Source organism: Coregonus lavaretus (assembly GCF_964263955.1).
Source record: "Coregonus lavaretus genome assembly, contig: HAP1_SCAFFOLD_308, whole genome shotgun sequence".
NCBI lineage: Eukaryota > Metazoa > Chordata > Actinopteri > Salmoniformes > Salmonidae > Coregonus > Coregonus lavaretus.
Genome location: NW_028160494.1, coordinates 421,779 through 544,347, shown reverse-complemented (window position 1 = coordinate 544,347; position 122,569 = coordinate 421,779). Strand labels below are relative to the sequence as shown.

The following is a 122,569-nucleotide window of genomic DNA, read 5'->3' as shown; positions in this document are numbered from 1 at the left end:
GTCTTCAAGGAGGGAGATTACTGAGTAGCTTTTGGTTCATCACTGACCCCCCAGTCTTCATGGAGAATTATCTGGGTAGTTTTGGTTCATCAGCTGACCCCCAGTCTTCATGGAGGAGATTACTGAGTAGTTTGGTTCATCAGGCTGACCCCCAGTCTATATGGGGAGATTACTGAGTAGTTTGGTTCATCAGGCTGACCCCCAGTCTTCATGGAGGAGATTACTGAGTAGTTTGGTTCATCAGGCTGACCCCCAGTCTTCATGGAGGAGATTACTGAGTAGTTTGGTTCATCTCATCAGGCTGACCCCCAGTCTTCATGGAGGAGATTACTGAGTAGTTTGGTTCATCAGGCTGACCCCCAGTCTTCATGGAGGAGATTACTGAGTAGTTTGGTTCATCAGGCTGACCCCCCAGTCTTCATGGAGGAGATTACTGAGTAGTTTGGTTCATCAGGCTGACCCCCAGTCTTCATGGAGGAGATTACTGAGTAGTTTGGTTCATCAGGCTGACCCCCCAGTCTTCATGGAGGAGATTACTGAGTAGTTTGGTTCATCAGGCTGACCCCCCAGTCTTCATGGAGGAGATTACTGAGTAGTTTGGTTCATCAGGCTGACCCCCCAGTCTTCATGGAGGAGATTACTGAGTAGTTTGGTTCATCAGGCTGACCCCCAGTCTTCATGGAGGAGATTACTGAGTAGTTTGGTTCATCAGGCTGACCCCCAGTCTCATGGAGGAGATTACTGAGTAGTTTGGTTCATCAGGCTGACCCCCAGTCTTCATGGAGGAGATTACTGAGTAGTTTGGTTCATCAGGCTGACCCCCAGTCTTCATGGAGGAGATTACTGAGTAGTTTGGTTCATCAGGCTGACCCCCAGTCTTCATGGAGGAGATTACTGAGTAGTTTGGTTCATCAGGCTGACCCCCAGTCTTCATGGAGGAGATTACTGAGTAGTTTGGTTCATCAGGCTGACCCCCAGTCTTCATGGAGGAGATTACTGAGTAGTTTGGTTCATCAGGCTGACCCCCAGTCTTCATGGAGGAGATTACTGAGTAGTTTGGTTCATCAGGCTGACCCCCAGTCTTCATGGAGGAGATTACTGAGTAGTTTGGTTCATCAGGCTGACCCCCAGTCTTCATGGAGGAGATTACTGAGTAGTTTGGTTCATCAGGCTGACCCCCCAGTCTTCATGGAGGAGATTACTGAGTAGTTTGGTTCATCAGGCTGACCCCCAGTCTTCATGGAGGAGATTACTGAGTAGTTTGGTTCATCAGGCTGACCCCCAGTCTTTAGGGTTCATCAGGCTGACCCCCAGTCTTCATGGAGGAGATTACTGAGTAGTTTGGTTCATCAGGCTGACCCCCAGTCTTCATGGAGGAGATTACTGAGTAGTTTGGTTCATCAGGCTGACCCCCCAGTCTTCATGGAGGAGATTACTGAGTAGTTTGGTTCATCAGGGTGACCCCCAGTCTTCATGGAGGAGATTACTGAGTAGTTTGGTTCATCAGGCTGATCCCCCAGTCTTCATGGAGGAGATTACTGAGTAGTTTGGTTCATCAGGCTGACCCCCAGTCTTCATGGAGGAGATTACTGAGTAGTTTGGTTCATCAGGCTGACCCCCCAGTCTTCATGGAGGAGATTACTGAGTAGTTTGGTTCATCAGGCTGACCCCCCAGTCTTCATGGAGGAGATTACTGAGTAGTTTGGTTCATCAGGCTGACCCCCAGTCTCCATGGAGGAGATTACTGAGTAGTTTGGTTCATCAGGCTGACCCCCAGTCTTCATGGAGGAGATTACTGAGTAGTTTGGTTCATCAGGCTGACCCCCCAGTCTTCATGGAGGAGATTACTGAGTAGTTTGGTTCATCAGGCTGACCCCCAGTCTTCATGGAGGAGATTACTGAGTAGTTTGGTTCATCAGGCTGACCCCCAGTCTTCATGGAGGAGATTACTGAGTAGTTTGGTTCATCAGGCTGACCCCCCAGTCTTCATGGAGGAGATTACTGAGTAGTTTGGTTCATCAGGCTGACCCCCAGTCTATATGGAGGAGATTACTGAGTAGTTTGGTTCATCAGGCTGACCCCCAGTCTTCATGGAGGAGATTACTGAGTAGTTTGGTTCATCAGGCTGACCCCCCAGTCTTCATGGAGGAGATTACTGAGTAGTTAGGTTCATCAGGCTGACCCCCAGTCTATATGGAGGAGATTACTGAGTAGTTTGGTTCATCAGGCTGACCCCCAGTCTCCATGGAGGAGATTACTGAGTAGTTTGGTTCATCAGGCTGACCCCCAGTCTTCATGGAGGAGATTACTGAGTAGTTTGGTTCATCAGGCTGACCCCCAGTCTTCATCAGGCTGACCCCCAGTCTTCGCTTGAAGTTATTGAGGGATGCCTCCCGAGTGGCGCTGTGGTCTAAGGCTACATCCCTGCCGGCGCTCTAGTGGCTCTGTGGTCTAAGGCTACATCCCTGCCGGCGCTCTAGTGGTGCAGTGGTCTAAGGCTACATCCCTGCCGGCGCTCTAGTGGTGCAGTGGTCTAAGGCTACATCCCTGCCGGCGCTCTAGTGGCGCTGTGGTCTAAGGCTACATCCCTGCCGGCGCTCTAGTGGTGCTGTGGTCTAAGGCTACATCCCTGCCGGCGCTCTAGTGGCGCTGTGGTCTAAGGCTACATCCCTGCCGGCGCTCTAGTGGTGCAGTGGTCTAAGGCTACATCCCTGCCGGCGCTCTAGTGGCGCTGTGGTCTAAGGCTACATCCCTGCCGGCGCTCTAGTGGCGCTGTGGTCTAAGGCTACATCCCTGCCGGCGCTCTAGTGGCCCAGTGGTCTAAGGCTACATCCCTGCCGGCGCTCTAGTGGCGCTGTGGTCTAAGGCTACAAACCTGCCGGCGCTCTAGTGGTGCAGTGGTCTAAGGCTACATCCCTGCCGGCGCTCTAGTGGCGCTGTGGTCTAAGGCTACATCCCTGCCGGCGCTCTAGTGGCGCTGTGGTCTAAGGCTACATCCCTGCCGGCGCTCTAGTGGTGCAGTGGTCTAAGGCTACATCCCTGCCGGCGCTCTAGTGGCGCTGTGGTCTAAGGCTACATCCCTGCCGGCGCTCTAGTGGCGCAGTGGTCTAAGGCTACATCCCTGCCGGCGCTCTAGTGGCGCTGTGGTCTAAGGCTACATCCCTGCCAGCGCTCTAGTGGTGCAGTGGTCTAAGGCTACATCCCTGCCGGCGCTCTAGTGGCGCTGTGGTCTAAGGCTACATCCCTGCCGGCGCTCTAGTGGCGCTGTGGTCTAAGGCTACATCCCTGCCGGCGCTCTAGTGGCGCTGTGGTCTAAGGCTACATCCCTGCCGGCGCTCTAGTGGTGCTGTGGTCTAAGGCTACATCCCTGCCGGCGCTCTAGTGGCGCTGTGGTCTAAGGCTACATCCCTGCCGGCGCTCTAGTGGCGCTGTGGTCTAAGGCTACATCCCTGCCGGCGCTCTAGTGGCGCTGTGGTCTAAGGCTACATCCCTGCCGGCGCTCTAGTGGCGCTGTGGTCTAAGGCTACATCCCTGCCGGCGCTCTAGTGGTGCAGTGGTCTAAGGCTACATCCCTGCCGGCGCTCTAGTGGCGCTGTGGTCTAAGGCTACATCCCTGCCGGCGCTCTAGTGGCGCTGTGGTCTAAGGCTACATCCCTGCCGGCGCTCTAGTGGCGCTGTGGTCTAAGGCTACATCCCTGCCGGCGCTCTAGTGGCGCAGTGGTCTAAGGCTACATCCCTGCCGGCGCTCTAGTGGCGCTGTGGTCTAAGGCTACATCCCTGCCGGCGCTCTAGTGGCGCTGTGGTCTAAGGCTACATCCCTGCCGGCGCTCTAGTGGCGCTGTGGTCTAAGGCTACATCCCTGCCGGCGCTCTAGTGGCGCTGTGGTCTAAGGCTACATCCCTGCCGGCGCTCTAGTGGCGCTGTGGTCTAAGGCTACATCCCTGCCGGCGCTCTAGTGGTGCAGTGGTCTAAGGCTACATCCCTGCCGGCGCTCTAGTGGCGCTGTGGTCTAAGGCTACATCCCTGCCGGCGCTCTAGTGGCGCTGTGGTCTAAGGCTACATCCCTGCCGGCGCTCTAGTGGCGCAGTGGTCTAAGGCTACATCCCTGCCGGCGCTCTAGTGGCGCTGTGGTCTAAGGCTACATCCCTGCCGGCGCTCTAGTGGCGCAGTGGTCTAAGGCTACATCCCTGCCGGCGCTCTAGTGGCGCTGTGGTCTAAGGCTACATCCCTGCCGGCGCTCTAGTGGCGCTGTGGTCTAAGGCTACATCCCTGCCGGCGCTCTAGTGGTGCAGTGGTCTAAGGCTACATCCCTGCCGGCGCTCTAGTGGCGCTGTGGTCTAAGGCTACATCCCTGCCGGCGCTCTAGTGGCGCTGTGCCACTAGAGATCCTGGTTCGAATCCAGGCTCCATCTAGCCGGCCGCGACTGGGAGACCCATGGGGCGGCGCACAATTGGCCCAGCGTCGTCTAGGGTAGGGGAGGGAATGGCCGGCAGGGATGTAGCTCAGTTGGTAGAGCAACGGCAGGGTTGTGGGTTCGATTCCCACGGGGGGGTATGAAAAAAATAAAATTAATGTATGCACTCACTAACTGTAAGTCGCTCTGGATAAGAGCGTCTGCTAAATGACTAAAATGTAAATGTATATACAGTTGAAGTCGGAAGTTTACATACACTTAGGTTGGAGTCATTAAAACTTGTTTTTCAACCACTCCACAAATTTATTGTTAACAAACTATAGTTTTGGCAAGTTGGTTAGGACATCTACTTTGTGCATGACACAAGTAATTTTTCCTACAATTGTTTACAGACAGATTATTTCGCTTATAATTCACTGTATCACAATTCCAGTGGGTCAGAAGTTTACATACACTAAGTCGACTGTGCCTTTAAACAGCTTGGAAAATTCCAGAAAATGATGTCATGGCTTTAGAAGCTTCTGAGAGGCTAATTGACATAATTTGAGTCAATTGGAGGTGTACCTGCGGATGTATTTCAAGGCCTACCTTCAAACTCAGTGCCTCTTTGCTTGACATCATGGGAAAATCAAAAGAAATCAGCCAAGACCTCAGAATAAAATTGTAGACCTTCACATGTCTGGTTCATCCTTGGGAGCAATTTCCAAACGCCTGAAGGTCCCATGTTCATCTGTACAAACAATAGTACGCAAGTATAAACACCATGGGACCACGCAACCGTCATACCGCTCAGGAAGGAGACACGTTCTGTCTCCTAGAGATGAACTTACTTTGGTGCAAATCAATCCCAGAAAAACAGCAAAGGACCTTGTGCGGAGGAAACAGGTACAAAAGTATCTATATCCACAGTAAAATGAGTCCTATATCGACATAACCTGAAAGGCCGCTCAGCAAGGAAGAAGCCACTGCTCCAAAACCACCATAAAAAAGCCAGACTACGGTTTCCCATCTCCACAGAGGAACTCTGGAGCTCTGTCAGAGTGACCATCGGGTTCTTGGTCACCTCCCTGACCAAGGCCCTTCTCCCCCGATTGCTCAGTTTGGCCGGGCGGCCAGCTCTAGGAAGAGTCTTGGTGGTTCCAAACTTCTTCCATTTAAGAATGATGGAGGCCACTGTGTTCTTGGGGACCTTCAACGCTGCCGACATTTTTTGGTACCCTTCCCCAGATCTGTGCCTCGACACAATCCTGTCTCGGAGCTCTACGGACAATTCCTTCGACAATTCCTTCGACATCATGGCTTGGTTTTGCTCTGACATGCACTGTCAACTGTGGGACCTTTTCTATAGACAGGTGTGTGTGCCTTTCCAAATCATGCCCAATCAACTGAATTTACCACAGGTGGACTCCAAGTTGTAGAAACATCTCAAGGATGATCAATGCACCTGAGCATGCACCCAAGCTCTGCTCACGGCCCAGGCATATGGGTTAGGGTTAGGGTTAGGGTTAGGGCTCTGCTCATGGCCCAGGGTTAGGGTTAGGGCTCTGCTCACGGCCCAGGCATATGGGTTAGGGTTAGGGTTAGGGCTCTGCTCACGGCCCAGGGTTAGGGTTAGGGCTCTGCTCACGGCCCAGGGTTAGGGTTAGGGTTAGGGCTCTGCTCACGGCCCAGGCATATGGGTTAGGGTTAGGGTTAGGGCTCTGCTCACGGCCCAGGCATATGGGTTAGGGTTAGGGCTCTGCTCACGGCCCAGGCATATGGGTTAGGGTTAGGGTTAGGGCTCTGCTCACGGCCCAGGGTTAGGGTTAGGGTTAGGGCTCTGCTCACGGCCCAGGGTTAAGGTTAGGGTTAGGGTTAGGGCTCTGCTCACGGCCCAGGGTTAGGGTTAGGGTTAGGGTTAGGGCTCTGCTCACGGCCCAGGGTTAGGGTTAGGGTTAGGGCTCTGCTCACGGCCCAGGCATATGTGCGGCTGTCATGTTGAGGTCCTTGCTGCAAGTTCTCTGGATGGGTGAAGAGATGGTTATAAATCTTTAGTCTACATTACTGTATGTCAGAGGTCAGCATTTCAGGTACTTTTTCTTCCATCTGCCTCCTCTCTCTATTCTAGCTGGGTGTCTCTCTCTGTCTCTGTCTCTCTCTCTGTCTCTCTCTCTGTCTCTCTCTCTGTCTCTCTCTGTCTCTCTCTCTGTGTGAGGTACAAATCACATTATTATGGAAGCACCTCCTCAAAGAGTATGAATCAGGCTGTTTGAGAAGGTTTGAATCCTAAGCAACCTGCCTACACATAGTTTGAAGTACAGTAGACCAATATAGCTACTGTAGTAGGTCAAAGCTGTGTGCTGGAAAACCTTGGTAGAGCATGGGTGGAATAGGTATTGTGGCGCTCATGTGGATTTCCTTTTATTTTTCGGCATCAGACCATTGCCTACTTCTCACTTAAAACAGATTGTTTCTAATATCTAATAGGGCTGTGACGATAAATCTGAGTGTTTTGTTTCCTTGTCACAATACCAACGAGTATCGCGATACTGGTATCCTCCCAGGCCTAATATCTAACTCTCTGCTCCTTAGGGTGGTGGCTGAGAAGGGAACGGAGGTGATGTTCTCCAAGCCCAGGAAGTGGATCCGTTCGGGGTGTTCAGGGGCGCTGGGGTACGTGGACATCCAGACCCTGGCTGAGGGGACGTGTCGATACGACCTCAACGACACTGACGTGGCCTGGCTGGAGCTCATCAACCACCAGTTCTCTCAGATGGGTCAGTAGATTCACCCCCTCAACTACCGCTGTACAGCGCACTGTGTAGTGTTGACTGTGTCATGGTTCGGCACTGTGGAGTGTTGACTGTGTCATGGTTCGGCACTGTGGAGTGTTGACTGTGTCATGGTTCAGCACTGGAGTGTTGACTGTGTCATGGTTCAGCACTGTGTAGTGTTGACTGTGTCATGGTTCGGCACTGTGGAGTGTTGACTGTGTCATGGTTCAGCACTGGAGTGTTGACTGTGTCATGGTTCAGCACTGTGTAGTGTTGACTGTGTCATGGTTCGGCACTGTGGAGTGTTGACTGTGTCATGGTTCGGCACTGTGTAGTGTTGACTGTGTCATGGTTCAGCACTGTGTAGTGTTGACTGTGTCATGGTTCAGCACTGTGTAGTGTTGACTGTGTCATGGTTCGGCACTGTGTAGTGTTGACTGTGTCATGGTTCGGCACTGTGTAGTGTTGACTGTGTCATGGTTCGGCACTGTGGAGTGTTGACTGTGTCATGGTTCGGCACTGTGTAGTGTTGACTGTGTCATGGTTCGGCACTGTGTAGTGTTGACTGTACCATGGTTCAGCACTGTGTAGTGTTGACTGTGTCATGGTTCGGCACTGTGGAGTGTTGACTGTGTCATGGTTCAGCACTGTGGAGTGTTGACTGTGTCATGGTTCAGCACTGTGTAGTGTTGACTGTGTCATGGTTCAGCACTGTGTAGTGTTGACTGTGTCATGGTTCAGCACTGTGTAGTGTTGACTGTGTCATGGTTCGGCACTGTGTCGTGTTGACTGTGTCATGGTTCGGCACTGTGTCGTGTTGACTGTGTCATGGTTCGGCACTGTGTAGTGTTGACTGTGTCATGGTTCGGCACTGTGTAGTGTTGACTGTGTCATGGTTCGGCACTGTGTAGTGTTGACTGTGTCATGGTTCAGCACTGTGGAGTGTTGACTGTGTCATGGTTCAGCACTGTGGAGTGTTGACTGTGTCATGGTTCAGCACTGTGGAGTGTTGACTGTGTCATGGTTCAGCACTGTGGAGTGTTGACTGTGTCATGGTTCAGCACTGTGGAGTGTTGACTGTGTCATGGTTCAGCACTGTGGAGTGTTGACTGTGTCATGGTTCAGCACTGTGGAGTGTTGACTGTGTCATGGTTCAGCACTGTGGAGTGTTGACTGTGTCATGGTTCAGCACTGTGTAGTGTTGACTGTGTCATGGTTCGGCACTGTGTAGTGTTGACTGTGTCATGGTTCGGCACTGTGTAGTGTTGACTGTGTCATGGTTCGGCACTGTGTAGTGTTGACTGTGTCATGGTTCGGCACTGTGTAGTGTTGACTGTGTCATGGTTCGGCACTGTGTAGTGTTGACTGTGTCATGGTTCGGCACTGTGTAGTGTTGACTGTGTCATGGTTCAGCACTGTGTCGTGTTGACTGTGTCATGGTTCAGCACTGTGTCGTGTTGACTGTGTCATGGTTCAGCACTGTGTCGTGTTGACGGTCTGTTCTCCAGGCATGGTGCTGCTGGACGAGGTGACCATGGAGAGAGGGTTGGGCTCAGACTGTCCTATAATCGATAGATAGTACTATGATACTATAATAGTGCGACATTTTGGCAACAGCATTTGTTCTACTTAACTAGTCAGATGACCTCATCTCTGCGTGCAGTTTTAAGGTCGTTTCTGGAACCATTGCAAACTAGCGTTAGCGCAATGACTGGAAGTCTACAGGAACGACTAGCATGTCACACTATCCCTTTAATGTTATCTGTTCCCCAGGCATAGCTGTGCTGGATGAGACCATCATGGAGAGAGGGTTAGGGGTTAGTCTAGACTGTACTATAATATATATAATAGACCATCATGGAGAGAGGGTTAGGGGTTAGTCTAGACTGTACTATAATAGACCACCATGGAGAGAGGGTTAGGGGTTAGTCTAGACTGTACTATAATATATATAATAGACCACCATGGAGAGAGGGTTAGGGGTTAGTCTAGACTGTACTATAATATATATAATAGACCATCATGGAGAGAGGGTTAGGGGTTAGTATAGACTGGACTATAATATATATAATAGACCATCATGGAGAGAGGGTTAGGGGTTAGTCTAGACTGTACTATAATAGACCATCATGGAGAGAGGGTTAGGGGTTAGTCTAGACTGGACTATAATATATATAATAGACCACCATGGAGAGAGGGTTAGGGGTTAGTCTAGACTGTACTATAATATATATAATAGACCATCATGGAGAGAGGGTTAGGGGTTAGTCTAGACTGTACTATAATAGACCATCATGGAGAGAGGGTTAGGGGTTAGTCTAGACTGGACTATAATATATATATATATATAATAGACCACCATGGAGAGAGGGTTAGGGGTTAGTCTAGACTGTACTATAATATATATAATAGACCATCATGGAGAGAGGGTTAGGGGTTAGTCTAGACTGGACTATAATATATATAATAGACCATCATGGAGAGAGGGTTAGGGGTTAGTCTAGACTGGACTATAATAGACCATCATGGAGAGAGGGTTAGGGGTTAGTCTAGACTGTACTATAATATATATAATAGACCATCATGGAGAGAGGGTTAGGGGTTAGTCTAGACTGTACTATAATATATATAATAGACCATCATGGAGAGAGGGTTAGGGGTTAGTCTAGACTGTACTATAATAGACCATCATGGAGAGAGGGTTAGGGGTTAGTCTAGACTGTACTATAATAGACCATCATGGAGAGAGGGTTAGGGGTTAGTCTAGACTGTACTATAATAGACCATCATGGAGAGAGGGTTAGGGGTTAGTCTAGACTGTACTATAATATATATAATAGACCACCATGGAGAGAGGGTTAGGGGTTAGTCTAGACTGGACTATAATATATATAATAGACCACCATGGAGAGAGGGTTAGGGGTTAGTCTAGACTGTACTATAATAGACCATCATGGAGAGAGGGTTAGGGGTTAGTCTAGACTGGACTATAATATATATAATAGACCATCATGGAGAGAGGGTTAGGGGTTAGTCTAGACTGTACTATAATAGACCATCATGGAGAGAGGGTTAGGGGTTAGTCTAGACTGTACTATAATAGACCACCATGGAGAGAGGGTTAGGGGTTAGTCTAGACTGTACTATAATAGACCACCATGGAGAGAGGGTTAGGGGTTAGTCTAGACTGTACTATAATAGACCATCATGGAGAGAGGGTTAGGGGTTAGTCTAGACTGTACTATAATAGACCACCATGGAGAGAGGGTTAGGGGTTAGTCTAGACTGTACTATAATATATATAATAGACCATCATGGAGAGAGGGTTAGGGGTTAGTCTAGACTGTACTATAATAGACCACCATGGAGAGAGGGTTAGGGGTTAGTCTAGACTGTACTATAATATATATAATAGACCACCATGGAGAGAGGGTTAGGGGTTAGTCTAGACTGGACTATAATATATATAATAGACCATCATGGAGAGAGGGTTAGGGGTTAGTCTAGACTGTACTATAATATATATAATAGACCATCATGGAGAGAGGGTTAGGGGTTAGTCTAGACTGGACTATAATATATATATAATAGACCACCATGGAGAGAGGGTTAGGGGTTAGTCTAGACTGTACTATAATATATATAATAGACCATCATGGAGAGAGGGTTAGGGGTTAGTCTAGACTGGACTATAATATATATAATAGACCATCATGGAGAGAGGGTTAGGGGTTAGTCTAGACTGGACTATAATAGACCACCATGGAGAGAGGGTTAGGGGTTAGTCTAGACTGTACTATAATAGACCACCATGGAGAGAGGGTTAGGGGTTAGTCTAGACTGTACTATAATAGACCATCATGGAGAGAGGGTTAGGGGTTAGTCTAGACTGGACTATAATAGGCCATCATGGAGAGAGGGTTAGGGGTTAGTCTAGACTGTACTATAATAGACCACCATGGAGAGAGGGTTAGGGGTTAGTCTAGACTGTACTATAATATATATAATAGACCATCATGGAGAGAGGGTTAGGGGTTAGTCTAGACTGTACTATAATAGACCACCATGGAGAGAGGGTTAGGGGTTAGTCTAGATTGTACTATAATATATATAATAGACCACCATGGAGAGAGGGTTAGGGGTTAGTCTAGACTGGACTATAATATATATAATAGACCATCATGGAGAGAGGGTTAGGGGTTAGTCTAGACTGTACTATAATATATATAATAGACCATCATGGAGAGAGGGTTAGGGGTTAGTCTAGACTGGACTATAATAGACCACCATGGAGAGAGGGTTAGGGGTTAGTCTAGACTGGACTATAATAGGCCATCATGGAGAGAGGGTTAGGGGTTAGTCTAGACTGGACTATAATATATATAATAGACCACCATGGAGAGAGGGTTAGGGGTTAGTCTAGACTGTACTATAATAGACCATCATGGAGAGAGGGTTAGGGGTTAGTCTAGACTGTACTATAATAGACCATCATGGAGAGAGGGTTAGGGGTTAGTCTAGACTGGACTATAATAGACCACCATGGAGAGAGGGTTAGGGGTTAGTCTAGACTGTACTATAATATATATAATAGACCACCATGGAGAGAGGGTTAGGGGTTAGTCTAGACTGTACTATAATATATATAATAGACCATGGAGAGAGGGTTAGGGGTTAGTCTAGACTGGACTATAATATATATAATAGACCATCATGGAGAGAGGGTTAGGGGTTAGTCTAGACTGGACTATAATAGACCATCATGGAGAGAGGGTTAGGGGTTAGTCTAGACTGGACTATAATAGACCATCATGGAGAGAGGGTTATGGGTTAGTCTAGACTGTACTATAATAGACCATCATGGAGAGAGGGTTAGGGGTTAGTCTAGACTGTACTATAATATATAATAGACCACCATGGAGAGAGGGTTAGGGGTTAGTCTAGACTGGACTATAATATATATAATAGACCACCATGGAGAGAGGGTTAGGGGTTAGTCTAGACTGTACTATAATAGACCATCATGGAGAGAGGGTTAGGGGTTAGTCTAGACTGTACTATAATATATATAATAGACCATCATGGAGAGAGGGTTAGGGGTTAGTCTAGACTGTACTATAATAGACCATCATGGAGAGAGGGTTAGGGGTTAGTCTAGACTGGACTATAATATATATATAATAGACCATCATGGAGAGAGGGTTAGGGGTTAGTCTAGACTGGACTATAATATATATAATAGACCACCATGGAGAGAGGGTTAGGGGTTAGTCTAGACTGGACTATAATATATATAATAGACCATCATGGAGAGAGGGTTAGGGGTTAGTCTAGACTGTACTATAATATATATAATAGACCATCATGGAGAGAGGGTTAGGGGTTAGTCTAGACTGTACTATAATAGACCATCATGGAGAGAGGGTTAGGGGTTAGTCTAGACTGTACTATAATATATATAATAGACCATCATGGAGAGAGGGTTAGGGGTTAGTCTAGACTGTACTATAATAGACCATCATGGAGAGAGGGTTAGGGGTTAGTCTAGACTGTACTATAATATATAATAGACCACCATGGAGAGAGGGTTAGGGGTTAGTCTAGACTGGACTATAATATATATAATAGACCATCATGGAGAGAGGGTTAGGGGTTAGTCTAGACTGTACTATAATAGACCATCATGGAGAGAGGGTTAGGGGTTAGTCTAGACTGTACTATAATATATATAATAGACCATCATGGAGAGAGGGTTAGGGGTTAGTCTAGACTGTACTATAATATATATAATAGACCATCATGGAGAGAGGGTTAGGGGTTAGTCTAGACTGTACTATAATATATATAATAGACCATCATGGAGAGAGGGTTAGGGGTTAGTCTAGACTGTACTATAATAGACCACCATGGAGAGAGGGTTAGGGGTTAGTCTAGACTGTACTATAATAGACCATCATGGAGAGAGGGTTAGGGGTTAGTCTAGACTGTACTATAATATATATAATAGACCATCATGGAGAGAGGGTTAGGGGTTAGTCTAGACTGTACTATAATATACCATCATGGAGAGAGGGTTAGGGGTTAGTCTAGACTGGACTATAATATATATAATAGACCATCATGGAGAGAGGGTTAGGGGTTAGTCTAGACTGTACTATAATAGACCATCATGGAGAGAGGGTTAGGGGTTAGTCTAGACTGGACTATAATATATATAATAGACCACCATGGAGAGAGGGTTAGGGGTTAGTCTAGACTGTACTATAATATATATAATAGACCATCATGGAGAGAGGGTTAGGGGTTAGTCTAGACTGTACTATAATAGACCACCATGGAGAGAGGGTTAGGGGTTAGTCTAGACTGTACTATAATAGACCATCATGGAGAGAGGGTTAGGGGTTAGTCTAGACTGGACTATAATATATATAATAGACCACCATGGAGAGAGGGTTAGGGGTTAGTCTAGACTGTACTATAATATATATAATAGACCATCATGGAGAGAGGGTTAGGGGTTAGTCTAGACTGTACTATAATAGACCACCATGGAGAGAGGGTTAGGGGTTAGTCTAGACTGTACTATAATAGACCACCATGGAGAGAGGGTTAGGGGTTAGTCTAGACTGTACTATAATATATATAATAGACCATCATGGAGAGAGGGTTAGGGGTTAGTCTAGACTGGACTATAATATATATAATAGACCATCATGGAGAGAGGGTTAGGGGTTAGTCTAGACTGTACTATAATATATATAATAGACCATCATGGAGAGAGGGTTAGGGGTTAGTCTAGACTGGACTATAATATATATAATAGACCATCATGGAGAGAGGGTTAGGGGTTAGTCTAGACTGTACTATAATATATATAATAGACCATCATGGAGAGAGGGTTAGGGGTTAGTCTAGACTGGACTATAATATATATAATAGACCATCATGGAGAGAGGGTTAGGGGTTAGTCTAGACTGGACTATAATATATATAATAGACCACCATGGAGAGAGGGTTAGGGGTTAGTCTAGACTGGACTATAATATATATAATAGACCATCATGGAGAGAGGGTTAGGGGTTAGTCTAGACTGTACTATAATATATATAATAGACCATCATGGAGAGAGGGTTAGGGGTTAGTCTAGACTGTACTATAATAGACCATCATGGAGAGAGGGTTAGGGGTTAGTCTAGACTGTACTATAATATATATAATAGACCATCATGGAGAGAGGGTTAGGGGTTAGTCTAGACTGTACTATAATAGACCATCATGGAGAGAGGGTTAGGGGTTAGTCTAGACTGTACTATAATATATAATAGACCACCATGGAGAGAGGGTTAGGGGTTAGTCTAGACTGGACTATAATATATATAATAGACCATCATGGAGAGAGGGTTAGGGGTTAGTCTAGACTGTACTATAATAGACCATCATGGAGAGAGGGTTAGGGGTTAGTCTAGACTGTACTATAATATATATAATAGACCATCATGGAGAGAGGGTTAGGGGTTAGTCTAGACTGTACTATAATATATATAATAGACCATCATGGAGAGAGGGTTAGGGGTTAGTCTAGACTGTACTATAATATATATAATAGACCATCATGGAGAGAGGGTTAGGGGTTAGTCTAGACTGTACTATAATATACCACCATGGAGAGAGGGTTAGGGGTTAGTCTAGACTGTACTATAATAGACCATCATGGAGAGAGGGTTAGGGGTTAGTCTAGACTGTACTATAATATATATAATAGACCATCATGGAGAGAGGGTTAGGGGTTAGTCTAGACTGTACTATAATATACCATCATGGAGAGAGGGTTAGGGGTTAGTCTAGACTGGACTATAATATATATAATAGACCATCATGGAGAGAGGGTTAGGGGTTAGTCTAGACTGTACTATAATAGACCATCATGGAGAGAGGGTTAGGGGTTAGTCTAGACTGGACTATAATATATATAATAGACCACCATGGAGAGAGGGTTAGGGGTTAGTCTAGACTGTACTATAATATATATAATAGACCATCATGGAGAGAGGGTTAGGGGTTAGTCTAGACTGTACTATAATAGACCACCATGGAGAGAGGGTTAGGGGTTAGTCTAGACTGTACTATAATAGACCACCATGGAGAGAGGGTTAGGGGTTAGTCTAGACTGTACTATAATATATATAATAGACCATCATGGAGAGAGGGTTAGGGGTTAGTCTAGACTGGACTATAATATATATAATAGACCATCATGGAGAGAGGGTTAGGGGTTAGTCTAGACTGTACTATAATATATATAATAGACCATCATGGAGAGAGGGTTAGGGGTTAGTCTAGACTGTACTATAATATATATAATAGACCATCATGGAGAGAGGGTTAGGGGTTAGTCTAGACTGGACTATAATATATATAATAGACCATCATGGAGAGAGGGTTAGGGGTTAGTCTAGACTGTACTATAATATATATAATAGACCATCATGGAGAGAGGGTTAGGGGTTAGTCTAGACTGGACTATAATATATATAATAGACCATCATGGAGAGAGGGTTAGGGGTTAGTCTAGACTGTACTATAATATATATAATAGACCATCATGGAGAGAGGGTTAGGGGTTAGTCTAGACTGGACTATAATATATATAATAGACCACCATGGAGAGAGGGTTAGGGGTTAGTCTAGACTGTACTATAATAGACCACCATGGAGAGAGGGTTAGGGGTTAGTCTAGACTGGACTATAATATATATAATAGACCATCATGGAGAGAGGGTTAGGGGTTAGTCTAGACTGGACTATAATATATATAATAGACCATCATGGAGAGAGGGTTAGGGGTTAGTCTAGACTGGACTATAATATATATAATAGACCATCATGGAGAGAGGGTTAGGGGTTAGTCTAGACTGTACTATAATAGACCACCATGGAGAGAGGGTTAGGGGTTAGTCTAGACTGTTCTATAATATATATAATAGACCACCATGGAGAGAGGGTTAGGGGTTAGTCTAGACTGGACTATAATAGACCACCATGGAGAGAGGGTTAGGGGTTAGTCTAGACTGTACTATAATAGACCACCATGGAGAGAGGGTTAGGGGTTAGTCTAGACTGTACTATAATATATATAATAGACCACCATGGAGAGAGGGTTAGGGGTTAGTCTAGACTGTACTATAATAGACCACCATGGAGAGAGGGTTAGGGGTTAGTCTAGACTGTACTATAATATATATAATAGACCATCATGGAGAGAGGGTTAGGGGTTAGTCTAGACTGTACTATAATATATATAATAGACCATCATGGAGAGAGGGTTAGGGGTTAGTCTAGACTGGACTATAATATATATAATAGACCATCATGGAGAGAGGGTTAGGGGTTAGTCTAGACTGTACTATAATATATATAATAGACCATCATGGAGAGAGGGTTAGGGGTTAGTCTAGACTGGACTATAATTTATATAATAGACCATCATGGAGAGAGGGTTAGGGGTTAGTCTAGACTGTACTATAATATATATAATAGACCATCATGGAGAGAGGGTTAGGGGTTAGTCTAGACTGGACTATAATATATATAATAGACCACCATGGAGAGAGGGTTAGGGGTTAGTCTAGACTGTACTATAATAGACCACCATGGAGAGAGGGTTAGGGGTTAGTCTAGACTGGACTATAATATATATAATAGACCATCATGGAGAGAGGGTTAGGGGTTAGTCTAGACTGGACTATAATATATATAATAGACCATCATGGAGAGAGGGTTAGGGGTTAGTCTAGACTGGACTATAATATATATAATAGACCATCATGGAGAGAGGGTTAGGGGTTAGTCTAGACTGTACTATAATAGACCACCATGGAGAGAGGGTTAGGGGTTAGTCTAGACTGTTCTATAATATATATAATAGACCACCATGGAGAGAGGGTTAGGGGTTAGTCTAGACTGGACTATAATAGACCACCATGGAGAGAGGGTTAGGGGTTAGTCTAGACTGTACTATAATAGACCACCATGGAGAGAGGGTTAGGGGTTAGTCTAGACTGTACTATAATATATATAATAGACCACCATGGAGAGAGGGTTAGTGGTTAGTCTAGACTGTACTATAATAGACCACCATGGAGAGAGGGTTAGGGGTTAGTCTAGACTGTACTATAATAGACCACCATGGAGAGAGGGTTAGGGGTTAGTCTAGACTGTACTATAATATATATAATAGACCACCATGGAGAGAGGGTTAGGGGTTAGTCTAGACTGTACTATAATAGACCACCATGGAGAGAGGGTTAGGGGTTAGTCTAGACTGGACTATAATATATATATAATAGACCATCATGGAGAGAGGGTTAGGGGTTAGTCTAGACTGGACTATAATATATATAATAGACCATCATGGAGAGAGGGTTAGGGGTTAGTCTAGACTGTACTATAATATATATAATAGACCATCATGGAGAGAGGGTTAGGGGTTAGTCTAGACTGTACTATAATAGACCACCATGGAGAGAGGGTTAGGGGTTAGTCTAGACTGGACTATAATATACCACCATGGAGAGAGGGTTAGGGGTTAGTCTAGACTGTACTATAATATATATAATAGACCACCATGGAGAGAGGGTTAGGGGTTAGTCTAGACTGTACTATAATATATATAATAGACCATCATGGAGAGAGGGTTAGGGGTTAGTATAGACTGGACTATAATATATATAATAGACCACCATGGAGAGAGGGTTAGGGGTTAGTCTAGACTGTACTATAATAGACCATCATGGAGAGAGGGTTAGGGGTTAGTCTAGACTGGACTATAATATATATAATAGACCACCATGGAGAGAGGGTTAGGGGTTAGTCTAGACTGTACTATAATATATATAATAGACCACCATGGAGAGAGGGTTAGGGGTTAGTCTAGACTGTACTATAATAGACCATCATGGAGAGAGGGTTAGGGGTTAGTCTAGACTGTACTATAATATATATAATAGACCACCATGGAGAGAGGGTTAGGGGTTAGTCTAGACTGGACTATAATATATATATAATAGACCATCATGGAGAGAGGGTTAGGGGTTAGTCTAGACTGTACTATAATATATATAATAGACCATCATGGAGAGAGGGTTAGGGGTTAGTCTAGACTGTACTATAATATATATAATAGACCACCATGGAGAGAGGGTTAGGGGTTAGTCTAGACTGTACTATAATATATATAATAGACCACCATGGAGAGAGGGTTAGGGGTTAGTCTAGACTGTACTATAATAGACCATCATGGAGAGAGGGTTAGGGGTTAGTCTAGACTGGACTATAATATATATATATAATAGACCATCATGGAGAGAGGGTTAGGGGTTAGTCTAGACTGGACTATAATATATATAATAGACCATCATGGAGAGAGGGTTAGGGGTTAGTCTAGACTGTACTATAATAGACCATCATGGAGAGAGGGTTAGGGGTTAGTCTAGACTGTACTATAATAGACCATCATGGAGAGAGGGTTAGGGGTTAGTCTAGACTGGACTATAATATATATAATAGACCACCATGGAGAGAGGGTTAGGGGTTAGTCTAGACTGTACTATAATATATATAATAGACCACCATGGAGAGAGGGTTAGGGGTTAGTCTAGACTGTACTATAATAGACCATCATGGAGAGAGGGTTAGGGGTTAGTCTAGACTGTACTATAATATATATAATAGACCACCATGGAGAGAGGGTTAGGGGTTAGTCTAGACTGGACTATAATATATATATAATAGACCATCATGGAGAGAGGGTTAGGGGTTAGTCTAGACTGTACTATAATATATATAATAGACCATCATGGAGAGAGGGTTAGGAGTTAGTCTAGACTGTACTATAATATATATAATAGACCACCATGGAGAGAGGGTTAGGGGTTAGTCTAGACTGTACTATAATATATATAATAGACCACCATGGAGAGAGGGTTAGGGGTTAGTCTAGACTGTACTATAATAGACCATCATGGAGAGAGGGTTAGGGGTTAGTCTAGACTGGACTATAATATATATATAATAGACCATCATGGAGAGAGGGTTAGGGGTTAGTCTAGACTGGACTATAATATATATAATAGACCATCATGGAGAGAGGGTTAGGGGTTAGTCTAGACTGTACTATAATAGACCATCATGGAGAGAGGGTTAGGGGTTAGTCTAGACTGTACTATAATAGACCATCATGGAGAGAGGGTTAGGGGTTAGTCTAGACTGGACTATAATAGACCACCATGGAGAGAGGGTTAGGGGTTAGTCTAGACTGGACTATAATATACCACCATGGAGAGAGGGTTAGGGGTTAGTCTAGACTGGACTATAATATATATAATATACCACCATGGAGAGAGGGTTAGGGGTTAGTCTAGACTGTACTATAATATATATAATAGACCATCATGGAGAGAGGGTTAGGGGTTAGTCTAGACTGGACTATAATATATATAATAGACCATCATGGAGAGAGGGTTAGGGGTTAGTCTAGACTGTACTATAATATATATAATAGACCACCATGGAGAGAGGGTTAGGGGTTAGTCTAGACTGTACTATAATATATATAATAGACCACCATGGAGAGAGGGTTAGGGGTTAGTCTAGACTGGACTATAATATATATAATAGACCACCATGGAGAGAGGGTTAGGGGTTAGTCTAGACTGTACTATAATATATATAATAGACCACCATGGAGAGAGGGTTAGGGGTTAGTCTAGACTGTACTATAATATATATAATAGACCACCATGGAGAGAGGGTTAGGGGTTAGTCTAGACTGTACTATAATATATATAATAGACCATCATGGAGAGAGGGTTAGGGGTTAGTATAGACTGGACTATAATATATATAATAGACCACCATGGAGAGAGGGTTAGGGGTTAGTCTAGACTGTACTATAATAGACCATCATGGAGAGAGGGTTAGGGGTTAGTCTAGACTGTACTATAATAGACCACCATGGAGAGAGGGTTAGGGGTTAGTCTAGACTGTACTATAATATATATAATAGACCACCATGGAGAGAGGGTTAGGGGTTAGTCTAGACTGTACTATAATAGACCACCATGGAGAGAGGGTTAGGGGTTAGTCTAGACTGGACTATAATATATATAATAGACCATCATGGAGAGAGGGTTAGGGGTTAGTCTAGACTGGACTATAATATATATAATAGACCATCATGGAGAGAGGGTTAGGGGTTAGTCTAGACTGGACTATAATATATATAATAGACCATCATGGAGAGAGGGTTAGGGGTTAGTCTAGACTGGACTATAATATATATAATAGACCATCATGGAGAGAGGGTTAGGGGTTAGTCTAGACTGTACTATAATATATATAATAGACCATCATGGAGAGAGGGTTAGGGGTTAGTCTAGACTGTACTATAATAGACCACCATGGAGAGAGGGTTAGGGGTTAGTCTAGACTGGACTATAATATACCACCATGGAGAGAGGGTTAGGGGTTAGTCTAGACTGTACTATAATATATATAATAGACCACCATGGAGAGAGGGTTAGGGGTTAGTCTAGACTGTACTATAATATATATAATAGACCATCATGGAGAGAGGGTTAGGGGTTAGTATAGACTGGACTATAATATATATAATAGACCACCATGGAGAGAGGGTTAGGGGTTAGTCTAGACTGTACTATAATAGACCATCATGGAGAGAGGGTTAGGGGTTAGTCTAGACTGGACTATAATATATATAATAGACCACCATGGAGAGAGGGTTAGGGGTTAGTCTAGACTGTACTATAATATATATAATAGACCACCATGGAGAGAGGGTTAGGGGTTAGTCTAGACTGTACTATAATAGACCATCATGGAGAGAGGGTTAGGGGTTAGTCTAGACTGTACTATAATATATATAATAGACCACCATGGAGAGAGGGTTAGGGGTTAGTCTAGACTGGACTATAATATATATATAATAGACCATCATGGAGAGAGGGTTAGGGGTTAGTCTAGACTGTACTATAATATATATAATAGACCATCATGGAGAGAGGGTTAGGGGTTAGTCTAGACTGTACTATAATATATATAATAGACCACCATGGAGAGAGGGTTAGGGGTTAGTCTAGACTGTACTATAATATATATAATAGACCACCATGGAGAGAGGGTTAGGGGTTAGTCTAGACTGTACTATAATAGACCATCATGGAGAGAGGGTTAGGGGTTAGTCTAGACTGGACTATAATATATATATAATAGACCATCATGGAGAGAGGGTTAGGGGTTAGTCTAGACTGGACTATAATAGACCATCATGGAGAGAGGGTTAGGGGTTAGTCTAGACTGTACTATAATATATATAATAGACCACCATGGAGAGAGGGTTAGGGGTTAGTCTAGACTGGACTATAATATATATATAATAGACCATCATGGAGAGAGGGTTAGGGGTTAGTCTAGACTGTACTATAATATATATAATAGACCATCATGGAGAGAGGGTTAGGGGTTAGTCTAGACTGTACTATAATATATATAATAGACCACCATGGAGAGAGGGTTAGGGGTTAGTCTAGACTGGACTATAATATATATAATAGACCACCATGGAGAGAGGGTTAGGGGTTAGTCTAGACTGTACTATAATAGACCACCATGGAGAGAGGGTTAGGGGTTAGTCTAGACTGGACTATAATAGACCACCATGGAGAGAGGGTTAGGGGTTAGTCTAGACTGTACTATAATAGACCATCATGGAGAGAGGGTTAGGGGTTAGTCTAGACTGTGCTATAATAGACCATCATGGAGAGAGGGTTAGGGGTTAGTCTAGACTGGACTATAATAGACCACCATGGAGAGAGGGTTAGGGGTTAGTCTAGACTGGACTATAATAGACCACCATGGAGAGAGGGTTAGGGGTTAGTCTAGACTGGACTATAATAGACCATCATGGAGAGAGGGTTAGGGGTTAGTCTAGACTGTACTATAATATATATAATAGACCATCATGGAGAGAGGGTTAGGGGTTAGTCTAGACTGGACTATAATATATATAATAGACCACCATGGAGAGAGGGTTAGGGGTTAGTCTAGACTGTACTATAATAGACCATCATGGAGAGAGGGTTAGGGGTTAGTCTAGACTGTACTATAATATATATAATAGACCATCATGGAGAGAGGGTTAGGGGTTAGTCTAGACTGGACTATAATAGACCATCATGGAGAGAGGGTTAGGGGTTAGTCTAGACTGTACTATAATATATATAATAGACCATCATGGAGAGAGGGTTAGGGGTTAGTCTAGACTGTACTATAATATATATAATAGACCATCATGGAGAGAGGGTTAGGGGTTAGTCTAGACTGTACTATAATATATATAATAGACCATCATGGAGAGAGGGTTAGGGGTTAGTCTAGACTGTACTATAATATATATAATAGACCATCATGGAGAGAGGGTTAGGGGTTAGTCTAGACTGGACTATAATATATATAATAGACCATCATGGAGAGAGGGTTAGGGGTTAGTCTAGACTGGACTATAATATATATAATAGACCACCATGGAGAGAGGGTTAGGGGTTAGTCTACACTGGACTATAATATATATAATAGACCATCATGGAGAGAGGGTTAGGGGTTAGTCTAGACTGTACTATAATAGACCATCATGGAGAGAGGGTTAGGGGTTAGTCTAGACTGTACTATAATAGACCACCATGGAGAGAGGGTTAGGGGTTAGTCTAGACTGTACTATAATAGACCACCATGGAGAGAGGGTTAGGGGTTAGTCTAGACTGTACTATAATAGACCACCATGGAGAGAGGGTTAGGGGTTAGTCTAGACTGGACTATAATATATATAATAGACCATCATGGAGAGAGGGTTAGGGGTTAGTCTAGACTGTACTATAATATATATAATAGACCATCATGGAGAGAGGGTTAGGAGTTAGTCTAGACTGTACTATAATATATATAATAGACCATCATGGAGAGAGGGTTAGGGGTTAGTCTAGACTGTACTATAATATATATAATAGACCATCATGGAGAGAGGGTTAGGGGTTAGTCTAGACTGTACTATAATATATATAATAGACCATCATGGAGAGAGGGTTAGGGGTTAGTCTAGACTGGACTATAATATACCACCATGGAGAGAGGGTTAGGGGTTAGTCTAGACTGGACTATAATATATATAATAGACCATCATGGAGAGAGGGTTAGGGGTTAGTCTAGACTGTACTATAATATATATAATAGACCATCATGGAGAGAGGGTTAGGGGTTAGTCTAGACTGTACTATAATATATATAATAGACCATCATGGAGAGAGGGTTAGGGGTTAGTCTAGACTGTACTATAATAGACCATCATGGAGAGAGGGTTAGGGGTTAGTCTAGACTGTACTATAATATATATAATAGACCACCATGGAGAGAGGGTTAGGGGTTAGTCTAGACTGGACTATAATATATATAATAGACCACCATGGAGAGAGGGTTAGGGGTTAGTCTAGACTGGACTATAATATATATAATAGACCACCATGGAGAGAGGGTTAGGGGTTAGTCTAGACTGGACTATAATATATATAATAGACCATCATGGAGAGAGGGTTAGGGGTTAGTCTAGACTGTACTATAATAGACCACCATGGAGAGAGGGTTAGGGGTTAGTCTAGACTGTACTATAATAGACCACCATGGAGAGAGGGTTAGGGGTTAGTCTAGACTGTACTATAATAGACCACCATGGAGAGAGGGTTAGGGGTTAGTCTAGACTGTACTATAATAGACCACCATGGAGAGAGGGTTAGGGGTTAGTCTAGACTGGACTATAATATATATAATAGACCATCATGGAGAGAGGGTTAGGGGTTAGTCTAGACTGTACTATAATATATATAATAGACCATCATGGAGAGAGGGTTAGGAGTTAGTCTAGACTGTACTATAATATATATAATAGACCATCATGGAGAGAGGGTTAGGGGTTAGTCTAGACTGTACTATAATATATATAATAGACCATCATGGAGAGAGGGTTAGGGGTTAGTCTAGACTGTACTATAATATATATAATAGACCATCATGGAGAGAGGGTTAGGGGTTAGTCTAGACTGGACTATAATATACCACCATGGAGAGAGGGTTAGGGGTTAGTCTAGACTGGACTATAATATATATAATAGACCATCATGGAGAGAGGGTTAGGGGTTAGTCTAGACTGTACTATAATATATATAATAGACCATCATGGAGAGAGGGTTAGGGGTTAGTCTAGACTGTACTATAATATATATAATAGACCATCATGGAGAGAGGGTTAGGGGTTAGTCTAGACTGGACTATAATATATATAATAGACCACCATGGAGAGAGGGTTAGGGGTTAGTCTAGACTGTACTATAATAGACCACCATGGAGAGAGGGTTAGGGGTTAGTCTAGACTGGACTATAATAGACCACCATGGAGAGAGGGTTAGGGGTTAGTCTAGACTGTACTATAATAGACCATCATGGAGAGAGGGTTAGGGGTTAGTCTAGACTGTACTATAATAGACCATCATGGAGAGAGGGTTAGGGGTTAGTCTAGACTGGACTATAATAGACCACCATGGAGAGAGGGTTAGGGGTTAGTCTAGACTGGACTATAATAGACCACCATGGAGAGAGGGTTAGGGGTTAGTCTAGACTGGACTATAATAGACCATCATGGAGAGAGGGTTAGGGGTTAGTCTAGACTGTACTATAATATATATAATAGACCATCATGGAGAGAGGGTTAGGGGTTAGTCTAGACTGGACTATAATATATATAATAGACCACCATGGAGAGAGGGTTAGGGGTTAGTCTAGACTGTACTATAATAGACCATCATGGAGAGAGGGTTAGGGGTTAGTCTAGACTGTACTATAATATATATAATAGACCATCATGGAGAGAGGGTTAGGGGTTAGTCTAGACTGGACTATAATAGACCATCATGGAGAGAGGGTTAGGGGTTAGTCTAGACTGTACTATAATATATATAATAGACCATCATGGAGAGAGGGTTAGGGGTTAGTCTAGACTGTACTATAATATATATAATAGACCATCATGGAGAGAGGGTTAGGGGTTAGTCTAGACTGTACTATAATATATATAATAGACCATCATGGAGAGAGGGTTAGGGGTTAGTCTAGACTGTACTATAATATATATAATAGACCATCATGGAGAGAGGGTTAGGGGTTAGTCTAGACTGGACTATAATATATATAATAGACCATCATGGAGAGAGGGTTAGGGGTTAGTCTAGACTGGACTATAATATATATAATAGACCACCATGGAGAGAGGGTTAGGGGTTAGTCTACACTGGACTATAATATATATAATAGACCATCATGGAGAGAGGGTTAGGGGTTAGTCTAGACTGTACTATAATAGACCATCATGGAGAGAGGGTTAGGGGTTAGTCTAGACTGGACTATAATAGACCATCATGGAGAGAGGGTTAGGGGTTAGTCTAGACTGTACTATAATAGACCATCATGGAGAGAGGGTTAGGGGTTAGTCTAGACTGTACTATAATAGACCATCATGGAGAGAGGGTTAGGGGTTAGTCTAGACTGGACTATAATATATATAATAGACCATCATGGAGAGAGGGTTAGGGGTTAGTCTAGACTGTACTATAATATATATAATAGACCACCATGGAGAGAGGGTTAGGGGTTAGTCTAGACTGTACTATAATATATATAATAGACCATCATGGAGAGAGGGTTAGGGGTTAGTCTAGACTGGACTATAATAGACCATCATGGAGAGAGGGTTAGGGGTTAGTCTAGACTGTACTATAATATATATAATAGACCATCATGGAGAGAGGGTTAGGGGTTAGTCTAGACTGGACTATAATATATATAATAGACCACCATGGAGAGAGGGTTAGGGGTTAGTCTAGACTGTACTATAATAGACCACCATGGAGAGAGGGTTAGGGGTTAGTCTAGACTGGACTATAATAGACCACCATGGAGAGAGGGTTAGGGGTTAGTCTAGACTGTACTATAATAGACCATCATGGAGAGAGGGTTAGGGGTTAGTCTAGACTGTACTATAATAGACCATCATGGAGAGAGGGTTAGGGGTTAGTCTAGACTGGACTATAATAGACCACCATGGAGAGAGGGTTAGGGGTTAGTCTAGACTGGACTATAATAGACCACCATGGAGAGAGGGTTAGGGGTTAGTCTAGACTGGACTATAATAGACCATCATGGAGAGAGGGTTAGGGGTTAGTCTAGACTGTACTATAATATATATAATAGACCATCATGGAGAGAGGGTTAGGGGTTAGTCTAGACTGGACTATAATATATATAATAGACCACCATGGAGAGAGGGTTAGGGGTTAGTCTAGACTGTACTATAATAGACCATCATGGAGAGAGGGTTAGGGGTTAGTCTAGACTGTACTATAATATATATAATAGACCATCATGGAGAGAGGGTTAGGGGTTAGTCTAGACTGGACTATAATAGACCATCATGGAGAGAGGGTTAGGGGTTAGTCTAGACTGTACTATAATATATATAATAGACCATCATGGAGAGAGGGTTAGGGGTTAGTCTAGACTGTACTATAATATATATAATAGACCATCATGGAGAGAGGGTTAGGGGTTAGTCTAGACTGTACTATAATATATATAATAGACCATCATGGAGAGAGGGTTAGGGGTTAGTCTAGACTGTACTATAATATATATAATAGACCATCATGGAGAGAGGGTTAGGGGTTAGTCTAGACTGGACTATAATATATATAATAGACCATCATGGAGAGAGGGTTAGGGGTTAGTCTAGACTGGACTATAATATATATAATAGACCACCATGGAGAGAGGGTTAGGGGTTAGTCTACACTGGACTATAATATATATAATAGACCATCATGGAGAGAGGGTTAGGGGTTAGTCTAGACTGTACTATAATAGACCATCATGGAGAGAGGGTTAGGGGTTAGTCTAGACTGTACTATAATAGACCACCATGGAGAGAGGGTTAGGGGTTAGTCTAGACTGTACTATAATAGACCACCATGGAGAGAGGGTTAGGGGTTAGTCTAGACTGTACTATAATAGACCACCATGGAGAGAGGGTTAGGGGTTAGTCTAGACTGGACTATAATATATATAATAGACCATCATGGAGAGAGGGTTAGGGGTTAGTCTAGACTGTACTATAATATATATAATAGACCATCATGGAGAGAGGGTTAGGAGTTAGTCTAGACTGTACTATAATATATATAATAGACCATCATGGAGAGAGGGTTAGGGGTTAGTCTAGACTGTACTATAATATATATAATAGACCATCATGGAGAGAGGGTTAGGGGTTAGTCTAGACTGTACTATAATATATATAATAGACCATCATGGAGAGAGGGTTAGGGGTTAGTCTAGACTGGACTATAATATACCACCATGGAGAGAGGGTTAGGGGTTAGTCTAGACTGGACTATAATATATATAATAGACCATCATGGAGAGAGGGTTAGGGGTTAGTCTAGACTGTACTATAATATATATAATAGACCATCATGGAGAGAGGGTTAGGGGTTAGTCTAGACTGTACTATAATATATATAATAGACCATCATGGAGAGAGGGTTAGGGGTTAGTCTAGACTGTACTATAATAGACCATCATGGAGAGAGGGTTAGGGGTTAGTCTAGACTGTACTATAATATATATAATAGACCACCATGGAGAGAGGGTTAGGGGTTAGTCTAGACTGGACTATAATATATATAATAGACCACCATGGAGAGAGGGTTAGGGGTTAGTCTAGACTGGACTATAATATATATAATAGACCACCATGGAGAGAGGGTTAGGGGTTAGTCTAGACTGGACTATAATATATATAATAGACCATCATGGAGAGAGGGTTAGGGGTTAGTCTAGACTGTACTATAATAGACCACCATGGAGAGAGGGTTAGGGGTTAGTCTAGACTGTACTATAATAGACCACCATGGAGAGAGGGTTAGGGGTTAGTCTAGACTGTACTATAATAGACCACCATGGAGAGAGGGTTAGGGGTTAGTCTAGACTGTACTATAATAGACCACCATGGAGAGAGGGTTAGGGGTTAGTCTAGACTGGACTATAATATATATAATAGACCATCATGGAGAGAGGGTTAGGGGTTAGTCTAGACTGTACTATAATATATATAATAGACCATCATGGAGAGAGGGTTAGGAGTTAGTCTAGACTGTACTATAATATATATAATAGACCATCATGGAGAGAGGGTTAGGGGTTAGTCTAGACTGTACTATAATATATATAATAGACCATCATGGAGAGAGGGTTAGGGGTTAGTCTAGACTGTACTATAATATATATAATAGACCATCATGGAGAGAGGGTTAGGGGTTAGTCTAGACTGGACTATAATATACCACCATGGAGAGAGGGTTAGGGGTTAGTCTAGACTGGACTATAATATATATAATAGACCATCATGGAGAGAGGGTTAGGGGTTAGTCTAGACTGTACTATAATATATATAATAGACCATCATGGAGAGAGGGTTAGGGGTTAGTCTAGACTGTACTATAATATATATAATAGACCATCATGGAGAGAGGGTTAGGGGTTAGTCTAGACTGGACTATAATATATATAATAGACCACCATGGAGAGAGGGTTAGGGGTTAGTCTAGACTGTACTATAATAGACCACCATGGAGAGAGGGTTAGGGGTTAGTCTAGACTGGACTATAATAGACCACCATGGAGAGAGGGTTAGGGGTTAGTCTAGACTGTACTATAATAGACCATCATGGAGAGAGGGTTAGGGGTTAGTCTAGACTGTACTATAATAGACCATCATGGAGAGAGGGTTAGGGGTTAGTCTAGACTGGACTATAATAGACCACCATGGAGAGAGGGTTAGGGGTTAGTCTAGACTGGACTATAATAGACCACCATGGAGAGAGGGTTAGGGGTTAGTCTAGACTGGACTATAATAGACCATCATGGAGAGAGGGTTAGGGGTTAGTCTAGACTGTACTATAATATATATAATAGACCATCATGGAGAGAGGGTTAGGGGTTAGTCTAGACTGGACTATAATATATATAATAGACCACCATGGAGAGAGGGTTAGGGGTTAGTCTAGACTGTACTATAATAGACCATCATGGAGAGAGGGTTAGGGGTTAGTCTAGACTGTACTATAATATATATAATAGACCATCATGGAGAGAGGGTTAGGGGTTAGTCTAGACTGGACTATAATAGACCATCATGGAGAGAGGGTTAGGGGTTAGTCTAGACTGTACTATAATATATATAATAGACCATCATGGAGAGAGGGTTAGGGGTTAGTCTAGACTGTACTATAATATATATAATAGACCATCATGGAGAGAGGGTTAGGGGTTAGTCTAGACTGTACTATAATATATATAATAGACCATCATGGAGAGAGGGTTAGGGGTTAGTCTAGACTGTACTATAATATATATAATAGACCATCATGGAGAGAGGGTTAGGGGTTAGTCTAGACTGGACTATAATATATATAATAGACCATCATGGAGAGAGGGTTAGGGGTTAGTCTAGACTGGACTATAATATATATAATAGACCACCATGGAGAGAGGGTTAGGGGTTAGTCTACACTGGACTATAATATATATAATAGACCATCATGGAGAGAGGGTTAGGGGTTAGTCTAGACTGTACTATAATAGACCATCATGGAGAGAGGGTTAGGGGTTAGTCTAGACTGGACTATAATAGACCATCATGGAGAGAGGGTTAGGGGTTAGTCTAGACTGTACTATAATAGACCATCATGGAGAGAGGGTTAGGGGTTAGTCTAGACTGTACTATAATAGACCATCATGGAGAGAGGGTTAGGGGTTAGTCTAGACTGGACTATAATATATATAATAGACCATCATGGAGAGAGGGTTAGGGGTTAGTCTAGACTGTACTATAATATATATAATAGACCACCATGGAGAGAGGGTTAGGGGTTAGTCTAGACTGTACTATAATATATATAATAGACCATCATGGAGAGAGGGTTAGGGGTTAGTCTAGACTGGACTATAATAGACCATCATGGAGAGAGGGTTAGGGGTTAGTCTAGACTGTACTATAATATATATAATAGACCATCATGGAGAGAGGGTTAGGGGTTAGTCTAGACTGGACTATAATATATATAATAGACCACCATGGAGAGAGGGTTAGGGGTTAGTCTAGACTGGACTATAATATATATAATAGACCATCATGGAGAGAGGGTTAGGGGTTAGTCTAGACTGTACTATAATAGACCACCATGGAGAGAGGGTTAGGGGTTAGTCTAGACTGGACTATAATATATATAATAGACCACCATGGAGAGAGGGTTAGGGGTTAGTCTAGACTGGACTATAATATATATAATAGACCACCATGGAGAGAGGGTTAGGGGTTAGTCTAGACTGGACTATAATATATATAATAGACCATCATGGAGAGAGGGTTAGGGGTTAGTCTAGACTGTACTATAATATATATAATAGACCATCATGGAGAGAGGGTTAGGGGTTAGTCTAGACTGTACTATAATAGACCATCACGGAGAGAGGGTTAGGGGTTAGTCTAGACTGTACTATAATATATATAATAGACCATCATGGAGAGAGGGTTCGGGGTTAGTCTAGACTGTACTATAATATATATAATAGACCACCATGGAGAGAGGGTTAGGGGTTAGTCTAGACTGTACTATAATATATATAATAGACCACCATGGAGAGAGGGTTAGGGGTTAGTCTAGACTGTACTATAATATATATAATAGACCATCATGGAGAGAGGGTTAGGGGTTAGTATAGACTGGACTATAATATATATAATAGACCACCATGGAGAGAGGGTTAGGGGTTAGTCTAGACTGTACTATAATAGACCATCATGGAGAGAGGGTTAGGGGTTAGTCTAGACTGTACTATAATATATATAATAGACCACCATGGAGAGAGGGTTAGGGGTTAGTCTAGACTGGACTATAATATATATAATAGACCACCATGGAGAGAGGGTTAGGGGTTAGTCTAGACTGGACTATAATATATATAATAGACCACCATGGAGAGAGGGTTAGGGGTTAGTCTAGACTGGACTATAATATATATAATAGACCATCATGGAGAGAGGGTTAGGGGTTAGTCTAGACTGTACTATAATAGACCACCATGGAGAGAGGGTTAGGGGTTAGTCTAGACTGTACTATAATAGACCACCATGGAGAGAGGGTTAGGGGTTAGTCTAGACTGTACTATAATAGACCACCATGGAGAGAGGGTTAGGGGTTAGTCTAGACTGTACTATAATAGACCACCATGGAGAGAGGGTTAGGGGTTAGTCTAGACTGGACTATAATATATATAATAGACCATCATGGAGAGAGGGTTAGGGGTTAGTCTAGACTGTACTATAATATATAGAATAGACCATCATGGAGAGAGGGTTAGGAGTTAGTCTAGACTGTACTATAATATATATAATAGACCATCATGGAGAGAGGGTTAGGGGTTAGTCTAGACTGTACTATAATATATATAATAGACCATCATGGAGAGAGGGTTAGGGGTTAGTCTAGACTGTACTATAATATATATAATAGACCATCATGGAGAGAGGGTTAGGGGTTAGTCTAGACTGGACTATAATATACCACCATGGAGAGAGGGTTAGGGGTTAGTCTAGACTGGACTATAATATATATAATAGACCATCATGGAGAGAGGGTTAGGGGTTAGTCTAGACTGTACTATAATATATATAATAGACCATCATGGAGAGAGGGTTAGGGGTTAGTCTAGACTGTACTATAATATATATAATAGACCATCATGGAGAGAGGGTTAGGGGTTAGTCTAGACTGGACTATAATATATATAATAGACCACCATGGAGAGAGGGTTAGGGGTTAGTCTAGACTGTACTATAATAGACCACCATGGAGAGAGGGTTAGGGGTTAGTCTAGACTGTACTATAATAGACCATCATGGAGAGAGGGTTAGGGGTTAGTCTAGACTGGACTATAATAGACCACCATGGAGAGAGGGTTAGGGGTTAGTCTAGACTGTACTATAATAGACCATCATGGAGAGAGGGTTAGGGGTTAGTCTAGACTGTACTATAATAGACCATCATGGAGAGAGGGTTAGGGGTTAGTCTAGACTGGACTATAATAGACCACCATGGAGAGAGGGTTAGGGGTTAGTCTAGACTGGACTATAATAGACCACCATGGAGAGAGGGTTAGGGGTTAGTCTAGACTGGACTATAATAGACCATCATGGAGAGAGGGTTAGGGGTTAGTCTAGACTGTACTATAATATATATAATAGACCATCATGGAGAGAGGGTTAGGGGTTAGTCTAGACTGGACTATAATATATATAATAGACCACCATGGAGAGAGGGTTAGGGGTTAGTCTAGACTGTACTATAATAGACCATCATGGAGAGAGGGTTAGGGGTTAGTCTAGACTGTACTATAATATATATAATAGACCATCATGGAGAGAGGGTTAGGGGTTAGTCTAGACTGTACTATAATATATATAATAGACCATCATGGAGAGAGGGTTAGGGGTTAGTCTAGACTGTACTATAATATATATAATAGACCATCATGGAGAGAGGGTTAGGGGTTAGTCTAGACTGGACTATAATATATATAATAGACCATCATGGAGAGAGGGTTCGGGGTTAGTCTAGACTGGACTATAATATATATAATAGACCACCATGGAGAGAGGGTTAGGGGTTAGTCTACACTGGACTATAATATATATAATAGACCATCATGGAGAGAGGGTTAGGGGTTAGTCTAGACTGTACTATAATAGACCATCATGGAGAGAGGGTTAGGGGTTAGTCTAGACTGGACTATAATAGACCATCATGGAGAGAGGGTTAGGGGTTAGTCTAGACTGTACTATAATAAACCATCATGGAGAGAGGGTTAGGGGTTAGTCTAGACTGTACTATAATAGACCATCATGGAGAGAGGGTTAGGGGTTAGTCTAGACTGGACTATAATAGACCATCATGGAGAGAGGGTTAGGGGTTAGTCTAGACTGGACTATAATATATATAATAGACCATCATGGAGAGAGGGTTAGGGGTTAGTCTAGACTGTACTATAATATATATAATAGACCACCATGGAGAGAGGGTTAGGGGTTAGTCTAGACTGTACTATAATATATATAATAGACCATCATGGAGAGAGGGTTAGGGGTTAGTCTAGACTGGACTATAATAGACCATCATGGAGAGAGGGTTAGGGGTTAGTCTAGACTGTACTATAATATATATAATAGACCATCATGGAGAGAGGGTTAGGGGTTAGTCTAGACTGGACTATAATATATATAATAGACCACCATGGAGAGAGGGTTAGGGGTTAGTCTAGACTGGACTATAATATATATAATAGACCATCATGGAGAGAGGGTTAGGGGTTAGTCTAGACTGTACTATAATAGACCACCATGGAGAGAGGGTTAGGGGTTAGTCTAGACTGGACTATAATATATATAATAGACCACCATGGAGAGAGGGTTAGGGGTTAGTCTAGACTGGACTATAATATATATAATAGACCACCATGGAGAGAGGGTTAGGGGTTAGTCTAGACTGGACTATAATATATATAATAGACCATCATGGAGAGAGGGTTAGGGGTTAGTCTAGACTGTACTATAATATATATAATAGACCATCATGGAGAGAGGGTTAGGGGTTAGTCTAGACTGTACTATAATAGACCATCATGGAGAGAGGGTTAGGGGTTAGTCTAGACTGTACTATAATATATATAATAGACCATCATGGAGAGAGGGTTAGGGGTTAGTCTAGACTGTACTATAATAGACCATCATGGAGAGAGGGTTAGGGGTTAGTCTAGACTGTACTATAATATATAATAGACCACCATGGAGAGAGGGTTAGGGGTTAGTCTAGACTGGACTATAATATATATAATAGACCATCATGGAGAGAGGGTTAGGGGTTAGTCTAGACTGTACTATAATAGACCATCATGGAGAGAGGGTTAGGGGTTAGTCTAGACTGTACTATAATATATATAATAGACCATCATGGAGAGAGGGTTAGGGGTTAGTCTAGACTGTACTATAATATATATAATAGACCATCATGGAGAGAGGGTTAGGGGTTAGTCTAGACTGTACTATAATATATATAATAGACCATCATGGAGAGAGGGTTAGGGGTTAGTCTAGACTGTACTATAATAGACCACCATGGAGAGAGGGTTAGGGGTTAGTCTAGACTGTACTATAATAGACCATCATGGAGAGAGGGTTAGGGGTTAGTCTAGACTGTACTATAATATATATAATATACCATCATGGAGAGAGGGTTAGGGGTTAGTCTAGACTGGACTATAATATATATAATACACCATCATGGAGAGAGGGTTAGGGGTTAGTCTAGACTGTACTATAATAGACCATCATGGAGAGAGGGTTAGGGGTTAGTCTAGACTGGACTATAATATATATAATAGACCACCATGGAGAGAGGGTTAGGGGTTAGTCTAGACTGTACTATAATATATATAATAGACCATCATGGAGAGAGGGTTAGGGGTTAGTCTAGACTGTACTATAATAGACCACCATGGAGAGAGGGTTAGGGGTTAGTCTAGACTGTACTATAATATATATAATAGACCATCATGGAGAGAGGGTTAGGGGTTAGTCTAGACTGGACTATAATATATATAATAGACCATCATGGAGAGAGGGTTAGGGGTTAGTCTAGACTGTACTATAATATATATAATAGACCATCATGGAGAGAGGGTTAGGGGTTAGTCTAGACTGTACTATAATATATATAATAGACCATCATGGAGAGAGGGTTAGGGGTTAGTCTAGACTGGACTATAATATATATAATAGACCACCATGGAGAGAGGGTTAGGGGTTAGTCTAGACTGTACTATAATAGACCACCATGGAGAGAGGGTTAGGGGTTAGTCTAGACTGTACTATAATAGACCATCATGGAGAGAGGGTTAGGGGTTAGTCTAGACTGGACTATAATAGACCACCATGGAGAGAGGGTTAGGGGTTAGTCTAGACTGTACTATAATAGACCATCATGGAGAGAGGGTTAGGGGTTAGTCTAGACTGTACTATAATAGACCATCATGGAGAGAGGGTTAGGGGTTAGTCTAGACTGGACTATAATAGACCACCATGGAGAGAGGGTTAGGGGTTAGTCTAGACTGGACTATAATAGACCACCATGGAGAGAGGGTTAGGGGTTAGTCTAGACTGGACTATAATAGACCATCATGGAGAGAGGGTTAGGGGTTAGTCTAGACTGTACTATAATATATATAATAGACCATCATGGAGAGAGGGTTAGGGGTTAGTCTAGACTGGACTATAATATATATAATAGACCACCATGGAGAGAGGGTTAGGGGTTAGTCTAGACTGTACTATAATAGACCATCATGGAGAGAGGGTTAGGGGTTAGTCTAGACTGTACTATAATATATATAATAGACCATCATGGAGAGAGGGTTAGGGGTTAGTCTAGACTGTACTATAATATATATAATAGACCATCATGGAGAGAGGGTTAGTGGTTAGTCTAGACTGTACTATAATATATATAATAGACCATCATGGAGAGAGGGTTAGGGGTTAGTCTAGACTGGACTATAATATATATAATAGACCATCATGGAGAGAGGGTTAGGGGTTAGTCTAGACTGGACTATAATATATATAATATACCATCATGGAGAGAGGGTTAGGGGTTAGTCTAGACTGGACTATAATATATATAATACACCATCATGGAGAGAGGGTTAGGGGTTAGTCTAGACTGTACTATAATAGACCATCATGGAGAGAGGGTTAGGGGTTAGTCTAGACTGGACTATAATATATATAATAGACCACCATGGAGAGAGGGTTAGGGGTTAGTCTAGACTGTACTATAATATATATAATAGACCATCATGGAGAGAGGGTTAGGGGTTAGTCTAGACTGTACTATAATAGACCACCATGGAGAGAGGGTTAGGGGTTAGTCTAGACTGTACTATAATATATATAATAGACCATCATGGAGAGAGGGTTAGGGGTTAGTCTAGACTGGACTATAATATATATAATAGACCATCATGGAGAGAGGGTTAGGGGTTAGTCTAGACTGTACTATAATATATATAATAGACCATCATGGAGAGAGGGTTAGGGGTTAGTCTAGACTGTACTATAATATATATAATAGACCATCATGGAGAGAGGGTTAGGGGTTAGTCTAGACTGGACTATAATATATATAATAGACCACCATGGAGAGAGGGTTAGGGGTTAGTCTAGACTGTACTATAATAGACCACCATGGAGAGAGGGTTAGGGGTTAGTCTAGACTGTACTATAATAGACCATCATGGAGAGAGGGTTAGGGGTTAGTCTAGACTGGACTATAATAGACCACCATGGAGAGAGGGTTAGGGGTTAGTCTAGACTGTACTATAATAGACCATCATGGAGAGAGGGTTAGGGGTTAGTCTAGACTGTACTATAATAGACCATCATGGAGAGAGGGTTAGGGGTTAGTCTAGACTGGACTATAATAGACCACCATGGAGAGAGGGTTAGGGGTTAGTCTAGACTGGACTATAATAGACCACCATGGAGAGAGGGTTAGGGGTTAGTCTAGACTGGACTATAATAGACCATCATGGAGAGAGGGTTAGGGGTTAGTCTAGACTGTACTATAATATATATAATAGACCATCATGGAGAGAGGGTTAGGGGTTAGTCTAGACTGGACTATAATATATATAATAGACCACCATGGAGAGAGGGTTAGGGGTTAGTCTAGACTGTACTATAATAGACCATCATGGAGAGAGGGTTAGGGGTTAGTCTAGACTGTACTATAATATATATAATAGACCATCATGGAGAGAGGGTTAGGGGTTAGTCTAGACTGTACTATAATATATATAATAGACCATCATGGAGAGAGGGTTAGTGGTTAGTCTAGACTGTACTATAATATATATAATAGACCATCATGGAGAGAGGGTTAGGGGTTAGTCTAGACTGGACTATAATATATATAATAGACCATCATGGAGAGAGGGTTAGGGGTTAGTCTAGACTGGACTATAATATATATAATAGACCACCATGGAGAGAGGGTTAGGGGTTAGTCTACACTGGACTATAATATATATAATAGACCATCATGGAGAGAGGGTTAGGGGTTAGTCTAGACTGTACTATAATAGTCATCATGGAGAGAGGGTTAGGGGTTAGTCTAGACTGGACTATAATAGACCATCATGGAGAGAGGGTTAGGGGTTAGTCTAGACTGTACTATAATAGACCATCATGGAGAGAGGGTTAGGGGTTAGTCTAGACTGTACTATAATAGACCATCATGGAGAGAGGGTTAGGGGTTAGTCTAGACTGGACTATAATAGACCATCATGGAGAGAGGGTTAGGGGTTAGTCTAGACTGGACTATAATATATATAATAGACCATCATGGAGAGAGGGTTAGGGGTTAGTCTAGACTGTACTATAATATATATAATAGACCACCATGGAGAGAGGGTTAGGGGTTAGTCTAGACTGTACTATATTATATATAATAGACCATCATGGAGAGAGGGTTAGGGGTTAGTCTAGACTGGACTATAATAGACCATCATGGAGAGAGGGTTAGGGGTTAGTCTAGACTGTACTATAATATATATAATAGACCATCATGGAGAGAGGGTTAGGGGTTAGTCTAGACTGGACTATAATATATATAATAGACCACCATGGAGAGAGGGTTAGGGGTTAGTCTAGACTGGACTATAATATATATAATAGACCATCATGGAGAGAGGGTTAGGGGTTAGTCTAGACTGTACTATAATAGACCACCATGGAGAGAGGGTTAGGGGTTAGTCTAGACTGGACTATAATATATATAATAGACCACCATGGAGAGAGGGTTAGGGGTTAGTCTAGACTGGACTATAATATATATAATAGACCACCATGGAGAGAGGGTTAGGGGTTAGTCTAGACTGGACTATAATATATATAATAGACCATCATGGAGAGAGGGTTAGGGGTTAGTCTAGACTGTACTATAATATATATAATAGACCATCATGGAGAGAGGGTTAGGGGTTAGTCTAGACTGTACTATAATAGACCATCATGGAGAGAGGGTTAGGGGTTAGTCTAGACTGTACTATAATATATTTAATAGACCATCATGGAGAGAGGGTTAGGGGTTAGTCTAGACTGTACTATAATAGACCATCATGGAGAGAGGGTTAGGGTTTAGTCTAGACTGTACTATAATATATAATAGACCACCATGGAGAGAGGGTTAGGGGTTAGTCTAGACTGGACTATAATATATATAATAGACCATCATGGAGAGAGGGTTAGGGGTTAGTCTAGACTGTACTATAATAGACCATCATGGAGAGAGGGTTAGGGGTTAGTCTAGACTGTACTATAATATATATAATAGACCATCATGGAGAGAGGGTTAGGGGTTAGTCTAAACTGTACTATAATATATATAATAGACCATCATGGAGAGAGGGTTAGGGGTTAGTCTAGACTGTACTATAATATATATAATAGACCATCATGGAGAGAGGGTTAGGGGTTAGTCTAGACTGTACTATAATAGACCACCATGGAGAGAGGGTTAGGGGTTAGTCTAGACTGTACTATAATAGACCATCATGGAGAGAGGGTTAGGGGTTAGTCTAGACTGTACTATAATATATATAATAGACCATCATGGAGAGAGGGTTAGGGGTTAGTCTAGACTGTACTATAATATACCATCATGGAGAGAGGGTTAGGGGTTAGTCTAGACTGGACTATAATATATATAATACACCATCATGGAGAGAGGGTTAGGGGTTAGTCTAGACTGTACTATAATAGACCATCATGGAGAGAGGGTTAGGGGTTAGTCTAGACTGGACTATAATATATATAATAGACCACCATGGAGAGAGGGTTAGGGGTTAGTCTAGACTGTACTATAATATATATAATAGACCATCATGGAGAGAGGGTTAGGGGTTAGTCTAGACTGTACTATAATAGACCACCATGGAGAGAGGGTTAGGGGTTAGTCTAGACTGTACTATAATATATATAATAGACCATCATGGAGAGAGGGTTAGGGGTTAGTCTAGACTGGACTATAATATATATAATAGACCATCATGGAGAGAGGGTTAGGGGTTAGTCTAGACTGTACTATAATATATATAATAGACCATCATGGAGAGAGGGTTAGGGGTTAGTCTAGACTGTACTATAATATATATAATAGACCATCATGGAGAGAGGGTTAGGGGTTAGTCTAGACTGGACTATAATATATATAATAGACCATCATGGAGAGAGGGTTAGGGGTTAGTCTAGACTGTACTATAATATATATATAATAGACCATCATGGAGAGAGGGTTAGGGGTTAGTCTAGACTGGACTATAATATATATAATAGACCACCATGGAGAGAGGGTTAGGGGTTAGTCTAGACTGTACTATAATAGACCACCATGGAGAGAGGGTTAGGGGTTAGTCTAGACTGGACTATAATATATATAATAGACCACCATGGAGAGAGGGTTAGGGGTTAGTCTAGACTGGACTATAATATATATAATAGACCATCATGGAGAGAGGGTTAGGGGTTAGTCTAGACTGGACTATAATATATATAATAGACCATCATGGAGAGAGGGTTAGGGGTTAGTCTAGACTGGACTATAATATATATAATAGACCATCATGGAGAGAGGGTTAGGGGTTAGTCTAGACTGTACTATAATAGACCACCATGGAGAGAGGGTTAGGGGTTAGTCTAGACTGTACTATAATATATATAATAGACCACCATGGAGAGAGGGTTAGGGGTTAGTCTAGACTGGACTATAATAGACCACCATGGAGAGAGGGTTAGGGGTTAGTCTAGACTGTACTATAATAGACCACCATGGAGAGAGGGTTAGGGGTTAGTCTAGACTGTACTATAATATATATAATAGACCACCATGGAGAGAGGGTTAGGGGTTAGTCTAGACTGCACTATAATAGACCACCATGGAGAGAGGGTTAGGGGTTAGTCTAGACTGTACTATAATTGACCACCATGGAGAGAGGGTTAGGGGTTAGTCTAGACTGTACTATAATATATATAATAGACCATCATGGAGAGAGGGTTAGGGGTTAGTCTAGACTGTACTATAATAGACCACCATGGAGAGAGGGTTAGGGGTTAGTCTAGACTGTACTATAATAGACCACCATGGAGAGAGGGTTAGGGGTTAGTCTAGACTGTACTATAATATATATAATAGACCATCATGGAGAGAGGGTTAGGGGTTAGTCTAGACTGGACTATAATATATATAATAGACCATCATGGAGAGAGGGTTAGGGGTTAGTCTAGACTGTACTATAATATATATAATAGACCATCATGGAGAGAGGGTTAGGGGTTAGTCTAGACTGTACTATAATATATATAATAGACCATCATGGAGAGAGGGTTAGGGGTTAGTCTAGACTGGACTATAATATATATAATAGACCATCATGGAGAGAGGGTTAGGGGTTAGTCTAGACTGTACTATAATATATATATAATAGACCATCATGGAGAGAGGGTTAGGGGTTAGTCTAGACTGGACTATAATATATATAATAGACCACCATGGAGAGAGGGTTAGGGGTTAGTCTAGACTGTACTATAATAGACCACCATGGAGAGAGGGTTAGGGGTTAGTCTAGACTGGACTATAATATATATAATAGACCACCATGGAGAGAGGGTTAGGGGTTAGTCTAGACTGGACTATAATATATATAATAGACCATCATGGAGAGAGGGTTAGGGGTTAGTCTAGACTGGACTATAATATATATAATAGACCATCATGGAGAGAGGGTTAGGGGTTAGTCTAGACTGGACTATAATATATATAATAGACCATCATGGAGAGAGGGTTAGGGGTTAGTCTAGACTGTACTATAATAAGCCACCATGGAGAGAGGGTTAGGGGTTAGTCTAGACTGTACTATAATATATATAATAGACCACCATGGAGAGAGGGTTAGGGGTTAGTCTAGACTGGACTATAATAGACCACCATGGAGAGAGGGTTAGGGGTTAGTCTAGACTGTACTATAATAGACCATCATGGAGAGAGGGTTAGGGGTTAGTCTAGACTGTACTATAATATATATAATATACCATCATGGAGAGAGGGTTAGGGGTTAGTCTAGACTGGACTATAATATATATAATACACCATCATGGAGAGAGGGTTAGGGGTTAGTCTAGACTGTACTATAATAGACCATCATGGAGAGAGGGTTAGGGGTTAGTCTAGACTGGACTATAATATATATAATAGACCACCATGGAGAGAGGGTTAGGGGTTAGTCTAGACTGTACTATAATATATATAATAGACCATCATGGAGAGAGGGTTAGGGGTTAGTCTAGACTGTACTATAATAGACCACCATGGAGAGAGGGTTAGGGGTTAGTCTAGACTGTACTATAATATATATAATAGACCATCATGGAGAGAGGGTTAGGGGTTAGTCTAGACTGGACTATAATATATATAATAGACCATCATGGAGAGAGGGTTAGGGGTTAGTCTAGACTGTACTATAATATATATAATAGACCATCATGGAGAGAGGGTTAGGGGTTAGTCTAGACTGTACTATAATATATATAATAGACCATCATGGAGAGAGGGTTAGGGGTTAGTCTAGACTGGACTATAATATATATAATAGACCACCATGGAGAGAGGGTTAGGGGTTAGTCTAGACTGTACTATAATAGACCACCATGGAGAGAGGGTTAGGGGTTAGTCTAGACTGTACTATAATAGACCATCATGGAGAGAGGGTTAGGGGTTAGTCTAGACTGGACTATAATAGACCACCATGGAGAGAGGGTTAGGGGTTAGTCTAGACTGTACTATAATAGACCATCATGGAGAGAGGGTTAGGGGTTAGTCTAGACTGTACTATAATAGACCATCATGGAGAGAGGGTTAGGGGTTAGTCTAGACTGGACTATAATAGACCACCATGGAGAGAGGGTTAGGGGTTAGTCTAGACTGGACTATAATAGACCACCATGGAGAGAGGGTTAGGGGTTAGTCTAGACTGGACTATAATAGACCATCATGGAGAGAGGGTTAGGGGTTAGTCTAGACTGTACTATAATATATATAATAGACCATCATGGAGAGAGGGTTAGGGGTTAGTCTAGACTGGACTATAATATATATAATAGACCACCATGGAGAGAGGGTTAGGGGTTAGTCTAGACTGTACTATAATAGACCATCATGGAGAGAGGGTTAGGGGTTAGTCTAGACTGTACTATAATATATATAATAGACCATCATGGAGAGAGGGTTAGGGGTTAGTCTAGACTGTACTATAATATATATAATAGACCATCATGGAGAGAGGGTTAGTGGTTAGTCTAGACTGTACTATAATATATATAATAGACCATCATGGAGAGAGGGTTAGGGGTTAGTCTAGACTGGACTATAATATATATAATAGACCATCATGGAGAGAGGGTTAGGGGTTAGTCTAGACTGGACTATAATATATATAATAGACCACCATGGAGAGAGGGTTAGGGGTTAGTCTACACTGGACTATAATATATATAATAGACCATCATGGAGAGAGGGTTAGGGGTTAGTCTAGACTGTACTATAATAGTCATCATGGAGAGAGGGTTAGGGGTTAGTCTAGACTGGACTATAATAGACCATCATGGAGAGAGGGTTAGGGGTTAGTCTAGACTGTACTATAATAGACCATCATGGAGAGAGGGTTAGGGGTTAGTCTAGACTGTACTATAATAGACCATCATGGAGAGAGGGTTAGGGGTTAGTCTAGACTGGACTATAATAGACCATCATGGAGAGAGGGTTAGGGGTTAGTCTAGACTGGACTATAATATATATAATAGACCATCATGGAGAGAGGGTTAGGGGTTAGTCTAGACTGTACTATAATATATATAATAGACCACCATGGAGAGAGGGTTAGGGGTTAGTCTAGACTGTACTATATTATATATAATAGACCATCATGGAGAGAGGGTTAGGGGTTAGTCTAGACTGGACTATAATAGACCATCATGGAGAGAGGGTTAGGGGTTAGTCTAGACTGTACTATAATATATATAATAGACCATCATGGAGAGAGGGTTAGGGGTTAGTCTAGACTGGACTATAATATATATAATAGACCACCATGGAGAGAGGGTTAGGGGTTAGTCTAGACTGGACTATAATATATATAATAGACCATCATGGAGAGAGGGTTAGGGGTTAGTCTAGACTGTACTATAATAGACCACCATGGAGAGAGGGTTAGGGGTTAGTCTAGACTGGACTATAATATATATAATAGACCACCATGGAGAGAGGGTTAGGGGTTAGTCTAGACTGGACTATAATATATATAATAGACCACCATGGAGAGAGGGTTAGGGGTTAGTCTAGACTGGACTATAATATATATAATAGACCATCATGGAGAGAGGGTTAGGGGTTAGTCTAGACTGTACTATAATATATATAATAGACCATCATGGAGAGAGGGTTAGGGGTTAGTCTAGACTGTACTATAATAGACCATCATGGAGAGAGGGTTAGGGGTTAGTCTAGACTGTACTATAATATATATAATAGACCATCATGGAGAGAGGGTTAGGGGTTAGTCTAGACTGTACTATAATAGACCATCATGGAGAGAGGGTTAGGGTTTAGTCTAGACTGTACTATAATATATAATAGACCACCATGGAGAGAGGGTTAGGGGTTAGTCTAGACTGGACTATAATATATATAATAGACCATCATGGAGAGAGGGTTAGGGGTTAGTCTAGACTGTACTATAATAGACCATCATGGAGAGAGGGTTAGGGGTTAGTCTAGACTGTACTATAATATATATAATAGACCATCATGGAGAGAGGGTTAGGGTTTAGTCTAAACTGTACTATAATATATATAATAGACCATCATGGAGAGAGGGTTAGGGGTTAGTCTAGACTGTACTATAATATATATAATAGACCATCATGGAGAGAGGGTTAGGGGTTAGTCTAGACTGTACTATAATAGACCACCATGGAGAGAGGGTTAGGGGTTAGTCTAGACTGTACTATAATAGACCATCATGGAGAGAGGGTTAGGGGTTAGTCTAGACTGTACTATAATATATATAATAGACCATCATGGAGAGAGGGTTAGGGGTTAGTCTAGACTGTACTATAATATACCATCATGGAGAGAGGGTTAGGGGTTAGTCTAGACTGGACTATAATATATATAATACACCATCATGGAGAGAGGGTTAGGGGTTAGTCTAGACTGTACTATAATAGACCATCATGGAGAGAGGGTTAGGGGTTAGTCTAGACTGGACTATAATATATATAATAGACCACCATGGAGAGAGGGTTAGGGGTTAGTCTAGACTGTACTATAATATATATAATAGACCATCATGGAGAGAGGGTTAGGGGTTAGTCTAGACTGTACTATAATAGACCACCATGGAGAGAGGGTTAGGGGTTAGTCTAGACTGTACTATAATATATATAATAGACCATCATGGAGAGAGGGTTAGGGGTTAGTCTAGACTGGACTATAATATATATAATAGACCATCATGGAGAGAGGGTTAGGGGTTAGTCTAGACTGTACTATAATATATATAATAGACCATCATGGAGAGAGGGTTAGGGGTTAGTCTAGACTGTACTATAATATATATAATAGACCATCATGGAGAGAGGGTTAGGGGTTAGTCTAGACTGGACTATAATATATATAATAGACCATCATGGAGAGAGGGTTAGGGGTTAGTCTAGACTGTACTATAATATATATATAATAGACCATCATGGAGAGAGGGTTAGGGGTTAGTCTAGACTGGACTATAATATATATAATAGACCACCATGGAGAGAGGGTTAGGGGTTAGTCTAGACTGTACTATAATAGACCACCATGGAGAGAGGGTTAGGGGTTAGTCTAGACTGGACTATAATATATATAATAGACCACCATGGAGAGAGGGTTAGGGGTTAGTCTAGACTGGACTATAATATATATAATAGACCATCATGGAGAGAGGGTTAGGGGTTAGTCTAGACTGGACTATAATATATATAATAGACCATCATGGAGAGAGGGTTAGGGGTTAGTCTAGACTGGACTATAATATATATAATAGACCATCATGGAGAGAGGGTTAGGGGTTAGTCTAGACTGTACTATAATAGACCACCATGGAGAGAGGGTTAGGGGTTAGTCTAGACTGTACTATAATATATATAATAGACCACCATGGAGAGAGGGTTAGGGGTTAGTCTAGACTGGACTATAATAGACCACCATGGAGAGAGGGTTAGGGGTTAGTCTAGACTGTACTATAATAGACCACCATGGAGAGAGGGTTAGGGGTTAGTCTAGACTGTACTATAATATATATAATAGACCACCATGGAGAGAGGGTTAGGGGTTAGTCTAGACTGCACTATAATAGACCACCATGGAGAGAGGGTTAGGGGTTAGTCTAGACTGTACTATAATTGACCACCATGGAGAGAGGGTTAGGGGTTAGTCTAGACTGTACTATAATATATATAATAGACCATCATGGAGAGAGGGTTAGGGGTTAGTCTAGACTGTACTATAATAGACCACCATGGAGAGAGGGTTAGGGGTTAGTCTAGACTGTACTATAATAGACCACCATGGAGAGAGGGTTAGGGGTTAGTCTAGACTGTACTATAATATATATAATAGACCATCATGGAGAGAGGGTTAGGGGTTAGTCTAGACTGGACTATAATATATATAATAGACCATCATGGAGAGAGGGTTAGGGGTTAGTCTAGACTGTACTATAATATATATAATAGACCATCATGGAGAGAGGGTTAGGGGTTAGTCTAGACTGTACTATAATATATATAATAGACCATCATGGAGAGAGGGTTAGGGGTTAGTCTAGACTGGACTATAATATATATAATAGACCATCATGGAGAGAGGGTTAGGGGTTAGTCTAGACTGTACTATAATATATATATAATAGACCATCATGGAGAGAGGGTTAGGGGTTAGTCTAGACTGGACTATAATATATATAATAGACCACCATGGAGAGAGGGTTAGGGGTTAGTCTAGACTGTACTATAATAGACCACCATGGAGAGAGGGTTAGGGGTTAGTCTAGACTGGACTATAATATATATAATAGACCACCATGGAGAGAGGGTTAGGGGTTAGTCTAGACTGGACTATAATATATATAATAGACCATCATGGAGAGAGGGTTAGGGGTTAGTCTAGACTGGACTATAATATATATAATAGACCATCATGGAGAGAGGGTTAGGGGTTAGTCTAGACTGGACTATAATATATATAATAGACCATCATGGAGAGAGGGTTAGGGGTTAGTCTAGACTGTACTATAATAAGCCACCATGGAGAGAGGGTTAGGGGTTAGTCTAGACTGTACTATAATATATATAATAGACCACCATGGAGAGAGGGTTAGGGGTTAGTCTAGACTGGACTATAATAGACCACCATGGAGAGAGGGTTAGGGGTTAGTCTAGACTGTACTATAATAGACCACCATGGAGAGAGGGTTAGGGGTTAGTCTAGACTGTACTATAATATATATAATAGACCACCATGGAGAGAGGGTTAGGGGTTAGTCTAGACTGTACTATAATAGACCACCATGGAGAGAGGGTTAGGGGTTAGTCTAGACTGTACTATAATAGACCACCATGGAGAGAGGGTTAGGGGTTAGTCTAGACTGTACTATAATATATATAATAGACCACCATGGAGAGAGGGTTAGGGGTTAGTCTAGACTGTACTATAATAGACCACCATGGAGAGAGGGTTAGGGGTTAGTCTAGACTGTACTATAATATATATAATAGACCACCATGGAGAGAGGGTTAGGGGTTAGTCTAGACTGGACTATAATATATATAATAGACCATCATGGAGAGAGGGTTAGGGGTTAGTCTAGACTGTACTATAATATATATATAATAGACCATCATGGAGAGAGGGTTAGGGGTTAGTCTAGACTGGACTATAATATATATAATAGACCACCATGGAGAGAGGGTTAGGGGTTAGTCTAGACTGTACTATAATAGACCACCATGGAGAGAGGGTTAGGGGTTAGTCTAGACTGGACTATAATATATATAATAGACCACCATGGAGAGAGGGTTAGGGGTTAGTCTAGACTGGACTATAATATATATAATAGACCATCATGGAGAGAGGGTTAGGGGTTAGTCTAGACTGGACTATAATATATATAATAGACCATCATGGAGAGAGGGTTAGGGGTTAGTCTAGACTGGACTATAATATATATAATAGACCATCATGGAGAGAGGGTTAGGGGTTAGTCTAGACTGTACTATAATAAACCACCATGGAGAGAGGGTTAGGGGTTAGTCTAGACTGTACTATAATATATATAATAGACCACCATGGAGAGAGGGTTAGGGGTTAGTCTAGACTGGACTATAATAGACCACCATGGAGAGAGGGTTAGGGGTTAGTCTAGACTGTACTATAATAGACCACCATGGAGAGAGGGTTAGGGGTTAGTCTAGACTGTACTATAATATATATAATAGACCACCATGGAGAGAGGGTTAGGGGTTAGTCTAGACTGTACTATAATAGACCACCATGGAGAGAGGGTTAGGGGTTAGTCTAGACTGTACTATAATAGACCACCATGGAGAGAGGGTTAGGGGTTAGTCTAGACTGTACTATAATATATATAATAGACCACCATGGAGAGAGGGTTAGGGGTTAGTCTAGACTGTACTATAATAGACCACCATGGAGAGAGGGTTAGGGGTTAGTCTAGACTGTACTATAATATATATAATAGACCATCATGGAGAGAGGGTTAGGGGTTAGTCTAGACTGGACTATAATATATATAATAGACCATCATGGAGAGAGGGTTAGGGGTTAGTCTAGACTGGACTATAATATATATAATAGACCATCATGGAGAGAGGGTTAGGGGTTAGTCTAGACTGGACTATAATATATATAATAGACCATCATGGAGAGAGGGTTAGGGGTTAGTCTAGACTGTACTATAATATATATAATAGACCATCATGGAGAGAGGGTTAGGGGTTAGTCTAGACTGTACTATAATAGACCACCATGGAGAGAGGGTTAGGGGTTAGTCTAGACTGGACTATAATATACCACCATGGAGAGAGGGTTAGGGGTTAGTCTAGACTGTACTATAATATATATAATAGACCACCATGGAGAGAGGGTTAGGGGTTAGTCTAGACTGTACTATAATATATATAATAGACCATCATGGAGAGAGGGTTAGGGGTTAGTATAGACTGGACTATAATATATATAATAGACCACCATGGAGAGAGGGTTAGGGGTTAGTCTAGACTGTACTATAATAGACCATCATGGAGAGAGGGTTAGGGGTTAGTCTAGACTGGACTATAATATATATAATAGACCACCATGGAGAGAGGGTTAGGGGTTAGTCTAGACTGTACTATAATATATATATAATAGACCACCATGGAGAGAGGGTTAGGGGTTAGTCTAGACTGTACTATAATAGACCATCATGGAGAGAGGGTTAGGGGTTAGTCTAGACTGTACTATAATATATATAATAGACCACCATGGAGAGAGGGTTAGGGGTTAGTCTAGACTGGACTATAATATATATATAATAGACCACCATGGAGAGAGGGTTAGGGGTTAGTCTAGACTGGACTATAATATATATAATAGACCACCATGGAGAGAGGGTTAGGGGTTAGTCTAGACTGTACTATAATAGACCATCATGGAGAGAGGGTTAGGGGTTAGTCTAGACTGTACTATAATATATATATAATAGACCATCATGGAGAGAGGGTTAGGGGTTAGTCTAGACTGTACTATAATATATATAATAGACCACCATGGAGAGAGGGTTAGGGGTTAGTCTAGACTGTACTATAATATATATAATAGACCACCATGGAGAGAGGGTTAGGGGTTAGTCTAGACTGTACTATAATAGACCATCATGGAGAGAGGGTTAGGGGTTAGTCTAGACTGGACTATAATATATATAATAGACCATCATGGAGAGAGGGTTAGGGGTTAGTCTAGACTGGACTATAATATATATAATAGACCATCATGGAGAGAGGGTTAGGGGTTAGTCTAGACTGTACTATAATAGACCATCATGGAGAGAGGGTTAGGGGTTAGTCTAGACTGTACTATAATAGACCATCATGGAGAGAGGGTTAGGGGTTAGTCTAGACTGGACTATAATAGACCACCATGGAGAGAGGGTTAGGGGTTAGTCTAGACTGGACTATAATGTACCACCATGGAGAGAGGGTTAGGGGTTAGTCTAGACTGTACTATAATATATATAATAGACCACCATGGAGAGAGGGTTAGGGGTTAGTCTAGACTGGACTATAATATATATAATAGACCACCATGGAGAGAGGGTTAGGGGTTAGTCTAGACTGGACTATAATATATATAATATACCACCATGGAGAGAGGGTTAGGGGTTAGTCTAGACTGTACTATAATATATATAATAGACCATCATGGAGAGAGGGTTAGGGGTTAGTCTAGACTGGACTATAATATATATAATAGACCATCATGGAGAGAGGGTTAGGGGTTAGTCTAGACTGTACTATAATATATATAATAGACCACCATGGAGAGAGGGTTAGGGGTTAGTCTAGACTGTACTATAATATATATAATAGACCACCATGGAGAGAGGGTTAGGGGTTAGTCTAGACTGGACTATAATATATATAATAGACCACCATGGAGAGAGGGTTAGGGGTTAGTCTAGACTGTACTATAATATATATAATAGACCACCATGGAGAGAGGGTTAGGGGTTAGTCTAGACTGTACTATAATATATATAATAGACCACCATGGAGAGAGGGTTAGGGGTTAGTATAGACTGGACTATAATATATATAATAGACCACCATGGAGAGAGGGTTAGGGGTTAGTCTAGACTGTACTATAATAGACCATCATGGAGAGAGGGTTAGGGGTTAGTCTAGACTGTACTATAATATATATAATAGACCATCATGGAGAGAGGGTTAGGGGTTAGTATAGACTGGACTATAATATATATAATAGACCACCATGGAGAGAGGGTTAGGGGTTAGTCTAGACTGTACTATAATAGACCATCATGGAGAGAGGGTTAGGGGTTAGTCTAGACTGTACTATAATAGACCACCATGGAGAGAGGGTTAGGGGTTAGTCTAGACTGGACTATAATATATATAATAGACCATCATGGAGAGAGGGTTAGGGGTTAGTCTAGACTGTACTATAATATATATAATAGACCATCATGGAGAGAGGGTTAGGGGTTAGTATAGACTGGACTATAATATATATAATAGACCACCATGGAGAGAGGGTTAGGGGTTAGTCTAGACTGTACTATAATAGACCATCATGGAGAGAGGGTTAGGGGTTAGTCTAGACTGTACTATAATATATATAATAGACCACCATGGAGAGAGGGTTAGGGGTTAGTCTAGACTGGACTATAATATATATAATAGACCATCATGGAGAGAGGGTTAGGGGTTAGTCTAGACTGTACTATAATAGACCACCATGGAGAGAGGGTTAGGGGTTAGTCTAGACTGTACTATAATAGACCACCATGGAGAGAGGGTTAGGGGTTAGTCTAGACTGTACTATAATAGACCACCATGGAGAGAGGGTTAGGGGTTAGTCTAGACTGTACTATAATAGACCACCATGGAGAGAGGGTTAGGGGTTAGTCTAGACTGGGCTATAATATATATAATAGACCATCATGGAGAGAGGGTTAGGGGTTAGTCTAGACTGTACTATAATATATATAATAGACCATCATGGAGAGAGGGTTAGGGGTTAGTCTAGACTGTACTATAATATATATAATAGACCTTCATGGAGAGAGGGTTAGGGGTTAGTCTAGACGGTACTATAATAGACCACCATGGAGAGAGGGTTAGGGGTTAGTCTAGACTGTACTATAATAGACCACCATGGAGAGAGGGTTAGGGGTTAGTCTAGACTGTACTATAATAGACCATCATGGAGAGAGGGTTAGGGGTTAGTCTAGACTGTACTATAATATATATAATAGACCACCATGGAGAGAGGGTTAGGGGTTAGTCTAGACTGTACTATAATATATATAATAGACCACCATGGAGAGAGGGTTAGGGGTTAGTCTAGACTGTACTATAATAGACCATCATGGAGAGAGGGTTAGGGGTTAGTCTAGACTGGACTATAATATATATAATAGACCACCATGGAGAGAGGGTTAGGGGTTAGTCTAGACTGGACTATAATATATATAATAGACCACCATGGAGAGAGGGTTAGGGGTTAGTCTAGACTGGACTATAATATATATATAATAGACCATCATGGAGAGAGGGTTAGGGGTTAGTCTAGACTGGACTATAATAGACCATCATGGAGAGAGGGTTAGGGGTTAGTCTAGACTGGACTATAATAGACCATCATGGAGAGAGGGTTAGGGGTTAGTCTAGACTGTACTATAATAGACCACCATGGAGAGAGGGTTAGGGGTTAGTCTAGACTGTACTATAATAGACCATCATGGAGAGAGGGTTAGGGGTTAGTCTAGACTGTACTATAATATATATAATAGACCACCATGGAGAGAGGGTTAGGGGTTAGTCTAGACTGTACTATAATATATATAATAGACCACCATGGAGAGAGGGTTAGGGGTTAGTCTAGACTGTACTATAATATATATAATAGACCACCATGGAGAGAGGGTTAGGGGTTAGTCTAGACTGTACTATAATAGACCATCATGGAGAGAGGGTTAGGGGTTAGTCTAGACTGTACTATAATAGACCATCATGGAGAGAGGGTTAGGGGTTAGTCTAGACTGTACTATAATAGACCATCATGGAGAGAGGGTTAGGGGTTAGTCTAGACTGGACTATAATATATATAATAGACCACCATGGAGAGAGGGTTAGGGGTTAGTCTAGACTGGACTATAATATATATAATAGACCATCATGGAGAGAGGGTTAGGGGTTAGTCTAGACTGTACTATAATATATATAATAGACCATCATGGAGAGAGGGTTAGGGGTTAGTCTAGACTGTACTATAATAGACCATCATGGAGAGAGGGTTAGGGGTTAGTCTAGACTGGACTATAATATATATAATAGACCACCATGGAGAGAGGGTTAGGGGTTAGTCTAGACTGGACTATAATAGACCATCATGGAGAGAGGGTTAGGGGTTAGTCTAGACTGGACTATAATATATATAATAGACCATCATGGAGAGAGGGTTAGGGGTTAGTCTAGACTGTACTATAATATATATAATAGACCATCATGGAGAGAGGGTTAGGGGTTAGTCTAGACTGGACTATAATAGACCATCATGGAGAGAGGGTTAGGGGTTAGTCTAGACTGTACTATAATATACCATCATGGAGAGAGGGTTAGGGGTTAGTCTAGACTGTACTATAATATATATAATAGACCACCATGGAGAGAGGGTTAGGGGTTAGTCTAGACTGTACTATAATAGACCATCATGGAGAGAGGGTTAGGGGTTAGTCTAGACTGGACTATAATATATATAATAGACCACCATGGAGAGAGGGTTAGGGGTTAGTCTAGACTGTACTATAATAGACCATCATGGAGAGAGGGTTAGGGGTTAGTCTAGACTGGACTATAATATATATAATAGACCATCATGGAGAGAGGGTTAGGGGTTAGTCTAGACTGTACTATAATATATATAATAGACCATCATGGAGAGAGGGTTAGGGGTTAGTCTAGACTGGACTATAATATATATAATAGACCATCATGGAGAGAGGGTTAGGGGTTAGTCTAGACTGGACTATAATATATATAATAGACCACCATGGAGAGAGGGTTAGGGGTTAGTCTAGACTGTACTATAATATATATAATAGACCATCATGGAGAGAGGGTTAGGGGTTAGTCTAGACTGGACTATAATATATATAATAGACCATCATGGAGAGAGGGTTAGGGGTTAGTCTAGACTGTACTATAATAGACCATCATGGAGAGAGGGTTAGGGGTTAGTCTAGACTGTACTATAATAGACCACCATGGAGAGAGGGTTAGGGGTTAGTCTAGACTGTACTATAATAGACCATCATGGAGAGAGGGTTAGGGGTTAGTCTAGACTGGACTATAATATATATAATAGACCACCATGGAGAGAGGGTTAGGGGTTAGTCTAGACTGGACTATAATATATATAATAGACCATCATGGAGAGAGGGTTAGGGGTTAGTCTAGACTGGACTATAATAGACCATCATGGAGAGAGGGTTAGGGGTTAGTCTAGACTGTACTATAATATATATATAATAGACCATCATGGAGAGAGGGTTAGGGGTTAGTCTAGACTGTACTATAATATATATAATAGACCACCATGGAGAGAGGGTTAGGGGTTAGTCTAGACTGTGTACTATAATAGACCATCATGGAGAGAGGGTTAGGGGTTAGTCTAGACTGTACTATAATAGACCACCATGGAGAGAGGGTTAGGGGTTAGTCTAGACTGGACTATAATATATATAATAGACCATCATGGAGAGAGGGTTAGGGGTTAGTCTAGACTGGACTATAATAGACCATCATGGAGAGAGGGTTAGGGGTTAGTCTAGACTGGACTATAATATATATAATAGACCATCATGGAGAGAGGGTTAGGGGTTAGTCTAGACTGTACTATAATATATATAATAGACCACCATGGAGAGAGGGTTAGGGGTTAGTCTAGACTGTACTATAATAGACCATGGAGAGAGGGTTAGGGGTTAGTCTAGACTGTACTATAATATATATAATAGACCACCATGGAGAGAGGGTTAGGGGTTAGTCTAGACTGTACTATAATAGACCATGGAGAGAGGGTTAGGGGTTAGTCTAGACTGTACTATAATATATATAATAGACCACCATGGAGAGAGGGTTAGGGGTTAGTCTAGACTGTACTATAATAGACCATCATGGAGAGAGGGTTAGGGGTTAGTCTAGACTGTACTATAATATATATAATAGACCATCATGGAGAGAGGGTTAGGGGTTAGTCTAGACTGTACTATAATAGACCATCATGGAGAGAGGGTTAGGGGTTAGTCTAGACTGTACTATAATATATATATAATAGACCATCATGGAGAGAGGGTTAGGGGTTAGTATAGACTGGACTATAATATATATAATAGACCATCATGGAGAGAGGGTTAGGGGTTAGTCTAGACTGTACTATAATAGACCATCATGGAGAGAGGGTTAGGGGTTAGTCTAGACTGTACTATAATATATATAATAGACCATCATGGAGAGAGGGTTAGGGGTTAGTCTAGACTGTACTATAATACTGTTTACTGTTCTCCAGGCATGGCTGTGCTGGACGAGACCACCATGGAGAGAGCGATGGAGGAGTTTGGGCGGTGTTGCTATGACAGAAGGAGCCATGCCATAACAACTGAGGGGGGGCTTGGCATGGAGTACGACGAGGACGTTGTGTGTGACGTCTGTCGGTCACCTGACAGCGAGGACAACAGTGAGATGGTGTTCTGTGACAAGTGCAACGTCTGTGTTCACCAGGTATGGCTTTTGTTTTATTTCCACCGTTTTTAATATTGCTCATAATGATGCTCTTTAATGGCCAAACTGTCTGGGCATGTTCTGTGTTTTCCAGGTGTGTTATGGGATTCTGAAGGTACCAAAGGGTAGCTGGCTGTGTCAGACCTGTGCTCTCTGCATCTCGCCCAAATGCCAAGTCTGCCCCAAGAAGGGCGGGGCCATGAAGCCCACCCGCAGCGGAACCAAGTGGGTCCACGTCAGCTGTGCCCTGTGGATCCCCGAGGTGATGACCCCTGAACCCCAACCCTTAACCCTTACCCTTACCCCTGCTTATTGGAAGTTAGCTTCCACACAGAAGTAAATTAACAAAAGTGTTGATCTTCTGTTGTCATTTATGTAAACAAAAAACATAGTTGGCCTGGGTCTGTATTGTGAAACTGCAGATTTGTGAAAGATAATGTGACCCCTGGTCTGCGTAGGTGAGCATTGGGAACCCAGAGAAGATGGAGCCGATCACCAACATGTCCCACATCCCCAGTAACAGATGGGCTCTGACCTGCTGTCTCTGTAAAGACCCAACTGGAGCCTGTATACAGGTACAGACCCTAACCCTAACCCTAACCCTAACCCGACTGGAGCCTGTATACAGGTACAGACCCTAACCCTAACCCTAACCCAACTGGAGCCTGTATACAGGTACAGACCCTAACCCTAACCCTAACCCTAACCCTAACCCGACCGGAGCCTGTATACAGGTACAGACCCTAACCCTAACCCTAACCCTAACCAGACTGGAGCCTGTATACAGGTACAGACCCTAACCCTAACCCTAACCCTAACCCGACTGGAGCCTGTATACAGGTACAGACCCTAACCCTAACCCAACTGGAGCCTGTATACAGGTACAGACCCTAACCCTAACCCTAACCCTAACCCTAACCCGACTGGAGCCTGTATACAGGTACAGACCCTAACCCTAACCCTAACCAGACTGGAGCCTGTATACAGGTACAGACCCTAACCCTAACCCGACTGGAGCCTGTATACAGGTACAGACCCTAACCCTAACCCTAACCCTAACCCGACTGGAGCCTGTATACAGGTACAGACCCTAACCCTAACCCTAACCCAACTGGAGCCTGTATACAGGTACAGACCCTAACCCTAACCCTAACCCTAACCCGACTGGAGCCTGTATACAGGTACAGACCCTAACCCTAACCCAACTGGAGCCTGTATACAGGTACAGACCCTAACCCTAACCCTAACCCAACTGGAGCCTGCATACAGGTACAGACCCTAACCCTAACCCGACCGGAGCCTGTATACAGGTACAGACCCTAACCCTAACCCGACCGGAGCCTGCATACAGGTACAGACCCTAACCCTAACCCTAACCCTAACCCGACCGGAGCCTGCATACAGGTACAGACCCTAACCCTAACCCTAACCCTAACCCGACCGGAGCCTGCATACAGGTACAGACCCTAACCCTAACCCTAACCCGACCGGAGCCTGCATACAGGTACAGACCCTAACCCTAACCCAACTGGAGCCTGTATACAGGTACAGACCCTAACCCTAACCCTAACCAGACTGGAGCCTGTATACAGGTACAGACCCTAACCCTAACCCGACCGGAGCCTGTATACAGGTACAGACCCTAACCCTAACCCTAACCCTAACCCGACCGGAGCCTGCATACAGGTACAGACCCTAACCCTAACCCTAACCCGACCGGAGCCTGTATACAGGTACAGACCCTAACCCTAACCCTAACCCTAACCCGACTGGAGCCTGTATACAGGTACAGACCCTAACCCTAACCCTAACCCAACTGGAGCCTGTATACAGGTACAGACCCTAACCCTAACCCTAACCCAACTGGAGCCTGCATACAGGTACAGACCCTAACCCTAACCCGACCGGAGCCTGTATACAGGTACAGACCCTAACCCTAACCCGACCGGAGCCTGCATACAGGTACAGACCCTAACCCTAACCCTAACCCGACCGGAGCCTGCATACAGGTACAGACCCTAACCCTAACCCTAACCCTAACCCGACCGGAGCCTGCATACAGGTACAGACCCTAACCCTAACCCAACTGGAGCCTGTATACAGGTACAGACCCTAACCCTAACCCTAACCCTAACCAGACTGGAGCCTGTATACAGGTACAGACCCTAACCCTAACCCGACCGGAGCCTGTATACAGGTACAGACCCTAACCCTAACCCTAACCCTAACCCGACCGGAGCCTGCATACAGGTACAGACCCTAACCCTAACCCGACTGGAGCCTGTATACAGGTACAGACCCTAACCCTAACCCTAACCGGAGCCTGTATACAGGTACAGACCCTAACCCTAACCCTAACCCGACTGGAGCCTGTATACAGGTACAGACCCTAACCCTAACCCTAACCCTAACCCGACTGGAGCCTGTATACAGGTACAGACCCTAACCCTAACCGGAGCCTGTATACAGGTACAGACCCTAACCCTAACCCTAACCCTAACCCGACTGGAGCCTGTATACAGGTACAGACCCTAACCCTAACCCTAACCGGAGCCTGTATACAGGTACAGACCCTAACCCTAACCGGAGCCTGTATACAGGTACAGACCCTAACCCTAACCCTAACCCGACCGGAGCCTGCATACAGGTACAGACCCTAACCCTAACCCTAACCCTAACCCGACCGGAGCCTGCATACAGGTACAGACCCTAACCCTAACCCTAACCCTAACCCGACCGGAGCCTGCATACAGGTACAGACCCTAACCCTAACCCGACTGGAGCCTGCATACAGGTACAGACCCTAACCCTAACCCTAACCCGACTGGAGCCTGCATACAGGTACAGACCCTAACCCTAACCCGACTGGAGCCTGCATACAGGTACAGACCCTAACCCTAACCCTAACCCGACTGGAGCCTGTATACAGGTACAGACCCTAACCCTAACCCGACTGGAGCCTGTATACAGGTACAGACCCTAACCCTAACCCGACTGGAGCCTGCATACAGGTACAGACCCTAACCCTAACCCTAACCCGACTGGAGCCTGCATACAGGTACAGACCCTAACCCTAACCCTAACCGGAGCCTGTATACAGGTACAGACCCTAACCCTAACCCTAACCGGAGCCTGCATACAGGTACAGACCCTAACCCTAACCCGACCGGAGCCTGTATACAGGTACAGACCCTAACCCTAACCCGACCGGAGCCTGTATACAGGTACAGACCCTAACCCTAACCCGACTGGAGCCTGTATACAGGTACAGACCCTAACCCTAACCCGACTGGAGCCTGTATACAGGTACAGACCCTAACCCTAACCCGACCGGAGCCTGTATACAGGTACAGACCCTAACCCTAACCCTAACCGGAGCCTGTATACAGGTACAGACCCTAACCCTAACCCGACTGGAGGCTGTATACAGGTACAGACCCTAACCCTAACCCGACTGGAGCCTGTATACAGGTACAGACCCTAACCCTAACCCTAACCGGAGCCTGTATACAGGTACAGACCCTAACCCTAACCCTAACCCTAACCGGAGCCTGCATACAGGTACAGACCCTAACCCTAACCCGACCGGAACCTGTATACAGGTACAGACCCTAACCCTAACCCGACCGGAGCCTGTATACAGGTACAGACCCTAACCCTAACCCAACTGGAGCCTGTATACAGGTACAGACCCTAACCCTAACCCGACCGGAGCCTGTATACAGGTACAGACCCTAACCCGACTGGAGCCTGTATACAGGTACAGAACCTAACCCTAACCCGACCGGAGCCTGTATACAGGTACAGACCCTAACCCGACTGGAGCCTGTATACAGGTACAGACCCTAACCCTAACCCGACGGGAGCCTGCATACAGGTACAGACCCTAACCCTAACCCAACTGGAGCCTGTATACAGGTACAGACCCTAACCCTAACCCGACTGGAGCCTGTATACAGGTACAGACCCTAACCCTAACCGGAGCCTGTATACAGGTACAGACCCTAACCCTAACCCTAACCCTAACCCGACTGGAGCCTGTATACAGGTACAGACCCTAACCCTAACCCTAACCGGAGCCTGTATACAGGTACAGACCCTAACCCTAACCGGAGCCTGTATACAGGTACAGACCCTAACCCTAACCCTAACCCGACCGGAGCCTGCATACAGGTACAGACCCTAACCCTAACCCTAACCCTAACCCGACCGGAGCCTGCATACAGGTACAGACCCTAACCCTAACCCTAACCCTAACCCGACCGGAGCCTGCATACAGGTACAGACCCTAACCCTAACCCGACTGGAGCCTGCATACAGGTACAGACCCTAACCCTAACCCTAACCCGACTGGAGCCTGCATACAGGTACAGACCCTAACCCTAACCCGACTGGAGCCTGCATACAGGTACAGACCCTAACCCTAACCCTAACCCGACTGGAGCCTGTATACAGGTACAGACCCTAACCCTAACCCGACTGGAGCCTGTATACAGGTACAGACCCTAACCCTAACCCGACTGGAGCCTGCATACAGGTACAGACCCTAACCCTAACCCTAACCCGACTGGAGCCTGCATACAGGTACAGACCCTAACCCTAACCCTAACCGGAGCCTGTATACAGGTACAGACCCTAACCCTAACCCTAACCCTAACCGGAGCCTGCATACAGGTACAGACCCTAACCCTAACCCGACCGGAGCCTGTATACAGGTACAGACCCTAACCCTAACCCGACCGGAGCCTGTATACAGGTACAGACCCTAACCCTAACCCGACTGGAGCCTGTATACAGGTACAGACCCTAACCCTAACCCGACTGGAGCCTGTATACAGGTACAGACCCTAACCCTAACCCGACCGGAGCCTGTATACAGGTACAGACCCTAACCCTAACCCTAACCGGAGCCTGTATACAGGTACAGACCCTAACCCTAACCCGACTGGAGGCTGTATACAGGTACAGACCCTAACCCTAACCCGACTGGAGCCTGTATACAGGTACAGACCCTAACCCTAACCCTAACCGGAGCCTGTATACAGGTACAGACCCTAACCCTAACCCTAACCCTAACCGGAGCCTGCATACAGGTACAGACCCTAACCCTAACCCGACCGGAACCTGTATACAGGTACAGACCCTAACCCTAACCCGACCGGAGCCTGTATACAGGTACAGACCCTAACCCTAACCCAACTGGAGCCTGTATACAGGTACAGACCCTAACCCTAACCCGACCGGAGCCTGTATACAGGTACAGACCCTAACCCGACTGGAGCCTGTATACAGGTACAGAACCTAACCCTAACCCGACCGGAGCCTGTATACAGGTACAGACCCTAACCCGACTGGAGCCTGTATACAGGTACAGACCCTAACCCTAACCCGACGGGAGCCTGCATACAGGTACAGACCCTAACCCTAACCCAACTGGAGCCTGTATACAGGTACAGACCCTAACCCTAACCCGACTGGAGCCTGTATACAGGTACAGACCCTAACCCTAACCCTAACCCTAACCGGAGCCTGTATACAGGTACAGACCCTAACCCGACTGGAGCCTGTATACAGGTACAGACCCTAACCCTAACCCTAACCGGAGCCTGTATACAGGTACAGACCCTAACCCTAACCCTAACCCTAACCCTAACCGGAGCCTGCATACAGGTACAGACCCTAACCCTAACCCGACCGGAACCTGTATACAGGTACAGACCCTAACCCTAACCCGACCGGAGCCTGTATACAGGTACAGACCCTAACCCTAACCCGACTGGAGCCTGTATACAGGTACAGACCCTAACCCTAACCCTAACCCTAACCCGACCGGAGCCTGCATACAGGTACAGACCCTAACCCTAACCCTAACCCGACCGGAGCCTGCATACAGGTACAGACCCTAACCCTAACCCGACCGGAGCCTGCATACAGGTACAGACCCTAACCCTAACCCGACTGGAGCCTGCATACAGGTACAGACCCTAACCCTAACCCTAACCCGACTGGAGCCTGCATACAGGTACAGACCCTAACCCTAACCCGACTGGAGCCTGCATACAGGTACAGACCCTAACCCTAACCCTAACCCGACTGGAGCCTGTATACAGGTACAGACCCTAACCCTAACCCGACTGGAGCCTGTATACAGGTACAGACCCTAACCCTAACCCTAACCCGACTGGAGCCTGCATACAGGTACAGACCCTAACCCTAACCCTAACCCGACTGGAGCCTGCATACAGGTACAGACCCTAACCCTAACCCGACTGGAGCCTGTATATAGGTACAAACCCTAACCCTAACCCGACTGGAGCCTGTATACAGGTACAGACCCTAACCCTAACCGGAGCCTGTATACAGGTACAGACCCTAACCCTAACCCTAACCGGAGCCTGCATACAGGTACAGACCCTAACCCTAACCCGACCGGAGCCTGTATACAGGTACAGACCCTAACCCTAACCCGACCGGAGCCTGTATACAGGTACAGACCCTAACCCTAACCCGACTGGAGCCTGTATACAGGTACAGACCCTAACCCTAACCCGACTGGAGCCTGTATACAGGTACAGACCCTAACCCTAACCCGACCGGAGCCTGTATACAGGTACAGACCCTAACCCTAACCCGACCGGAGCCTGTATACAGGTACAGACCCTAACCCGACTGGAGCCTGTATACAGGTACAGACCCTAACCCTAACCCGACCGGAGCCTGCATACAGGTACAGACCCTAACCCTAACCCTAACCGGAGCCTGTATACAGGTATAGACCCTAACCCGACTGGAGGCTGTATACAGGTACAGACCCTAACCCTAACCGGAGCCTGTATACAGGTACAGACCCTAACCCTAACCCTAACCGGAGCCTGCATACAGGTACAGACCCTAACCCTAACCCGACCGGAGCCTGTATACAGGTACAGACCCTAACCCTAACCCGACCGGAGCCTGTATACAGGTACAGACCCTAACCCTAACCCGACTGGAGCCTGTATACAGGTACAGACCCTAACCCTAACCCGACTGGAGCCTGTATACAGGTACAGACCCTAACCCTAACCCGACCGGAGCCTGTATACAGGTACAGACCCTAACCCTAACCCGACCGGAGCCTGTATACAGGTACAGACCCTAACCCGACTGGAGCCTGTATACAGGTACAGACCCTAACCCTAACCCTAACCCGACCGGAGCCTGTATACAGGTACAGACCCTAACCCGACTGGAGCCTGTATACAGGTACAGACCCTAACCCTAACCCTAACCCGACTGGAGCCTGTATACAGGTACAGACCCTAACCCTAACCCGACCGGAGCCTGCATACAGGTACAGACCCTAACCCTAACCCAACTGGAGCCTGTATACAGGTACAGACCCTAACCCTAACCCGACCGGAGCCTGCATACAGGTACAGACCCTAACCCAACTGGAGCCTGTATACAGGTACAGACCCTAACCCTAACCCTAACCCGACCGGAGCCTGCATACAGGTACAGACCCTAACCCTAACCCTAACCCTAACCCGACCGGAGCCTGCATACAGGTACAGACCCTAACCCTAACCCTAACCCGACCGGAGCCTGTATACAGGTACAGACCCTAACCCTAACCCGACCGGAGCCTGTATACAGGTACAGACCCTAACCCTAACCCTAACCCGACTGGAGCCTGTATACAGGTGCAGACCCTAACCCTAACCCTAACCCGACCGGAGCCTGCATACAGGTACAGACCCTAACCCTAACCCGACCGGAGCCTGTATACAGGTACAGACCCTAACCCTAACCCGACTGGAGCCTGCTTACAGGTACAGACCCTAACCCTAACCCGACTGGAGCCTGTATACAGGTACAGACCCTAACCCTAACCCGACTGGAGCCTGTATACAGGTACAGACCCTAACCCTAACCCGACTGGAGCCTGTATACAGGTACAGACCCTAACCCTAACCCGACCGGAGCCTGTATACAGGTACAGACCCTAACCCTAACCCGACTGGAGCCTGTATACAGGTACAGACCCTAACCCTAACCTTAACCCGACCGGAGCCTGCATACAGGTACAGACCCTAACCCTAACCCGACTGGAGCCTGTATACAGGTACAGACCCTAACCCTAACCCGACTGGAGCCTGTATACAGGTACAGACCCTAACCCTAACCCTAACCCGACCGGAGCCTGCATACAGGTACAGACCCTAACCCTAACCCGACTGGAGCCTGTATACAGGTACAGACCCTAACCCTAACCCGACTGGAGCCTGTATACAGGTACAGACCCTAACCCTAACCCGACCGGAGCCTGCATACAGGTACAGACCCTAACCCTAACCCGACTGGAGCCTGTATACAGGTACAGACCCTAACCCTAACCCTAACCCGACCGGAGCCTGTATACAGGTACAGACCCTAACCCTAACCCGACTGGAGCCTGTATACAGGTACAGACCCTAACCCGACTGGAGCCTGCATACAGGTACAGACCCTAACCCTAACCCTAACCCGACCGGAGCCTGCATACAGGTACAGACCCTAACCCTAACCCGACCGGAGCCTGTATACAGGTACAGACCCTAACCCTAACCCTAACCCCACTGGAGCCTGTATACAGGTACAGACCCTAACCCTACCCCGACCGGAGCCTGTATACAGGTACAGACCCTAACCCGACTGGAGCCTGCATACAGGTACAGACCCTAACCCTAACCCGACTGGAGCCTGTATACAGGTACAGACCCTAACCCTAACCCTAACCCGACTGGAGCCTGTATACAGGTACAGACCCTAACCCGACTGGAGCCTGCATACAGGTAAAGACCCTAACCCTAACCCTAACCCGACTGGAGCCTGTATACAGGTACAGACCCTAACCCTAACCCTAACCCGACTGGAGCCTGTATACAGGTACAGACCCTAACCCTACCCCGACCGGAGCCTGTATACAGGTACAGACCCTAACCCGACTGGAGCCTGTATACAGGTACAGACCCTAACCCTAACCCTAACCCGACTGGAGCCTGTATACAGGTACAGACCCTAACCCGACCGGAGCCTGTATACAGGTACAGACCCTAACCCTAACCCGACTGGAGCCTGTATACAGGTACAGACCCTAACCCTAACCCGACCGGAGCCTGTATACAGGTACAGACCCTAACCCTAACCCGACCGGAGCCTGTATACAGGTACAGACCCTAACCCTAACCCGACCGGAGCCTGTATACAGGTACAGACCCTAACCCTAACCCGACCGGAGCCTGTATACAGGTACAGACCCTAACCCTAACCCAACTGGAGCCTGTATACAGGTACAGACCCTAACCCTAACCCGACTGGAGCCTGTATACAGGTACAGACCCTAACCCTAACCCGACCGGAGCCTGTATACAGGTACAGACCCTAACCCTAACCCGACTGGAGCCTGCATACAGGTACAGACCCTAACCCTAACCCTAACCCGACCGGAGCCTGTATACAGGTACAGACCCTAACCCTAACCCTAACCCGACCGGAGCCTGTATACAGGTACAGACCCTAACCCTAACCCGACCGGAGCCTGCATACAGGTACAGACCCTAACCCTAACCCTAACCCGACTGGAGCCTGCATACAGGTACAGACCCTAACCCTAACCCGACTGGAGCCTGTATACAGGTACAGACCCTAACCCGACTGGAGCCTGTATACAGGTACAGACCCTAACCCTAACCCAACTGGAGCCTGTATACAGGTACAGACCCTAACCCTAACCCTAACCCGACCGGAGCCTGGATACAGGTACAGACCCTAACCCTAACCCAACTGGAGCCTGTATACAGGTACAGACCCTAACCCTAACCCGACTGGAGCCTGTATACAGGTACAGACCCTAACCCTAACCCTAACCCGACCGGAGCCTGTATACAGGTACAGACCCTAACCCTAACCCGACTGGAGCCTGCATACAGGTACAGACCCTAACCCGACTGGAGCCTGTATACAGGTACAGACCCTAACCCTAACCCGACTGGAGCCTGTATACAGGTACAGACCCTAACCCTAACCCGACTGGAGCCTGCATACAGGTACAGACCCTAACCCTAACCCTAACCCGACCGGAGCCTGTATACAGGTACAGACCCTAACCCGACCGGAGCCTGCATACAGGTACAGACCCTAACCCTAACCCTAACCCGACTGGAGCCTGCATACAGGTACAGACCCTAACCCTAACCCGACTGGAGCCTGTATACAGGTACAGACCCTAACCCGACTGGAGCCTGTATACAGGTACAGACCCTAACCCTAACCCTAACCCGACCGGAGCCTGTATACAGGTACAGACCCTAACCCTAACCCTAACCCGACCGGAGCCTGTATACAGGTACAGACCCTAACCCTAACCCGACCGGAGCCTGTATACAGGTACAGACCCTAACCCTAACCCGACTGGAGCCTGTATACAGGTACAGACCCTAACCCTAACCCGACTGGAGGCTGTATACAGGTACAGACCCTAACCCTAACCCGACTGGAGCCTGTATACAGGTACAGACCCTAACCCTAACCCTAACCCGACCGGAGCCTGTATACAGGTACAGACCCTAACCCTAACCCTAACCCGACTGGAGCCTGCATACAGGTACAGACCCTAACCCTAACCCGACCGGAGCCTGTATACAGGTACAGACCCTAACCCTAACCCTAACCCGACTGGAGCCTGCATACAGGTACAGACCCTAACCCTAACCCTAACCCGACTGGAGCCTGTATACAGGTACAGACCCTAACCCTAACCCTAACCCGACTGGAGGCTGTATACAGGTACAGACCCTAACCCTAACCCGACTGGAGCCTGTATACAGGTACAGACCCTAACCCTAACCCTAACCCGACCGGAGCCTGTATACAGGTACAGACCCTAACCCTAACCCTAACCCGACTGGAGCCTGCATACAGGTACAGACCCTAACCCTAACCCGACCGGAGCCTGTATACAGGTACAGACCCTAACCCTAACCCTACTGGAGCCTGTATACAGGTACAGACCCTAACCCTAACCCGACTGGAGCCTGTATACAGGTACAGACCCTAACCCGACTGGAGCCTGTATACAGGTACAGACCCTAACCCTAACCCGACCGGAGCCTGTATACAGGTACAGACCCTAACCCTAACCCTAACCCAACTGGAGCCTGTATACAGGTACAGACCCTAACCCTAACCCGACCGGAGCCTGTATACAGGTACAAACCCTAACCCTAACCCGACTGGAGCCTGTATACAGGTACAGACCCTAACCCTAACCCGACTGGAGCCTGTATACAGGTACAGACCCTAACCCGACTGGAGCCTGTATACAGGTACAGACCCTAACCCTAACCCGACCGGAGCCTGTATACAGGTACAGACCCTAACCCTAACCCGACCGGAGCCTGTATACAGGTACAGACCCTAACCCTAACCCGACCGGAGCCTGTATACAGGTACAGACCCTAACCCGACTGGAGCCTGTATACAGGTACAGACCCTAACCCTAACCCTAACCCGACCGGAGCCTGTATACAGGTACAGACCCTAACCCGACTGGAGCCTGTATACAGGTACAGACCCTAACCCTAACCCTAACCCGACTGGAGCCTGTATACAGGTACAGACCCTAACCCTAACCCGACCGGAGCCTGCATACAGGTACAGACCCTAACCCTAACCCAACTGGAGCCTGTATACAGGTACAGACCCTAACCCTAACCCGACCGGAGCCTGCATACAGGTACAGACCCTAACCCAACTGGAGCCTGTATACAGGTACAGACCCTAACCCTAACCCTAACCCGACCGGAGCCTGCATACAGGTACAGACCCTAACCCTAACCCTAACCCTAACCCGACCGGAGCCTGCATACAGGTACAGACCCTAACCCTAACCCTAACCCGACCGGAGCCTGTATACAGGTACAGACCCTAACCCTAACCCGACCGGAGCCTGTATACAGGTACAGACCCTAACCCTAACCCTAACCCGACTGGAGCCTGTATACAGGTGCAGACCCTAACCCTAACCCTAACCCGACCGGAGCCTGCATACAGGTACAGACCCTAACCCTAACCCGACCGGAGCCTGTATACAGGTACAGACCCTAACCCTAACCCGACTGGAGCCTGCTTACAGGTACAGACCCTAACCCTAACCCGACTGGAGCCTGTATACAGGTACAGACCCTAACCCTAACCCGACTGGAGCCTGTATACAGGTACAGACCCTAACCCTAACCCGACTGGAGCCTGTATACAGGTACAGACCCTAACCCTAACCCGACCGGAGCCTGTATACAGGTACAGACCCTAACCCTAACCCGACTGGAGCCTGTATACAGGTACAGACCCTAACCCTAACCTTAACCCGACCGGAGCCTGCATACAGGTACAGACCCTAACCCTAACCCGACTGGAGCCTGTATACAGGTACAGACCCTAACCCTAACCCGACTGGAGCCTGTATACAGGTACAGACCCTAACCCTAACCCTAACCCGACCGGAGCCTGCATACAGGTACAGACCCTAACCCTAACCCGACTGGAGCCTGTATACAGGTACAGACCCTAACCCTAACCCGACTGGAGCCTGTATACAGGTACAGACCCTAACCCTAACCCGACCGGAGCCTGCATACAGGTACAGACCCTAACCCTAACCCGACTGGAGCCTGTATACAGGTACAGACCCTAACCCTAACCCTAACCCGACCGGAGCCTGTATACAGGTACAGACCCTAACCCTAACCCGACTGGAGCCTGTATACAGGTACAGACCCTAACCCGACTGGAGCCTGCATACAGGTACAGACCCTAACCCTAACCCTAACCCGACCGGAGCCTGCATACAGGTACAGACCCTAACCCTAACCCGACCGGAGCCTGTATACAGGTACAGACCCTAACCCTAACCCTAACCCCACTGGAGCCTGTATACAGGTACAGACCCTAACCCTACCCCGACCGGAGCCTGTATACAGGTACAGACCCTAACCCGACTGGAGCCTGCATACAGGTACAGACCCTAACCCTAACCCGACTGGAGCCTGTATACAGGTACAGACCCTAACCCTAACCCTAACCCGACTGGAGCCTGTATACAGGTACAGACCCTAACCCGACTGGAGCCTGCATACAGGTAAAGACCCTAACCCTAACCCTAACCCGACTGGAGCCTGTATACAGGTACAGACCCTAACCCTAACCCTAACCCGACTGGAGCCTGTATACAGGTACAGACCCTAACCCTACCCCGACCGGAGCCTGTATACAGGTACAGACCCTAACCCGACTGGAGCCTGTATACAGGTACAGACCCTAACCCTAACCCTAACCCGACTGGAGCCTGTATACAGGTACAGACCCTAACCCGACCGGAGCCTGTATACAGGTACAGACCCTAACCCTAACCCGACTGGAGCCTGTATACAGGTACAGACCCTAACCCTAACCCGACCGGAGCCTGTATACAGGTACAGACCCTAACCCTAACCCGACCGGAGCCTGTATACAGGTACAGACCCTAACCCTAACCCGACCGGAGCCTGTATACAGGTACAGACCCTAACCCTAACCCGACCGGAGCCTGTATACAGGTACAGACCCTAACCCTAACCCAACTGGAGCCTGTATACAGGTACAGACCCTAACCCTAACCCGACTGGAGCCTGTATACAGGTACAGACCCTAACCCTAACCCTAACCCGACCGGAGCCTGTATACAGGTACAGACCCTAACCCTAACCCGACTGGAGCCTGCATACAGGTACAGACCCTAACCCTAACCCTAACCCGACCGGAGCCTGTATACAGGTACAGACCCTAACCCTAACCCTAACCCGACCGGAGCCTGTATACAGGTACAGACCCTAACCCTAACCCGACCGGAGCCTGCATACAGGTACAGACCCTAACCCTAACCCTAACCCGACTGGAGCCTGCATACAGGTACAGACCCTAACCCTAACCCGACTGGAGCCTGTATACAGGTACAGACCCTAACCCGACTGGAGCCTGTATACAGGTACAGACCCTAACCCTAACCCAACTGGAGCCTGTATACAGGTACAGACCCTAACCCTAACCCTAACCCGACCGGAGCCTGGATACAGGTACAGACCCTAACCCTAACCCAACTGGAGCCTGTATACAGGTACAGACCCTAACCCTAACCCGACTGGAGCCTGTATACAGGTACAGACCCTAACCCTAACCCTAACCCGACCGGAGCCTGTATACAGGTACAGACCCTAACCCTAACCCGACTGGAGCCTGCATACAGGTACAGACCCTAACCCGACTGGAGCCTGTATACAGGTACAGACCCTAACCCTAACCCGACTGGAGCCTGTATACAGGTACAGACCCTAACCCTAACCCGACTGGAGCCTGCATACAGGTACAGACCCTAACCCTAACCCTAACCCGACCGGAGCCTGTATACAGGTACAGACCCTAACCCGACCGGAGCCTGCATACAGGTACAGACCCTAACCCTAACCCTAACCCGACTGGAGCCTGCATACAGGTACAGACCCTAACCCTAACCCGACTGGAGCCTGTATACAGGTACAGACCCTAACCCGACTGGAGCCTGTATACAGGTACAGACCCTAACCCTAACCCTAACCCGACCGGAGCCTGTATACAGGTACAGACCCTAACCCTAACCCTAACCCGACCGGAGCCTGTATACAGGTACAGACCCTAACCCTAACCCGACCGGAGCCTGTATACAGGTACAGACCCTAACCCTAACCCGACTGGAGCCTGTATACAGGTACAGACCCTAACCCTAACCCGACTGGAGGCTGTATACAGGTACAGACCCTAACCCTAACCCGACTGGAGCCTGTATACAGGTACAGACCCTAACCCTAACCCTAACCCGACCGGAGCCTGTATACAGGTACAGACCCTAACCCTAACCCTAACCCGACTGGAGCCTGCATACAGGTACAGACCCTAACCCTAACCCGACCGGAGCCTGTATACAGGTACAGACCCTAACCCTAACCCTAACCCGACTGGAGCCTGCATACAGGTACAGACCCTAACCCTAACCCTAACCCGACTGGAGCCTGTATACAGGTACAGACCCTAACCCTAACCCTAACCCGACTGGAGGCTGTATACAGGTACAGACCCTAACCCTAACCCGACTGGAGCCTGTATACAGGTACAGACCCTAACCCTAACCCTAACCCGACCGGAGCCTGTATACAGGTACAGACCCTAACCCTAACCCTAACCCGACTGGAGCCTGCATACAGGTACAGACCCTAACCCTAACCCGACCGGAGCCTGTATACAGGTACAGACCCTAACCCTAACCCTACTGGAGCCTGTATACAGGTACAGACCCTAACCCTAACCCGACTGGAGCCTGTATACAGGTACAGACCCTAACCCGACTGGAGCCTGTATACAGGTACAGACCCTAACCCTAACCCGACCGGAGCCTGTATACAGGTACAGACCCTAACCCTAACCCTAACCCAACTGGAGCCTGTATACAGGTACAGACCCTAACCCTAACCCGACCGGAGCCTGTATACAGGTACAAACCCTAACCCTAACCCGACTGGAGCCTGTATACAGGTACAGACCCTAACCCTAACCCGACTGGAGCCTGTATACAGGTACAGACCCTAACCCGACTGGAGCCTGTATACAGGTACAGACCCTAACCCTAACCCGACCGGAGCCTGTATACAGGTACAGACCCTAACCCTAACCCTAACCCAACTGGAGCCTGTATACAGGTACAGACCCTAACCCTAACCCGACCGGAGCCTGTATACAGGTACAGACCCTAACCCTAACCCGACTGGAGCCTGTATACAGGTACAGACCCTAACCCTAACCCGACTGGAGCCTGCATACAGGTACAGACCCTAACCCTAACCCTAACCCGACTGGAGCCTGTATACAGGTACAGACCCTAACCCTAACCCGACCGGAGCCTGTATACAGGTACAGACCCTAACCCTAACCCTAACCCGACCGGAGCCTGCATACAGGTACAGACCCTAACCCTAACCCTAACCCTAACCCTAACCCGACCGGAGCCTGCATACAGGTACAGACCCTAACCCTAACCCAACTGGAGCCTGTATACAGGTACAGACCCTAACCCTAACCCTAACCCTAACCAGACTGGAGCCTGTATACAGGTACAGACCCTAACCCTAACCCGACCGGAGCCTGTATACAGGTACAGACCCTAACCCTAACCCTAACCCTAACCCGACCGGAGCCTGCATACAGGTACAGACCCTAACCCTAACCCTAACCCGACCGGAGCCTGTATACAGGTACAGACCCTAACCCTAACCCTAACCCTAACCCGACTGGAGCCTGTATACAGGTACAGACCCTAACCCTAACCCTAACCCAACTGGAGCCTGTATACAGGTACAGACCCTAACCCTAACCCTAACCCAACTGGAGCCTGCATACAGGTACAGACCCTAACCCTAACCCGACCGGAGCCTGCATACAGGTACAGACCCTAACCCTAACCCTAACCCTAACCCGACCGGAGCCTGCATACAGGTACAGACCCTAACCCTAACCCAACTGGAGCCTGTATACAGGTACAGACCCTAACCCTAACCCTAACCCTAACCAGACTGGAGCCTGTATACAGGTACAGACCCTAACCCTAACCCGACCGGAGCCTGTATACAGGTACAGACCCTAACCCTAACCCTAACCCGACCGGAGCCTGCATACAGGTACAGACCCTAACCCTAACCCGACTGGAGCCTGTATACAGGTACAGACCCTAACCCTAACCCTAACCGGAGCCTGTATACAGGTACAGACCCTAACCCTAACCCTAACCCGACTGGAGCCTGTATACAGGTACAGACCCTAACCCTAACCCTAACCCTAACCCGACTGGAGCCTGTATACAGGTACAGACCCTAACCCTAACCCTAACCGGAGCCTGTATACAGGTACAGACCCTAACCCTAACCGGAGCCTGTATACAGGTACAGACCCTAACCCTAACCCGACCGGAGCCTGGATACAGGTACAGACCCTAACCCTAACCCAACTGGAGCCTGTATACAGGTACAGACCCTAACCCTAACCCGACTGGAGCCTGTATACAGGTACAGACCCTAACCCTAACCCTAACCCGACCGGAGCCTGTATACAGGTACAGACCCTAACCCTAACCCGACTGGAGCCTGCATACAGGTACAGACCCTAACCCGACTGGAGCCTGTATACAGGTACAGACCCTAACCCTAACCCGACTGGAGCCTGTATACAGGTACAGACCCTAACCCTAACCCGACTGGAGCCTGCATACAGGTACAGACCCTAACCCTAACCCTAACCCGACCGGAGCCTGTATACAGGTACAGACCCTAACCCGACCGGAGCCTGCATACAGGTACAGACCCTAACCCTAACCCTAACCCGACTGGAGCCTGCATACAGGTACAGACCCTAACCCTAACCCGACTGGAGCCTGTATACAGGTACAGACCCTAACCCGACTGGAGCCTGTATACAGGTACAGACCCTAACCCTAACCCTAACCCGACCGGAGCCTGTATACAGGTACAGACCCTAACCCTAACCCTAACCCGACCGGAGCCTGTATACAGGTACAGACCCTAACCCTAACCCGACCGGAGCCTGTATACAGGTACAGACCCTAACCCTAACCCGACTGGAGCCTGTATACAGGTACAGACCCTAACCCTAACCCGACTGGAGGCTGTATACAGGTACAGACCCTAACCCTAACCCGACTGGAGCCTGTATACAGGTACAGACCCTAACCCTAACCCTAACCCGACCGGAGCCTGTATACAGGTACAGACCCTAACCCTAACCCTAACCCGACTGGAGCCTGCATACAGGTACAGACCCTAACCCTAACCCGACCGGAGCCTGTATACAGGTACAGACCCTAACCCTAACCCTAACCCGACTGGAGCCTGCATACAGGTACAGACCCTAACCCTAACCCTAACCCGACTGGAGCCTGTATACAGGTACAGACCCTAACCCTAACCCTAACCCGACTGGAGGCTGTATACAGGTACAGACCCTAACCCTAACCCGACTGGAGCCTGTATACAGGTACAGACCCTAACCCTAACCCTAACCCGACCGGAGCCTGTATACAGGTACAGACCCTAACCCTAACCCTAACCCGACTGGAGCCTGCATACAGGTACAGACCCTAACCCTAACCCGACCGGAGCCTGTATACAGGTACAGACCCTAACCCTAACCCTACTGGAGCCTGTATACAGGTACAGACCCTAACCCTAACCCGACTGGAGCCTGTATACAGGTACAGACCCTAACCCGACTGGAGCCTGTATACAGGTACAGACCCTAACCCTAACCCGACCGGAGCCTGTATACAGGTACAGACCCTAACCCTAACCCTAACCCAACTGGAGCCTGTATACAGGTACAGACCCTAACCCTAACCCGACCGGAGCCTGTATACAGGTACAAACCCTAACCCTAACCCGACTGGAGCCTGTATACAGGTACAGACCCTAACCCTAACCCGACTGGAGCCTGTATACAGGTACAGACCCTAACCCGACTGGAGCCTGTATACAGGTACAGACCCTAACCCTAACCCGACCGGAGCCTGTATACAGGTACAGACCCTAACCCTAACCCTAACCCAACTGGAGCCTGTATACAGGTACAGACCCTAACCCTAACCCGACCGGAGCCTGTATACAGGTACAGACCCTAACCCTAACCCGACTGGAGCCTGTATACAGGTACAGACCCTAACCCTAACCCGACTGGAGCCTGCATACAGGTACAGACCCTAACCCTAACCCTAACCCGACTGGAGCCTGTATACAGGTACAGACCCTAACCCTAACCCGACCGGAGCCTGTATACAGGTACAGACCCTAACCCTAACCCTAACCCGACCGGAGCCTGCATACAGGTACAGACCCTAACCCTAACCCTAACCCTAACCCGACCGGAGCCTGCATACAGGTACAGACCCTAACCCTAACCCAACTGGAGCCTGTATACAGGTACAGACCCTAACCCTAACCCTAACCCTAACCAGACTGGAGCCTGTATACAGGTACAGACCCTAACCCTAACCCGACCGGAGCCTGTATACAGGTACAGACCCTAACCCTAACCCTAACCCTAACCCGACCGGAGCCTGCATACAGGTACAGACCCTAACCCTAACCCTAACCCGACCGGAGCCTGTATACAGGTACAGACCCTAACCCTAACCCTAACCCTAACCCGACTGGAGCCTGTATACAGGTACAGACCCTAACCCTAACCCTAACCCAACTGGAGCCTGTATACAGGTACAGACCCTAACCCTAACCCTAACCCAACTGGAGCCTGCATACAGGTACAGACCCTAACCCTAACCCGACCGGAGCCTGCATACAGGTACAGACCCTAACCCTAACCCTAACCCGACCGGAGCCTGCATACAGGTACAGACCCTAACCCTAACCCAACTGGAGCCTGTATACAGGTACAGACCCTAACCCTAACCCTAACCCTAACCAGACTGGAGCCTGTATACAGGTACAGACCCTAACCCTAACCCGACCGGAGCCTGTATACAGGTACAGACCCTAACCCTAACCCTAACCCGACCGGAGCCTGCATACAGGTACAGACCCTAACCCTAACCCGACTGGAGCCTGTATACAGGTACAGACCCTAACCCTAACCCTAACCGGAGCCTGTATACAGGTACAGACCCTAACCCTAACCCTAACCCGACTGGAGCCTGTATACAGGTACAGACCCTAACCCTAACCCTAACCCTAACCCGACTGGAGCCTGTATACAGGTACAGACCCTAACCCTAACCCTAACCGGAGCCTGTATACAGGTACAGACCCTAACCCTAACCGGAGCCTGTATACAGGTACAGACCCTAACCCTAACCCGACCGGAGCCTGCATACAGGTACAGACCCTAACCCTAACCCTAACCCGACCGGAGCCTGCATACAGGTACAGACCCTAACCCTAACCCTAACCCTAACCCGACCGGAGCCTGCATACAGGTACAGACCCTAACCCTAACCCGACTGGAGCCTGCATACAGGTACAGACCCTCACCCTAACCCTAACCCGACTGGAGCCTGCATACAGGTACAGACCCTAACCCTAACCCGACTGGAGCCTGCATACAGGTACAGACCCTAACCCTAACCCTAACCCGACTGGAGCCTGTATACAGGTACAGACCCTAACCCTAACCCGACTGGAGCCTGTATACAGGTACAGACCCTAACCCTAACCCGACTGGAGCCTGCATACAGGTACAGACCCTAACCCTAACCCTAACCCGACTGGAGCCTGCATACAGGTACAGACCCTAACCCTAACCCTAACCGGAGCCTGTATACAGGTACAGACCCTAACCCTAACCCTAACCCTAACCGGAGCCTGCATACAGGTACAGACCCTAACCCTAACCCGACCGGAGCCTGTATACAGGTACAGACCCTAACCCTAACCCGACCGGAGCCTGTATACAGGTACAGACCCTAACCCTAACCCGACTGGAGCCTGTATACAGGTACAGACCCTAACCCTAACCCGACTGGAGCCTGTATACAGGTACAGACCCTAACCCTAACCCGACCGGAGCCTGTATACAGGTACAGACCCTAACCCTAACCCTAACCGGAGCCTGTATACAGGTACAGACCCTAACCCTAACCCGACTGGAGGCTGTATACAGGTACAGACCCTAACCCTAACCCGACTGGAGCCTGTATACAGGTACAGACCCTAACCCTAACCCTAACCGGAGCCTGTATACAGGTACAGACCCTAACCCTAACCCTAACCCTAACCCTAACCGGAGCCTGCATACAGGTACAGACCCTAACCCTAACCCGACCGGAACCTGTATACAGGTACAGACCCTAACCCTAACCCGACCGGAGCCTGTATACAGGTACAGACCCTAACCCTAACCCAACTGGAGCCTGTATACAGGTACAGACCCTAACCCTAACCCGACCGGAGCCTGTATACAGGTACAGACCCTAACCCGACTGGAGCCTGTATACAGGTACAGAACCTAACCCTAACCCGACCGGAGCCTGTATACAGGTACAGACCCTAACCCGACTGGAGCCTGTATACAGGTACAGACCCTAACCCTAACCCGACGGGAGCCTGCATACAGGTACAGACCCTAACCCTAACCCAACTGGAGCCTGTATACAGGTACAGACCCTAACCCTAACCCGACTGGAGCCTGTATACAGGTACAGACCCTAACCCTAACCCTAACCCTAACCGGAGCCTGTATACAGGTACAGACCCTAACCCGACTGGAGCCTGTATACAGGTACAGACCCTAACCCTAACCCTAACCGGAGCCTGTATACAGGTACAGACCCTAACCCTAACCCTAACCCTAACCGGAGCCTGCATACAGGTACAGACCCTAACCCTAACCCGACCGGAACCTGTATACAGGTACAGACCCTAACCCTAACCCGACCGGAGCCTGTATACAGGTACAGACCCTAACCCTAACCCGACTGGAGCCTGTATACAGGTACAGACCCTAACCCTAACCCTAACCCTAACCCGACCGGAGCCTGCATACAGGTACAAACCCTAACCCTAACCCTAACCCGACCGGAGCCTGCATACAGGTACAGACCCTAACCCTAACCCGACCGGAGCCTGCATACAGGTACAGACCCTAACCCTAACCCGACTGGAGCCTGCATACAGGTACAGACCCTAACCCTAACCCGACTGGAGCCTGCATACAGGTACAGACCCTAACCCTAACCCGACTGGAGCCTGCATACAGGTACAGACCCTAACCCTAACCCTAACCCGACTGGAGCCTGTATACAGGTACAGACCCTAACCCTAACCCGACTGGAGCCTGTATACAGGTACAGACCCTAACCCTAACCCTAACCCGACTGGAGCCTGCATACAGGTACAGACCCTAACCCTAACCCTAACCCGACTGGAGCCTGCATACAGGTACAGACCCTAACCCTAACCCGACTGGAGCCTGTATACAGGTACAAACCCTAACCCTAACCCGACTGGAGCCTGTATACAGGTACAGACCCTAACCCTAACCGGAGCCTGTATACAGGTACAGACCCTAACCCTAACCCTAACCCTAACCCTAACCGGAGCCTGCATACAGGTACAGACCCTAACCCTAACCCGACCGGAGCCTGTATACAGGTACAGACCCTAACCCTAACCCGACCGGAGCCTGTATACAGGTACAGACCCTAACCCTAACCCGACTGGAGCCTGTATACAGGTACAGACCCTAACCCTAACCCGACTGGAGCCTGTATACAGGTACAGACCCTAACCCTAACCCGACCGGAGCCTGTATACAGGTACAGACCCTAACCCTAACCCGACCGGAGCCTGTATACAGGTACAGACCCTAACCCGACTGGAGCCTGTATACAGGTACAGACCCTAACCCTAACCCTAACCCGACCGGAGCCTGTATACAGGTACAGACCCTAACCCGACTGGAGCCTGTATACAGGTACAGACCCTAACCCTAACCCGACCGGAGCCTGTATACAGGTACAGACCCTAACCCGACTGGAGCCTGTATACAGGTACAGACCCTAACCCTAACCCGACCGGAGCCTGCATACAGGTACAGACCCTAACCCTAACCCTAACCGGAGCCTGTATACAGGTACAGACCCTAACCCGACTGGAGCCTGTATACAGGTACAGACCCTAACCCTAACCGGAGCCTGTATACAGGTACAGACCCTAACCCTAACCCTAACCGGAGCCTGCATACAGGTACAGACCCTAACCCTAACCCGACCGGAGCCTGTATACAGGTACAGACCCTAACCCGACCGGAGCCTGTATACAGGTACAGACCCTAACCCTAACCCGACTGGAGCCTGTATACAGGTACAGACCCTAACCCTAACCCGACTGGAGCCTGTATACAGGTACAGACCCTAACCCTAACCCGACCGGAGCCTGTATACAGGTACAGACCCTAACCCTAACCCGACCGGAGCCTGTATACAGGTACAGACCCTAACCCGACTGGAGCCTGTATACAGGTACAGACCCTAACCCTAACCCTAACCCGACCGGAGCCTGTATACAGGTACAGACCCTAACCCGACTGGAGCCTGTATACAGGTACAGACCCTAACCCTAACCCTAACCCGACTGGAGCCTGTATACAGGTACAGACCCTAACCCTAACCCGACCGGAGCCTGCATACAGGTACAGACCCTAACCCTAACCCAACTGGAGCCTGTATACAGGTACAGACCCTAACCCTAACCCGACCGGAGCCTGCATACAGGTACAGACCCTAACCCAACTGGAGCCTGTATACAGGTACAGACCCTAACCCTAACCCTAACCCGACCGGAGCCTGCATACAGGTACAGACCCTAACCCTAACCCTAACCCGACCGGAGCCTGCATACAGGTACAGACCCTAACCCTAACCCTAACCCGACCGGAGCCTGTATACAGGTACAGACCCTAACCCTAACCCGACCGGAGCCTGTATACAGGTACAGACCCTAACCCTAACCCTAACCCGACTGGAGCCTGTATACAGGTGCAGACCCTAACCCTAACCCTAACCCGACCGGAGCCTGCATACAGGTACAGACCCTAACCCTAACCCGACCGGAGCCTGTATACAGGTACAGACCCTAACCCTAACCCGACTGGAGCCTGCTTACAGGTACAGACCCTAACCCTAACCCGACTGGAGCCTGTATACAGGTACAGACCCTAACCCTAACCCGACTGGAGCCTGTATACAGGTACAGACCCTAACCCTAACCCGACCGGAGCCTGTATACAGGTACAGACCCTAACCCTAACCCGACTGGAGCCTGTATACAGGTACAGACCCTAACCCTAACCCTAACCCGACCGGAGCCTGCATACAGGTACAGACCCTAACCCTAACCCGACTGGAGCCTGTATACAGGTACAGACCCTAACCCTAACCCGACTGGAGCCTGTATACAGGTACAGGCCCTAACCCTAACCCTAACCCGACCGGAGCCTGCATACAGGTACAGACCCTAACCCTAACCCGACTGGAGCCTGTATACAGGTACAGACCCTAACCCTAACCCGACTGGAGCCTGTATACAGGTACAGACCCTAACCCTAACCCGACTGGAGCCTGTATACAGGTACAGGCCCTAACCCTAACCCTAACCCGACTGGAGCCTGTATACAGGTACAGACCCTAACCCTAACCCGACTGGAGCCTGTATACAGGTACAGACCCTAACCCTAACCCGACCGGAGCCTGCATACAGGTACAGACCCTAACCCTAACCCGACTGGAGCCTGTATACAGGTACAGACCCTAACCCTAACCCTAACCCGACCGGAGCCTGTATACAGGTACAGACCCTAACCCTAACCCGACTGGAGCCTGTATACAGGTACAGACCCTAACCCGACTGGAGCCTGCATACAGGTACAGACCCTAACCCTAACCCTAACCCGACTGGAGCCTGCATACAGGTACAGACCCTAACCCTAACCCTAACCCCACTGGAGCCTGTATACAGGTACAGACCCTAACCCTACCCCGACCGGAGCCTGTATACAGGTACAGACCCTAACCCGACTGGAGCCTGCATACAGGTACAGACCCTAACCCTAACCCGACTTGAGCCTGTATACAGGTACAGACCCTAACCCTAACCCTAACCCGACTGGAGCCTGTATACAGGTACAGACCCTAACCCGACTGGAGCCTGCATACAGGTAAAGACCCTAACCCTAACCCTAACCCGACTGGAGCCTGTATACAGGTACAGACCCTAACCCTAACCCTAACCCGACTGGAGCCTGTATACAGGTACAGACCCTAACCCTACCCCGACCGGAGCCTGTATACAGGTACAGACCCTAACCCGACTGGAGCCTGTATACAGGTACAGACCCTAACCCTAACCCTAACCCGACTGGAGCCTGTATACAGGTACAGACCCTAACCCGACCGGAGCCTGTATACAGGTACAGACCCTAACCCTAACCCGACTGGAGCCTGTATACAGGTACAGACCCTAACCCTAACCCGACCGGAGCCTGTATACAGGTACAGACCCTAACCCTAACCCGACCGGAGCCTGTATACAGGTACAGACCCTAACCCTAACCCGACCGGAGCCTGTATACAGGTACAGACCCTAACCCTAACCCGACCGGAGCCTGTATACAGGTACAGACCCTAACCCTAACCCAACTGGAGCCTGTATACAGGTACAGACCCTAACCCTAACCCGACTGGAGCCTGTATACAGGTACAGACCCTAACCCTAACCCTAACCCGACCGGAGCCTGTATACAGGTACAGACCCTAACCCTAACCCGACTGGAGCCTGCATACAGGTACAGACCCTAACCCTAACCCTAACCCTAACCCGACCGGAGCCTGTATACAGGTACAGACCCTAACCCTAACCCTAACCCGACCGGAGCCTGTATACAGGTACAGACCCTAACCCTAACCCGACCGGAGCCTGCATACAGGTACAGACCCTAACCCTAACCCTAACCCGACTGGAGCCTGCATACAGGTACAGACCCTAACCCTAACCCGACTGGAGCCTGTATACAGGTACAGACCCTAACCCTAACCCTAACCCGACTGGAGCCTGTATACAGGTACAGACCCTAACCCGACTGGAGCCTGTATACAGGTACAGACCCTAACCCTAACCCAACTGGAGCCTGTATACAGGTACAGACCCTAACCCTAACCCTAACCCGACCGGAGCCTGGATACAGGTACAGACCCTAACCCTAACCCAACTGGAGCCTGTATACAGGTACAGACCCTAACCCTAACCCGACTGGAGCCTGTATACAGGTACAGACCCTAACCCTAACCCTAACCCGACCGGAGCCTGTATACAGGTACAGACCCTAACCCTAACCCGACTGGAGCCTGCATACAGGTACAGACCCTAACCCGACTGGAGCCTGTATACAGGTACAGACCCTAACCCTAACCCGACTGGAGCCTGTATACAGGTACAGACCCTAACCCTAACCCGACTGGAGCCTGCATACAGGTACAGACCCTAACCCTAACCCTAACCCGACCGGAGCCTGTATACAGGTACAGACCCTAACCCGACCGGAGCCTGCATACAGGTACAGACCCTAACCCTAACCCTAACCCGACTGGAGCCTGCATACAGGTACAGACCCTAACCCTAACCCGACTGGAGCCTGTATACAGGTACAGACCCTAACCCGACTGGAGCCTGTATACAGGTACAGACCCTAACCCTAACCCGACCGGAGCCTGTATACAGGTACAGACCCTAACCCTAACCCTAACCCGACCGGAGCCTGTATACAGGTACAGACCCTAACCCTAACCCGACCGGAGCCTGTATACAGGTACAGACCCTAACCCTAACCCGACTGGAGCCTGTATACAGGTACAGACCCTAACCCTAACCCGACTGGAGGCTGTATACAGGTACAGACCCTAACCCTAACCCGACTGGAGCCTGTATACAGGTACAGACCCTAACCCTAACCCTAACCCGACCGGAGCCTGTATACAGGTACAGACCCTAACCCTAACCCTAACCCGACTGGAGCCTGCATACAGGTACAGACCCTAACCCTAACCCGACCGGAGCCTGTATACAGGTACAGACCCTAACCCTAACCCTAACCCGACTGGAGCCTGCATACAGGTACAGACCCTAACCCTAACCCTAACCCTAACCCGACTGGAGCCTGTATACAGGTACAGACCCTAACCCTAACCCTAACCCGACTGGAGGCTGTATACAGGTACAGACCCTAACCCTAACCCGACTGGAGCCTGTATACAGGTACAGACCCTAACCCTAACCCGACCGGAGCCTGTATACAGGTACAGACCCTAACCCTAACCCTAACCCGACTGGAGCCTGCATACAGGTACAGACCCTAACCCTAACCCGACCGGAGCCTGTATACAGGTACAGACCCTAACCCTACTGGAGCCTGTATACAGGTACAGACCCTAACCCGACTGGAGCCTGTATACAGGTACAGACCCTAACCCTAACCCGACCGGAGCCTGTATACAGGTACAGACCCTAACCCTAACCCTAACCCAACTGGAGCCTGTATACAGGTACAGACCCTAACCCTAACCCGACCGGAGCCTGTATACAGGTACAAACCCTAACCCTAACCCGACTGGAGCCTGTATACAGGTACAGACCCTAACCCTAACCCGACTGGAGCCTGTATACAGGTACAGACCCTAACCCGACTGGAGCCTGTATACAGGTACAGACCCTAACCCTAACCCGACCGGAGCCTGTATACAGGTACAGACCCTAACCCTAACCCTAACCCAACTGGAGCCTGTATACAGGTACAGACCCTAACCCTAACCCGACCGGAGCCTGTATACAGGTACAGACCCTAACCCTAACCCGACTGGAGCCTGTATACAGGTACAGACCCTAACCCTAACCCGACTGGAGCCTGCATACAGGTACAGACCCTAACCCTAACCCTAACCCGACTGGAGCCTGTATACAGGTACAGACCCTAACCCTAACCCGACCGGAGCCTGTATACAGGTACAGACCCTAACCCTAACCCGACCGGAGCCTGTATACAGGTACAGACCCTAACCCTAACCCGACTGGAGCCTGTATACAGGTACAGACCCTAACCCTAACCCGACTGGAGCCTGTATACAGGTACAGACCCTAACCCTAACCCGACCGGAGCCTGTATACAGGTACAGACCCTAACCCTAACCCGACTGGAGCCTGTATACAGGTACGCTATGGAGCTACTGCATGGAGAAGGCTTTAATAACTCTGTGTGGATTTTTGTTACATTAGCAGTCCTTTCTCTATCAGTTTTCTATCTGTTCAGTAACTTTGTTAGTTACCTGCGAGACCTGCGCAATTTAGGACCTTGAGCCACGCTGGTCATGGGTGCACCTCAACCACGCTCAAGGTCCTAAACGATATAATAACCGCGATCGATAATAGACAGTACTGTGCAGCCGTCTTCATCGACCTGGCCAAGGCTTTTGACTGTGTCAATCACCGCATTCTTATTGGCAGACTAAATAGCCTTGGTTTCTCAAATGACTGCCTCGCCTGGTTCACCAACTACTTCTCAGATAGAGTTCAATGTGTCAAATCGGAGGGCCTGTTGTCTGGACCTCTGGCAGTCTCTATTGGGGTGCCACAGGGTTCAATTCTTGGGCCGACTCCATTCTCTGTGTATATCAATGATGTCGTTCTTGCTGCTGGTGATTCTCAGATCCACCTCTATGCGGACGACACCATTTTGTATACATCTGGCCCTTCATTGGACACTGTGTTAACAAACCTCCAAACGAGCTTCAATGCCATACAACACTCCTTCCGTAGCCTCCAACTGCTCTTAAACACTAGTAAAACTAAATGCATGCTCTTCAATCGAACGCTGCTGGCACCCGCCCACCCGACTAGAATCACCACTCTCGACGGGTCTGACCTAGAGTATGTGGACAACTACAAATACCTAGGTGTCTGGTTAGACTGTAAACTCTCCTTCCAGACTCACATTAAGCATCTCCAATCCAAAGTTAAATCTAGAATCGGCTTCCTATTTCGCAACAAAGCCTCCTTCACTCATGCTGCCAAACATGCCCTCGTAAAACTGACTATCCTACCGATCCTTGACTTCGGCGATGTCATTTACAAAATAGCCTCCAACACTCTACTCAGCAAATTGGATGTAGTCTATCACAGTGCCATCCGTTTTGTCTCCAAAGCCCCATACACTACCCACCACTGTGACCTGTACGCTCTTGTTGGCTGGTCCTCACTACATATTTGTCGCCAAACCCACTGGCTCCAGGTCATCTATAAATCACTGCTAGGCAAATCCCAGCCTTATCTTAGCTCATTGGTCACCATAGCAGCACCCACCCGTAGTCTGCGCTCCAGCAGGTATATCTCACTGGTCATCCCCAAAGCCAACACCTCCTTTGGCCGCCATTCCTTCCAGTTCTCTGCTGCCAATGACTGGAACGAATTGCAAACATCTCTGAAGCTGGAGACACTTATCTCCCTCACTAACTTTAAGCATCAGTTGTCAGAGCACCTTACCGATCACTGCACCTGTACACAGCCCATCTGAAATTAGCCCACCCAACTACCTCATCCCCATATTGTTATTTATTTTTGCTCATTTGCACCCCAGTATCTCTATTTGCACATAATCTCTTGCCGTTAGAGTATCTCTATCACTCCAGTGTTAATACTAATTGTAATTATTTTGCACTATAGCCTATTTATTGCCTTACCTCCATAACTTGCTACATTTGCACACACTGTATATATATTTTCTGTTGTATTTTTGACTTTGTTTTGTTTACCCCGTATGTAACTCCGTTGTTTTTATCGCACTGCTTTGCTTTATCTTGGCCAGGTCGCAGTTGTAAATGAGAACTTGTTCTCAACTGGCTTACCTGGTTAAATAAAGGTGGAATAAAATAAATATATAAAAAATATCTCTGGTCTCTGTTCCCTCAGTGTTCAATTAAAAGCTGTCGGACAGCGTTCCATGTGAGCTGTGCCTTACAGAGCAGTCTGGAGAGGAACACCACCATCAAAGAGCAGGTCAAGTTCAAGTCCTTCTGCCCCAAACACTCTGGTCTGGTGGGAGGAGAGGGGAGGAAGGGAGGGAGAGTCAGAGGAGATGAAGTCCCAAACCCAGTGGAGGCCCTGAGCAGCGGACAGGAGGAGGTGAACCTCCGTCACATCAAACTACAGCAGCTGGAGGAGGCGTTCTACCAGTTAGTTGACGTAAAGGAGGTGTCCCAGGCCCTGCAGCTGAACCAGGAGACAGTCCACTTCATATATCGGTACTGGAAGCTGAAATGCCGAGCCAATCACAGCCAGCCATTGCTGACCCCCCAGAAGGAGGAGGAGAGTCTGGCGAGGAGAGATGACGTCCTCCTGGGGGGTCAGGGTGCCGCGCCTACACAGGCCACGCCTCCCAGGCCAGCCACACCCAGGCAGCGGTCGCTGGCTATTGGCTGATTGTCTCCAGCTGCAGAGGGCATCAGGAGCCACCAGAGAGGGGAATGACTCTAACCCCTAACCCGCCCCGATACCAGCAGGTATCTCTCTAACCTTTGAAATAAATCCATAGTGCAGCTGCTGCCTGTGTGCCTGACTAATGTAGTGACTGGGAGAAACATCACAGCAATATGAGAGAGGTGTGATATGACCTAGACAGACAAGTATAGAAAAATGGTTCTACTAGACAGAACTACTGTACTCCTCAGAACCAGGCAGACAGACCCACCATACTGACCCTGACTCTAACCCACCATACTGACCCTGACTCTAACCCACCATACTGACTCTAACCCACCATACTGACTCTAACCCACCATACTGACCCTGACTCTAACCCACCATACTGACTCTAACCCACCATACTGACTCTAACCCACCATACTGACCCTGACTCTGACCCACCATACGGACCCTGACTCTAACCCACCATACTGACCCTGACTCTAACCCACCATACGGACCCTGACTCTAACCCACCATACTGACCCTGACACTAACCCACCATACTGACCCTGACTCTAACCCACCATACTGACCCTGACTCTAACCCACCATACGGACCCTGACTCTAACCCACCATACTGACTCTAACCCACCATACGGACCCTGACTCTAACCCACCATACGGACCCTGACTCTAACCCACCATACGGACCCTGACTCTAACCCACCATACGGACCCTGACTCTAACCCACCATACTGACTCTAACCCACCATACGGACCCTGACTCTAACCCACCATACGGACCCTGACTCTAACCCACCATACTGACTCTAACCCACCATACGGACCCTGACTCTAACCCACCATACGGACCCTGACTCTAACCCACCATACGGACCCTGACTCTAACCCACCATACTGACTCTAACCCACCATACGGACCCTGACTCTAACCCACCATACGGACCCTGACTCTAACCCACCATACGGACCCTGACTCTAACCCACCATACTGACCCTGACTCTAACCCACCATACTGACTCTAACCCACCATACGGACCCTGACTCTAACCCACCATACGGACCCTGACTCTAACCCACCATACTGACCCTGACTCTAACCAACCATACGGACCCTGACTCTAACCCACCATACTGACTCTAACCCACCATACTGACCCTGACTCTAACCAACCATACGGACCCTGACTCTAACCCACCATACGGACCCTGACTCTAACCCACCATACGGACCCTGACTCTAACCCACCATACGGACCCTGACTCTAACCCACCATACGGACCCTGACTCTAACCCACCATACGGACCCTGACTCTAACCCACCATACTGACTCTAACCCACCATACGGACCCTGACTCTAACCCACCATACGGACCCTGACTCTAACCCACCATACGGACCCTGACTCTAACCCACCATACTGACCCTGACTCTAACCCACCATACTGACCCTGACTCTAACCCACCATACGGACCCTGACTCTAACCCACCATACGGACCCTGACTCTAACCCACCATACGGACCCTGACTCTAACCCACCATACGGACCCTGACTCTAACCCACCATACTGACCCTGACTCTAACCCACCATACTGACCCTGACTCTAACCCACCATACGGACCCTGACTCTAACCCACCATACGGACCCTGACTCTAACCCACCATACTGACCCTGACTCTAACCCACCATACGGACCCTGACTCTAACCCACCATACGGACCCTGACTCTAACCCACCATACTGACCCTGACTCTAACCCACCATACTGACCCTGACTCTAACCCACCATACTGACTCTAACCCACCATACGGACCCTGACCCACCAGTAGGCAGGATAGGGTGGAGAGACTCAGTGGAACAGAGGACAGCCAATCAAGCCCTGTTACCACTGGCACTTAAAATTAAGGCCAAATTCAAGCTGGCTCAAATGGAATTCACAAATTGGTTTAGAATTCAGGATGGTGACACGGTTACTATGCAACCACCAAGCTGATCACACGGTTACTATGCAACCACCAAGCTGATCACGCTGGATACTGACGTTTAGCTAGCTGATCACGCTGGATACTGACGTTTAGCTAGCTGATCACGCTGGATACTGACGTTTAGCTAGCTGATCACGCTGGATACTGACGTTTAGCTAGCTGATCACGCTGGATACTGACGTTTAGCTAGCTGATCACGCTGGATACTGACGTTTAGCTAGCTCATCACGCTGGATACTGACGTTTAGCTAGCTGATCACGCTGGATACTGACGTTTAGCTAGCTGATCACGCTGGATACTGACGTTTAGCTAGCTCATCACACTGGATACTGACGTTTAGCTAGCTGATCACGCTGGATACTGACGTTTAGCTAGCTGATCACGCTGGATACTGAAGTTTAGCTAGCTCATCACGCTGGATACTGACAACTAGCTTATGGACAAGCAGCACTGCAGTAGTCAGACATGACACCGTAGCAGGATCCTGCATTCATTTTATGCACTACACAACCTTTTATAAGCATAGACATCCCTCAAATGCTAGCTACCTAACATTAGCTAGCAGGAATTTTAGCTGGCCAGGTCATATTGAAAGCTAGCTAGCAAGCTACATCATATCAAACCCGTCGTTTGGTTGGTTAGCTAGCTAATGGCCAATGCCATGGCAAGCAAGGTAGGAATTAAGCTAGCTAGCCTGTCATCCTAGCAACGACGCTAACCGTTTAGGAAGCTAAATCTACTGAACAAAAATAAACGCAACATGCAACAATTTCAAAGATTTTACTGAGTTACAGTTCATATAAGGAAATCAGTCAATTTAAATAAATTCATTAGGCCCTAATCTATGGATTTCACATGACTGGGCAGGGGTGCAGCCAATGGTGGGCTTGGGAGGGTATAGACCTACCCACTGGGGAGCCAGGCCCGGCCCAGCCACTGGGGAGCCAGGCCCGGCCCAGCCACTGGGGAGCCAGGCCCGGCCCAGCCACTGGGGAGCCAGGCCCGGCCCAGCCACTGGGGAGCCAGGCCCGGCCCAGCCACTGGGGAGCCAGGCCCGGCCCAGCCACTGGGGAGCCAGGTCCAGCCACTGGGGAGCCAGGCCCGGCCCAGCCACTGGGGAGCCAGGTCCAACAGAGTTCTTCCCCACAAACGGGCTTTTACTACAGACGGAAATAGAACTAGGCAAACCAATTAGAAGACAATGCTCTGATCACGCTGATCACGCTGATTATTGAGCACAGGGGAGGGTAGTTGTCAAGGCGTCAGTGTAATGCGGTAGGCGAAGTCAGGCGCAGGACACAGAGCTAATCAAAAGGCGTACTTTACTCGAAGGTAAAATAATGAACAGCAAACCTCCACGCAGGGAGGGAACAATCCTGCACACTAACGACAACCAAGACTAAACAAACACAGTGTGAGACAGAGGGTTAAATAGGGAAGACATAACTACATGATGGGAAACAGGTGAGACCAATAAAGACAGTGTGAGACAGAGGGTTAAATAGGGAAGACATAACTACATGATGGGAAACAGGTGAGACCAATAAAGACAGAACAAGTAGAACATCGATACATGGATCGGTAGCAGCTAGTACTCCGGTGACGATGAACGCCGAAGCCTGCCCGAGCAAGGAGGAGGGGCAGCTTCGGCTGAATCCGTGACAGTACCCCCCCCCCCCTTGACGTGCGCTGGCCTCGTGGACGGCCAGGAGGACGCGGAGCAGGGCGGGTCGGATGACTCTGATGGAAATCCCTCAACATGGAGGGATCGAGGATGTCCCACCTAGGGACCCAGTTGATATCACATACATTATCAAGTATTTCACACATGTTATCCAGATACTGACTGTTAGCACTTGGTGGTCTATAGCAGCTTCCCACCAGAATGGGCTTTAGGTGAGGCAGATGAACCTGTAGCCACATTACTTCGACAGTATTTAACATGAGATCCTCTCTAAGCTTTACAGGAATGTGGTTCTGAATATAAACAGCAACACCTCCACCTTTTGCATTTCAGTCTTTTCTGTAAATGTTATAACCTTGTATTGCTACCACTGTATCATCAAAGGTATTATCTAAGTGAGTTTCAGAGATTGTCAGAATATGAATGTCATCTGTTACTAGCAAGTTATTTTCATGAACCTTGTTATTTAAGCTACATATATTAACACTTTTCTGGGATGCTTGATTATTTTTCTTGCTTTACTGGGAAGCTTAGCAGAGGTAGACATGATCATGTTATTTCTGTTAGTGCAGGGTGAGCTGCACCCAGTGGACTTCCTACTAGGGCACACCACCTCAGTGCTAACAGTATTACTCTGGTTATTTCTGTTAGTGCAGGGTGAGCTGCACCCAGTGGACTTCCTACTAGGGCACACCACCTCAGTGCTAACAGTATAACTCTGGTTCATAGGCACGTGATTACTGCATATTATAGCAGTGGGATCAGCAGAGGCATTCCGGGCAGTAAGAGGGATATAAATTAGGTTACTTACATTGTGTCTTCCAACGCCCCCAGAATAATGTACATTTGCTGAAGCATTATGACAACTCAGCGACACAATGGTAGGGATTAAATGAGCTGGACTTGGGTCGTTGATAAGTCATTGTCTCAACGCAGCCTTCTAATGCTGTGAAAGGATCCAGGAATCCAAATTATTTGGGTGGATATTGAGCACAGGGGAGCGTAGTGTTTTTTACCTGGTTAGAATTGGCTCTTTCATAGTGACAATATAGTCTACCAGTCTGTCTATCCTGCCCTCTATCCACCATTCATAGTGACAATAGTGGTAGGTGGATCATTTGTCCAGATATGCAATAGGTTAATTTGCAATCATACCACACACATAAAACCATTCAAAAGCTGCACGAGCTTCAATATGAATCGACAAGAACAAATAGGAATAGCTGATAGGCAGCGGATAGGCCAGCTGATAGGCCAGCTGATAGGCCAGCTGATAGGCAAGCTGATAGGCAGCGGATAGGCCAGCTGATAGGCAAGCTGATAGGCAGCGGATAGGCCAGCGGATAGGCCAGCTGATAGGCAAGCTGATAGGCAGCGGATAGGCAGCGGATAGGCCAGCTGATAGGCCAGCTGATAGGCAAGCTGATAGGCAGCGGATAGGCCAGCTGATAGGCAGCGGATAGGCCAGCTGAGAGGCCAGCTGATAGGCAGCGGATAGGCCAGCTGAGAGGCAGTGGATAGGCCAGCTGAGAGGCCAGCTGATAGGCAGCGGATAGGCCAGCTGATAGGCCAGCTGATAGGCAGCGGATAGGCCAGCTGATAGGCAGCGGATAGGCAGCGGATAGGCAGCGGATAGGCCAGCGGATAGGCCAGCGGACAGGCCAGCTGATAGGCCAGCTGATAGGCAGCGGATAGGCAGTGGATAGGCAGCGGATAGGCCAGCGGATAGGCCAGCTGATAGGCCAGCTGATAGGCAGCGGATAGGCAGCGGATAGGCCAGCTGATAGGCAGCGGATAGGCCAGCTGATAGGCCAGCGGACAGGCCAGCTGATAGGCCAGCTGATAGGCAGCGGATAGGCCAGCTGATAGGCCAGCTGATAGGCCAGCTGATAGGCAGCGGATAGGCCAGCTGATAGGCCAGCTGATAGGCCAGCTGATAGGCAGCTGATAGGCCAGCTGAGAGGCAGTGGATAGGCCAGCGGATAGGCCAGCTGAGAGGCCAGCTGATAGGCCAGCTGAAAGGCCAGCTGAGAGGCCAGGTGAATCATGAAAGAACAGTGAGACACGCAGCTCAAAAAGCTCCCCTATTGATCTTGTTTAGGGACAATAAAACTATCATACCTAGACTAGCCTACAACACCACAATGATCCTACCTAGACTAGCCTACAACACCACAATGATCCTCCCTAGACCAGCCTACAACACCACAATGATCCTCCCTAGACTAGCCTACAACACCACAATGAGTGTGCACTTCTCAACCATTGATGGCCTGATAAATCCTACCTCCGCAAACTTATGAGAACATTCCTCCACATCTAAATATGATGAGTTTGCTGCATTTTTTCAGAGATAAGAACCAACAGACATCAGTCAAGCAAGACCTGATGAGAAGTTTGATATGTGCCCTAGCCTACCACGCAAAGGCACTATGGATTTATTTTCCCTTGTTGACACAGACATGCTCAGGAAACTGATATCACAACTTAAGCCTTCTACCTGCCTGCTCGATCCTGTCTCCACCACCTTCTTCAAAACAGTTTTTAATTGCATATCTAAAGAAGTGCAAGCTATTGTTAATAAAAAATTTTTTACAAATTATATTTATTCTATTGTTAATCACTCCCTGTTCACAGGCACTTTCCCCACTGCACTAAAAACTGCTATAATGAAACTCCTTCTGAAGAAAAGCAATCTAGATTCTTCAGCTCTCAGCAATTTTCAGCCAACCTTACATTCTTAAACAAAATTCTGGAGAAATTGGTGTTCAAACAGCTAAATAATTTTTTTAAAGTGCAAACTGTATTTTTGAACAATTCCAATCTGGTTTTTGTGCCCACCACAGCACAGAGACAGCCTTAGTTAAAGACAGCCTTAGTTAAAGACAGCCCTAGTTAAAGACAGCCCTAGTTAAAGACAGCACTAGTTAAAGACAGCCTTAGCTAAAGACAGCCCTAGTTAAAGACAGCCCTAGTTAAAGACAGCCTTAGTTAAAGACAGCCCTAGTTAAAGACAGCCTTAGTTAAAGACAGCCTTAGTTAAAGACAGCCTTAGTTAAAGACAGCCTTAGTTAAAGACAGCCCTAGTTAAAGACAGCCCTAGTTAAAGACAGCCCTAGTTAAAGACAGCACTAGTTAAAGACAGCCCTAGTTAAAGACAGCCTTAGTTAAAGACAGCCTTAGTTAAAGACAGCCCTAGTTAAAGACAGCCCTAGTTAAAGACAGCCCTAGTTAAAGACAGCCCTAGTTAAAGACAGCCTTAGTTAAAGACAGCCCTAGTTAAAGACAGCCCTAGTTAAAGACAGCCCTAGTTAAAGACAGCCTTAGTTAAAGACAGCCCTAGTTAAAGACAGCCTTAGTTAAAGACAGCCCTAGTTAAAGACAGCCCTAGTTAAAGACAGCCCTAGTTAAAGACAGCCCTAGTTAAAGACAGCCCTAGTTAAAGTGGTAAATGATCTTAGAGCTAACACAGATGGCAAATAGCTCTCTGTCCTCTTGGATTTAAGTGCTGCATTCGACACTGTTGACCATGATGTCCTTCTGGACAGACTGGAGAGGTAGGTTGGCCTCTGTTAACCATGATGTCCTTCTGGACAGACTGGAGAGGTGGGTTGGCCTCTGTTGACCATGATGTCCTTCTGGACAGACTGGAGAGGTGGTTGACCTCTGTTGACCATGATGTCCTTCTGGACAGACTGGAGAGGTGGGTTGGCCTCTGTTGACCATGATGTCCTTCTGGACAGACTGGAGAGGTGGTTGGCCTCTGTTGACCATGATGTCCTTCTGGACAGACTGGAGAGGTGGTTGGCCTCTGTTGACCATGATGTCCTTCTGGACAGACTGGAGAGGTGGGTTGACCTCTGTTGATCATGATGTCCTTCAGGACAGACTGGAGAGGTGGGTTGACCTCTGTTGACCATGATGTCCTTCTGGACAGACTGGAGAGGTGGTTGGCCTCTGTTGACCATGATGTCCTTCTGGACAGACTGGAGAGGTGGGTTGGCCTCTGTTGACCATGATGTCCTTCTGGACAGACTGGAGAGGTGGGTTGGCCTCTGTTGACCATGATGTCCTTCAGGACAGACTGGAGAGGTGGGTTGACCTCTGTTGACCATGATGTCCTTCTGGACAGACTGGAGAGGTGGTTGGCCTCTGTTGACCATGATGTCCTTCTGGACAGACTGGAGAGGTGGGTTGACCTCTGTTGACCATGATGTCCTTCTGGACAGACTGGAGAGGTGGGTTGGCCTCGGTTGACCATGATGTCCTTCTGGACAGACTGGAGAGGTGGTTGACCTCTGTTGACCATGATGTCCTTCTGGACAGACTGGAGAGGTGGTTGACCTCTGTTGACCATGATGTCCTTCTGGACAGACTGGAGAGGTGGTTGACCTCTCCGGTCCAATTCTAAATTGGTTTAGGACCTATTTAACTGGTTGAAAGTTTTGTCACCCTTGGTGAACATAACTCAGAGAGAATACATATCCCATGTGGTGTTCCACAAGGTTCGATTTGGGTCCGGGACTGTTCAGTTTATATATGTTACCCCTTGGCAGCATTATCAGAAAGCACAGCGTTGATTTTCACTGCTACGCAGACGATACACAACTTTAATTTATCTGGAGCTAAAATCCTCTGGTGACACAAATGTAGACTGTATTAGTGATTTAAATACTTGGATGGCTCACAACTTCCTCCAGCTAAATCAAGACAAGACCAAGGTACTTATTGTTGGAGCCAAAGCACAGAGAGAGAATCTAGCCGCACATTTGAATTCACGGTGTGGTGGCAGAATTTGGGCTGTTGTAACTTCAAAGGATATGTTCTGTGTTGGACTGTGATGTTATGCCTTTCATAGACTCCTGATATGTCGGCACCATAACACAAGGAACTGTTGCTTGTATAAAGAACTGTTGTGCAACAATATGATTTTATTACCTCCCACTATATAAGGGACATGGAACCATGAGAACTATTACAGATGTTTCTATTATCATGAAATAGTCTCTGCCTTAATTTTTGGATCTAATTTTCCACAACAGGCAATAAAGATAAAAGTCCAGGTAAAAAACCTAGGTGTTATTTTAGATTCTGAACTACATTTTGAATCACGCATCACGAATGTGACCAAAATAGCTTTTTACCACCTGAGGAATATTGCCAAGGTGCGTCCGTTTCTCTCTCAGGCTGATTCAGAGAGACTCATCCATGCTTTGATTACAAGCAGGCTTGACTACTGTAATGCTCTCCTGTCTGGTCTACCCAAGAAAGCCATTGGTCAACTGCAAAACATACAGAATGCTGCAGCATGGGTACTGACCAAGTCCAGACAGAGAGAACACATTACACCGGTTTTAAGGTCTCTGCACTGGATGCCTGTGAGTTTTACAATTAATTGTAAGATTATTCTATTGGTTTTTAAATCAATCCATGATTGTTCGCCCCAATACATGTCAGACATGCTTTTAAGTTATGTACCCAGTAGGTCCCTCAGGTCCTCTGGCACTGGCCTTTTAACGATCCCAAACCCAGGACCAAGAGGCATGGAGAGGCAGCCTTTAGTTACTATGCCCCCAGCCTCTGGAACAGCCTGCCAGAGAACCTGAGGGGGGCAGAAACTGTGGACATGTTTAAAAGAAATCTTTTTAGCTTTGCTTTTCCTCAGGAGGCTTTTTAGTCGTTCAGTTTATCATTCTTTTGTTTTTTTATCTTATGTTTGTGAAGCACATTGCGTTGCATTCCATGTCTGAAATATATATGGATAAATAATGCTTGATTTGATTTTGAGGATGCTGGAATTATATTTTGGATGAACGTGTGCAGGTAGCCTACAGGAGACTTTTGAAGTAGCCTAATCAGATTAAAACTGGTTGTGTCAAGTTATTTTTATACAATGTATTTACGCAGAGACTTTTATCTGCAGCAAGTCAGTTTGATGGGAACTGAAGGGAAAGTGAGGCAGGGTTTCCCTGAGCTGGAAAACGCAAAACAAATACGATTCTAGCAGGCCAAATTGTCAAGGAGAGACTGTCTATCATAGCCTACACCCTGAATTTGCTTCAGCACCATTCTCTCCCACCTTGCACGCATGTGAGCCTGCTGCTGAGGAGAGAGAGCAAGAGAGGAGCCTTGGCCTAGGCCACTGTTGATTGTGAAGATGGAGACCTTTTTCATTGAAACAAAAGAGTGAAAAGCCTACAAGGGGAATTTAATACATTCTAATATTGTAGTGGAAGATGAGAAGAAAGTTGGCATGGCAACGCAGGCTACTGTGCAACTCCTTATTCAGGTCGGATGCAATTTTGGAACGTACGTTTATTTAAAATCATTTGTTGTATCATTATTATTGTATATCATTATTATTGTAGGCCTATTTCTTAAATTAAAACCAGTTTTTTAAATATGCAAAACCTGTTTAATTCTGTTAAGACATTGTCATTGGCTAAATTGAATTCGATCTGTCTTTTTAATTGTGTGCTCCATATTTAGTTTAAGATATTTAGGTTATAAGTAGGTCTGTTAAATAAATAACAGCCTATTTCTGCAATATAGCCTGTTCAAAACTTTTGTCAAGGTTTAAACCAGTTTGCAATCGTTTTATTTCATTCTGTTGAGCCATTTTCTTTAGCCAAATTAAGTTCAAACTGTAATGCTGTGTTTGCCGCAATATAATAGCCTGCTCATATACAATGCATTTGGAAAGTATTCAGACCCCTTCACTTTTTCCACACTTTGTTACGTTACAGCCTTATTCTAAAATGGATTCAAATTGTTTTTCCCCCCTCAATCTACACCCAATACCCCATAATGACAAAGCAAAAACAGGTTTTTAGAAATCTTTGCAAATGTATATTGAAAAAAGTATAAGTATTCAGACCCTTTACTCAGTACTTTGTTGAAGCACCTTTGGCAACAATTACAGTGTCGAGTCTTCTTGGGTATGACGCTACAAGTTTGGCACACCTGTATTTGGGGATTTTCTCCCATTCTTCTCTGCAGATCCTCTCAAGCTCTGTCAGGTTGGATGGGGAGCGTCGCTGCACAGCAATTTTTAGGTCTCTCCAGAGATGTTCAATCGGGTTCAAGTCCGGGCTCTGGCTGGGCCACTCAAGGACATTCAGAGACTTGTCCCGAAGCCACTCTTGCGTTGTCTTGGTTGTGTGCTTAGGGTTGTTGTCCTGTTGGAAGGTGAACCTTCGCCCCAGTCTGAGGTCCTGAGTGCTCTGGAGCAGGTTTTCATCAAGGATCTTTCTGTACTAGTCTCCCAGTCCCTGCCGCTGAAAAACATCCCCACAGCATGATGCTGCCTCCACCAAGCTTCACCGTAGGGATGGTGCCAGGTTTCCTTCAGACGTGACGCTTGGTATTCAGTCCAAAGCGTTCAATCTTGGTTTCATCAGACAAGAGAATCTTGTTTCTCATGGTCTGAGAGTCTTTAGGTGCCTTTTGGCAAACTCCAAGTGGGCTGTCATGTGCCTTTTACTGAGGAGTGGCTTCCGTCTGGCCACTCTACCATAAAGGCCTGATTGGTAGAGTGCTGCAGAGATGGTTGTCCTTCTGGAAGGTTCTCCCATCTCCACAGAGGAACTCTGGAGCTCTGTTAGAGTGACCATCGGGATCTTGGTCACCTTCTGACCAAGGCCCTTCTCCCCCGATTGCTCAGTTTGGCCGGGCGGCCAGCTCTAGGAAGAGTCTTGGTGGTTCCAAACTTCTTCCATTTAAGAATGATGGAGGCCACTGTGTTCTTGGGGACCTTCAACGCTGCAGACATTTTTTGGTACCCTTCCTCAGATCTGTGCCTCGACACAATCCTGTCTCGGAGCTCCTTTGACCTCATGGCTTGGTTTTTGCTCTGACATGCACTGTCAACTGTGGGACCTTATATAGACAGGTGTGTGCCTTTCCAAATCATGTCCAATCAATTGAATTCACCACAGGTGGACTCCAATCAAGTTGTAGAAACATCTCAAGGATGATCAATGGAAACAGGATGCACCTGAGCTTAATTTCGAGTCTCATAGAAAAGTGTCTGAATACTTATGTAGATTTAGCAAAATATCCTAAAAACCTATTTTTGCTTTGTCATTATGGGGTGTTGTGTGTAGATTGATGATACAGGGAGGGAAAAAAGTATTTGATCCCCTGCTGATTTTGTACGTTTGCCCACTGACAAAGAAATGATCAGTCTATAATTTTAATGGTAGGTTTATTTGAACAGTGAGAGACAGAATAATAACAAAAAAATCCAGAAAAACTCATGTCAAAAATGTTATAAATTGATTTGCATTTTAATGAGGGAAATAATTATTTGACCCCCTCTCAATCAGAAAGATTTCTGGCTCCCAGGTGTCTTTTATACAGGTAACGAGCTGAGATTAGGAGCACACTCTTAAAGGAAGTGCTCCTAATCTCAGTTTGTTACCTGTATAAAAGACACCTGTCCACAGAAGCAATCAATCAATCAGATTCCAAACTCTCCACCATGGCCAAGACCAAAGAGCTCTCCAGTGTTGTGGTCAGAGGAGACCAAAATCGAGGTCTTTGGCATCAACTCAACTCGCCGTGTTTGGAGGAGGAGGAATGCTGCCTATGACCCCAAGAACACCATCCCCACCGTCAAACATGGAGGTGGAAACATTATGCTTTGGGGGTGTTTTTCTGCTAAGGGGACAGGACAACTTCACTGCATCAAAGGGACGATGGACGGGGCCATGTACCGTCAAATCTTGGGTGAGAACCTCCTTCCCTCAGCCAGGGCATTGAAAATGGGTCGTGATGGGTATTCCAGCATGACAATGACCCAAAACACACGGCCAAGGCAACAAAGGAGTGGCTCAAGAAGAAGCACATTAAGGTCCTGGAGTGGCCTAGCCAGTCTCCAGACCTTAATCCCATAGAAAATCTGTGGAGGGAGCTGAAGGTTCGAGTTGCCAAACATCAGCCTCAAAACCTTAATGACTTGGAGAAGATCTGCAAAGAGGAGTGGGACAAAATCCCTCCTGAGATGTGTACAAACCTGGTGGCCAATTACAAGAAACGTCTGACCTCTGTGATTGCCAACAAGGGTTTTGCCACCAAGTACGAAGTCATGTTTTTGCAGAGGGGTCAAATACTTATTTCCCTCATTAAAATGCAAATCAATTTATAACATTTTTGACATGCGTTTTTCTGGATTATTTTGTTGTTATTCTGTGTCTCACTGTTCAAATAAACCTACCATTAAAATTATAGACTGATCATTTCTTTGTCAGTGGGCAAACGTACAAAATCAGCAGGGGATCAAATACTTTTTCCCTCGCTGTGTGTATATATATATATATATATTTTTTAACACATTTTAGAATAAGGCTGTAACATAAATGTAGAAAAAGTCAAAGGGTCTGAATACTTGCCGAATGCACTGTATTCCCTGTAAACAATGGCTTAACTTTTGATATTACCCCACCAAAGTGACTCCTATAATCTACCAATATAATGCTGAACTTTATACAACATATTCAATGTAACAATGTTCCATACGCAAAAAAAGCTTATTTCTCTCAGATTTTGTACACAAATAATAATAGGGTCTATTTAATAATAATAATAATAGGGTCTATTTTACATTTGTATAATTAGTAGGCTGGCACATGCATACCTTTCCGAATATTTCCCATAATGCTGTGCGACATGCGTATTAGCCTACCTCCTCTCTCTCTATTGTTGCTTCAGTCTTTCCTTCGCTTTCAACAGTTAACCTAAATGAATGTTTAGTTGTCCTGATCTTCATCATTGTAATGACAGGCTTGAATAATATACGACTAGAATAACATGCAGCTGCTTTTCTTTTCTTAGGGATCTGAACAAATAACTGCTATAGCATACCGCCATCTTTCCCCAGGCCAGGGCCGTTTCTATTGGCTGCTGTATTTAACATTCAGCAAACAAGAGCTTGCATCCCTTTTCCAATAGTCTATTAGTGAAATGGTCAAAATAAATTATTCCAGCAAGCTATTGTAGTCTAGTTTTTCCTGGGAGCGTTTTGTAAGGAGGCATGGTGTGTATTGGGTTTCCTGGGAGCGTTTTGTAAGGAGGCATGGTGCGTATTGGGTTTCCTGGGAGCGTTTTGTAAGGAGGCATGGTGCGTATTGGGTTTCCTGGGAGCGTTTTGTAAGGAGGCATGGTGCGTATTGGGTTTCCTGGGAGCGTTTTGTAAGGAGGCATGGTGCGTATTGGGTTTCCTGGGAGCGTTTTGTAAGGAGGCATGGTGCGTATTGGGTTTCCTGGGAGCGTTTTGTAAGGAGGCATGGTGCGTATTGGGTTTCCTGGGAGCGTTTTGTAAGGAGGCATGGTGCGTATTGGGTTTCCTGGGAGCGTTTTGTAAGGAGGCATGGTGCGTATTGGGTTTCCTGGGAGCGTTTTGTAAGGAGGCATGGTGCGTATTGGGTTTCCTGGGAGCGTTTTGTAAGGAGGCATGGTGTGTATTGTGCAGAGGCTATAAGTTAGAAGCTTATGCATAGCCCATTAGTTATTGCATTGAATTTATTACCTCTCAGGTAACTCTCTCTCGCTACCTCTTTCAGGTAACTCGCTACCAAATTTCAGATAACTCTCTCAGGTAACTCTCTCTCTCTCCTTCCCTCTTTCAGGTAACTCTCGCTCTCCCTCTTTCAGGTAACTCTCTCTCTCTCCCTCTTTCAGGTAACTCTCGCTCTCCCTCTTTCAGGTAACTCTCTCTCTCTCCCTCTTTCAGGTAACTCTCTCTCCCTCTTTCTCCTTTTTTCCTGGGAGCGTTTTGTAAGGAGGCATGGTGTGTATTGTGCAGAGGCTATAAGTTAGAAGCTTATGCATAGCCCATTAGTTATTGCATTGAATTTATTACCTCTCAGGTAACTCTCTCTCGCTACCTCTTTCAGGTAACTCGCTACCAAATTTCAGATAACTCTCTCAGGTAACTATCTCTCTCTCCTTCCCTCTTTCAGGTATCTCTCTCTCCTTCCCTCTTTCAGGTATCTCTCTCTCTACCTCTTTCAGGTAACTCGCTCTCTCTCCCTCTTTCAGGTAACTCTCTCTCTCTACCTCTTTCAGGTATCTCTCTCTACCTCTTTCAGGTATCTCTCTCTCCCTCTTTCAGGTAACTCTCTCTCTCTACCTCTTTCAGGTAACTCGCTCTCTCTCCCTCTTTCAGGTAACTCTCTCTCTACCTCTTTCAGGTATCTCTCTCTACCTCTTTCAGGTATCTCTCTCTACCTCTTTCAGGTAACTCTCTCTCTCTACCTCTTTCAGGTAACTCGCTCTCTCTCCCTCTTTCAGGTAACTCGCTCTCTCTACCTCTTTCAGGTATCTCTCTCTCCCTCTTTCAGGTAACTCTCTCTCTCTACCTCTTTCAGGTATCTCTCTCTACCTCTTTCAGGTAACTCGCTCTCTCTCTCTTTCAGGTAACTCTCTCTCTCTCTCTCAGGTAACTCTCTCTCCCTCTTTCAGGTAACTCTCTCTCCCTCTTTCAGGTAACTCTCTCTCCCTCTTTCAGGTAACTCTCTCTCCCTCTTTCAGGTAACTCTCTCTCCCTCTTTCAGGTAACTCTCTCTCTCTTTCAGGTAACTCTCTCTCGCTCTCTCAGGTAACTCTCTCTCCCTCTTTCAGGTAACTCGCTCTCTCTACCTCTTTCAGGTATCTCTCTCTACCTCTTTCAGGTATCTCTCTACCTCTTTCAGGTATCTCTCTCTACCTCTTTCAGGTAACTCTCTCTCTCCTTCCCTCTTTCAGGTATCTCTCTCTACCTCTTTCAGGTAACTCGCTCTCTCTACCTCTATCAGGTAACTCGCTCTCTCTACCTCTTTCAGGTATCTCTCTCTACCTCTTTCAGGTATCTCTCTCTACCTCTTTCAGGTATCTCTCTCTACCTCTTTCAGGTAACTCTCTCTCTCCCTCTTTCAGGTAACTCTCTCTCTCTACCTCTTTCAGGTAACTCTCTCTACCTCTTTCAGGTAACTCGCTCTCTCTACCTCTTTCAGGTAACTCTCTCTCTCTACCTCTTTCAGGTAACTCTCTCTACCTCTATCAGGTAACTCTCTCTCTACCTCTTTCAGGTATCTCTCTACCTCTTTCAGGTAACTCTCTCTCCCTCTTTCAGGTAACTCTCTCTCCCTCTTTCAGGTAACTCTCTCTCCCTCTTTCAGGTAACTCTCTCTCCCTCTCTCAGGTAACTCTCTCTCTACCTCTTTCAGGTAACTCGCTCTCTCTACCTCTTTCAGGTATCTCTCTCTACCTCTTTCAGGTAACTCGCTCTCTCTACCTCTATCAGGTAACTCGCTCTCTCTACCTCTTTCAGGTAACTCGCTCTCTCTCTCTCTCAGGTAACTCTCTCTCCCTCTTTCAGGTAACTCTCTCTCTCTCAGGTAACTCTCTCTCCCTCTTTCAGGTAACTCTCTCTCTCTCAGGTAACTCTCTCTCTCTCTCAGGTAACTCTCTCTCCCTCTTTCAGGTAACTCTCTCGCTCCCTCTTTCAGGTAACTCTCTCTCTCTCTCTCTCTCTCAGGTAACTCTCTCTCCCTCTTTCAGGTAACTCGCTCTCTCTCTCTTTCAGGTAACTCGCTCTCTCCCTCTTTCAGGTAACTCTCTCTCTCTCAGGTAACTCTCTCTCCCTCTTTCAGGTAACTCTCTCCCTCTTTCAGGTAACTCTCTCTCTCTCTCTCAGGTAACTCTCTCTCCCTCTTTCAGGTAACTCTCTCCCTCTTTCAGGTAACTCTCTCTCTCTCTCTCTCAGGTAACTCTCTCTCCCTCTTTCAGGTAACTCGCTCTCTCTCTCTTTCAGGTAACTCTCTCTCCCTCTTTCAGGTAACTCTCTCTCTCTCAGGTAACTCTCTCTCCCTCTTTCAGGTAACTCTCTCCCTCTTTCAGGTAACTCTCTCGCTCCCTCTTTCAGGTAACTCTCTCTCTCTCAGGTAACTCTCTCTCCCTCTTTCAGGTAACTCTCTCGCTCCCTCTTTCAGGTAACTCGCTACCAAATTTCAGATAACTCTCTCAGGTAACTATCTCTCTCTCCTTCCCTCTTTCAGGTAACTCGCTCTCTCTACCTCTTTCAGGTAACTCGCTCTCTCTACCTCTTTCAGGTAACTCGCTCTTTCTACCTCTTTCAGGTAACTCTCTCTCCCTCTTTCAGGTAACTCTCTCTACCTCTTTCAGGTATCTCTCTCTACCTCTTTCAGGTATCTCTCTCCCTCTTTCAGGTAACTCTCTCTCTACCTCTTTCAGGTAACTCTCTCTACCTCTTTCAGGTAACTCTCTCTCCCTCTTTCAGGTAACTCTCTCTCCCTCTTTCAGGTAACTCTCTCGCTCCCTCTTTCAGGTAACTCTCTCTCTCTCTCTCTCTCAGGTAACTCTCTCTCCCTCTTTCAGGTAACTCTCTCTCCCTCTTTCTCCTTTTTTCCTGGGAGCGTTTTGTAAGGAGGCATGGTGTGTATTGTGCAGAGGCTATAAGTTAGAAGCTTATGCATAGCCCATTAGTTATTGCATTGAATTTATTACCTCTCAGGTAACTCTCTCTCGCTACCTCTTTCAGGTAACTCGCTACCAAATTTCAGATAACTCTCTCAGGTAACTATCTCTCTCTCCTTCCCTCTTTCAGGTAACTCGCTCTCTCTACCTCTTTCAGGTAACTCGCTCTCTCTACCTCTTTCAGGTAACTCGCTCTCTCTACCTCTTTCAGGTAACTCTCTCTCTCCCTCTTTCAGGTAACTCTCTCTACCTCTTTCAGGTATCTCTCTCTACCTCTTTCAGGTATCTCTCTCCCTCTTTCAGGTAACTCTCTCTCTACCTCTTTCAGGTAACTCTCTCTACCTCTTTCAGGTAACTCTCTCTCCCTCTTTCAGGTAACTCTCTCTCCCTCTTTCAGGTAACTCTCTCTCTCTCTCTCAGGTAACTCTCTCTCCCTCTTTCAGGTAACTCTCTCTCCCTCTTTCTCCTTTTTTCCTGGGAGCGTTTTGTAAGGAGGCATGGTGTGTATTGTGCAGAGGCTATAAGTTAGAAGCTTATGCATAGCCCATTAGTTATTGCATTGAATTTATTACCTCTCAGGTAACTCTCTCTCGCTACCTCTTTCAGGTAACTCGCTACCAAATTTCAGATAACTCTCTCAGGTAACTCTCTCTCTCTCCTTCCCTCTTTCAGGTAACTCTCGCTCTCCCTCTTTCAGGTAACTCTCTCTCTCTCCCTCTTTCAGGTAACTCTCTCTCTCTCTCCCTCTTTCAGGTAACTCTCTCTCTCTCTCCCTCTTTCAGGTAACTCTCTCTCTCTCTCCCTCTTTCAGGTAACTCTCTCTCTCTCCCTCTTTCAGGTAACTCTCTCTCTCTCTCCCTCTTTCAGGTAACTCTCTCTCTCTCCCTCTTTCAGGTTACTCTCTCTCTCTCCCTCTTTCAGGTAACTCTCTCTCTCTCTCCCTCTTTCAGGTAACTCTCTCTCTCTCTCCCTCTTTCAGGTAACTCTCTCGCTCTCTCCCTCTTTCAGGTAACTCTCTCTCTCTCTCTCTCTCAGGTAACTCTCTCTCCCTCTTTCAGGTAACTCTCTCTCTCTCCCTCTTTCAGGTAACTCTCTCCCTCTTTCAGGTAACTCTCTCGCTCCCTCTTTCAGGTAACTCTTTCTCCCTCTTTCAGGTAACTCTCTCTCCCTCTTTCAGGTAACTCTCTCTCCCTCTTTCAGGTAACTCTCTCTCTCCCTCTTTCAGGTAACTCTCTCTCTCCCTCTTTCAGGTAACTCTCTCTCCCTCTCTTTCAGGTAACTCTCTCCCTCTTTCAGGTAACTCTCTCTCTCCCTCTTTCAGGTAACTCTCTCTCTCCCTCTTTCAGGTAACTCTCTCTCTCCCTCTTTCAGGTAACTCTCTCTCTCTCTCTTTCAGGTAACTCTCTCCCTCTTTCAGGTAACTCTCTCTCTCCCTCTTTCAGGTAACTCTCTCTCTCTCTCTTTCAGGTAACTCTCTCTCTCTCTCTCAGGTAACTCTCTCCCTTTTTCAGGTAACTCTCTCTCTCTCAGGTAACTCTCTCTCCCTCTTTCAGGTAACTCTCTCCCTCTTTCAGGTAACTCTCTCGCTCCCTCTTTCAGGTAACTCTTTCTCCCTCTCTCAGGTAACTCTCTCTCCCTCTTTCAGGTAACTCTCTCTCTCTCTCTCTCTCTCAGGTAACTCTCTCTCCCTCTTTCAGGTAACTCGCTCTCTCTCTCTTTCAGGTAACTCTCTCTCCCTCTTTCAGGTAACTCTCTCGCTCCCTCTTTCAGGTAACTCTCTCTCTCTCTCAGGTAACTCTCTCTCCCTCTTTCAGGTAACTCTCTCTCCCTCTTTCTCCTTTTTTCCTGGGAGCGTTTTGTAAGGAGGCATGGTGCGTATTGGGTTTCCTGGGAGCGTTTTGTAAGGAGGCATGGTGTGTATTGTGCAGAGGCTATAAGTTAGAAGCTTATGCATAGCCCATTAGTTATTGCATTGAATTTATTACCTCTCAGGTAACTCTCTCTCGCTACCTCTTTCAGGTAACTCGCTACCAAATTTCAGATAACTCTCTCAGGTAACTATCTCTCTCTCCTTCCCTCTTTCAGGTATCTCTCTCTCTACCTCTTTCAGGTATCTCTCTACCTCTATCAGGTAACTCTCTCTACCTCTTTCAGGTAACTCTCTCAGGTAACTCTCTCTCGCTACCTCTTTCAGGTACAGTGGGGAGAACAAGTATTTGATACACTGCCGATTTTGCAGGTTTTCCTACTTACAAAGCATGTAGAGGTCTGTAATTTTTATCATAGGTACACTTCAACTGTGAGAGATGGAATCTTTCAGGTAACTCTCTCTCTACCTCTCAGGTATCTCTCTCTCTCTACCTCAGGTATCTCTCTCTCTCTCTACCTCTCAGGTAACTCTCTCTACCTCTTTCAGGTAACTCTCTCTACCTCCCTCTTTCAGATAACTCTCTCTACCTCCCTCTTTCAGGTAACTCTCTACCTCCCTCTTTCAGGTAACTCTCTCTACCTCCCTCTTTCAGGTAACTCTCTCTACCTCCCTCTTTCAGGTATCTCTCTCTCTACCTCTCAGGTATCTCTCTCTCTACCTCTTTCAGGTATCTCTCTCTCTCTACCTCTCAGGTATCTCTCTCTCTCTACCTCTCAGGTATCTCTCTCTCTACCTCTTTCATGTAACTCTCTCTACCTCTTTCAGGTATCTCTCTCTCTCTACCTCTCAGGTATCTCTCTACCTCTTTCAGGTAACGCTCTCTCTACCTCTTTCAGGTAACGCTCTCTCTACCTCTTTCATGTAACTCTCTCTACCTCTTTCAGGTAACGCTCTCTCTACCTCTTTCAGGTATCTCTCTCTCTACCTCTCAGGTATCTCTCTCTCTCTACCTCTCAGGTATCTCTCTCTCTCTCTACCTCTCAGGTATCTCTCTCTCTCTCTACCTCTCAGGAATCTCTCTCTCTCTACCTCTCAGGTATCTCTCTCTCTCTCTACCTCTCAGGTATCTCTCTCTCTCTCTACCTCTCAGGTATCTCTCTCTCTCTCTACCTCTCAGGTATCTCTCTCTCTCTCTACCTCTCAGGTATCTCTCTCTCTCTCTACCTCTCAGGTATCTCTCTCTCTCTCTACCTCTCAGGTATATCTCTCTCTCTCTACCTCTTTCAGGTAACTCTCTCTCTCTACCTCTTTCAGGTAACTCGCTCTCTCTACCTCTTTCAGGTAACTCTCTCTCTCTCTCTCTCTCTACCTCCCTCTTTCAGGTAACTCTCTCTCTCCCTCCCTCTTTCAGGTATCTCTCTCTCTCTACCTCTCAAATCAAATCAAATCAAATGTTATTGGTCACATGCGCCGAATACAACAGGTTCAGACATTACAGTGAAATGCTTACTTACAGCCCTTAACCAACAGTGCATTTATTTTAAACAAAAAATAAAACAACAACAAAAAAAGTGTTGAGAAAAAAAAGAGCAGAAGTAAAATAAAGTGACAGTAGGGAGGCTATATATACAGTAAAATAAAGTGACAGTAGGGAGGCTATATACACAGGGGGGTACCGGTGCAGAGTCAATGTGCGGGGGCACCGGCTAGTTGAGGTAGTTGAAGTAATATGTACATGTGGGTAGAGTTAAAGTGACTATGCATAAATACTTAACAGAGTAGCAGCAGCGTAAAAAGATGGGGTGGGGGGGCAGTGCAAATCTCTCTCTCTACCTTTCAGGTAACTCTCTCTCTCTACCTCTCAGGTATCTCTCTCTCTCTCTCTACCTCCCTCTTTCAGGTATCTCTCTCTCTCTACCTCCCTCTTTCAGGTAACTCTCTCTCTCTACCTCTTTCAGGTAACTCTCTCTCCCTCTTTCAGGTAACTCTCTCTACCTCCCTCTTTCAGGTAACTCTCTACCTCCCTCTTTCAGGTAACTCTCTACCTCCCTCTTTCAGGTATCTCTCTCTCTCTACCTCCCTCTTTCAGGTATCTCTCTCTCTACCTCCCTCTTTCAGGTATCTCTCTCTCTCTACCTCCCTCTTTCAGGTAACTCTCTCTCTCTACCTCTTTCAGGTAACTCTCTCTCCCTCTTTCAGGTAACTCTCTCTACCTCCCTCTTTCAGGTAACTCTCTACCTCCCTCTTTCAGGTAACTCTCTACCTCCCTCTTTCAGGTATCTCTCTCTCTCTACCTCCCTCTTTCAGGTATCTCTCTCTCTACCTCCCTCTTTCAGGTATCTCTCTCTCTCTACCTCTCAGGTATCTCTCTCTCTCTACCTCTCAGGTATCTCTCTACCTCTTTCAGGTAACTCGCTCTCTCTACCTCTTTCAGGTAACTCGCTCTCTCTACCTCTTTCAGGTAACTCGCTCTCTCTACCTCTTTCTCTCTACCTCTCTCTCTTTTTCAGGTAACTCTCTCTCGCTCTCTCTTTCAGGTAACTCTCTCTCTCTCTCTCAGGTAACTCTCTCTCCCTCTTTCAGGTAACTCTCTCGCTCCCTCTTTCAGGTAACTCTCTCTCTCCCTCTTTCAGGTAACTCTCTCTCCCTCTTTCAGGTAACTCTCTCTCTCTCTCTCTCAGGTAACTCTCTCTCCCTCTTTCAGGTAACTCTCTCTCTCCCTCTTTCAGGTAACTCTCTCTCTCTACCTCTCAGGTATCTCTCTCTCTCTCTACCTCCCTCTTTCAGGTATCTCTCTCTCTCTACCTCCCTCTTTCAGGTAACTCTCTCTCTCTACCTCTTTCAGGTAACTCTCTCTCCCTCTTTCAGGTAACTCTCTCTACCTCCCTCTTTCAGGTAACTCTCTCTCCCTCTTTCAGGTAACTCTCTCTACCTCCCTCTTTCAGGTAACTCTCTACCTCCCTCTTTCAGGTAACTCTCTACCTCCCTCTTTCAGGTATCTCTCTCTCTCTACCTCCCTCTTTCAGGTATCTCTCTCTCTACCTCCCTCTTTCAGGTATCTCTCTCTCTCTACCTCTCAGGTATCTCTCTCTCTCTACCTCTCAGGTATCTCTCTACCTCTTTCAGGTAACTCTCTCTACCTCCCTCTTTCAGGTAACTCTCTACCTCCCTCTTTCAGGTATCTCTCTCTCTCTCTACCTCCCTCTTTCAGGTATCTCTCTCTCTACCTCCCTCTTTCAGGTATCTCTCTCTCTCTACCTCTCAGGTATCTCTCTCTCTCTACCTCTCAGGTATCTCTCTACCTCTTTCAGGTAACTCGCTCTCTCTACCTCTTTCAGGTAACTCGCTCTCTCTACCTCTTTCAGGTAACTCGCTCTCTCTACCTCTTTCTCTCTACCTCTCTCTCTTTTTCAGGTAACTCTCTCTCGCTCTCTCTTTCAGGTAACTCTCTCTCTCTCTCTCTCAGGTAACTCTCTCTCCCTCTTTCAGGTAACTCTCTCGCTCCCTCTTTCAGGTAACTCTCTCTCTCCCTCTTTCAGGTAACTCTCTCTCCCTCTTTCAGGTAACTCTCTCTCTCTCTCTCTCAGGTAACTCTCTCTCCCTCTTTCAGGTAACTCTCTCTCTCCCTCTTTCAGGTAACTCTCTCTCTCTCTCTCAGGTAACTCTGTCTCCCTCTTTCAGGTAACTCTCTCTCCCTCTTTCAGGTAACTCTCTCTCCCTCTTTCAGGTAACTCTCTCGCTCCCTCTCAGGTAACTCTCTCGCTCCCGCTTTCAGGTAACTCTCTCTCTCTCTCTCTCTCTCTCTCAGGTAACTCTCTCGCTCCCGCTTTCAGGTATCTCTCTCTCTCTCTCTCTCTCAGGTAACTCTCTCTCCCTCTTTCAGGTAACTCTCTCTCCCTCTTTCAGGTAACTCTCTCTCCCTCTTTCAGGTAACTCTCTCGCTCCCTCTTTCAGGTAACTCTCTCGCTCCCTCTCAGGTAACTCTCTCGCTCCCGCTTTCAGGTAACTCTCTCGCTCCCGCTTTCAGGTAACTCTCTCGCTCCTGCTTTCAGGTAACTCTCTCGCTCCCGCTTTCAGGTAACTCTCTCGCTCCCGCTTTCAGGTAACTCTCTCGCTCCCTCTTTCAGGTAACTCTCTCGCTCCCGCTTTCAGGTAACTCTCTCTCTCTCTCTTTCAGGTTACTCTCTCTCTCTCTCTCTTTCAGGTAACTCTCTCTCTCTCTCTCTTTCAGGTAACTCTCTCTCTCTCCCTCTTTCAGGTTACTCTCTCTCTCTCTCTCTTTCAGGTAACTCTCTCTCTCTCTCTCTTTCAGGTAACTCTCTCTCTCTCTTTCAGGTAACTCTCTCTCTCTCCCTCTTTCAGGTAACTCTCTCTCCCTCTCAGGTATCTCTCTCTCTACCTCTCAGGTATCTCTCTCTCTCTACCTCTCAGGTATCTCTCTCTCTCTACCTCTCAGGTATCTCTCTCTACCTCTTTCAGGTATCTCTCTCTCTCTACCTCTTTCAGGTAACTCGCTCTCTCTACCTCTTTCAGGTAACTCGCTCTCTCTACCTCTTTCAGGTAACTCGCTCTCTCTACCTCTTTCTCTCTACCTCTCTCTCTCTTTCAGGTAACTCTCTCTCCCTCTTTCAGCTAACTCTCTCTCTCTCTCTCTCAGGTAACTCTCTCTCTCTCTCCCGCTTTCAGGTAACTCTCTCGCTCCCGCTTTCAGGTAACTCTCTCGCTCCCGCTTTCAGGTAACTCTCTCGCTCCCGCTTTCAGGTAACTCTCTCGCTCCCGCTTTCAGGTAACTCTCTCTCTCTCTTTCAGGTAACTCTCTCTCTCTCCCTCTTTCAGGTTACTCTCTCTCTCTCCCTCTTTCAGGTAACTCTCTCTCTCTCTCTCCCTCTTTCAGGTAACTCTCTCTCTCTCCCTCTTTCAGGTAACTCTCTCTCTCTCTCCCTCTTTCAGGTAACTCTCTCTCTCTCTCCCTCTTTCAGGTAACTCTCGCTACCTCTTTCAGGTAACTCTCCCTCTCCCTTTCAGGTAACTCTCCCTCTCCCTCCCTCATTCAGGTAACTCGCTCTCCCTTTCAGGTAACTCGCTCTCCCTTTCAGGTAACTCTTTCTCTACCTCTTTCAGGTATCTCTCTCTCTCTCTCTCTCTCTCGCTCCCTCTCAGGTAACTCTCTCGCTCCCTCTCAGGTAACTCTCTCGCTCCCTCTTTCAGGTAACTCTCTCGCTCCCTCTTTCAGGTAACTCTCTCGCTCCCTCTTTCAGGTAACTCTCTCTCTCCCTCTTTCAGGTAACTCTCTCTCTCTCTCCCTCTTTCAGGTAACTCTCTCTCCCTCTTTCAGGTAACTCTCTCTCTCTTTCAGGTAACTCTCTCTCTCTTTCAGGTAACTCTCTCTCCCTCTTTCAGGTTACTCTCTCTCTCCCTCTTTCAGGTAACTCTCTCTCTCTCCCTCTTTCAGGTAACTCTCTCTCTCCCTCTTTCAGGTAACTCTCTCTCTCTCTCTCCCTCTTTCAGGTAACTCTCTCTCTCTCTCTCTCCCTCTTTCAGGTAACTCTCTCTCTCTCTCCCTCTTTCAGGTAACTCTCTCTCTCTCTCCCTCTTTCAGGTAACTCTCTCTCTCTCTCCCTCTTTCAGGTAACTCTCTCTCTACCGCTTTCAGGTAACTCTCTCTACCTCTTTCAGGTAACTCTCTCTCTTTCAGGTAACTCTCTCTTTCTCTTTCAGGTAACTCTCTCTCTCGCTCCCTCTTTCAGCTAACTCTCTCTCTCTCTCTCTCAGGTAACTCTCTCTCTCTCTCCCGCTTTCAGGTAACTCTCTCGCTCCCGCTTTCAGGTAACTCTCTCGCTCCCGCTTTCAGGTAACTCTCTCGCTCCCGCTTTCAGGTAACTCTCTCGCTCCCGCTTTCAGGTAACTCTCTCTCTCTCTTTCAGGTAACTCTCTCTCCCTCTTTCAGGTTACTCTCTCTCTCTCCCTCTTTCAGGTAACTCTCTCTCTCTCCCTCTTTCAGGTAACTCTCTCTCTCTCCCTCTTTCAGGTAACTCTCTCTCTCTCTCTCCCTCTTTCAGGTAACTCTCTCTCTCTCTCTCCCTCTTTCAGGTAACTCTCTCTCTCTCTCCCTCTTTCAGGTAACTCTCTCTCTCTCTCCCTCTTTCAGGTAACTCTCTCTCTACCGCTTTCAGGTAACTCTCTCTACCGCTTTCAGGTAACTCTCTCTACCTCTTTCAGGTAACTCTCGCTACCTCTTTCAGGTAACTCTCCCTCTCCCTTTCAGGTAACTCTCCCTCTCCCTCCCTCATTCAGGTAACTCGCTCTCCCTTTCAGGTAACTCGCTCTCCCTTTCAGGTAACTCTCTCTCTACCTCTTTCAGGTATCTCTCTCTCTCTCTCTCTCTCTCGCTCCCTCTCAGGTAACTCTCTCGCTCCCTCTTTCAGGTAACTCTCTCGCTCCCTCTTTCAGGTAACTCTCTCGCTCCCTCTTTCAGGTAACTCTCTCTCTCCCTCTTTCAGGTAACTCTCCCTCTCTCTCTCCCTTTCAGGTAACTCTCTCTCTCTCTCCCTCTTTCAGGTAACTCTCTCTCTCTCTCCCTCTTTCAGGTAACTCTCTCTCCCTCTTTCAGGTAACTCTCTCTCTCTTTCAGGTAACTCTCTCTCCCTCTTTCAGGTTACTCTCTCTCTCTCCCTCTTTCAGGTAACTCTCTCTCTCTCCCTCTTTCAGGTAACTCTCTCTCTCCCTCTTTCAGGTAACTCTCTCTCTCTCTCTCCCTCTTTCAGGTAACTCTCTCTCTCTCTCTTTCAGGTAACTCTCTCTCTCTCTCTCTCCCTCTTTCAGGTAACTCTCTCTCTCTCTCCCTCTTTCAGGTAACTCTCTCGCTCCCGCTTTCAGGTAACTCTCTCTCTCTCTCTCTCTCTCTCAGGTAACTCTCTCGCTCCCGCTTTCAGGTATCTCTCTCTCTCTCTCTCTCTCAGGTAACTCTCTCTCCCTCTTTCAGGTAACTCTCTCTCCCTCTTTCAGGTAACTCTCTCCCTCTTTCAGGTAACTCTCTCGCTCCCTCTTTCAGGTAACTCTCTCGCTCCCGCTTTCAGGTAACTCTCTCGCTCCCGCTTTCAGGTAACTCTCTCGCTCCTGCTTTCAGGTAACTCTCTCGCTCCCGCTTTCAGGTAACTCTCTCGCTCCCGCTTTCAGGTAACTCTCTCGCTCCCTCTTTCAGGTAACTCTCTCGCTCCCGCTTTCAGGTAACTCTCTCTCTCTCTCTTTCAGGTTACTCTCTCTCTCTCTCTCTTTCAGGTAACTCTCTCTCTCTCTCTCTTTCAGGTAACTCTCTCTCTCTCCCTCTTTCAGGTTACTCTCTCTCTCTCTCTCTTTCAGGTAACTCTCTCTCTCTCTCTCTTTCAGGTAACTCTCTCTCTCTCTTTCAGGTAACTCTCTCTCTCTCCCTCTTTCAGGTAACTCTCTCTCCCTCTCAGGTATCTCTCTCTCTACCTCTCAGGTATCTCTCTCTCTCTACCTCTCAGGTATCTCTCTCCCTCTTTCAGGGAACTCGCTCTCTCTACCTCTTTCAGGAACTCGCTCTCTCTACCTCTTTCAGGTAACTCGCTCTCTCTACCTCTTTCTCTCTACCTCTCTCTCTCTTTCAGGTAACTCTCTCTCTTTCAGGTAACTCTCTCTCTCTCTTTCAGGTAACTCTCTCTCTCGCTCCCTCTTTCAGCTAACTCTCTCTCTCTCTCTCTCAGGTAACTCTCTCTCTCTCTCCCGCTTTCAGGTAACTCTCTCGCTCCCGCTTTCAGGTAACTCTCTCGCTCCCGCTTTCAGGTAACTCTCTCGCTCCCGCTTTCAGGTAACTCTCTCGCTCCCGCTTTCAGGTAACTCTCTCTCTCTCTTTCAGGTAACTCTCTCTCCCTCTTTCAGGTTACTCTCTCTCTCTCCCTCTTTCAGGTAACTCTCTCTCTCTCCCTCTTTCAGGTAACTCTCTCTCTCTCCCTCTTTCAGGTAACTCTCTCTCTCTCTCTCCCTCTTTCAGGTAACTCTCTCTCTCTCTCTCCCTCTTTCAGGTAACTCTCTCTCTCTCTCCCTCTTTCAGGTAACTCTCTCTCTCTCTCCCTCTTTCAGGTAACTCTCTCTCTACCGCTTTCAGGTAACTCTCCCTCTCCCTTTCAGGTAACTCTCCCTCTCCCTCCCTCATTCAGGTAACTCGCTCTCCCTTTCAGGTAACTCGCTCTCCCTTTCAGGTAACTCTCTCTCTACCTCTTTCAGGTATCTCTCTCTCTCTCTCTCTCTCGCTCCCTCTCAGGTAACTCTCTCGCTCCCTCTCAGGTAACTCTCTCGCTCCCTCTTTCAGGTAACTCTCTCGCTCCCTCTTTCAGGTAACTCTCTCGCTCCCTCTTTCAGGTAACTCTCTCTCTCCCTCTTTCAGGTAACTCTCCCTCTCTCTCTCCCTTTCAGGTAACTCTCTCTCTCTCTCCCTCTTTCAGGTAACTCTCTCTCTCTCTCCATCTTTCAGGTAACTCTCTCTCCCTCTTTCAGGTAACTCTCTCTCTCTTTCAGGTAACTCTCTCTCCCTCTTTCAGGTTACTCTCTCTCTCTCCCTCTTTCAGGTAACTCTCTCTCTCTCCCTCTTTCAGGTAACTCTCTCTCTCCCTCTTTCAGGTAACTCTCTCTCTCTCTCTCCCTCTTTCAGGTAACTCTCTCTCTCTCTCTCTCCCTCTTTCAGGTAACTCTCTCTCTCTCTCCCTCTTTCAGGTAACTCTCTCTCTCTCTCCCTCTTTCAGGTAACTCTCTCTCTCTCTCCCTCTTTCAGGTAACTCTCTCTCTACCGCTTTCAGGTAACTCTCTCTACCTCTTTCAGGTAACTCTCGCTACCTCTTTCAGGTAACTCTCCCTCTCCCTTTCAGGTAACTCTCCCTCTCCCTCCCTCATTCAGGTAACTCGCTCTCCCTTTCAGGTAACTCGCTCTCCCTTTCAGGTAACTCTCTCTCTACCTCTTTCAGGTATCTCTCTCTCTCTCTCTCTCTCTCTCTCTCGCTCCCTCTCAGGTAACTCTCTCTCTCTCTCTTTCAGGTAACTCTCTCTCTCTCTTTCAGGTAACTCTCTCTCTCTCCCTCTTTCAGGTAACTCTCTCTCCCTCTCAGGTATCTCTCTCTCTACCTCTCAGGTATCTCTCTCTCTCTACCTCTCAGGTATCTCTCTCTCTCTACCTCTCAGGTATCTCTCTCCCTCTTTCAGGGAACTCGCTCTCTCTACCTCTTTCAGGAACTCGCTCTCTCTACCTCTTTCAGGTAACTCGCTCTCTCTACCTCTTTCAGGAACTCGCTCTCTCTACCTCTTTCAGGTAACTCTCTCTCTCTCTCTCTTTCAGGTAACTCTCTCTCTCTCTTTCAGGTAACTCTCTCTCTCGCTCCCTCTTTCAGCTAACTCTCTCTCTCTCTCTCTCAGGTAACTCTCTCTCTCTCTCCCGCTTTCAGGTAACTCTCTCGCTCCCGCTTTCAGGTAACTCTCTCGCTCCCGCTTTCAGGTAACTCTCTCGCTCCCGCTTTCAGGTAACTCTCTCGCTCCCGCTTTCAGGTAACTCTCTCTCTCTCTTTCAGGTAACTCTCTCTCCCTCTTTCAGGTTACTCTCTCTCTCTCCCTCTTTCAGGTAACTCTCTCTCTCTCCCTCTTTCAGGTAACTCTCTCTCTCTCCCTCTTTCAGGTAACTCTCTCTCTCTCTCTCTCTCCCTCTTTCAGGTAACTCTCTCTCTCTCTCTCCCTCTTTCAGGTAACTCTCTCTCTCTCTCTCCCTCTTTCAGGTAACTCTCTCTCTCTCTCCCTCTTTCAGGTAACTCTCTCTCTCTCCCTCTTTCAGGTAACTCTCTCTCTACCGCTTTCAGGTAACTCTCTCTACCGCTTTCAGGTAACTCTCTCTACCTCTTTCAGGTAACTCTCGCTACCTCTTTCAGGTAACTCTCCCTCTCCCTTTCAGGTAACTCTCCCTCTCCCTCCCTCATTCAGGTAACTCGCTCTCCCTTTCAGGTAACTCGCTCTCCCTTTCAGGTAACTCGCTCTCCCTTTCAGGTAACTCTCTCTCTACCTCTTTCAGGTATCTCTCTCTCTCTCTCTCTCTCGCTCCCTCTCAGGTAACTCTCTCGCTCCCTCTCAGGTAACTCTCTCGCTCCCTCTTTCAGGTAACTCTCTCGCTCCCTCTTTCAGGTAACTCTCTCGCTCCCTCTTTCAGGTAACTCTCTCTCTCCCTCTTTCAGGTAACTCTCCCTCTCTCTCCCTCTTTCAGGTAACTCTCTCTCTCTCTCCCTCTTTCAGGTAACTCTCTCTACCTCTTTCAGGTTACTCTCTCTCTCTCTCCCTCTTTCAGGTTACTCTCTCTCTCTCTCCCTCTTTCAGGTAACTCTCTCTCTCTCCCTCTTTCAGGTTACTCTCTCTCTCTCCCTCTTTCAGGTAACTCTCTCTCTCTCTCCCTCTTTCAGGTAACTCTCTCTTCCTCTTTCAGGTTACTCTCTCTCTCTCCCTCTTTCAGGTAACTCTCTCTCTCGCTCCCTCTCAGGTAACTCTCTCTCTCTAGGGGTGGTAGGGTTAGGGGTGGTAGGGTTAGGGGGTTAGGGGTGGTAGGGTTAGGGGGTTAGGGGTGGTAGGGTTAGGGGGTTAGGGGTGGTAGGGTTAGGGTTTAGGGGTGGTAGGGTTAGGGGTGGTAGGGTTAGGGGGTTAGGGATGGTAGGGTTAGGGGGTTAGGGGTGGTAGGGTTAGGGGGTTAGGGGTGGTAGGGTTAGGGGGTTAGGGGTGGTAGGGTTAGGGGGTTAGGGATGGTAGGGTTAGGGGGTTAGTGGTGGTGGGGTTAGGGGTGGTAGGGTTAGGGGTGGTAGGGTTAGGGGGTTAGGGGTGGTAGGGTTAGGGGTGGTAGGGTTAGGGGGTTAGGGATGGTAGGGTTAGGGGGTTAGTGGTGGTAGGGTTAGGGGGTTAGGGGTGGTAGGGTTAGGGGGTTAGTGGTGGTAGGGTTAGGGGGTTAGGGGGTTAGGGGTGGTAGGGTTAGGGGGTTAGGGGTGGTAGGGTTAGGAGTTAGGGGTCTTACCGAAGGGCCTCTTGGTGCGGTCCAGGCAGGAGAGGTGGTAGGCCTTGGTGCAGCTTTTCTTGTCACATAGAACCAGCTGTCCTCCGTCTCCACAGCGGAAACACTCGTCTTCAGACTCCTTCCCCTCGTTACGCTTCTTCACTTTCTTTTTGTCTTTCTTCACCTTGGGCTCCGCGACCTGGCAACCAGATGTCTGGACAGGAAACAACAGTCAGATAGGGGCCTGGCAACCAGAGGTCTGACAGGAAACAGTCAGATAGGGGCCTGGCAACCAGACGTCTGACAGGAAACAACAGTCAGATAGGGGCCTGGCAACCAGACGTCTGACAGGAAACAACAGTCAGATAGGGGCCTGGCAACCAGAGGTCTGGAAAAGGAGACAACAGTCAGATAGGGGCCTGGCAATCAGAGGTCTGACAGGAAACAACAGTCAGATAGGGGCCTGGCAACCAGACGTCTGACAGGAAACAACAGTCAGACAGGGGCCTGGCAACCAGACGTCTGACAGGAAACAACAGTCAGATAGGGGCCTGGCTACCAGACGTCTGACAGGAAACAACAGTCAGATAGGGGCCTGGCAACCAGACGTCTGGACAGGAAACAACAGTCAGATAGGGGCCTGGCAACCAGAGGTCTGACAGGAAACAGTCAGATAGGGGCCTGGCAACCAGACATCTGACAGGAAACAACAGTCAGATAGGGGCCTGGCAACCATACGTCTGACAGGAAACAACAGTCAGATAGGGGCCTGGCAACCAGACATCTGACAGGAAACAACAGTCAGATAGGGGCCTGGCAACCAGACGTCTGACAGGAAACAACAGTCAGATAGGGGCCTGGCTACCAGACGTCTGACAGGAAACAACAGTCAGATAGGGGCCTGGCAACCAGACGTCTGGACAGGAAACAACAGTCAGATAGGGGCCTGGCAACCAGAGGTCTGACAGGAAACAGTCAGATAGGGGCCTGGCAACCAGACATCTGACAGGAAACAACAGTCAGATAGGGGCCTGGCAACCATACGTCTGACAGGAAACAACAGTCAGATAGGGGCCTGGCAACCAGAGGTCTGACAGGAAACAGTCAGATAGGGGCCTGGCAACCAGACATCTGACAGGAAACAACAGTCAGATAGGGGCCTGGCAACCATACGTCTGACAGGAAACAACAGTCAGATAGGGGCCTGGCAACCAGACGTCTGACAGGAAACAACAGTCAGATAGGGGCCTGGCTACCAGAGGTCTGACAGGAAACAACAGTCAGATAGGGGCCTGGCAACCAGAGGTCTGACAGGAAACAACAGTCAGATAGGGGCCTGGCAACCAGAGGTCTGACAGGAAACAGTCAGATAGGGGCCTGGCAACCAGACGTCTGACAGGAAACAACAGTCAGATAGGGGCCTGGCAACCATACGTCTGACAGGAAACAACAGTCAGATAGGGGCCTGGCAACCAGAGGTCTGACAGGAAACAACAGTCAGATAGGGGCCTGGCAACCAGAGGTCTGACAGGAAACAGTCAGATAGGGGCCTGGCAACCAGACGTCTGACAGGAAACAACAGTCAGATAGGGGCCTGGCAACCAGAGGTCTGACAGGAAACAACAGTCAGATAGGGGCCTGGCAACCAGAGGTCTGACAAGAAACAACAGTCAGATAGGGGCCTGGCAACCAGACGTCTGACAGGAAACAACAGTCAGATAGGGGCCTGGCAACCAGACGTCTGACAGGAAACAACAGTCAGATAGGGGCCTGGCAACCAGAGGTCTGACAGGAAACAACAGTCAGATAGGGGCCTGGCAACCAGAGGTCTGACAGGAAACAACAGTCTGATAGGGGCCTGGCAACCAGACGTCTGACAGGAAACAACAGTCAGATAGGGGCCTGGCAACCAGACGTCTGACAGGAAACAACAGTCAGATAGGGGCCTGGCAACCAGACGTCTGACAGGAAACACAGTCAGATAGGGGCCTGGCAACCAGACGTCTGACAGGAAACAACAGTCAGATAGGGGCCTGTTAACCAGACGTCTGACAGGAAACAACAGTCAGATAGGGGCCTGGCAACCAGACGTCTGACAGGAAACAACAGTCAGATAGGGGCCTGGCAACCAGACGTCTGACAGGAAACAACAGTCAGATAGGGGCCTGGCAACCAGACGTCTGACAGGAAACAACAGTCAGATAGGGGCCTGGCAACCAGAGGTCTGACAGGAAACAGTCAGATAGGGGCCTGGCAACCAGACGTCTGACAGGAAACAACAGTCAGATAGGGGCCTGGCAACCATACGTCTGACAGGAAACAACAGTCAGATAGGGGCCTGGCAACCAGAGGTCTGACAGGAAACAACAGTCAGATAGGGGCCTGGCAACCAGAGGTCTGACAGGAAACAGTCAGATAGGGGCCTGGCAACCAGACGTCTGACAGGAAACAACAGTCAGATAGGGGCCTGGCAACCAGAGGTCTGACAGGAAACAACAGTCAGATAGGGGCCTGGCAACCAGAGGTCTGACAAGAAACAACAGTCAGATAGGGGCCTGGCAACCAGACGTCTGACAGGAAACAACAGTCAGATAGGGGCCTGGCAACCAGACGTCTGACAGGAAACAACAGTCAGATAGGGGCCTGGCAACCAGAGGTCTGACAGGAAACAACAGTCTGATAGGGGCCTGGCAACCAGACGTCTGACAGGAAACAACAGTCAGATAGGGGCCTGGCAACCAGACGTCTGACAGGAAACAACAGTCAGATAGGGGCCTGGCAACCAGACGTCTGACAGGAAACAACAGTCAGATAGGGGCCTGGCAACCAGACGTCTGACAGGAAACAACAGTCAGATAGGGGCCTGTTAACCAGACGTCTGACAGGAAACAACAGTCAGATAGGGGCCTGGCAACCAGACGTCTGACAGGAAACAACAGTCAGATAGGGGCCTGGCAACCAGACGTCTGACAGGAAACAACAGTCAGATAGGGGCCTGGCAACCAGACGTCTGACAGGAAACAACAGTCAGATAGGGGCCTGGCAACCAGACGTCTGACAGGAAACAACAGTCAGATAGGGGCCTGGCAACCAGACGTCTGACAGGAAACAACAGTCAGATAGGGGCCTGGCAACCAGACGTCTGACAGGAAACAGTCAGATAGGGGCCTGGCAACCAGACGTCTGACAGGAAACAACAGTCAGATAGGGGCCTGGCAACCAGACGTCTGACAGGAAACAGTCAGATAGGGGCCTGGCAACCAGACGTCTGACAGGAAACAACAGTCAGATAGGGGCCTGGCAACCAGACGTCTGACAGGAAACAACAGTCAGATAGGGGCCTGGCAACCAGAGGTCTGACAGGAAACAGTCAGATAGGGGCCTGGCAACCAGACGTCTGACAGGAAACAACAGTCAGATAGGGGCCTGGCAACCATACGTCTGACAGGAAACAACAGTCAGATAGGGGCCTGGCAACCAGAGGTCTGACAGGAAACAACAGTCAGATAGGGGCCTGGCAACCAGAGGTCTGACAGGAAACAGTCAGATAGGGGCCTGGCAACCAGACGTCTGACAGGAAACAACAGTCAGATAGGGGCCTGGCAACCAGAGGTCTGACAGGAAACAACAGTCAGATAGGGGCCTGGCAACCAGAGGTCTGACAAGAAACAACAGTCAGATAGGGGCCTGGCAACCAGACGTCTGACAGGAAACAACAGTCAGATAGGGGCCTGGCAACCAGACGTCTGACAGGAAACAACAGTCAGATAGGGGCCTGGCAACCAGAGGTCTGACAGGAAACAACAGTCTGATAGGGGCCTGGCAACCAGACGTCTGACAGGAAACAACAGTCAGATAGGGGCCTGGCAACCAGACGTCTGACAGGAAACAACAGTCAGATAGGGGCCTGGCAACCAGACGTCTGACAGGAAACAACAGTCAGATAGGGGCCTGGCAACCAGACGTCTGACAGGAAACAACAGTCAGATAGGGGCCTGGCAACCAGACGTCTGACAGGAAACAACAGTCAGATAGGGGCCTGGCAACCAGACGTCTGACAGGAAACAGTCAGATAGGGGCCTGGCAACCAGAGGTCTGGAACAGGAGACAACAGTCAGGTGGACCTTAAGACTATCGTTTCTTGAGTTATCATGTTCTAGAATGTATTTTATAAAGATGTTGCTGTTCTAAATATTCAGATCGTTTCTGATTGTACCAAGAGGAGCCAACTCACCTTGGGCCGGTCTCCAAGGAAACCGCTACAGTTGGAAGCCCCACAGCGACACACCGTCTTTTCATTACCAAGGCAATCCAGGTTGTAGTTGAAGGTGAGCTCTATCCCTGGAAACCACAAAACACCATGTTAATGTCATGGGTGGGATCTGAACCCGGGTCTCTCACAGGAGAAACCAACGTCTTGACTGTTAGACCAAGAGGATATTCCCTTTTGAGCTGAGGGTGAAGCCTCAGGTAGTGCTACCTCCTCACGAGACCATGAGCCCGACTCACATCCGGTACATTAACACAGTCCCTTTAAACCACAAAACACCATACAACTAAGTCAACAGCAGACGTCTGTGTTCTCACCAGCAGGGATGTCACAAACAGCGAACAGCCCGACTCTTGTGTCTCCGTTCACTGTCCACTTCTGCGTGTCACAGTTGGGCTGGCAGCTGTGGTTCATGAAGCGGGAGTAGTTTCCTTTGGGGCCAGCGTCTATGATCCGGTCCTGGAAACACAACACAGGTCAGTCCAGTGTAGAGGTCAGCAGTAACATTATTACAGGTGATGAATTACGCTGATGGTAATGAAAAATGCTGTAACACTTAGAATATTAATTAATTGACTTGTGAATGTGAAAGCAGAGCCACAGATATTGTTTTGTGTAATGTCACAGAGGTCTTGGGTGGAACATCCCCAAAGCAATCCTGTTCCTCCGACTCCAGCAGTCAGGGACATCGACACAAGCAGACAGGTCCTCTACGTGCTAGCGCAGCTTGGTTACAGTATTTCCAATACACTGGACCCCATGACAGCCCAGAGGCTACGACCAGGCTGAGGCCAGATAGGATAGTTTACCTTGCCGACGGTGAGTGATGTCATAGTTTACCTTGCCGACGGTGAGTGATGTCATAGTTTACCTTGCCGACGGTGAGTGATGTCATAGTTTACCTTGTCGACGGTGAGTGATGTCATAGTTTACCTTGCCGACGGTGAGTGATGTCATAGTTTACCTTGCCGACGGTGAGTGATGTCATAGTTTACCTTGTCGACGGTGAGTGATGTCATAGTTTACCTTGTCGATGGTGAGTGATGTCATAGTTTACCTTGTCGACGGTGAGTGATGTCATAGTTTACCTTGTCGACTGTGAGTGATGTCATAGTTTACCTTGTCGACGGTGAGTGATGTCATAGTTTACCTTGTCGACGGTGAGTGATGTCATAGTTTACCTTGTCGACGGTGAGTGATGTCATAGTTTACCTTGTCGACTGTGAGTGATGTCATAGTTTACCTTGTCGACGGTGAGTGATGTCATAGTTTACCTTGTCGGCGGTGAGTGATGTCATAGTTTACCTTGTCGACGGTGAGCATGTAGAAGTGAATGATGTCATTCTCCTGGTAGTACTTGATCCTGGAGCGACATTCCTCTTTATCGATCAGCTCTCCGATGTACTCATTTACAAACTCACCCTGCAGGAGAGGCAACCAATCAAATCAGGGATACACCATCACACAATCAGACTACTGATACACCATCAACCAATCAAATCACGGATAAACCTTTGAGACCAACTTTTTCTCATTTCCTTTTTCTTCTGTGAGGGGTTCAAATCAGACATAATCCACCTTCCTGCCCCTCCCGGCAACCACAGAAAACCCCTCACTATACCACCCCTTCCCTGTAAGAAGTTACATTAAAAAGATACACTGAGTATACCAAATATTAAGGACAACTTCCTAATATCCAGTTGTGTCCAGTTGGCTGGATGTCCTCTGGGTGGTGGACCATTCTTTATACACACAGGAAACTGTTGAGCGTGAAAAACCCAGCAACGTTGCAGTTCTTGACAGACTCAAACTGGTGCACCTGGCACCTACTACCATACCCCGTTCAATGGCACTTAAAATCGTTTGTCTTGCCCATTCACCCTCTGAATGCCACACATACACAATCCACGTCTCAATTGTCTCAAGGCTTAAAAATCCTCCTTTAACCTGTCTCCTCCCCTTCATCTACACTGATTGAAGTGGATTTAACAAGTGACATCAATAAGGGATCATAGCTTTCACCTGGATTCACCTGGTCAGTCTGTCATGGAAAGAGTTCCTAATGTTTTATCAACGCAGTGTATTTATTGTTTATATATGAATGTGAGGAATGACAGGTGCCAGTTTTGTGTTTCCTCTCATTAAATGGGGTGTGACTTAATGAAACGTAGCCAATCATGATTCATCCTATAGGATGCATAGCCTATATCCTAATATATTTAGTAGCATATTATTTTTTCCAGTAGTATATGATTTGCCTCATTACTGCGACCTTGGAACAACTTATTGGCACAGAGAATGACGGCACCACCATTAGTGACGTTATGCCAATAGCTCAGAAAGGTGGAGGGAAAAACTCATTGGACTTGGTGTGAATGGTTTAGTGCGTCAATCTGAATAATGAAATGTTACTGATAATAACAAAGTGTGATGGTAAACTAATGTTGTACAATCCAGGTGTCCAAAGCGCTTAGACTTACTCAGAAAGACTCACAGCTGTAAATCGCTGCCAAAGGTGATTGTAACATTTTGAATTCAGGCTGTAACACAACAAAATGTGGAAAAAGTCAAGGGGTATGAATACTTTCTGAAGGCGCTGTATTTGCCAATCCCTTAGCCATAGTAATGACAAGCAGTACCTGTTCCGTTCAGAATAACTACAAGAAGCAGGCAAAGTGATCCCATAGTAATGACAAGCAGTACCTGTTCCGGTCAGAATAACTACAAGAAGCAGGCAAAGTGATCCCATAGTAATGACAAGCAGTACCTGTTCCGGTCAGAATAACTACACTGATCCCATAGTAATGACAAGCAGTACCTGTTCCGGTCAGAATAACTACAGTGATCCGATCTCACCTCTGCTATTCTTTTCTATAGAACCCCTGGTCCAACTCGTCAATCGAAGGAAATAACACATTTCACTATACGCAGACAATA

At 46.6% G+C, this 122,569-nt stretch overlaps 1 protein-coding gene across 1 annotated transcript; it reads left to right on the top strand.

Annotated features, from left to right (window-relative positions):
* Positions 1–6,986: 6,986 nt before the first annotated feature.
* On the top strand, positions 6,987–85,303 carry LOC311121750 (protein Jade-1-like; the record flags this gene model as incomplete). The annotated part of the gene is made up of 5 exons (XM_084196202.1): positions 6,987–7,171; positions 54,970–55,181; positions 55,276–55,443; positions 55,640–55,756; positions 84,794–85,303. Coding segments are annotated over 5 exons (1,192 nt in total), but the record flags the coding sequence as incomplete, so codon positions are not given.
* Positions 85,304–122,569: the final 37,266 nt, after the last annotated feature.